Genomic DNA, 122,412 nt, shown 5'->3' with positions numbered 1-122,412 from the left:
CCTATTAGCCTGATTTGTTTGTTTGTTTTTTGACACAGGGTCTCCCTGTGTTGTTCAGGCTGGCCCTGAACTCACTGTGTAGCCCAGGCTGTCCTTGAACTTGTGACATCCGGTCTGTATTAGTCTGATTCTAATCACTATGAAACAAATGCAGGTTGAGGGGGCATCCAGATCATTGGGCTGTATCCCTCAAGAATCCTGAGGTCACAAAAGACACAGAAAGGCTAAGGGAACATTCCAGATTGTGCCTAAAAATTAAACCCTAAATGTGGTGCGTGGACTCTGGACTGAGCCCTGAAGAGGCAATGAAGCTATAAAGGACCTTTGGCAAGAGTTGAATGTGGAGGTGGTGGTGGTTAGGAATTGTCTTGTACCAATGTTAAATTTCCTTATTTGGATCACTCTGTTGTGGTTGGTTAGACAATGGCCTTGCTCACAGGAAATGAATTGTTTGTATTTAGATATTTCCAATTTCCTCTCAAATGGTTCAGGGGAAAACCCTCAATGCGTATAAATAGTTATAAAGAAAATTTTAGAACTAGGTGTGGTGGCACATGGCCATTATCCCAGGACTTGGAAGCCTGAGGCAGGAGGACTGCTCTGAGTTTGAGCCCAGCTTGGGCTACACAGTGAGCTCAAGACCAGCCTAAACTACACAGCAAGACCCAGTTTCACTTGTTTTGTAATTTTTTTTTCCCAGTACAAGGGATCAAACTCAGGACCTTGTGCTTGTGAGGGAGGTGCGGTGCCACTTCGCTAAATCCCCAGCGCTGAGCAACATCCTGCCGCAGACCAGCTGCAGTCGATGCAAGATAGGAAGGGGAGAGGTCTCGGGCCGGCGAGTGAGAAAAGAACCGTCACAAGCAATGTGCAGGCTCCCTCTGAGAAGTCTCAGGGTCTGATTTACTTTTATATCTCTAAGCACTAGCTAGGGAGCATTGGGCGGAACATGTTTACATTGTAGGTTGCCTTAGCAACGTCTAGTGAGGTAAAGGTTATTTTTACTAAACAGTATGTTTCTCTAAGCTGATTCATATCATCGAACATCATGAATACATTTCTTAAAAATCACAATTGTCCCCTTATTTTCCCATACCTAAGTAGAACAGAATGTAACTTAATCAAAGTCTCCAGAGGGTAACTTAATTAGAATCTCTATAGCAGCGGGGGTACAAGCAAGATTTAATTAATTAAATGTCAAACTTGTGGTCGCCAGCTGGCCCTTGAGAAACTGCACAACAGTTAATACAGTTTGCTGTTAGCTCTCTACCTCTCTCTACCTCTATTCGTCTTAACTAACTGTCATTTGGGTTCATAGTTCATGAGCAGGAGATATTTACAGCACTGTGAAAAATATTGAATAACTCGCCTCCTTAATGCATTTACCTGTCTTAACGTTCTTTCTATTTCCCATTTTCTACTATTTCTTACATCTAAAGTCTGTCCTTCCAATCCTTTTGTAAGACCCCTTTAGTAAATAGAATGTCAACAATAAGAGGGGGAGTCATAGTAGTGGGGAAACAGGGGGTTTTGGGAGAGGTTTCTTTAGAAGTGGATGTGGCAATAGAACTAAGAGAAACTGGAATTTGGGACTTGTGAGCTAGATCAGATTTCAATACATCATTACCAATTTGCCTTATGGAGAGTTTGTTGTTAGTCACAAAGACAATGACTCCTGTGACCAGAGTAACAATTTTAAACATTATGGCAAGAAAAAAATAAAACATGAGGGTACGATGTGTTCCACCCTTCTTTTCCCCAGCTGGAACTTTGTCAAGCAGCCTTGGAGGTCGGTTGGGCTTCGCCAACATCCTGTTTCAAGAAACAAATTTTTGGGGGTGGGGGGACAGGGATGTAGCTCAGTGGCGCTGTGCCTACCTGCCAAGTGCAAGGTCCCAAGTTTGATCCCCCATACCATAAAAATAAATAAATAAATAGTTTACAAGCACGAGAGTTTGATTTCTGGTACTGAAAAAAAATTTTTTTTAATTAAAACTAAGCCAAGAAAGAAAGAAAGAAAGAACAAAAAAAAACTAAGCGAAATGCAAACAGTTGGCAAATATGGATTACAGGTATTAGCTAGAATGATAAATTGTGGAGCAAAATATAAACAGTAGTACAATTGGGGAAAGAGTTTTGGGGGATTGCTTGTACTTTTTTTTTTTGAGATAGGGTTTCGCTATGTAGCCCAGGCTGGCCTCAAACTCCTTGCGATTCTCCTTCCTGGGCTTCCTAAGTGCTGGGAGTACAGACGTGTGCCACCGCGCCCGGCCCTCCTTGTACTATCCTTTTTATTTTTCGGTACCGGGAATCAAATTCAGGACCTTGGCTAGCCAGGCAGGCGCGGTGCCACTAAGCCACATTCCCGGCCCTTCCTTGTACTATTCTTTCAACGTTTATGCAATTTACAACTGTATCTAAGTAAGAAGTTACAAAGAAATTGCCACCCGCACTTTGCCTGTGTGTGTGTGTGGTACAGAGAATTGAACCCAGGGCCTTCACACTGAGCTATATCTCCAGCTCTTTTTTAGTGTTTTGTTTTGTTTTTTTATCATTCTTGGACAGTCTCTTTAAATCCCTGGCGGGGCTTCGATCTGCAAATCTCCTGTCTCAGCCTAACACAGTGCTACAGTCACTTCTTTTAACGACTGTATTCTTTTTTTTTTTTTTTTTTTTGGTACCTGGGATCGAACTCGGGACCTTGCGCTTGAGCGGCAGGCGGTGAAACCACTGAGCTAAATCCTCAGCCCTGGTCACTTCTTTTATTTGCTTGTTTGGTACTGGCGACTGAACCCAAAGCCACTCTACCACTGAGCTACATTCCCAGCCCTTTCTGGGTTTTTTGTTGTTGTTGTTGGTACCGGGGATCGAACTCGGGTCCTTGCGCTTGCGCAGCAAGCGGCGAAACCACTGAGCTAAATCCCCGGCCCCCTTTCTGGTTTTTGCGACAGGGTCTCGCTACACAGCCAAGGCTAGCCTCGAACTAGAGACCCCCTCGCCTCAGCTTCCCAAATAGCTACAGTGACTGGGACTGCAGGCGTACGCCGCCACCGCACTGTTTCATTGTGGCCTTCAGAGTATGATGTGAACGCAGCCCTCGTCCACTTCCCTCAGCTCGGCCTCGCCCGCGCCGCGCCTTTCCCGGCCGGGCGCCCAGTGCGCTCCCGGGGACGCGTGAGCTCGGGCTCTCATCAGGGGCGCACCCCGGGATCGCGGCCTGCGCCCGGCCCCCAGCGCCGGCAGCGTCCGCGCTGCACCGTCCTCCCCGCCCCGCAGCGATGCCCGCCTCGCGGCCCCGCCCGCCAGCAGACCGTCGCGCACCACGGAACCCAGGGGCCGAGCTCAGAGATGCCCGGGAAGGCAGAAGCACACGCACGTCGCCCCGTAAGTTTCCGGCGACCTTGACCCGGAAGCGCTTTCGGCGGCAGCCTCGCAGGGACATTTGGTCATGGTCTTCCTCACGACGCGACTCTACCTGCGGAACCGCGTTACCGACCGCTACTTTCGGATCCAGGAGGTGCTGAAGCATGCGCGGGTGAGTGAGCGAGCGCGCCGGGACCAGGGGGCCTGTGGGCCAAGGGCGTCCGCCGCGGTTTCCGTCACCCCTCATTTCCCGTTTCTCGCCCCAGCACTTTAGGGGGAGGAAGAACCGCTGCTACCGGCTGGCCGTCAGGGCTGTCACCAGGGCCTTCGTGAAATGCACCCGGGCCCGCAAGCTAAAGAAGCGGAACCTGAGGACCGTAAGCGCCTTCCCACCCCTCTCGGGACCCCTGGCCCTCGCCCTCGTGCAGCCCGTTGCTCCTGGGTGTTTATGCGGGGGCTCCCGCGCCTGCTAGACGAAGCTTTCCGGGGAAAAAAGCTCTTTGTTGAGAGCTGCAACTCGCGCCTGCGTCAGCAGCGCTAAAGCATTAGTGCAAAGAATAACAGCAGCAGCCTGGTCAAGCCAGTAAGGTCAGAAAGGCTCTGCTAGCAGTAGCCTCGGGTCCCAGCGTGCCCCTCTGCAGGTTTCCGATGTGAATTCCAGTTACCAGCTGTGCCCTTGGGGCGGGGCCGTGCTGCCCCCAGGCTAACCCTGTGTGTGGAAGTGCAGGCGCAGTGATGGGAGCGAGGGTCCTGGATAGCCACTGTGCCTCCTCAGAGTTCTTAGAAACACACGTTCTCAGTGGGCGTGGTGTTGCACGCCTGTAATCCCTGTTACTCGGGAGGCTAAGACAGGAGAATCATCACTCGTTGGAGGCCACCCAGCGCTACGTAGTGAGTTCAAGACCAACCTGAACTACATCGTGAGATCTTGTCTCAAAAAAAACAAAAATAGGGCTGGGGATTTAGCTCAGTGTCACCGCGCCTGCCTTGCAAGTGCAAGGTCCTAAGTTTAATCTCCGGTACAATGAAAAACCCCAAAATAAAATAGAATGGAACTTATTTCAGTGAAGTTTTGCTTGTACTGCAAGTCTGTTTGCTAGAAAGGAAAATACTAACTTACTTTTCTACTGACTTACAAATAGTTTAGTTCGGCCAGAAGGATTATTGGAAGGTAGGTATAGATATAAAGTCCAGGATGCTGTTAACTCATCTCAGTGTTTTCTTATTCCAGCTTTGGATTAATCGAATCACAGGTGCCTCCCAGGAACATGGCCTGAAGTACTGGGTGTTTGTTACCAATTTAATCAAGGTATGGCTGAGGCCTGTTGAGGTGCTTATCTGCAGGAGCCACCCCTCAGGCATGAGGCAGCCTGGTAGGGTCTGCACTGCTTTGTGTCCCTGGCTGCAGCCCTGGCAGTTTGGGGGCTTATACTTGCTTCTTCCTTGCCCTGCTGGTGGCAGAGCATGGTGGAAATAGGGCTTTTTGTACTGTGATTTGAGGCCCAAAGTTTCCCCCTTAGGAAAAAAAGTAGAAGACTTTGGCTTTAACTGTAAAGTTTAAAAGTTTTAACAGTGGAAGTTTTTTGATGATGTAACAGATGAAAATGAAACATACAATCACAGAAAGAAGAAATGTCTTTCAGGAAGAGGATAGATCAAGCGAGAAGTGTGAAATCCTGGTCATTCTTTGAATCTAGAAGTTATGTTAATCCTCTCTGGTTCCGTGTATGTTTGTGTTTTTCCTTTAAAAAGTCTGGGGAGTGGATATTCTGCTTCCACTCTGTAGGGCTCCTGTGTGGTACGTTACAAAGATCCTCAGGGTAAGCGCTCCAGTACACGATGCATGTGTGGATGTCAGTGTCTGTTTACTGTCCGGAAGCTGAGACTTAGAAGGCAGATGGACACTGTCTGAGGCACACAGGTTAGGTCCACAATAGGTCCCCTGGGTGCTTGGTAGCTGTGTTTAATGTGTGGAGACATGGCCCATCCCCCTTCTGCTGCTTAAGCCCACTGACACCAGCTTTCCACAATCACCTGCAGTTTTCTCAGTGCACGAGCCCTCAACTACTGAGTTACACCCCAGGCCTCCAGTCTCACTTGACAGGAGCCTGACCTAGCACACCGTGGGAACTTTCAGGTTGACTGATGGGTTCCAGCGGTCCAGGTGATAACCACTGACCCTAAATAAGATCCTGTTCCATGGGCAGGCTCTGGAGCCTGGACTCACCCCCCTTCCAGCGTCACAGACTTCACAAGTGCCCTCTCCCTTGTCCTTGTTCATGTTTGTCATGTAGTGTTTTTTGTTTTGTTTTTTGGTACCAGGGATCCAACTCAGGACCTTGCACTTGCAGGGCAGGTGTGGTGCCACTGAGCTAAATCCCTGGCTCTGTCCTGTAGTGTTGTTGTGTTGCCCAGGCAGGATTCTCTTACCCTGTGTCCTCCTGAGCTATTATGTGGACAGGCTGTGCCCTGGAGCCAGAGTGCTGGCGCTGATGGGCCACTCACCACCAGAGGTCTCTGAGCCACACTGTCAGTGCAAGCCAGTCCAGCACAGGGTCTTGTGATGTGCTGCCCAAGTTGTTGCTAATACAAACTATGGGCTCTGGTTCTTTCTCTTGTCAGTGCCAGGTGGAGCTCAACAGGAAAGTACTTGCAGACCTGGCCATCTATGAACCAAAAACTTTTAAATCTTTGGCTGCTTTGGCCCAACGGAGGCGACAGGAAGGATTTGCAGCTGCCTTGGGGAATGGAAAGGAGCCTGAAGGCATATTTTCCAGGGTGGTGCACTACCACTGAGGGCTGCCGCACCTTGGATCAGGAAAATGCTTCTTCCCAATGATCCTAATGACCAAGATAGGAACAATGTGCTGTCTACTCAGTAGCTCATAAACCTGGGTTGTTACTTTATTTACACTTTGGTGCCAGGCCTGAGAGAAAAGGCCCTGTCTTCTCTCAGTGGACACAGAGTCTCAGAACTGTCTTACATAGATTATGCATATAAAGTTTTCAAAGTGTTTGACTTATGAGTTGTGTTTTATGGCATCTAGCAAACACACCTTGGGGTGTACCATACCTCCCTACCCATCCAGCTCCCTGATCCATTCCAAGTCCCCCCACCTGCCCCGTGGCTCAGCTCTTCAGCCACTGCACAGCAGCTTATTTCCCTGCGCTCTTCTCCCATGCCCCCTTGGCCAGTAGGGATCAGAGGGAGACAGCTCCACAGCAGGTGCTGATACTCCTGGTTCCAGTCTCCAGGACTTCATCAGGTGGGGGCTCCCAAACTGACAACTAACATGCTGCTCCATGATGTCCAGAAATGTTCCTGATGAGCTCACCAGCAGAAATCATTTCACAGCAGCTCTGCCAGCCCTGTGCCTTGCAGACCGTCCATGTCCACTGTTCCTATGTAGTGGATAATGTGTCTTCCCATCTGCTTAGGGCCAGGCCTACCCTTGTCCTCTCAGGGACATGGTCCCATCCAGAGCCTGCACATCTCTATTTTGAGCTCCAGCAGAGCCCTTTGGGCCTAACAATGGCTGTCCGCTTGCTGGTGACCCCATTTATACAGGCAACACACACTTGCTTATCCTGGAGGGCCACCACTACTCCAGGAGAGCTGGATGACAGCTGTCACCAGTAGCAGCAGAATTTCCTGTGGTCACACCTCCCTCATCCTATGCTGCCAGTTGTTTCGAGTCACTCCATGCTCCTCCATGGACTCCACACTCACCTCCACTCCCATACAGAACTGACCAAGCCCTGACCATCTAACTAGGAATCCTAAAGATCATCACTTTCCTCTGCCCTCCCTGCTGGCCGACGACATCTGACTCATTACTGCCCTCTGTGCCCCTTCCTCCTGGCCCTGTCGGCAACCTGAGAATCCCCATTGCACCATAAACTTGGGAGGCTAGGGGCTATCTTGCTCATCTCTCCTGTTGCCTGAGTTCAGCTCCTGGCTGTGTGCATAACTGCTCAGGCAGTAAGGCAGAGTCGCACCCCTTCAGTACTGTGGCACTTCACGTCAAAGGGGAAAAAGCTTGTGGATTGCACCAGCAGCCCTGCTTCAGCCCAAGAGCTATGGTACCATGCACTAGGGCTGGCCTAACTGGCTGAAAACACCAAGCTCTCCCACAAATGCTTCCAGTCACAGGGAGAAACAAGATGCATGTGGGTTTCCAGAGGAAAGAAAATTCCTCCTTTCATGGCACACAGCCAACGTGGGGGGAGGGGGCATTGGCACTGCCAACTTGGGGGCAGAAGGGACTGGTGAGCTGCAACCATGTTGCCCACAGCAAGTGCAAAGAAGAAAGACTGGGTCCTATTTGGCAGAGCTGGGGCTGTGGGATCAAATCAGGTCTCGCTAGAAGCTCTGACGTTGGCCCCGGGTTTTTGTTTTTAATTTGGGGGGGGGGGGTGTCAGGGTCTCCCTATGTAGTTCAGGCTGGCCTTTAACTCACTATGTAGCTCAGGCTGGTCTCGAACGCATGGTGATCCTTCTGCCTCAGCCTCCCAAATGCTGGGATTACAGGCATGCGTCACCATGCCTGGCATGTTGTTTTAATTTTGAGACAGTCTCGCTAAATTGTTCAAGCTGGGCTCAAAAAAAAATTTTTTTTTGAGATGGGTCTTGCTATGTAGTCCAGGGTAGCCTTAAACTCATCATGCAACCCACACTGGCCTCGAACTCTTGGCAATCCTGGCTCAGCCTCCCTATAGCTGGGATTACAAACGTGCACCGCCACGCCCGGCTTTGAGCTCGAAGTTATGATTCTCCGGCCTCCGCCTCCCACAGTACCTGAACTGTAAATTGGTTTGTTGGGCAGTTTTACAAGGAGCTCCGAGTCTGACCTGCCCCACCTAGGCACGTCTACCTTCCATCTCCTCCTAACCGACCCTAGTAGCATCTGGCACGGCTTCCCAGTCACCCTACCCCCGAGTCCCACTGCGAAAGGTGACGCATACACCCGCTGCTCCGGCGCAGCAGCGAAGGCTGCAGTGCCCACGCTGGGTCTCCCGAGGTGGCCGGGACGCGGGGGATCACACAGTGCGGTCTGTGGGGTCTGTCCACGCCCTTTCCCCAGTGTGCCGGCCTCGCGCCTGCTTCGTCCCCGGCCCTGCACCTGCCGCCGCCGCTCAGTACGGTCATCGAGTCCGTTTCCTGACTCCCTTCACTCGCCGCCTTCCCTGAGAACGGAACTTGGAAGCGAGAACCTGCAGCCAGCATGGCTGAGAACTGACCGTCTCGTGCTGATTTGCCTTTACTCGGCCCGGCACCGCCGCAGTCCCAGGACCGAGCTTTCAGGATCTCGCGGGACTCCGCGAGCCTGACCCCGCGACGCCGACTGTGCGCGGTCTGAGTCGCTAGGGGCAGACACACTTCCGGGTCAGGCCTGGCCGCGGGGAATCCTGGGGTAACAGGCCGGCCCTTCCCGGGTCGGGTTCCGGCGTCGGCGCCTGACGTAAGTCTGGCGAGCAGGTCGCCTGACCAATAGAAATGAGGCATCCGTTGTATCCAGCCAATGGGATGCGTTGGGGCCGGGCCGTGAGCGTCGCGAGGAGCCGCCCTGCAGAGAAAGGGCCTGAAAGGCGTCGGCGGCCCAAAATGGCGACAGCGACGGCGGCCGCTGGAGTCCCCGGGTCGGCAGTGCTCACTGCGGCGGCCGGCGCCACCGGCTCGGGGGGCGCCACGCCCGGGTCGCAGGGGGTGCTGATCGGGGACAAGCTGTACTCAGGAGTGCTCATCACCCTGGAGAACTGCCTGCTGCCTGACGACAAACTGCGCTTCACACCATCCATGTCGAGCGGCCTGGACCCCGACACCGAGACCGGCCTCCGCGTGGTGGGCTGCGAACTCATCCAGGCGGCCGGCATCCTGCTGCGCCTGCCGCAGGTGAGGATGGCCATGGGCCTCGAGGGAACGGCCGGCAGTGGGGACCGTGCCCGGAACGGGCCCCGATCCAACCTGTCCCCCTCCCATAGCTGATCCTGATCCAATCCGTTCCGACCATGCCCCGAGCCAGCCCCGATCCGACCCGACCCGATCCTGCCCAGAACTGGCCCTCACCCTGAATCCCTGGCCCTATCCCCTAACCCAGCCACAAGCAGAGTCCTGGAGGCCTTGAGACTCAGCGATATTGGGGAACGTGAGAAACGTGTTATTATTTTGTTCCGGGGAGTCTCAAGTTACTTGGTCTTGAGTGTCCGATCAAAAGTGATGGAAACTTCTCGGTCTCTAGGTGGCCATGGCTACGGGGCAGGTGCTGTTCCAGCGATTCTTTTACACCAAGTCCTTCGTGAAGCATTCCATGGAGGTAGGCCTGCCCCTTCGCTTCCTGCCAGGGGGATGTGCTGGGAGGAGTCCGAGTCTACTCGACCCCTTCCCCCCTTCCACTTTCCTTGCGTAAAGGCCTTTACCTCTTCACCTTCTCTTTGCTCCCAGTAACCCTAAGCCTGGGGAAGCCCAATGGGGGGAACACATCTGCTGCAATGCTTACATTTTAGCATGTATCCATGGCTTGTGTGCACTTGGCCTCCAAAATAGAAGAAGCTCCAAGAAGAATTCGGGATGTCATCAATGTGTTTCATCGCCTTCGACATTTGAGAGAGAAAAAGTAAGTTCCTATCAGAGCTATCATAGCACCTGTCATGGTTTAACTAACATTTCTGTGATCAAGCTCAGGTTGGGAGGTTTTAATCTTGTGGATGCTCAGTAATATGTTCCTATGTTCCCAGGGTTACCCTACGTGCTGCAAGGGCTTCGCTCAATGGGACAGTGGGCAGTTCCAGTCCTGGGATGGTCCTGTTTGCCCACTGTGGTTCGGTTTCCCCCAGAACTCAGAGCTCCAGTGTAGGGATTTGCAGTCTCAGCACTGGGGATTTCTTTGTTGAAATTGTCCTTTGTGCTGCTGCAGGATGTTAAGCAGCCCTGCCCTCTACTTCTGCAGTTGCGACAGCCAGAAACTTGTCCAGTGCTGCATCTAAAAATGCAAGTCAGGGGGCAGGACTGCAGCTCAGTAGTACAGTGGTTGTCCAGTAAGCACAAGGCCCTGGAATCAATTCCAAATGCTGCAAAAAAAAAATAAGGAAGGAGGGAGCCCCATCTCTTTTAAGTGCTGTTGACTCTTTGTATCTACAGCTTCCACATCTTCAGATTCAGCCAACCTCAGATTGAAAATGTTGGGAGAAAATACTGTGTCTGTACAGAACATATACAGATTTTGCTCCTTGTTGTTATCCCCTAGGTGGTACAGCACAGCGACCACTTACAAAGCATTCTGTACTGTCCAAGTCTCCTAGAGATGATTTGAAGTCTGTGGCTGCTGTGTGAATACTACACTGTTTTATGTAAAGGACTTGAGTGTCTCTGGATTTTGTTACTGGGATTGATTGTCCTGGAGCCAGTTCCCGAAAGATATGAGGAACAGTGTTGTGCTGTCATTTTCTAGTTTCCATCGAAATACAAGTCTGATCTCCTCTCTTGCATGTACTTAGTGGTGGTGCAGTGAGAACCTGAGTCTCCATCCAGCCAGCCAGTGTTGGGCACGGGACGCTGGCTGTCTAGATCAGTGCAGCTCAGGTTATGGAGGGAGGTTAAAGAGGTTGCCATTGGGGTTTGAGGACTCTGGTGATTTTACTATGAGGCTCATAGCTTTTCTTTTTTCTTTTTCCTTTTTTTTTTTTTTTGGTACCAGGGATCGAACTCAGGACCTTGTGCTTTCGAGGCAGGTGGCGGAACCACTGAGCTAAATCCCTGGCCCCTCATAGCTTTTTTGTATTGTGTTGAGATGATGTTTTCAGCCTGAGGAGTAAGAGTGGAACTTGAAAGACCTTGTGTTCAACCCTGAAGCAGACCATGTGCTTTGACCTACAGGAAACCTGTGCCTCTGCTACTGGACCAAGATTATGTTAACTTAAAGAACCAAATCATCAAGGCAGAAAGACGTGTTCTTAAGGAGCTGGGCTTCTGTGTCCACGTGAAGCACCCTCACAAGGTGGGTTTAAGGCCGTTGCCTGTAACCTGCCACCCCACTCCTGGCCGCAGCAGCTCTTCGTTCTTGTGTCTGGAGGCCCCGAGGAAGCCTGAGCGTGTTCCTGACTGGGCTTTCCTATGTCTGTCTGTAATCTCAGCATAATCCTTCACACATTAGCCTAATTTACTATCTGTCAATTTTTTCCCCACTACTGGGGATTGAACCCAGGAGTTTTCTACCATGGAACTACTCTGCTCCCCAACCTTTCTATTTCCATTTTGATACAGGGTCTCACTGAGTTTCCCAGGCCAACCTCAAACTTGTAGTTCTGCCTCAGTGTCTTGAGTAGTCACTAAGACCACAGGTGTGCACAGCTGTCCAGAGTTTTGGAAATGGCTGGTTTCGGTGGGATGATCCTGTATTCCCAGCTCTGAGGCAAGAGGATCCCAAATTCAAGGCCATCTTGGGCAACTTAATGAGACCTTGACTTCAAATGAAAATAAAGGCTGGGGATGTAGCTTGGGTGGAGTGCCTGCCTAGCACACGTGAGTTTCTGGGTTCAATTCCCAGTCCCCCCAAGAAAACAGTTTTGGAAACAGCATCTTTTAGGTTTGAGCTTTCAAAAATAGCAGTGACCTAGAAATTGAGTCTGTTAGTATACATTTTCCTTCTCAACAGCTCATTTTCTGAAGTTACCTTAGTAATAGCCTTACTTCCCTTTTTGGGGGGTGACACTGGGGATTGAAATTAGGGTTTGTTACTGAGCTAACGTCTGAAGACCTTATTTATTTATTTATTTATTTTTGGTGCCGGGGATCAAACTCGGGACCTTGTGCTCACGAGGCAGGCAGTGGAACCACTGAGCTAAATCCCCAGCCCAAAACTGATTTTAAAAAGAGATTACTGGGGGGCCGGGGATTTAGCTCATTGGTTCTGCCACCTGCCTTGAAAGCTAAGGACCCAAGTTCAATCCCCAGTACCAAAGGAAAAGAGAGCGAGACAGAGATTACTGGTTTATTTTTGTTGTTGTTGTTGTTGTTTTTTCAGTACCAGGGATTGAACTCAAGACCTCGTACTTGCGAGGCAGGCGTGATGCCGCCGAGCTAAATCCCTGGCCCAAAAGAGATTACTGTTTGCATCTTTGGTCCTAACCCCTTTTTATTGGGGGTTTCTTTATATCTTCTCTCTCCCTTGTTTCTGACACTAATTCAAATTCTTGGTGAATTATCCACTGAAGAGTTAAGTGCTTTTTGCATTGGCTGAAAGTAAGTTGGCTACAGGTGCAGTGGAGCCTGGGACAGGTTGACTGCACTGGTGCCAAAGGCACTGATGAGAATGAGAATGGGTCATGAGGGGAATGCAGCTTCCGTGCCACAGGCTACAGCTTGGTCCTCACACATGCACGTGGCCCACCTTTGAAAGAAGGTGGCAGCTCGACCCACAAAGGCTTGCCCTCCAGCCGAGCCACCTGCCGGACGTGACCAGGAGCCACCCCTGGGATCTAGAATGAGGTTCTTTGCTTCGTGGACACTGGCAAGATCTGACTCCTGCTCTCCAGGTTCTTGGTAATAACTGCCTGACCCATATCTTCCAGATAATCGTTATGTACCTTCAGGTGTTAGAATGTGAGCGTAACCAGCACCTGGTCCAGACTGCATGGTGAGTTGACCCTCCTTGTTTCGCGAGTCCAGCAAGGGCAGTGCAGGAATGTGTTACTTGAGGCACTGGGGCAGTGGGTAGTCGGTCCCATGACTTGGCTGTGGGCTGCAGTTGCCCCGGTGCCCAGTGATCTGCTGTGTAATTGCCTAGCAGCTTCCCAAAATGACAGGCACTGGTGTGACGGTAGGTGGCCCATCCCTGCCCCTGGGTTGCCTGTGTCCGCCTTGGGAGCAGTCAGTGGGGTTCCCCTTGGGGCTGTGAATTGGGCACAGAAGTTGCAGGTCTCAGGTTGGGGGGAGGTATCTTAAACAGCCAGGGAATTTCATCCTGTGGGGAAAAATGGGTAAAAGTTTTCTATGATTCTGGGCTGATTCTAACAGGCCCATACTAGAAAGGGAGGCTGGAAAGGCAGTTTTGTGTCTGGGGTGTCCTGCTCCCTTTTCCCCACAGAGTTGAGTCTTTAGGGGTCATATTGCTGACTGAATTGTCTGGTGCTATGACTCTTTCATCGAGAACCTGTTTTGACTTTTCTTTTCTGTACTCTTTCAATCAAAGGGTAGCCTCTGAGGGTAAGTGACTAAGACTTCTCCTCTGCTGTCCAAGCGCTTTGGTGCAGGGACAGCGGCCGTCTTCAGCCAATCCAGTGCAGGCTCACCACCGAAGGCCGGCTCTAGACTGGTGGTATCGTACGATAGTCTAGTCATGGCCGACTGCTGCTTGTGGCTCTGACGATTGTGCTTCTTGTTGGCCCTGTCGTGCTTCGGTAATCGTATCAGTTAGAGTTGGTAACTGTCTTGGCTTGGATTTTGTCTCCTTAAAACTGCTGTACTTGTACCATAAAGATGCAGTGCCTTTCTCTAAAAAGTTCTAAGGGAAGCTGTAAGAACTGAGGTGAAAAATTGGCTGATGGGAATTGAAGCCGTCGTACAAGATTATTTCATTAGTTCTTGAAGTCCTCAGGTTGCTCTTTTCAGCAGCTGAGTGGGACTCATTCTGGGAAAGGTGTGCATCTTTAAATTATTCCCTGGATACTTTTCAACATATTGTAATTTATTTCAAATAGAGCAATAAGTTTAAATATATGTTCTGAAGATTTAATTTGTTTATAGAACTTGATGGATTAATGCTATCACTATTTGAATACTGAGTATTTTTATTAGAAACACAAAGTTACTGATGGCTGTATTTGTCAATGTTTGAACTGTTCATCTGCGAAGTCATTCCTGAGACAAGCTGCTGCACTGACACCACATGGCTCCCATGGGGGCTGCGCCCCCCCCCCCCCGCCCGGGGTGGGGGCATCTCTAGAATTGATCATTGAGAATCTGTGTTTGAGTGTGGCCTTCTCCAGGGTCAGGGGAGAGGTTAGGGTGGGGGAACCGCACCCTGGTTCCAAGGACACCATGCTATCTGTTGTTGGGGTGGTGGGGCAGTAAGTGAATATGTGACTTCTCCAGCTGTTTTCTAGCAGAATTGCTTGTTTTTGCAATATTGATAAAGCTGGTAAGAGGTTTAGATGTAGCCTATAAATCTTAGAGAAGTATATCTGAAGGAAAATGTTTTAATTTTTTTAAAACTGCAATTTTGTACTTAAATGTCTTCTAAAGTATGATAAAGTTTATAAATGTACTTATGTGATAAACTTCTAGTATCTTGTTGCTTCTGATTTTATGGATGTTCATTTTAAGACTCCTTGTTGAAATGGGACAGTTTGGAACGTTCTTTGATAAGCCTGAGAAGAGGACTCCTTGGGCATTGGCCTTCCGGACGGTCCCTTGCACCGGAACTGCACCCAAGGGCCTGTCCCTTTCCAAGTGGACTCCCTCCTGGAAGCTGTGGCTCAGTCATCTGGAGGAGGACCAGGCCACAAGTGCTCTCCACTGAAGAGGATCACAGGAGGACAGCTTGTCTTGGCCGCAAGGCTTCACACTCAGCCCGTTTATTTGAGTTTGCATGTTTCTCTGCACTCTGGATTTTGAGCATTTAGATTTCTTTAACCGAGTACATTTTAACCACTAAGTAGCATTTTCTTTTCGAGGCATTGTGCTTTGCATGATGGCAAGCTAAAAGTTGAGGGAAAAGTAAAGTTAAAGTCGGTTCTCGTTCACAGCAACACATACTGTCTGACATTCAGCCAGCTTTGATCCCCTCAGCGATTTCTCTTTCTTACGTTCAGAAAAAGCAGCTAGAATCTCCTTACCTCTGGGCATTCCTAGGACTGCTAGCTCTTGGCCCTAGCGGTAGACCACTTTAGAGTAGCGGCGGCCCTAGGGAACACGGTCGTGCGGGGCTGCTGGTGCACTGCAGTTCTCCCTGTGCTTGGTTTCAGGAACTATATGAACGACAGCCTCCGCACAGACGTCTTTGTGCGCTTCCAGCCTGAGAGCATTGCCTGTGCCTGCATCTACCTCGCTGCCCGGACGCTGGAGGTCAGTGTGCTGATGTCTCAGCTCAGCCCAGCCCTCCAGCTGGAGCCCATGCCAGCACTGTGTGGAGATAGCAGGCTGCTTCTTAGAGCCTGAGTCTTGTGGCCTTGAGGTTGTTAAGAGGAATGTGACATAATGCTGTTGTGTTCACAGATCCCTTTGCCCAATCGTCCCCATTGGTTTCTTTTGTTTGGAGCAACTGAAGAAGAAATTCAAGAAATCTGCTTAAAAATCCTGCAGCTTTATACGCGGAAAAAGGTTCTTTGTGTTTTCACATAGCATATGCATTTGTGTTCAGCCAGAAGGTTCTGGTTCTGAATAGGTGGGTTCCGGCCCCTTAGGTGGATCTGACATACCTGGAGAGTGAAGTGGAGAAGAGAAAGCATGCCCTGGAGGAGGCAAAGGCACAAGCTCGGGGCCTGCTGCCTGGGGGTGCACCCGTAGCGGACAGCGGTGCGGGGTTCTCCCCTGCTCCGAGGCCAGGTGTGTGCTCCTGCCCCAGAGCCTGGGCTTCTGCCTGACAGGCCACCGGTGATCTTCCGAAGGAGATGGGGTCTCTGAAGATTTAGTTTTTATATTTTCTTTGGTACCGGGGATCGAACTCAGGTCCTTGTGCTTGCGAGGCGGGCGGCGGAACCACTGAGCTAAATCCCCAGACCAGCCCACGTTTTAATATTTTCATTAACAAGCAGTAAGGATGGGCATTTTGGGATCCTTTTGTTTACATTCAGTGAGAAGTGTAAAATCTTACTAGATTGTATGTCAGGTGCTGGGGCTTGCCGGGACAACGCGCAGGTGCAGAGGAAAATGCCCTAGTCAAGGTGCCTCTCTGGGTCCTGTGGTGTCTGTTAGGTTCTGAGCCCTGGGCGGGAAGTTACGATCAGCGTTTGTGTCCCCCACACCCCCCAGAAAAGCCCTTATCTGCCAGTGTGTTTCTCAGTGAACAATTTTCTGAGGGTTGGTTTTGAACTTCCTGTGCTTTGCAGAGTCGCCCACAGGAGGCAGAGGAAACAAGCCTTCTCCACTGTCTGTGAAGACTGCCAAGAGGAGAGTGGAGGGTGCAAAGAAAGCCAAGGCCGACAGCCCTGTGAATGGGTAGGACACGAGCTGCTGGGTGGCTGCCGGGTGGCCGCGGCCTCTGGGTCTGTGACTGCCTTCTCCTGTCTGCAGCTTGCCGAGGGTGCGCGAGAGCGAGAGCCAGAGCAGGGAGCAGAGCCGCTCGAGGTCCCCTTCCAGGTCCACGTCTCCCAAGAGGAGGTGCGTGCCCAGCGCGCCCCCCCCCGGGGGGGGGACTCAGGCTGGCAGGGTGGCCGTTTCCCCCAAGGGACAGTGGCTCTTAACCTGAGATGGGTTCTTGTTTTCCGCACCCCTTGTCAGCCCCGAGCTGAGATAGTCGGTCGCACCTGTGGTCCCAGGTGTGCTGTCCTTCCTCACAGGAAAAGTGACAGCGGCTCCACGTCTGGGGGGTCCAAGTCACAGAGCCGCTCACGGAGTCGGAGTGACTCGCCACCAAGGCAGGCGCACCGAGGTGCTCCCTACAAAGGCTCTGAGGTGAGGAGCTCCCGGAAGCCCAAGGATTGCAAGTACCCCACTCAGAAGCCACACAAGTCTCGGAGCCGCAGCTCATCCCGTTCTCGAAGCCGGTCACGGGAGCGGCTGGATCACTCTGGAAAATACAAGAAGAAAAGTCATTACTACAGAGATCAGCGGCGGGAGCGCTCGAGGTCCTATGAGCGCAGTGGCCATCGCTATGAGCGGGACCACCCCGGGCACAGCAGGCATCGGCGGTGAAGGGGCCTCCCCAGACCGCTGCCTCAGGCCCTTCCTGGGGGTGCTTGGGGACTGCCCTCAGACCCTCCAGGGGCACCTCAGCACCAGTGGCCCTGGACTACCACTAGTCTTTCTGGAAATGGTGTTTTTGACCCTGGGCCTTGAGGTGAATTTGGAAATGGAATTGAGGGAACAGTGAGGGGGCCCTTTGGGCCAGCGTGGGGTGTGGCACACATGGTTCCAGCCAAAGGGTTCAGCTTCAGCCCCTCGGGCAACTCGGTGGGAAAGCAGAGACCTGAGTTCCTGTTAGGGTGGCTTGGTGCTATGGACAAGCTGTCTCTTCACTTCCATACTCAATTACGTTCAGTCAAGAAAGATGATTTTTAGAACCTTTGCCTATATTAGGTTGTACTTATGTAAATATTTTGCAGTGTTTCACAATGAGAAAATGGCCTTAATAGCCCCTTATTCTCTATCCATGTGTAAATAAACATGTTTAATACAAGTGAAAGCTATGTATATGAAAACTCAGAACTTGAATTCTGCCAGCTTAAAACTGTGTAAAAGATTCTGATTTTTGAAACATGAAGGTATTTAGGTCTGTGTTGAAAGTCGTATATTTTTATCTGTGCAATGCTGAGTGCAGGCCACCAGCTCCTAAATAGAGAAGTTTCCTATATGCATTTTATGTTGTTGAATAAACACAATTCTCTCTTCTCAGGACACTTGGGACGCCAGAGACTTTGTGGTTGTGCTTTGCTCATCAGGGCCTGCAGGTGTGCACGGCCAGCTCCACCAAGTGGGGCCACGTTCAGGATGCTGTTCCTGCCCCCCTCGCCCTCACTCAAGTCCTGGGCTTTGTACTGAGCTCCAATGCATCTGCTGGAAATGGGGAAGGACAGGCCAGGCCCTGGCGGTCTCAAGTGGGAAGGCGGCTGGGCATATCTGTGTGGGCCGCCTGCAGTACCAATATGGGGAGCCAGATGCCCGGAGGGCTCCTTCCCCTGGCTGGGCAGGTGGGCAGCGAGTGCAGGAGCTGGGCTGTTCGGGACAGAAGTCTCTGGGCCAGTCAGTTACCTCGGGCTGGCAAGGGGTCACCCGAGACCAGCACCTCTAGTCAGAGCCTGGTGTGGCAGTGCTGCAGGAAGGCTGAGTTGCCATGGGCAGAGGCAGCCCTACTGGTTTGGGGAGACTGGCAGAGCCAGTCCCTTGGTACTGTGGGAGGGTGGTGGGCATGTGGCCCCAATGCATCATGGTCCTGGGGCGGGCCTCATGCTGACCCTCTGCAGCCCAAACAGCTGCAGCCCTGTTGGAGGTAACTCCAAGCTCTTGGTCTCCTTCAGCTGCTGCCTGGGGGCCCTCCATTGTCAGCAGGGCCACAGGAATGGTCTGCTCTGAGGCAATCTCCTGTCCCAGGGCGCATCGGGGCAGCACAGGTCCCCTCCTCCCTCTTCTGCTTCTTAAACCCCAGCCCAGCTTCACATGGCCAGCACCCCTTCCCTGGGTGCAGTGCTGCGCTCCCATTTCCTTCACAGTGCTCAGCCTGCAGATCACAGGAACCCTGAATAACTAGGAGTTTATAACATTTTATTTTTTTATTTTTTTGGTACTGGGGACTGAACTCAGGTCCTTGCACTTGTGAGTCAGGCAGCAGAACCACTGAGCTAAATCCCCAGTCCCTACTAGGAAAGATGTTTATTTCCCTTGGCTGCTGTCTTTGGCTGTAGAACAGCAGCTAAGGAAATGTGAAAACTTCACAGCAGTGTGCTGGGTTCTGGCACTAGCTGGTGCCAGCACTTTAACACTAGAATCCGACAAAGCAGTGCCCAGTGGTGGCTCCTGGGACCCCAGATGAGCGCCCCAGGCTAGGGCCTGCCCTGGGTCACTCCTACCCTTGACCCTCCAGCCTCCCGCCCAGATAAGCAAAATTTCTTTCTTTTTTTGTTGTTTGGTATTGGGGCTTAAACTCAGGACCTTGCACTTTTGAGGTACGCATGGTGCCAATGAGCTACATCCCCAGTCCTCTATTTATTTATTTATTTATTTTTTTGGTACTGGGGATTGAACTCGGGTCCTTGTGTTTGCGCAGCAGGCGGCAAAACCACTGAGCTAAATCCCTGGCCCACCAGCCCTCTATTTAGACAGAGTTTTGCCATGTAGTTCAGGCTGTCCTTGAACTATCAGGCAGACCTCCTGCCTCAGCCTCCTGAGTGCTGGGATTACAGGCAAATTTGTGAGAAAGACATTTTTTGGAGGCAATTTGGAATTCTAGGAAAAACAAGTATGTGCAACAATTATATACTTGAGAGATTAAAGAATTCCTTTGATTAAAAATAAAAAGCTGGGCTGGGATTTGACTCAGTGGTGCTGCAGCTGCCTTGTAAGCATAAGGTCCTGATCCTGGGGTGGGGTGGGGGGGACAAAAAATAAATTAATAAAAAATAAAAAGCTGGGGACAGTACTACACATTTGTAATCCTAGTACTCTGGGAAGTCGAGGCAGAAGGATTGGAAGTTTAAGCTCAGCCTGGGCAATTTAGTGACTTAGCAAGAACCCCTCAAAAAAAAAAAAAAAAAAAAGCAAAGGCTGGGAATGTGACTCAGTCAGGACAGAGGCCCTAAGCTCCATCCCCAGTACAAAAAAGAAAACTGACCACATACCCTCCCGGATCCTTCCATTGTGAATTTTCTTCCTCAGATCTTAGGGAAGATTGGGCTTCCTGGCCTGGCTGGGTCTGCCTGGTCTGGCATGGGATGCCACCACACGGGCTCTGTCACTGTTGTGGGAGGAAGCGACAGGTCTGGTGTGGACGCCCACCAGTGCCATTGTCACTCCTCCCACGGCTCCACACAGCTCCTGGGCTGGAGGATCCCCAGCTGTGTACACCCATGCTCATGGCACTGTCTGCCTTTGGACTTCTCAACACTTACACCTGCTGTGGACTGAGCTGCATCCACACGCTCCTGCCCCATTTTTTTGAGACAGTCTTGTTAAATTGTTAAACTGCCCAAGCTGGGCTGGAACTTGTGACCCTTACGCCTCAGCCTCCCAGAGTGCTGGCATTACAGATGTGCTCCATCCCACCTGGCTACCGCCTCTGACGGATTCTCCCTTGCCAGGTGAAGGGCTGGAAACACCAGTGTTAAGAGTCAGGGTGTAGAGGGCACCATCCAGCCACTTTGTGCCAGAACCCTTTCCTGGGGAAAGCTGCGCCTCTGGGTGAGGAGTGGGCTACCAAACGGGAGAACATTCATCAAACCCTAGCCAAAGTAGCACCACTTTGCTGTGGACAACTTAGCTGTCTGGTGGGCCCTAGCCCAGCACTAGGGAGTCCAGCACTGCAGCTGAGCTTGGTGAGGGGTGGAGCTCCTGGATACAGGTAGGATGTGAACTGGAACACAACTTTCCCCATGAACTCTTGATTTTGATTCTTCTTTTTGCTGATTTCCTTACAGCTCCATAGAAATACTAACAGTGTGGGGGTGCTTTGGTAGTGCAGCTGCAGGTGAGCTGTCCTTCTGTAAGTGATCTAATAACTCACTGACTTGTCGAGCTGGACTCAATCTGCCTTGCTCTATCCGCACTGTTCCAATTTGGAGGCAGAGGTTTGTCTTCCTGGGAAATTCACAGGACATGCTTTGTTCCCTGTTTGGGAATCTTGGGCAGTTCGTCTAGGAGGTAGGGTACAGCGTCACCTTGTGACCTCTGCCGCAGAGCTTGCAGCTTCTGCCCTTACACTGGCCTGCCCTCTCTTCCACTTGCCCTGGCTCCTTAGATCCTCCTGCAGGCCACCTCTGAGTAGCCCCTCTCCACGTTCCCCTCCCACCAGCATCCTGCGGTGCCACCCTGGGATTCGCCATCCCCGACAGGACGTCTTTCTGGACTAGAGAAAAAAGTGGCGCCTTGAAGAGCACTTGCCTATGTCCTCAGGAGCAGCATTAAAAGTTCAGTCAGGGCCGGGGAGTTAGCTCAGTGGTTCCGCCGGCTGTCTCGAAAGCACAAGGACCCGAATTTGATGCCCGGTACCAAAAAAAAAGTTCAGTCAAAACTATGGGGGCCGGGGATTTAGCTCAGTGATTCCTCCGCCTGCCTCCTAAGCGCAAGGTCCGGAGTTCGATCTCTAGAACCAAAACCGAGAGTTGTCAAAACCAATCCTCCACAGAGTTTACTTTGCTTTTGAGCAAAAGTTAAAGCCTAAGTGTGATGTGTGTGTGTGTGTGTGTTTTGAGTCAGGCTCTCTCTGTGTAGTTCAGGCTGGCCTTGAACTCACTATGTAGCCCAGGCTGGCCTCGAGCTCGGCGATCCGAGTGCTGAGATTACAGGTGTGCACCTCCACACCCGGCTGAGTCTGATTTTTGTTTGCCAGGCAATTACTATCGGAGCCGGTCTGCCTCAGAGTAGTCTCCGAATTAGGGGAAAGTAGGTTGGGAAGTCAAAGGGATGGCTGGGGTAGAGGCCTCCAGGGTCCCCAGCACCGGCCGCACGGCGGGCACGGGCGACTCCAGGTGTTCGCGAGCCGGGGGCCCACGCTAATCGCCCCAAAGCTCCCGCCGTCCCCACCTTGGCAGGGGTCATCCCGGCTACCGGGGGCTCGGCGTCGAGGTGACGGACCCCGCAGACCGGTAGCCCTTCGTCCCCAAGACAGCCATTACCACAGCCTCACGGGGCGGGACCCGCCGCCGCTACCACACGCCGGCGTGCGGCCGGGCCTGGGCGAAGGCAGTCCGTGGGACTGTGGGAAACTGAGTTTCCTGCTGGAGCAGGGGACGAGGCGGAACTGACGTGCTGCGTGAGGACTGGGGCGGAGACGGCGCTTTTCTAACCGGAAGCTGTCGCTGGCGAGGGCTGGTTTTGGGGACGGACTGAAAGTTCCCGAGTACGGCGGCTGAGTGGTTAGTTTGAGCCGGGTTGTTGGACCTTGAGGACGTGGGGTACTGCGTCGGGCCAGGCCGGGGTGGGACCGCCCTCCCGGGCCACAACCCTCCGATGTGCTCGGGCGTTGACTGCGACCTGCGCTGCGGACTCGGGTGTTCGGGGAAACGGAGTCTCGAGGCAGGCGCGTGGCTTGCAGAGATTTGAGCCTCACTCTGGGCTCGAGGGCGAGCGGGTTTGCAGTTGCACCTCGGCGGGACCGGCTGACCGAGGTGGCGGCTCGCGGGGTCGTGCACCGCCCGCCCCCGTGACTCCGCGGCGCCTGTGTTCCAGCTGGAGCCAGGCCGCCGCCTCCCACAACCATGTTCCTGGCGCGCCTGACTTCGCGGTTTGCCAGGGCCGTGCCCTGGGCAGGTACGAGGCGCGTGGGTCAGGGATGTGGGTCAGGGGTGCCATAGGGCCTCGTAACAGACGAAGGGGGTGGCAAACCGGGAACAGGTACGTTTCATTCACCCGCGGGGACTTGCAGCCCGTGCCGGGTGCTGGCGGCGCTTGTCTGCTGTGGATTCATGACAGTGCCTGCTTGTGTCCTCTCCTGCAGGGTGTAGTCGGCCGTGGCCTGTCTCGGTGGCTCCGGGCAGCCGTGCCTGCCAGCGCCCACACAGCTTGCAGCCCGCAGGCCTGAGCAGGACGGCCTTCCTTCCTGGCAAGGGGCCCCAGCTGGAGCTTGAGGAATTGCTGGTCCCCAGGAAGATGGCCATCAGCCCCCTGGAGAGCTGGCTGACCGCCCGCCACCTCTTACCCAAATTGAATGCTGGGACCCCAGCAACTGTGACTCCAGGCCAATTCTACCAGTGTCCTCCCGGCCAAGTGGAAGAGGGGACCAAGCAGGTGGATGAGGGCGTCTGGGATGCTCCGCAGATGCAGTGCAAAAATGTCCTGAAGATCCGACGGCGGAAGATGAACCACCACAAGTACCGAAAGCTGGTCAAGAGAACTCGGTTCCTACGCCGAAAAGTCCAGGGAGGACGCTTAAAGCGGAAGCAGGTGAGTGGCCCCTCTTTGGGCCTGAGTGGACAGAGTGGCTGGGAGTGTGTGGATTTGCCAAAAGTCCGTTGATGTTACTCTTTCTGTCCTCACAGGTGAAGTTTGAGAAAGACTTGAGACGCATCTGGCTGAAGGCCGGCCTGAAGGAGGCCCCCCAGGGGTGGCAGACCCCCAAGATCTACCTGAAGGTTAAATGAGCCCTGGTCTTGTTTCCACGACCCACGTGCTGCTGGTGACACGTAATAAACATTGGGAGGTCTCAGTGTCTGGGCTGGCCTGGAGCCTCGTCTGCCTCGAGTGAGCTCTCGGGAGGTAGCCTGCCGGTCTCTCTGTTATGGGAGCCCAGGGCCCAAGGAGTGGCCAAGTGAATGTTCCTGCCCAGTTGGCCCTTGCTGTGCCTGTGGGGTGACAACTTGCTGGGTGAATGTGTGCTGTGGAGTAGCTGAGAACAGCTTCTTGGTGGGGATTTTAAAAGCGCACATGGGTAGTGGAGGGCCACACTGGGTAGTGAGGGTGACTGGGTTATATTCTAAGAATGAGGATGCAGGCAAGGCCCTATCCCCTGGAGATGGCAGCTGGCCCATGCAGGCTCCGGACTCTGAGCCATCCTTCCTGGCTGAAGTGGTCCAGCCGAGAGACAGGGCATCTGCACAGCTCCCAGGCGTCCCAGTGCCTGCTGTCGGCTCCTCAGCCTCTGCTGATTCTCCAGGTTCGCTTGGGTGGGGCTGGTCAGAAATGGGGTGTGTGGGCCGGGGATGTAGCTCAGTGGTTCTGCCACCTCCCTTGCAAGCCCCAGGACCCAAGTTCGATGCCCAGTACCAAAAAAAAAGAGAAATGGGGTTTGGTTGAGAAGGTTCAGGCTTGGGGCCAGCTGAGGAAGGGATGCTGTTCATATAGCTGAAGAACCCAAGGTCTTACCTCAAGACAAGCCCTGCGATTCCAGCTTCTCCTGGTTTAAGAGGTACACACCACCCCTAGCAACTAGGGACCTGGAGGGCCCTTGGTTTCCTGTGTCAAGGCATGAGGAGCTGAACTGCAGGCACAAAGAGTGCAGTGTGGACCCTCCTCTACCTTATTTCATGTCACTGACCTTATTTCTGAGTTATGCAACAGGAACACAGACTTAAATTTCCTGGGCCTCAGTGTCCTGCATTCCCCACCCATTAGGAGTGGTCCACCTCTCACCAGCACCAGCACTTCGAGGACTTCTTGTTTTATTTTTGTGGTGCTGGGCCGGGGATTTAGCTCAGTGGTTTTGCCACCTGCTGCGCAACTGCAAGGACCCAAGTTCGATCCCTGGTACCAAAAAAAAAAAAGAAACTATTTTTGTGGTGCTGGAGATCAAACCCAGCACCATGGATGCATTAGGAAGACTCTACCTCTGAGCCACATCCCCAGCCAGGGCTTCTTGTTTTTTACAGAAACATCTCTAGGGCCTGAGCTTAAATCTCTGCGGATTAGGTCTTGGGAGGACAAGAAATTTGAGCATAGTTCCCTGAAGTTCCCAGGAAAGAGTGGACATCATATCCATAATCCTACACTGCTCCTGAGCCAGGGGCCCCAGCCCTGACCAGTGAAGTAAGCAGGTTTCTAAACACGAAGTGGTCCCTGTCCATCAGGACTGGGTTGTGAGTCCGGAGACTGTGGTGGTGTCCTGTGCCTATGCTGGTGGCCACCAGGGGGCAGCAGTCAAAGCTGGCAGACCCTGGGTCAAACTGGAACCAGAACAGCTATCTGGAAGCTTCCCAAGAGGGCCCCGCCCACCAGGGTCCTAGGTGCCTTCCTGGATCTGAGATTCCCCAGGGGCAAAGATGGGGTCCTGGGCCCTAGCCTTTAGCAGTGGAACTTCCGACAAAGCACACACACACACACACACACACACACCCCACCCCCGCCCTTGGCTGGTGCCCATGACTGCTAGCCTTCAGCAGTGGAACTTCCGACAAAGCACACACACACACACACACACACACACACACACACACACACACACACACACACACACCCCACCCCCGCCCTTGGCTGGTGCCCATGACTGCTAGCCTTCAGCAGTGGAACTTCCGACAAAGCACACACACACACACACACACACACACACACACACACACACACACACACACACACACACACACACACACACACACACACAGCATCCCCCACCCCCGCTGAGCAGCTGCTCCCGGTATTTCCTCCCAGCCCAGCTATGGAGCTGTCCTGTGGCTCACCCCACCCTTTGCTGGTCAAGGAGAAGTACAGTGTCCAGCTGAGCTGTCTGGAGCCCAGCCTCTGGAGCAGACCACCTCCACCCATCAGGGGCCAGCTGGAAGAGGTCAGCTGAGGGCTCAGGCTGGCCCACCTCACTGTACCTTCAGAGCAGTGGTTCATAATGCTCTGGGCCACATCTGGAGATATTTTTGGAAGGTAGAGGCCTGAAAGCTGCTGAGTCCCTATAAGTCACAGGATGCCCCGCCACAGTCAGCCCCAAATGTCAGATTTCTTTTCCACATGTCACACCCAGCTGGGCCCACCCAACCCCACTGGGCTCCACCCTGCCCTTGAAGGGGCCTGGGGCGCAGAGCTGTCCTGCCTGCAGCCTGAAAGCCTTTCTGCCTCTGCCACAGCCCCTACTGACAATTTTGTGGGTTTTATTTTTATCTCTTGTTCCAGCTCACTAGGGCTGTTCCCTCTTCCCTGTGGGGCCTCTCCTTGCCACAGCCTTGTGGGTTGTGCGCCTCTTCACAGTTGGGGAGGCTCTCACTAGCCCTCACCAGCTACCTCTGGCAGTGGCCAGTGTGGGTGGGGGGTCTTGGGCCCATGGCTGGGAGTGGCAGACTCATTAGGGGCCAGTGCTGAGCCCAGCCCTCCAGGCCCTCAGACCCCTGTCTGGTGGGTGTTCCCGGCCTCTCTGAGGCACTGCTGGCTCGAGCTCTTGAGTGGGAGGGGATGGGGCCAGGGGGTGCGGAGCGAGGCCCACAGCTCCAAGCAGCACCCAGTACTCTGGTGTGGAGCCGGGCCCAGGAGGAAGATACCAACTCCCCTGGGCAGCCATGGCCTGTCAAGGACCCCCAGAAAAGCACTGGAACTGCAGTGGGTGGAAGAAGGGTGTCCCTAGGCCTGGTACTGGAGACATCTGTCCACCTGAGCTGTGGCCCCCGCCCCTCTGCTATGGCAGAACTGCACAGCCCAGTGTTGGGGGCCCTGGTGTCTGGTGTGGGGACCCTGAGCTAGGTCCCTTTGGGGCTGGAGCAGGGGCAGAGGTGGCCCCCACTGTTCCTGTGGCCCTGGCTCCAGCTTCCCATTGTGCTGAGTGCCTGCCAGGTGAGGGGTGGCCAGGCCACCTGTAGGAAGAACCTGGTGGTTGAGGCTGCCTTTTGGGGAAGGGTCCTGGTGCCTACCTTGGCCTCACTGTAGGGAACAGGGAAAGGGGACGTTGCTAGAACCTCTGCAGTAAGTCCTAGTCTCTGAGCCATGACAGCACAAGGTGAATTAATTAATCAGACTTGACAGAAAAATGAGGTTTAGAGAAGCTGAGCTTTGGGCCTGACCAGTGCTGCTCTGGGCAGCAAAGCTGAAAAGACCCTGAGCCGGGCTGGGGATGTAGCTCAGTGGTCCCACCACCTGCCTCGAAAGCACAAGGACCCGAGTTCGATCCCCAGTACAAAAAAAAAAAAAAAAGACCCTGAGCTTGCCACACCTTTATTCGGTATGTTAGGAGTAGCAAGTATAACAGGTGACTCAGGGCAGCAGAGGCGATAATCCTGGAACCATAAGGAACGATGTAAATGAAGGTTTGTTCCCCCAGATATCTTCAGCTGAGGTGGTCCTGCCCTGGAGCATCGCAGCATCACGGGACCGTTGAGGTCTTAGCTGTGACCAGAGGCAAAATGGAGTTGTGTCTGGATGTGCCATAGTGGGCCTGTAGGCGGGAGAACTAGACCTAATCATAATTTTAATTGTGAAATGATTTTTCCCCCAAATCACGAACTGCTCCCGACACTTCACCAGTTAGCTCTTGTTCCCCAGAGGTCGTCCTCCTCATCAGCCCTCTCCGTGCTGTCAGGGCCACCCAGCGCTGTCCATCAGCAGAATCCCCTTCCTTGGTGTCTTCTTTCTCAGGCACATTCCATGGCAGTGTGGGTGACAGCGGAGGTCAGGAGTTCTACCAGAATGCATCCCCTCTGCCTCGGGCGTGGTGCCAAGCTCCGCCCAGGAATCATTTCCTTTTGCATCAGATCTGTGCTCAGCTCTGGTTTATAGGGGAGCCCCCCAAACACAAGACTGGCTGAGATTTGTTTCACCGCAAAACTTGATTTTTTAAAATTGTGTTTCTATAAAACTTAAGCCTGAGGGCCAGGGATTTAGCTCAGCAGTGCCATGCCTGCCTCACAAGTGCAAGGTCCTGAGTTCGATCCCCGGTACTGAAAAAATAAAATATAAAAGTTATGCCTGTACATAGCTAAATAGTTTAATACCTAAACAAGATTTAAGAAAAAGTCTCAGCGTGTGTGGTGGTGCAAACCTGTAATCCCAGCACTCTGGAGGCTGAGCCAGAAGGATCGCCGAAAATTGGATGCCAGTCTGGGATACATGGTGAGACCCTGTCTAAGAGAAAAAGTCGCTCTGCTCCTTCCCCTCAGAACCTTTTGCAGAGGACCTTCAGCTCTTCAGTGATCCTTTTGGTACTGACATGTTTTGTTGATGGCTTTCAAATTATTTTTGGACCCAGAGCCAGAACAAAAAATTGCATTCTTTACATTGCTACTAGTGCAACAGAAACAAAATTGTATGAAACAGTGCCCTCCTGAGCACCACCAACTCAGGTATTTTCTACTCCAGTCCATTCATTTAAAAGTGCTATTCAGGGCTGGGGATTTAGCTCAGTGGCGCCACGCCTGCCTTGAAAGTGCATGTCCTGAGTTTGAGTCCAGGTACGGCAAAAAAAAAGCTATTCATGTCAGGCGTGATGGTTCCCACCTGTAATTCAGCACTCGGAAGGCTGAGGCAGGAGGCCAGCTGTGAGTTCCAGGCCAGCCTGGGCTACATAGTGAGTTCAATGCCATCCTGAACTACCTAGCAAGACCCTGTAAAAATAAGTAAATAAATAAATATGCTATTCAGGATCCATCAGGCTGGGTTCATTTGAGACTTTGCGCTTTAGTTTCTCTGACAATAGCTATCTTCATCGTCTGCTTGTAGTTGAGAATGTGAGCTGCAGATCACTAGCTAGGAGTGTCCAAGACACCTAGAAGTGGTCTACATCCTTTCCTGTGTTTGAGCCAGGTGTGGGCCATACCTATAATGCCAGCATTTTGGGATGTTGTAAAGTAAAAGTTTAGAAAGATGAAATGATGTGAGGCCACATGCCTGTGATTCCAGCACTTGGGAGGCTAAACCAGGAGGATCGAGTTTAAACCTGGGCTATACAGTAAGATCCTGTCTCAAAAACCAAAAATCAAGGGCCAGGGATTTAGCTCAGTGACAGTGCGCTTGCCTCAAGCACAAGGTCATGAGTTCAATCTCCGATACCAAAAAAAAAAAAAAAACCAAAAATCTATAAGAATCTTTTTTTTTTATGACTGGGATGTAGCTCAGTGGCAGAGCAAGTGTGAAGTCCTGGATTCAGTTTCTCATATCACAAAAATATAAGAAAATAAATGAAAATCACTTGCCACTTTTTTTGCGGGGGGTACTGGGACGAAAACTCAGGACTTTGCGCTTTCGAGGCAGGCACAGTGCCACTGAGCTAAATCCCCAGCCCAACTTCCCACTTTTTGGTGCGATCCAGGACTCTTTGGAGACATGGCTGATTCCAGGTCATGTTGCTAACTTTAGCCAATAGAAATACGGGTCCCAGTCCAATTTGAATCTCAGATAAACAAGCAGTTTTCAGCATCGTGTCTGCCACAGTCCCAGCCATTTCCTGTCTGCAGCAGGAAGTGCCCAGGAGTCCCTGCACCTCTACACCAGCTAGTGAACGTGCCAAGGCCCTAGACCCTGCAGGGGGCTCTGGAGCCGCCCGAACATGCTTCACTGGGCAAAGACGGGACACCATGAGCACCAGCAAGGTGCTTGTGAAACCTCTGCAATGCTAGAGGATGCCCTCCTTGGCCTGAGCCTTGCTGGATTCTTTGGTTCTGTGATTAGAACACATTTTCTAAGCACATGAGTATAACTTCCAGTTTTGCTGGAAACCAAAAATAATGTACATGATTATGAAGTCTCTCTTTTTTTTTGAGACAGGTCTTGTGCATAGTTCAGGCTGGCCTTGAACTCGTGGGGATCCTCCTACCTCAGCCTCCTGGATGCTGGGATTATAGTATGTGCCACATGGCTGGTGATGTCTCTTTGAAGTCCCACGGGCACCCATTTTGAGTGGCTTAGGCCAATGCACACTTGTACAGATTTAAAGTAAGAGATGTGAAAATACTGGAAAGGAAAAGGAAATTGAACTTCCAACCCCTTAGGAGTAGCTACCCTTTTTTTAGTCATTTTCTTCATGCCAACATTACTTCAGTTTCTTTAAACAATTGGACTGGAAGATGTGGAGTTATTGGTTTGTAGTAGAAGAATTCAGGTCTATTTTTTCTCAGTAGAGGTCTTTTATTGCATCATTAAAATGTGACAAGTTTGGTTTTATAATCTGGAATCTTGTTTCCATAGCTGTCTCTCTCTCTCTCTCTCTCTCTCTCTCTCTCTCCCTCTCCCTCTCCCTCTCCCTCTCTCTCTCTCCCCCTCCCCTTCCCTTCCCTTCCTCCCTCTCCTACAGTCTGGCAAAGAAAGCTGGGGGCCTTCGCGCTGAGCTACATCCCCACCCCTTTCTGTATTTTATTTCATTGTGGTGCTGGGAACCTGGAGCCCTTCGGCCTTCTAAATGAAAACTAATCACATGACTTGAAGTTGTGATCAAAACCCTACTGGAGGGCAGGGGATTTAGCTCAGTGCTTCTGTTGCCTGCCTTGAAAGCACAAGGACCCGAGTTCGATCTCTGGTACCAAAAAAAAGAAAAAAAGAAAAACCCTTACTGGAAACATCACATTTCAGGGTAAATCTGCTTAGCGAGGCCTGAGAAGCCACTGCTGTCACAATGCGCAGGCCTCCGGGAAGCTACTGGCAGTTGTACCCAGCTAGGCCTGGCCCTTCTGACAGCCACACTGCACAGGTGTGGAAGCCATGTAGGCAGGCCTGTCCCACAGTTACGGGCACTGCAGGTGACATCTGTGTGTGCTGAGGATGGGTTTAGGGCTTCACTATGCCCAGCACACGCCCAGCCCTATGAATGGTGGGAGAAAATGGGAGGCTCATAGTTCCGATTTTAAAATTGATAGATGGGGCTGGGGACAGAGCTCAGTGCTAGAGCAATTGGTCCTGGATTCATCCCCAGCAATGCAAAATAAATACAGAAAGTGAAATGGATGAATCAGTAAATAACATCTCTTTCACAACAGAAGAGGGCAAGACTGCAGCGGGCATTGGGAGCCCCAGCTCCTGAGAGCAGGTCTGCGGCGTCCCCCCCCCCCCCCCCACAGCAGCAGACAGCACAGATCAGACCCTAAAATGGGGATCTGAGTGGTCTGCCCATGACTGGAACACACCCTGGGCATGCTGTCTTGATATTTTGTCAGGATAAAAGGCATGGCTGGCCCATGAAATAATGCTTTTGTATTTGGGGAATGGGGTGAGCTCTATGTAGTTCAGGCTGGCCCCGAATTCATGTTGATCCTCCTGCCTCAGCCTCCCTATTGCTGGGATTATAGGCATGCCCTGCCTTGCCTGGCTGTCTCTATATTTTTAACTTTCTCATGTATGTTCTTTAGTCTCAAGGTCGCAGTGCAGCAGTGCTCGCTCAGCTCTGTCTCACCAGGCCACCAGCTTGTGGCTCTCCCTCAGGAGAAGAGGGGAAGAGAGGACAGCTCCCCGGGGCCTGGCAGCCTTTGCCCATGAGGCCCACAGAGTGTGCAGCTGGAGGAGCAGGGATAGCAATGTGGAAGCCACGAGGTTCCAGAAAAAGCCCAGGACCCACAGGCACGTGGCCACCCCCAGACAGACAGGTCAGGACTGGGGACATGGCCGGGAGTGGAGCCTTGGCTCTGAAGGCCCGCGCACTGCTTCCATCTCTACCACCACGAAAACCAGGAAGACAGTGTGAGGGTGGGACAGCAGGCTGTGGTCAGGTCCGGCCTCAGCCTGATAGACAGGATGGGGACACACAGTTCCCTATGAGACCCAGAAAGAGCCAGGGCTGCAGTTGCCTGACCACACCACCCTACAACCAGTCCCTGGAAACCCAGGGCTTGAAAACCCCTTAGGGGGCCTGGGATTTAGCTCAGTGGTTCCGCCACCTGCCTCGCAAGAGAAAGGACCCAAATTTGATCCCCAGTACCAAAAAAAAAAAAAAAAAAAAGAAAAGAAAAGAAACCCCTGACTCACCTCTGTGAGGCCTGGGGCCCTGTTGCTGGCCCTTGCTCCTGTCCGGGCAGTGGCTGTGTAGACTCCTGTTGCTGTGGAACAAACCACATCCTCACCTTGCCATTCTCCCCATCAGGCTGGCTGTCCATCTGGGGTCTGGACAGGCTGATGCCTGTGTGTCATGGGGGCCTCACAGTCAGGGCCAAGACCCAGTGTCTCCTGGGCTGTCTACAGAGAGCTCTGGCTCTGGAAGGCTCCCCTGGTGCTGTCTTTTGGACCCCCAGTGGTCTCCCCAGTGGGGAGCTGCCCCTTCCTATCTGCTCTGTTGCACTAAGCTTTGCCCAGTCAGGAGCCTGATTGTTCAGAAGGGTTATGGCCTATGCTCCCCCTACTCATGGGAGGGGCTTGGACCAGTGCAGACATCACCAGGAGTCCGGACAGTCTCGAGTTCTGCCCTCAGCATGGCCAAGACAGGCCATCTTCCTTGTGTGTCACAAGAACCCTGGCAGCTTCAGCCATCTCTGTTCGCCCATGCCCACAGACCCAGTCCTCTGGCTAGACCAAGGCCCAGGCCTCTCCTAGGGGAGCCCAGAGCTTGCTGCTCCCTCTGCCCAGGAGGCAGCTTCCCCAGGCCCTGCCTGGTTACCCACACAGACTGCCTGAGCTGTCCAGCCAAGGAAGCCCTTGCCTGGTTTTGTTTCTCTCTCCCTCTCCCTCTCTCTCTCTCCAGTACTGGAGATTGAACCTGGAGCCTTCACACTGAGCAACATCCCCAGCCAATTTAATTTTTTATTTTGAGACAAGGTCCCGCTAAATTGCTAAGTTGTCCAAGCTGGGCTTGAACTTTTGTTTATTTTTTTCTTTTTTGAGACAGGGTCTTGCTGTCCAGTTCAGGCTGGGCTTGAACTCGCTATGTATCCCAGGCTGGCCTCAAACTCATGGTGATCCTCCTGCCTCAGCCTTCCTAAATGCTAGGATGCACCACTGCACCTTGGTTGTTTTTTTTCTCTTGAGTGTACTTGCCGCCTCAGTATACAAAGGATCAGCACAAGGCCCGGGATTTAGCTCAGTGGTGCCGCCACCTGCCTTGCAAGCAAAAGGTCCTCAGTTTGATCCCCAGTAACAACAACAACAAAAAAGATCAGCATGGAGCTGGGCACAGTGGCACACATCTGTAATCTCAGCACTTAAGGAGGCTGAGGCAGGAGGGTGGCAAGTTTCAGTCTGGACTTAGCAAGACTCTGCCTCAAAAATAGATAGATATGGGCCACGGACTTAGCTCAGTGGTGCCAGGCCTGCTTCACAAGCACAAGGTCCTGAGTTTGATCCCCGGTACCCCCCCCCCCAAAAAGATAAACTGGTGACAGATTAGATACAGCTGGATAGTTGCCCAGTGGCAGAACACTTACCTAGTATGCAGGAGGCCCTGGGTTTTATCACCAGAACTGAACAAAAACAAAAACAAAACCGAATAGACCAGCAGGCAGAGAATAGACAGCGTACTTAGTATTGAACCCTCCAGGTATGCACTCAATAAGTGCTGAGAAAACATCATGGTTTCTTTCTTTTGTTCTGTGGTACTGGGGGTTGAACCCAGGGCCCTCACACTGAGCCATATCCCCAGCCCTACCTATCCATCTACCTATCCATCCATCCGGTCATCCATTTGATACAAGGTCTCACTATGTAGTCCAGGCTGGCTTTTGTTTGTTTGTTTGTTTTGGTACTGGAGATGGGACTTGGGTCCTTGTGCTTGAGAGGCGGGCAGCAGAACCACTGAGCTAAATCCCCGGCTCTCCAGGCTGGCTTTGAACTCACTATACAGCCTAAGTTGGCCTCAAACTCGGTGATCCTCCTGCCTCAGCCTCCCGAATGCCAGGATTAGAGGGGTGCACCACCCCTCTGGGCTTGTTCTTACTTTTTTTTTTTTTTGGTACTAGGGATTGAACTCGGGTCCTTGCACTTTTGCAGCAGGCGGTGAGACCACTGAGCTAAATCCCCGGCCCTTGTTCTTACTTTTTGAGACAGGGTCTCGCTGAGTTGCCCAGGCTGAACCCAAACTCACAGTAGTCTGGAATCACAGGTGTGTGCCACTATGTCCAGCTTTTCTTTCTTTTCCTTAAATTCTTTTACTGGTCCATTTCGGGTGAACAGTACATTTGCATTTATCATCAGGTGCTTGTGCCTGTACATGATGAACCTTGGTTCTTATTTTTTCCCCATTGCCTGTGCGCCCTTCTCCCCCTCCACCCTCCCCTATTTACACAGACTGTGTTTCCATTTTTTCCTTTTCTCATTTTTCCTTTCCCTTCTTTCCTTTCCCATTCTCCTCCTGACACCCCTACACCTTTGGACCTTTTCCTATTTCAAATTATCAATTATTCAATTTAATCATTTTAATCCTTATTTACACTTTCAGTTCAGCTTTTATTTCTTTTTTTTAAGCTATTTTCTGTTGTGTTTTTTCACTTTTTTTTTTTTTTGGTACTGGGGATCGAACTCGGGACCTTGCATTTGTGAGGCAGGCGGCGGAACCACTGAGCTAAATCCCCGGCCCTTTTCACATATTTACTTGTTGTGCAGTGCTGGGGATGGAACCCAGGGCCTTGTGTGTGCAGGCAAGCCACTACCATCCAGCCCACAGTGTGGGTCGTTTTGGATGAGCAGAGAGTGAGGCTCTGCCTGTCTGTGTAGTGTCTGGGCCTGAATGAATCTGTGGGACCCTCTGAAGCAGAGGGAGAGACAGAGTGAGAAAGAATGCGTGCGTGCGTGCGTGCGTGCGTGCGTGCGTGCGTGTGTGTGTGTGTGTGTGTGTGTGTGTGTGTGTAGCTGTCTGGTTGTGTCTCTGTTCCTGTGGGTTTTCTTCCTGATGAGCCGGGCTTCCTGGAATGTCCGAGTCACCAGGAATGGGTGCCAACATTGGGCTCCCGGCCTTTGAGCCTCGCCTGCCACCCCCCCGAAGGGAGGAGGTGGCCCTGGTCTGGTCTGGTGGGGCTGGGCCAGTGCTTTGGTGGACCCCGGGCCAACCCTTTCCTGGAGGATGAAAATGCCGGAAGCTGAGCTTCGTGGTCACAGTCCGTGGGAGAGTAGACAGGCCAGGCCCTCGGCTGTGGGAGGGGCAGGTGGCCTGCTTGGCACCCCCGGCCGACCGCCCGCTGGTCCTCTCCTCTCCTGTGTGTTTCCTGCTGCCTGCCTGGGCTCCACTGGCCAAAAGCCCAGAGGGCAGGATGGTGGGGATGAGGGTTCTCCAAAGGGTCAGGATTAGCCCAGATGTCTGGATCTGGCTGAGGAGTGAGTTTGATTTTTTTGTGTTTTGAGACAGGGTCTCACTATGTAGCCCAGGCTGGCCTCAAACTGCAGGTGATCCTCCTGCCTCAGCCTCTGGAGTGCTGGGATTACAGGCGTGCATGACCATGCCAGGCTCTGGCTTGTGACTTGGCCCTGGGCTGTGGGGTCTGAAGCAGAGGCCAAGTACATCAGGGAGCACCTGGAGTGAACAGGTTGGGGCCAGGCACCCCAGTTCCTGCTAGCTCAGGCCCTCTCTGCCCAACCTGGGGCCAGGTTCCCTCCAAGGCCCTGGGCCAGCCCTGGATGTCTCTGCCTCCATCCTCTGGAGACACTCAGAGAACACAAGAGAGACGACAGGGTCAGTGGCGGACGGGAGGATGGAGAGACAGCAGAGGTCCCCGGAGGAGGAGGGGCTGCCCACTAATAGAAACCAGTTAGGAAAACAGGAGGCGTGGCCAGGCAGGGCCCAGCAGTTTTGAGGATGCGGGCGGGGCCTGTTTTTCCAGAATGAAGGCCCAGGGAGGAGCAGGGCTGGAGCCAAGCTCAGGCCGATTCCAGTTTGGGAAGGGGCTCATCCAGGCCTAGGTCCATCGGGCCCGGGGCTTCTCTGTCCTTGTGGCTGGTCCTCCCTGTGTCTCCTGTACCCTCCCCATGCAGCAGTGGGTGGAGATGGGAGACTTATCTGAGGACCTGGGGACATGGTAGGGTTCAAGGACACGACCCCTGGCCCCCAGGGATTGGGCTGTGGTTTTTGTGGCCTTTCCGATTTTCCCTTTTTCTCTTTGTCTTGAGGTTTGCCTAAGGAGCAGGAGTGGGTTTGGTGCACAGTGCTTGGTCTGTTATTTCGAGTTTGTTTATGTGACTTTGTAAGTTTTCCAAGAGCTTTTAAATTTGTGCCTTCTGTGGGAAGGAGCCTCCCCTCGCTGCCTCCCTAGGGTCTCCCAGGAGCATGGTAACCTCCATTTGGTTTCAGGGATACCAGGTGGGCCCTGACAGGTGGGTGCCCTGGTGGCCCGGCCACCCATCCCTCCGGCCTCACCCTAGGGTCCCTGCTGTGGCGCTGGGTCCTAGAGGCCGTCTGTGGTCAGCAGTGCTCATCTCATCCTAAGTGAGCCCATGGCCCCCAGAGGAGGGCATGCAAGGTCATCCCAATCTGACAGGGAGGGAACAGGGTGAGCAGGCAGGAAGCAGCTGGGCTCCTGGGGTCTTGGGTACCAGGGTGCCTTTAAGAGGGGAGAACCCCTCAACCCCAGCTCTGGCAGCTGCTCACATAGGGGATGCCAGAGTGGGGGCGTGGGCCCTCAGCCTGGAACCCTGCAGGGCAGGAAGGATGCACCACGGCCCCAGGCTCCGCGCCCTCAGGCTGCCCTCGCGCCCCTCCAGGGGCTGACCCGTGGGCCTGGCCTGGGCCTCTGCTGCTCCTCCCCACCAGCCAGCCCTGGACAGGGAGGCCAAGGAGTGGGCGGGCACAGACTGAGCCGGGACTCTGATGTCACAGCGGTGCCGGAGGGGGAGGGCTCGTCTGTTTTTCTGGAGAGTTAGAGTCAGAGCAGACAAAGCGAGGGGCCAGCAGCAGACGCCATGGAGCTGTGGTCCCGAGTCCTGCTGTGGGAACTTGTGCTTCTACAGAGTGAGTGGGATGGCACAGAGGTCGGGGGCAAGCTGTCGCTCTGGGCAGAACTCCCATGCGGGGGCATGGCACCAGGCCAGGGGCTGCCAGGAGGCCTCAGACAGCCTTCACCAGGAGGTTTTGAGGCCTTCAGGCGGACCCCAAAGCGCTGCCCTTGGGGATGCTGGACTGGACCGGAAAGCCATGGTGGGGAGGCTGAGGTGGCAGCAGCTGCTGTGGGCTCTTCCCTCTGGCAGCCTGGGTCTCACCTCAGACCCAGGCAGGCTGGGTGGGAGCAGGAGGCCCCTCAGATGCGGGGACCGGAGTGGGTCTGAGGGCGCCTGAGGACTTAGGGCCCCCGGCCTGCTGACCCCGCACATTCCTCTCCACACTCCGGGCACTCAGCCACTTCTCTGCGCAGGAACTTGGGCCTGTGAGGAGCTGATGGGGGCTCACTCCCACGTCCACTCTCTGGGCTCCACGCCCTGCCCTTTGTGAGGGCTCCTGTCTCCACAGCCAGGACTTTCAGCTGTCAGAGGGTCTGAGGACCCTGGGGACTCGTGAGCTGTCACCCTCTGCAGATGCAGGAGCCCCTGAAAACCAGGATGTGGACAACCCCAGGTCCTTCCCCAGGGTCAGGCTGAGGAGCCCCGGTGGACTTGGTGTCCACCTGAGATGTGGCCCCTGGTGATGACATGCATGCATTACCTGCAAGGAAGGGGTCCCATCCCAGCCCGCTGCTCAGGCCCTGGCTTCTGCACTCCGAGAGCACAGGCACTGCCCCAAGCCAAGGGAGGCAACACGGGGGCTAGGCTGCAGGACCCCACCTCCTCTGACCTCTCCAGTGTCACTCTAGGGCCGTGGGAGGGGCCCAGGGAGCAAGTGGCTGACCTTGTTACCAGTCGCTGTGTGCAAAGACCCCTCCCCAGGCTCTCTCTCCTCTCCTTGCAGGCTCCACTGTCCATCTGTTCTCAGGTGAGTGGCCACCGCCCCCAGCTGGGGGCCAGCCCCACCCCTTAGGGTCCCCTGCTGCCCCCTAATCCCCTCTTCCCCACCAGGGCCCTGGGGGCCTGCGACCAGCGACAGCTCAGTGGTGTCCGAGTCTGCCGTGACCGGGGAGGCGGGCAGCCAGGCGGTACTGCGCTGCCAGAGCCCGCGCATGGTGTGGACGCAGGACCGACTGCACGACCGCCAGCGCGTTGTGCACTGGGACCTGGGTGGCCGTCCTGGCCCCGCACGCCGGCTTGTGGACATGTACTCGGCTGGCGAGGTGCGCGTGTACGAGCCCAGGGACCGCGGCCGCCTGGTGCTGTCGCCCTCTGCCTTCCAAGACGGCAACTTCTCCCTGCTCATCCGCGGTAGGCAGCGCCGGGGAGTCCGGGGGTGGCTGGGACGGGGGCGCGGGGCTCACGCCTAGTTCTCTCCTTGCGGGCAGCCGTGGAAGACAGTGATGCGGGCCTGTACACCTGCAACCTGCACCACCACTACTGCCACCTGTACGAGAGCCTGGCCGTGCGCCTGGAGGTCACCGACCACCGTGAGTGCGCCCGGCACTGGCCTTGCCCCGCTGACCCCAGCCCCCCTGACCCCCGTCCCGCTGACCCCCGCTCGCTGACGCCCTTGCAGCCCGGGCCGCGCGCGCGCACTGGGACAATGAGAAGGAGGTGCTGACAGCGGCGCGAGGCACGGCCGCCCTGCTGACCTGCGTGAACCGCGTGGCCGTGTGGACCGAGCGGCACCTGGAGGAGGCGCAGCAGGTGGTGCACTGGGACCGGCAGCCGCCTGGGGTCCCGCACGACCGCGCAGACCGCCTGCTGGACCTGTATGCATCCGGCGAGCGCCGCGCCTATGCGCCGCCCTTCCTGCGCGACCGCGTGGCCGTGGGCGCCGACGCCTTCGCGCGCGGGGACTTTTCGCTGCGCATCGACCCCCTGGAGCCGGCCGATGAGGGCACCTACTCCTGCCACCTGCACCACCACTACTGCGGCCTGCACGAGCGCCGCGTCTTCCACCTGCGCGTGGCCGAGCCCGCCGCGCTCCCGTCGCGCCCGCGCACGCCTCCAGGCCCCAGCCCAGGTGCGTATCCTCCCCTCGGGCCGTGGCGCGGGAAGCGGGAAGCGTGCGGCGCTGACGCTATCTCTGCCCGCAGACCCCACGCTGGCGCGAGGCCGCAGCGTTGTCAATGTCATCGTCCCCGAGGGCCGAGCGCACTTCTTCCAGCAGCTGGGCTACGTGCTGGCCACGCTGCTTCTCTTCATCTTGCTGCTAATCACGGTGGTCCTGGCCGCCCGCCAGCGCCGCCAAGGGGGTGAGGCCGGCTACCCGGGCGGGCGGGCGCGGACGCGGGCACCGGAGCCCTTGACACCCTCACCCTCCGCAGGCGACGACCACGCGGACCAGAAGTCTGCGAAGGCCAAAGGGTGAGTGCCCCGCCCCGCCCTCTAACCCGCCGCCCCGCCCTCTAACCCGCCGCCCCGCCCCCTAACCCTCCGCCTCCTCCAGCAAAGACTTGAACCTGGCCGAGTTTGCAGTGGCCACAGGGGACCAGTCTTCCTACAAGAGCGAGAATCTCCAGCTAGGTAGGGGTTGGGACGCCCAGGCACAGGCCGGGCGGGCCTGGGCGGGGGACGGGGATCCTCAGCTTGCTCTCCCTGCACCAGATTACAAAAACAACATCCTGAAGGAGAGGGTTGAACTGGCCCACAGCTCCCTGCCTGCCAAGAACATCGACCTGGACAAAGGTGAGTGCTGCCCACCTTCAGCCTGACCCAGGCTGCCCCCTCCCAGGTGCCCGGAATGCAGGGCCCTAGCCAGCCCCATGGATAGGAGGCCATTACCATCCAGCTCCAAAGTCCCCAGGAAGCCCTGCCGAGTGTCTGCTTTGTTTCTCACCACGTGGCTGGGCAGAGTAGACCCCAGCTGGTCCTTTGACTTCCAGAGTTCAGGAAGGAGTACTGCAAATAGAGGGATGCTGGGCTCCTGGCTGGGCCAGCAGCTCTGCCCGAGGACTGTGGATGTCCCCAGGCCCTCAGTCGGCTCACTGACTTCCTCCTGGCGGCTGGTCCCGCATTCCTGATGAAGTTGGCCCCGGGCTGGCTGGCACAGAGTGGCTGGGGAACCACCTTTGTTCTCAAGAAGCTACTGTAGGCTTCTGGGGACTCTGCCGAAGCTTGGCTACCACCTTTCAACCCCTCTTGCCAACTGGTGGCCCTACCCCCACAACACATCCCAGATCCCACTGATGCCCTTCAAGCCCTCAGGCCCTCTTGGTCCCTGTCTGCTGGGGAGGAAGACACCCCAGAGGGGACTCAATCAGCTCTCAGCAGACTCGGGCAGCTGGGGTCAGCCTCAGGGCTGGCACCTCACACCTCTGGGGGAGCCTGCGTGGCCTTTCCAGACTGCACCAGGCACCCACATGTTACTCAGAGCCCCACCCAGCTGCCATCTTCCTATGGGGAGACTGAGGACTCCTGCAGTCCACTGCTTTGGGCCACGAGGGGCTGCCATGGCCCTGTGCTTCCAACCCTTCTCCAGCTGTTTTCCATGAGCCGCCTTGACATCACTGGGCTCAAAGTGACTTCTGACACTCAGACCTCTCTCTGGGCGGGAGTCTTGGGCAGGGGCTGCATTTGGCTTCTGTTGTGGCTGAGAAGGGGTGGGGGATGACAACGGGTGTGGGTGGCACGCTGACACCCCATGAGCGCACCTGCGGGGGGAACTGGTGAAACAATAAAGGCCACATCTGATTTTTAGACTTGACCCAGGTGTGCCTCTGCACTCCCTCGCTCCCCTCGGGGCAGAGCCTGGGCCTTGGGAATCCTCCAGTGCCCTCTCTGTCCTGTGAAGTCCATCATCCTGGCTCCATCCTTTGGGAAGGTCTGGGTCCTCCCAGGAGCAGGTGTTCTTCGAGGGCAACACTGGAGCCGATTCCCTGTGTACATCCTGGCAGAGGAGTTCCAGTTCCTCTTCTGAACGAGGAGGGGGACCAGATTAAGACAGGGAGGGGACACAGCCCAGTCATCTGAGGATCAGATGCTGAAATGGGATGGAAGAGCAGAGGCACTCATGAAGGCTTCACTAGGTGCCGGGCTGATCTGGATGGAGACTTGGGCAGGGGCTGGCTGGCACGGTTGGTGCTGCCCCTGCTGGCTCCATGCCAGGGTAGGTCAGGAGCTGGCTGCATGTTCCCCACACCAATGTGGTGGAGGAGAGGGGAGCTGCTGACAGGCACTGAGCTGTTTCCCCACCTTGGCCCTCCAGTGCCCTCCCAGGACAGGGGACAGAAAAGGGTGGCTGTCACCCGAGACCCCAACGATCCAAGGTGGGCAGGAGATTGGCTTGGGAGGTGTGGTGTGCTTGAGGATGCACTTTTATCCCAGCTCCGTAGCCTCTGGCCCCAGTACTGGCCACACTGTCCCTGGACAGGGTCACTCCTGGCAGGGCCCCTGCCTGACCATGTCAGCATCAGCACTATGACTGGCCTGGAGCCTCTGGCCACTGCCCCTCTCCTTGTTTGGGCTGAGTGTCAGGGGGAAGGGAGCTGGAGGGTAGCAGGGCCCAGATCCTGCACTGAGTGTCACCAGTTCTGACCAACAGCCATTGGCATAGGCTGAGGGGCTCCCAGGGCAGGGAATGGCCTCCCCTTCCTTGGGCACAAGCAGAGTCCCCGGGTCAGACCCTCGAAGGCTATGTCCTTCCTGCCTGGCCTTTGGGAAAACAGGGCAGAGGGAAGAGGACCCAGCTTCAGGTTCAAGGAGAGTGGGTGCCCAGGGTAGCAGAGCCCTGCTGCTGTGCCCATCAAGCTGAGGGCCAGGGCAGGCTGCTTGTCCTCAGCTGACACAGGGTGGCCTCTGGCCTGCACTCAGGATCTTCTGTCCTGCACTCAGGATCTTCTGTCCAACCTCTGGGTCCTCCAGGCGGTGGGAGCAACTTTTCTTGGGCCGAGCCAGCACTGGCGATGTTCAGGACCACGCAAATGGAGATTCCTGGGTGACAAGGGGAAACCAGGCGCCTTCCCACGTCTCCTGGGGGTGTCATAGGCATCCGCCTCCCCTACTCTGAACAGCATTGGGCGCCCTCTCGTGGCCTCAAGGCTTCCTTCTAGCGTGAAGGGAGACAGAGCCTCCAGCCCAGCGGGGCAAGTGACTGGACCCTTCAGTGCCTGAGGGGCCCTGGCTGGTTCAATCCACAACGATAAAATCCCTTCGGCTTCAGCGGCCGGGGCGGCACCCCGAACACCCGCGTCCACGCGATCTCCCCACCCACGCGAGCACCACATGCATTTGGCCCGCGCTTCCTGGAGGCCCCGTGGGGTTAGCACTGGGCGCAGGAGCTCGAGGTTGGTGCAGGGTGCAGAGGGACCACGTGTCGCTGGGTCGGGGCGGACACAGTAGCCCTAGTTTCCTACGGTGCAGCCCTGCAGCCCACCGGAGGAGCCCCGGGCGGCTCGGGAGAGGGCGCAGGACCTGGATTGCTTGGCCACGCTCGGGGCGCCGCGGCGGATCTCCGGGATCTGGGGACTCGGCATGTCCCGGGTGGGGCCTCCCTCTGACGGGGCGCGCGCCGCAAGTCTGGCAGAGGTTCCCGAGGGTCCCTCCGCCTACCGGGGGACGCGCCGTCTGCCCACCGGCGCTGATATTAGGCGGGCACGGGGGTTACGGGTTTCTCCGGGCCCTAGCGCGGGGCAGGGCTGGTGGCGCCCGTCCAGGAAGGGGGGGGAGCTCGCATCCCGCCGCTCGCTCCACCCCCAACCCACCATTCGCCCCGCCCCGCCGCTCTCTCGGCGCCTGCGCAGCCCCGCCACGGGCGGCTGGTGACGTCACCGCTCTCGGGCGCCCCCGGGCGGCCGCGCGCTAAGCGGGGCAGGCGGTCCCTGAGCGGCACGGCTCCAGGGGGCGGCGGGCGGCGGCGGCCCTCGGTGCTGCGTCCCTCGCGCCCGTCCCGGGCTGGCGGCGAATGGGCGGCCGCGGGCCGCGAGGCAGCAGTCGGGGCGCGGGCAGGAACCAGGGGTGCGGGGGGGCCTCGGCGAGGCCGGGCGGGGCGCGGGCCGGCAGGCGGGGAGCGCGCCCGGCGTCCGAGCCGCGGGCCGGGCCCTGAACACCGCGCGGGCCCCGCGCCTTCGCCGCGCGCCATGGCGGAGACCAAGATCATCTACCACATGGACGAAGAGGAGACGCCGTACCTGGTCAAGCTGCCGGTGGCCCCCGAGCGCGTCACGCTGGCGGACTTCAAGAACGTGCTCAGCAACCGGCCCGTGCACGCCTACAAATTCTTCTTCAAGTCCATGGACCAGGACTTCGGGTCAGTGGCCACGCGGCGGGCGGGCAGGCAACACCTGTCACCTGGGGTGGGTCCGCGTGGGTCGGGCGGCCTTGTCAGGGTCGCCCGCCCTAGACCAAGACCCCGATTGCCACTCGCAAGCCCGGCCGCGGTGGCCCAGGGGGCAGGCGTGGCCCAGGGGGCAGGCGAACCCCAGGCCATCCCGAGCCCGCGGTCCCAGCGTGGCCTGCCCTTGGGAGGTGGCAGTTCTGGGGCTCAGGCCGGCCTGGGTCAGGAGAGTATCACGGGGTGGACAGGTACCAGCACCCACCGGATCCCTAGGGGGACTGGACATGGAGCGGCACAGGGACAGCAGCCTGCCTGAGGGCCTAGCAGAAGTTTCTGGAGTCTCAAGAGAGACTCCCTCCGGCGCCCTCCTCCAGGGTTCCCAGGACAGAGCAGAGGTCGGGGGTCACAGGGATCCTGCAGTTTCGCTCCACCCCCTGCCCTGAGGCTCCTGGCCACCTGCTGACTCAGGGCAGCCTCAGGGCTGGTAGAAGGAACTTGTCATTTGTGCTGAGGAACTGGGAGCAGGAGCCCCGCCATCCACTAGAGGCCTGACCTGGGTCACAGCGGCCAGTAACCCGAGTCCCCAGCTCAGCATTATGCTGAGCAGGTGTGCCTAGTGCCCTCAGGCAAGCGGTGTCCTTGCGTGTGGCCCTGTCTTGGGGCTTTGACGTTGGTCTCCTGTTTCCTGGATTCTGTAGTTCCATGGTATGGGTAGCCCGCATCTAGTCAAGCTTGGGCCACTCTGTGCTTGGGGCCTGAGGTCAGGTGGGCAGACCCTGGCCAAGGAGGAGCAGAGAGGAGCATATCCCGGGCAGTCCCCCTCAGAGCTGGGTGCTCCTGCTGGTGAGTTCGCCCCAGGGATGGCTCTGGGGTCTGCTCTGCCTGCCTTCCTGCCGGGCCTCACGGGGTCCCTTCACTTCTAAGGGCCTTGTGTCCCTGGCCTTGCACAGGAAGTGTATGGAAGAGCACCTGGGATTTCAGTTTATTTTTTTGACAGGAATCACCAGTCACAAGTGCTCTTCTTCACAGACTCTTGGCATTGGTGAGCCTGTGCCAAGGACCATGTCAGCCCCAGGTTGCTGCCTGGCCCACACTCTGGACTGTGTCTTGTCTGCCCTCTCCTCATGACATCTGTAAGGGGCTGTCTGCCCCTGGGCTCCAGCAGAGCTGCTGCTAGGCAGATCTGGGGGGCTGTAGTACCCTGGCTGAGGGGGGTGGGCACTCAGGGCTGTGACACAGGAGATGGCCTTCGGGGGCCTGGGCAGGCTTGGGAATGGTGTTGTGTCGTGTGGGAGCCGGCAAAGGGCTTGAGGAGAACTTGGGGACCTCTGGTATGCAGGAGAGCCAGGAGGTGGAAGGCAGCTGAGATGAGCTACAGGACAAGGCCTCACCTTGCTTCCTCCTTGGCCCTCTGGCTGATGGCCTGGTGGCCTCAGGAGCTGGGAAAGGATTCCATCATCTGTTTTCTTCTTCCTTCCCTTAAGTTCTCCCTGTAAACTCCAAGGTCTGTCTAGTCTATAAATCCTTTATTTAATAGAATAAGTTCTTAGCAGAAGGGCTGATCAGTCATTCACACTTTAGTGTAAAAGAAAACTGAGCTGGGATCTTGCTCTGGATCCCAAATGAATGTAGCTTGACACTTGGGGAAGGGAAGGCAGGTCTTGGCTGATTGGGGACAGTGGCCCAGGGTGGCCTCTGACTGGAGGCTGAGCAGTGTGCCCTTGTGAGTCTTAGAGTCCTGCTTCTACTCCCAGACTGCTGTGGGCCAGCCCTGGGTTCCCTATACCTCTGCTGCCTTGCCTAACAACAGCTATCTGGGCCCTGCTCTGCCTTTATGAAGGCCTCCCTCCTGCTCCCCACTTTTCTTTGTAGTACTGGGGATGAACCCAGGGCCTTCACGCTGAGCTACATCCCCAGCCCTTTTCTTATTTTTATTTTTATTTATTTATTTCATTTCTTATTTTTATTTTGAGACAGAGTTTTGCTAAGTTGCCCAGGCTGGGTTTGAATTTGCAATCTTTCTGCCTTAGCCTCCCAGAGTGCTGGATTCAGGTGTGCACCACAGTGCCTGGCTCTGTCCCCCACTTTTCATGTGTAGGTGACGGCTGTTCTGACCCTGGACCCCTGGGGGTTGGGGCAGAGTCTCTGGGCCTCTGGTGTTGGGTCTGGTGATAGTCAGTGTGGGGTGAGGTTGGCCTTCAGTCCCCACTGCCAGGAGATGTTGCCGACACAGGCCTACAGGCTTGGTGTCTGGCTCATCCACTCTTCTCCATGGCCAGGGGACCCAGGCCCAGGGCTGGATGGGTGGCTCGGGTTGGGAGTGGGAGCCCTGGACTCTGCTGCCTGCCAGTGGGCACAGATGTTCTCTCAGCCCCATGTGCCTGGGGCACTGGGGGGGGCTGGCTGTGGCCCCTGAGCTCTGATGGTCTCTGTGACCTCCGCTTCCCCAAGCTGGGAGGCCCAGGTGGGTACAGCGCATACCCCAAGTCGGGAAAGGATGCAGAGCAGCCCAACTACCTGCTGCATGGTGACTGGGGGCTGGAGCTGGGCAGTGGGTTCCTTGGGCTGAGGGTCGGCACACACCGAGGCTTGTGCAGCTGGGACCCCGACTCATGGGGTTACAGGGGATGGGTACTGGGGCTCTTGAGTACTCTGGCCTCTGTAGCCCAGGACCTTTCTTGGCCAGGCCCTGCTAGACTCTGAGGGCCCTGTTTTGGAGTGGATTCCTTCCTGAGGGGTGGGTGGGAGGCAGAGCCCAGGGGCCACAAGTTCAAGGTTAGCCAGGATGCTCCAAGAATTCTGAGGTGGGGTGCTGGCTGGCCGCCCTGACTCCATGGAGCCTGCTCCTGAGCCTGTCCCTTCACCCCAGAGCCCATGCATACTGGAGCCCCAGGGTTGTCTGGAGTCTGGGCGGTGGCTCCTGTCCCCTCCCACCCCCGAGGCTACACTCTGGAGCTCCAGAGAGATCATGCTGGCAACTGTGGGCTGCCCTGCCCATCCTGGAGACCACACCTGCCCTCCACTGGGGGCTCTGGGACCTGTGCCCTGCTGGCTGGGCCAGGAGGGTCTGTCAGCTGCCCCCTCAGTCCTGGCTGCTCGCCCTCCTTATGCACCTAGGGCCCCACACCTGGTGGGGGCAGCACTGAGTCCTGCTGGCTGGGCCGGGCCAGGAGACCGAGGCCTTTGGTCCCTGGGAAAAGCATCCTCGTAGTGTTGGGAGGTGCAGGGACCTTCATAGCCCTGTCATCTTGAGGCCCTGGCCGCATGGGCAGTGGAGCTCAAGGCCAGCCTAGGTGATGGGAGAGGCAGGGCCTGTGGGGAGCCAGTGGGTGCTGGGCTCCCATCTGTCTCCCAAGCTGAGCCACACAGGGCTGCAGCTGGGCCTGGCAGGGGGCAGGCTGTTGGCTGGCCCACTGGGGCTGTGATGGGGTGGAGGCAGGGGTTCCTGGGGGGTGACTGCTGCAGACCTTGGAGATGGAGAGCTCGCTAAAGTCTGTGGTGCATTGGCTGCGGCAGGGTCCACTCCCTACCCAAGGAAGCCTAGGCCTGGTGTGAGGGTTGTGGCCTTCCAGGGAAGCTAACCTAGCTGTGCAGGGCTGTGGGTCATGGGTGAAGGCACAGGTGCGAGGGGTCCTGAGAAGTGACTGTCTGCCTATTGGGGTGTCCACCTCATTGGACAGGGCCCAGGGAGGCACCTGGAGCAGTGACAGGGCTATAGAAGGCCGGCCGGGGTACTTCTTCCCTCCCAGGCTGGCCCCATCTCTGCTGTCTGCTCGGTCCTAGGCCTGGGGCCTCTTGGCGAGTGTCTGGAGTGGGGCCTCACTCCCTGGGTGGGATGGGTGCCTGCTGCACTCAGACTGCCTGCTGCTGCCCTGGACAGGGCAAGCCAAGGTGTCCTGGGGCTGATGGCCCTGCTTCTGGCATTGGGCCCATCGGGCCGTGAGGCTGCTTCCTGCCAGGTGCTCGTCCAGGCCCAACGCAGTCTCCCAGCTCCTGTTTCTCGTCTGGCACAAGTCCCAGGTGTGGAAAATCCCTCAATGCTTCACAGGGCTGAGCGCCAGTGGGTGGGGCGTCAGGGTCCCAGCTCCCGCCTACCACTTGCCCTGAGCTGAGCTGGTTGCTGTCCTTGCCCCTTTGAACCCTGATCAAAGGAGGTCATCTGGCCTCCTTCCCAGTTTGTTCCTTTGCCTGATCCTTGGCACCTTACTTGGGTCCTCTATGACCTTGCCCCAGGGGCAGCAGGAAGACAGGGCCAGGTGTGGATTGTGGCCAGCTCTGTCCCCAGCTGGCCTGGTCGTCAGGGGGCAGAGCCCATGGCTGTCTGAGAGTTGGGCCTAGTCAAGGGCATAGGTGGGTAGGTGGGGAGCACATAGGAGAATGCCAGGCTACCAGGTGTGGGGACTTGGGAGCAGCGTGAGGAGCATCAGACATGCTCCTCCAGGAGGCAGCTGCAAACCTGCAGGCTGTCGGGAAGCAGGGGGGTTGTTCTGGAAAGGGCTGGAAAGTGGGGCCGAGGGGATGGGTGTGGACCTAGGATGAAGAGCGGAGAAGAACCAAGTGGGAGTACTGGATCTGAGACAGGGAGGCTGCCTGGCCATGGGAGAGCTGAGTGGGCAGCTGCCGGGTCCCTAGGAGAGGGTGCAAGGTCGGAGACTGGCTTGGGATGGAGCTGGGTGCACGTGTGTGGACAGGCCCAGTGAGGGTGCTGCAACACTGGCCTCATTCCCGGGCGCCCTTCCCTCTGTCTGTCCCCCTACCTGCCCAGGCTGGAGGTGGATGGGAGCCTCAGGCCGGCCCTGCATGAACTGTCCACCGCCACTGTCCCAAGTGCTGAAGGGCCAGCACAGGGTGGAAAGGGCCTAGGAAGAGAAGGTGCTGGAGGGAGATTACACTGGTGCCCAGGTCCTGTGCTGGGCCTCACACCCACCCGTCCACAGGGTGGTGAAGGAAGAGATCTTTGATGACAACGCCAAGCTGCCCTGCTTCAATGGCCGAGTGGTCTCCTGGGTGAGTCCTGTGGGCACCCGACATGTTGATCTGGGCCCTGGCATCTGCCATGGCATGGGCCCTTCCCAGAGAGGGGGTGGGGGTGGCACTGGGCTCTGGCAGGTCGGACAAGGGTGGGACAGGGCCCCGGCAGGCTGGCTGTCCGAGCCCTCACTCTCCTTCCACAGCTGGTCCTGGCCGAGGGTGCTCACTCAGACGCCGGGTCCCAGGGCACCGACAGCCACACTGACCTGCCCCCGGCCCTCGAGCGGACAGGTGGCATCGGGGACTCCCGGCCGCCTTCCTTCCAGTAAGGCTGTGGGCTGAGCTTCCGGGTCCCCTCGAGGTCCCTCTGGGGGCACGGGCTGGCGTCTTCTGAGGTGCTGGCCGCCCAGCCTCCCCGTGCCCTCTTCATCTGCACAGCCCAAATGTGGCCGGCAGCCGCGATGGGATGGACCACGAGACCGGCTCAGAGTCCGTGGTCAGTCGCCGGCGGGAGCGAGCCCGGCGCCGGAACCGTGAGGAGGGTACTGTGGCTCGTCGGCCTCCCTGGGCACCCCGTGGTGGGCCCCATGTCCCTGCCCGTGCCCTGAGGTCCCGGGTTGGAGGGCTCGGCCCCGGTGCTCCTGCTAGCCGCTGGACCGGCAGGCGCCAGAGGCTGCACAGGCCCCATGTCAGCGCCCAACTGCTGGCCCACAGCCACGCGCACCAATGGGCACCCAAGGGGCGACCGGCGGCGGGACCTGGGGCTGCCCTCGGACAGTGCATCTGCTGTGCTGAGCAGCGAACTGGAGTCCAGCAGCTTCGTGGACTCAGAGGACGACAGCACGAGCCGGTGCGGCAGGGCCCGGGCCCCGTGCGCGGCCAGCCTGCGGGTAAGGAGGCGAAGCCTGGACCCTGACCTATGCCCCGCCCCGTCCGCCCCCGCCCCGTCCCCGCCCCAGGCTGAGCAGTTCCACAGAGCAGAGCACCTCCTCTCGGCTTATCCGGAAGCACAAGCGCCGGCGCAGGAAGCAGCGCCTGCGGCAGACAGACCGGGTAGGCAGCGGGGCCTGTGCAGGCGGTGGGGCACGTGAGCAGCGGCAGTGTCTCACTGGGCCCCTCTGCAGGCCTCCTCCTTCAGCAGCATCACTGACTCCACAATGTCGCTGAACATCATCACCGTCACACTCAACATGGGTGAGGCCTTGGAGGCGGGCCCGGCGGGGCGGGGGCGGGGGCGGGGCGGGGGCGGGGCCTGCTCATGGCTGTTCCTGCAGAGAGGCACCACTTCCTGGGCATCAGCATCGTGGGCCAGAGCAATGACCGGGGTGACGGTGGCATCTACATCGGTTCCATCATGAAGGGCGGGGCAGTGGCCGCCGACGGCCGCATCGAGCCGGGCGACATGCTGCTGCAGGTGCGGGCTGTGGGGCTGGGCACCAGATGCACCCGCTGCCACCGGCCCTGACCCTGTGCCCCGCCACAGGTGAACGATGTGAACTTTGAGAACATGAGCAACGACGACGCTGTGCGGGTGCTCCGGGAGATCGTGTCCCAAACAGGGTGAGGCCATGGGGCAGGGCAGGGCCACGTCCCCCACAGTGAGGAGGGGTTGGGGCACAGGGCAGGGCAGGCTGCACGGCGCTCACCTGTGTGGCGCCTGTCGCAGGCCCATCAGCCTCACAGTGGCCAAGTGCTGGGACCCAACCCCCCGGAGCTACTTCACTATCCCGAGGGGTGAGTGACCTGCGGCTGGGGGGCTGGGGGGTGCCAGGGCCCAGCCTGAAGGCCTGTCTCCTCTGTGCCCTGTGCTCCCTCCGCCCCCATCCTCCTGTCCATCTGTCACTGCTGCCGTCCAGCTGACCCTGTGCGGCCCATCGACCCAGCCGCCTGGCTGTCCCACACGGCAGCGCTGACCGGCGCCCTGCCCCGCTACGGTACGAGCCCCTGCTCCAGCGCCGTCACGCGCTCCAGCTCCTCCTCACTAACCAGCTCAGTGCCTGGCGCTCCACGTAAGTGGCAGCTCACGAGACCCCTGGAGGGAAACCGAGGCTTGAGGGCGTGGGTTGGCCCAGCCTTAGGCTGGGCTCTTAGGCCATCACTGGCCTAGGACAGGCGTTGAGCCTGTCCCCAGTACCCACAGACACACTTGTGCCCCTCATGCAGCCGGGCCTGCTGATGTGGACCACGGAGCGCCCTGGGCCTGCCAGGCGGGGGTGGAAGGGGTGTGTGCCCCACTCTGCTTTCCTGCTGCTAACACAACTAATGCCCACGCTTGAGGGGAGGAGACTTGGGGGCAGGGGCCCAGCTGGTGTCCTGGCTCCGGTCTGTGGGTTGCTTGCTCTGGTCTGCGATCCTGTGAAGGGGCATCTGTGGGGTGAGATGGAGGCCTGCTCCTCGAACCTGGGGGTCCACCCTGCAGCCCCTCCTGGGATCCCAGGCTCTGCCTGGAGCCGGCTGCACCTGAGCTGAGAGGCTGTGCTTTGCAGAGCTGGAAGAAGCACCTCTGACAGTGAAGAGCGACATGAGCGCCATTGCCCGGGTCATGCAGCTGCCAGACTCGGGACTGGAGATCCGTGACCGCATGTGGCTCAAGATTACCATTGCCAATGCTGTTATCGGTGAGTCCTGCTCGGCCTCTGCCAGGTGGCAGGGGATGGGGCGGTGTAGGGAAGCAGCCGGCCAAGCTCCAGGCTGACTGGCTGTGTGGCCAGGGGCGGATGTGGTGGACTGGCTGTACACGCACGTAGAGGGCTTCCGGGAGCGGCGCGAAGCCAGGAAGTATGCCGGCAGCATGCTGAGGCGCGGCTTCCTGCGGCACACGGTGAACAAGATCACCTTCTCCGAGCAGTGCTACTATGTGTTCGGGGACCTGTGCAGTGGTGAGTGGGGGTGAGGCCTGGGAGGAGTGATGAGTGGGGGTGAGGGGACTCAGGATCCACACACTCCTCCCCTGCTTCCCCTTGCCAGATCTCGCAGCCCTGAATCTCCACAGTGGCTCCAGCGGAGCCTCGGATCAGGACACCCTGGCCCCACTGCCCCACCCAGCCACAGCCTGGCCCCTAGGCCAGGGCTACCCCTACCAGTACCCTGGGCCCCCACCCTGCTTCCCGCCTGCCTACCAGGACCCCAGCTTCAGCTATGGCAGTGGCAGCGCTGGGAGCCAGCAGAGTGAAGGTGAGAGCCTGCCAAGTGACCCTGTTGCCCACCGCCCACCCTGCTCTCCGGCTGCTGCCCTGAATCCCTGCTGTGTGCTTAGGACCTGGGGACTCCTCTGGGGTCTGGGGAGGAATTCAAGAAACCTGGGGCTTTGCCGTTGTGCCTGGGGTGGCTGGTGGTCCAGGTTTGGCAGAGGCCAGAGCTCAAGGATGGTGTGGTGGGGCCGTGTGGCCAGAGGGGTGATGATCAAGAGCATTGGTCAGGATCACTTTCCAGGCCTAGGACAGGAGGGTGGACTCCATCCCCGGGGCCCTGCAGCCCACAAGGAATTGTGGAGAGCTGGGAAGACCTTGGAGCCGAGCTGAGGCCGAGGGGCAACATGAAGACCGTGGCTGTGTGTGCAGGGTCTGGGGAGAGGTGCAGCCAGCTGGCCCAGGGGACAGGAGAGGTGAGGGCAGGGGTGGCTGTGCCCAGGGAACCTGTTGGTCTTCAGACCCTGCACAGGCACTTGCTCCCACCCAAACCCGACCCGGCCGCTGCCAGGCCCAGCTGGTGGCAGGCCCGGTGTGTAACTTGTGCTATCCCTTGCTTTGTGCTGAGCAAGCCTTAGACTGAAGGACTAGCGGAGTGGACCCTCGGGGCCGGTAAGCCAGGGTCCCACCCGGCGTCCCTCTTGGCATGTCCCTAGCCAGCCTCTGTCCTCAGGTTTCCACTCCTTCCTGGAGCCCAGGACAGGGGCCGAGCGGTTAGCTGACCAGGGCCCCAGGGTGGGTGGACAATGGTTCTCTGGGTGGGAGTCCAAGATGGCCAGCAGGAGTGCTGGGCCCTCAGGGGCTTTGCTGGGGCCTCAGTTTCTCAGCTGGGAGAACAGCCCTCAGTTAAAGCACTGGGGTGAAGTGTGGGCTCTGAGCTGGCCTGTGTCCCTTCTGCTGCTGCCACCCCATCCCCTTCCCCTGGGCAGCTCCTGCTTCATGGGCTGGGCCCAGACCCACCCTTGTGTTTGCATGGCTGCTCCCCCTGCTTGGTCCCTTCCTGCCAACTGCCTGGGGCAGTGGTGGCCCTGGGGTTGGCCAGGCTTGGCTCACCCACCCTCCGTTCTCATTTCCAGGGAGCAAAAGCAGTGGGTCCACCCGGAGCAGCCGCCGGGCCCCAGGCCGGGAGAAGGAGCACCGGGCGGCTGGAGCTGGGGGCAGCGGCAGTGAGTCGGACCCTGCGGCGCCCAGCGGGGTGGGCAGCGCCGGCTGGTGGGAGCGCCCTGTAAGCCAGCTCAGCCAGGGCAGCAGCCCGCGTAGCCAGGCCTCGGCTGTTGCTCCAGGGCTCCCCCCACTGCACCCCCTGACAAAGGCCTACACAGTGGTGGGTGGGCCCCCGGGGGGACCTCCTGTCCGGGAGCTGGCTGCTATACCCCCAGAGCTGACTGGCAGCCGCCAGTCCTTCCAGAAGGCCATGGGAAACCCCTGCGAGTTCTTTGTGGACATCATGTAACTGGTGGGCAGTGCCTTCAGCCCCGTCCAAGGCGGGGCTCCCATCCTGCTGCACTGGGAGCTGCTGGGGTTGCCTTAGTGGTGGCCGGCTAGTGACAGGCCAGCCTGGGGCTCTGGGCCCGGCTGGCAGTGGGCAGAGGCTGGAGGCCAGGGGCTGAGGACAGCCACCTCCCGCCGGGTCCCTGGGCAGTGAGCAGCTGTGTCCCTGCTGATCCTTGGGGGAAATCATTTCCTCAGGCAGGTCTGACCTTCCTTCCAGCATGGGGCTCCAGGGCACCTGACCCCTCCTTTAGAGGCGACCTGTATGGGCTCGGCGTTGCCCCTCACTCTCCTGGAGCCATGCAGAGGCCTCACCTGAGCTGGCCTGAAGCCCCTCCTCACCCAGCACATTGGCCCTGCCCGTGTCACCCAGGCCCCTCTGGTCACTCAGAGTGGGATCTAACTTATTTATTTATTGCTGCCCTGCCTACCATGAGGGTGGTGGCTAGCTAGTTGTCCCCTCCCCACCCAGCTGGGGCAGTGTGCATGTTCCCGCCCCGCTCTGGGACTCAGAGCAAGTGTGGGGAGTGCAGGCCATGACAAAGTGTGGAGGGCAGGGAGCTGGGAGGGCCCTGCACCCTGCAGTGTCTCCCTGCAGGCCGAGGGCTCTGGGCAAGACGGCAGCCAGCCTGGCCTGGCCTCACTGTCGGGGCCCACCCTCCCGCCCTGCCGTCTTGGCTCGCCTGGCCTCCGAACATCTGCGCTGTAGATTCCGTGTCAAAAGTCCGAGCATCTGGGTGGTTCAGTAGAGCTGCTCCTGTGTAAATGCTATTTTAAACACTAAAAAGCATTTAATTTTATGAGGCTGGTGTTTGGCCCATGTCCCTACTCTCTGTGGGGTGCTCGGGACTTGGGTGTGGGGGCTGCTCCAGCGCTGACCCGGTCTGACCAGCACCATCCTGAGTGTGCGCTGCCTCCAGGCTCTGTCCCCAGTGCTAGCCAGCCGTTTTCTGTCCTTGGTCCTGGTTCCAGGGGTCCCGGTGGTGGGTGCTGGCCATGGTGCTGACGCCCACCTCCGCCCGTGCTCTGTCCGAAGTACTGGTGGCAGGCAGGGCAACCCCCTCCCACCCGGGCTTACCCTGAACCAGGCCGGGTGCCGCCCCTCCCCTCCTGGGTGGGCTCCTGCCCTGCTGCCTGCTCTGGGCCTACCCCAGGCACAGCAAGGCGAGTGGTGGGCAATTTGGCCTGCCTTTGTCTCCCCAGGGCTTTCCTGAGCTGAGGAAATGGTTCTGGGCCCCAAGGAACTTCTGGGAGCCCCTTTGGGGCAGTGGAACAGGCCCCGAGGGCCCCTCTCACACACTGCAGGCCTGGGGTCACAGGTCAAGGTCAGCTTGGAGTCAGAATCTGTTGTGCTTTTTTTCCGGTACTGGGGCTCGAACTCAGGACCTTGCGCCTGTGAGGCAAATGCAGATGCCACTGAGCTAAATCCCCGGCCCTTGGGGCCAGAATCTATAATAGGAGGGTACTAGTCTAGTGGTTGGGTTGAGGGGTCCTACAGGGGCTGAGTTCACTCAGGTTGAGGTCCTGGGGTCAGGGGTCACTCAGGGCCTCCCTGAGCCCTGTCCCTGCCTGCGCTGCCAACCCCACCTGTGGTGTCCCTAGCGCCCTGGCCTAGAAAGAACTTGGGGGTGTTGAGCTCTGGCCACCACAGCAGCAGGTAGCACTTGGGCAGGTGAAAGATGGCCAGTATGCCCAGGGCACAGAGGAGGATGGCACCCATCTGCACAGCAGGCTGGTACAACACCTGCACGTTGGTCAGGAGGGGCACGAAGGAGACCCAGGTGACAAAGTAGGCCAGCATGGCGAAGGTGAGGCCACGGGCGTGGTTGTAGTGGCCAGGCTGGCTCTGCACCAGAAAGGTGCCCAGGAAGCAGAGGAAGGCCAGTGTGGCATTGGTGACATGCACCAGGCCCAGGCCCACCCAGGAGTGCATGTGGCAGTGCACCAGCACCTCCCTGGGCAGCACCCTCCAGTCCATCACCACCTGGGATGGGAAGACTGTGAGGGACCAGCCACAGAGTGCCCCCTCTACCAGGGTCAGCAGCAGCACCAGCAGCCAGGCCCAGGGCCCCTGCAGGCGCCCACGCAGCCAGGCTCCCCAGGCAAGCGGCAGTTCCGACTCTACAAAGGTCTCGGCTGCCTGCAGGAACAGTGTACTCAGGCAGCCTGTGAGAGGGAGGTGGGCCACAGGCTGCTGGGCCAGGCAGCTGGTGGACCCCGGCCAGCCAGGGAACAGGAGGACACTGAGGCAGACAAGGCCCAGGCAGGCCAGGCCAAAGCAGGCCAGTGGCCCCCCTGAGGCCTGGACCAGTGGGCTGTCCCTGTGGTGGATGAACAGCCCCAGGGCTGCCAGCACCAGGCCCAGCACCAGGCCCAGCAGCAAGAGCAGCAGCAGGACGGCTGGATCTCCCCATTCCAGGAACCTAGGCCTGCGGGGAAAGCAGCGAGTGCTCCGCTCTGGGGACCACTGGTCCTGGTCACATTGGGTACAGGTGAGGTCATCTGCAGGAGGCAGGAGAGAAGGAGAGAAGGGGCTCTGTGGGCTGGTGCAGGGTACACTGGGGAGCCCTGCACCCCACCTTGGTTTCTGGCCTCCCCATCAGCCTCACAGCCAGCAATGGGGGTCTCTGATCCCAAACTGTAGACTGGCTGAGTAGATGACTCACCTGGGTTCTGCCGGTAGCTGCCTGCTTTGCAGTCCACACAGTCGTAGCAGCAGGAATGGAAGCCCTTCACCCGGCGCACCTGGCCCTCACGGCACTCCTGGGAGCACTGAGATACTGGAGCCTGGCAGGGGACCTCATGCTGGGCTCATAGGGCTGGGTCCCCAGCCCAGAGACATTCCAAGCCCCTGGGTCGTGGCTGGCCCTGGGGCTTCTCTGTGGCTGGGACCACGTGCCCTGTGCTTACCTGGTTGGTTGGTGTGTGCCAGCGCATATGTGTGAGCTGCAGCTGGAGGCTGCCATTGAAGGTCCCCACGGTGTGCAACTTGGGTGTCAGGCTCTGCCACACCCACATTTTCAGGTCATATTCCATATCCACGTTTCCAGTGTCATCGAACTGCAGCTCCAGGCCTCGAATGCTGAAGCTCATGTTGTACATGCTATCCAGGAGCTGGGGGTGGGGTGGGGACGAGACTGCCCTAACCAACCGACCACCAAGACCAGCCTGGGCACCATGATCTGCAGCCCCCACCCCATGCTCACCTGCCAGGGCCTCACGGGCTCCTGTGTGGGGCAGCTGCAGGGGCTGCACTGCAGGGTGTGGTGGAGGGCCTGGGCCACAGTGTACACGGCTGCGTAGGTGGCAAAGATCTGGTGGTGCAGCTGGCCCGCTGACAGGTTCTGCACCAGCCCTGCTGACAGGTTCTGCAACGTGATTTGATCACACTGTGGGCAGCGTGGTCCCACCACGTCCTCCTCCAGGTCCCGCTCAGCAGCCAGTGAGGCACAGAAGGCTGGGTCAGCGGCCAAGGCCAGGTGGGTCTTCACGTAGTGGAAGAACTCAGGCAGCAGGGCGCCTCTCTGCACAAACCCAAGAATGGTGCCCACCTGATGGATGCCAGGCAGCGTCATGACCAGATCTGAGGTCAGCCAGGCCTCACTGCCCACCCACACCTTGGGCGTGAGGCTGTGGCTGATGCTGTACTGGAACAGGGAGTGGACGGCACGAGCCGAGGCGAACACCACCACCACCTGCACCTGGCTCTGGTTCACCTGCTGCAGCACGTCCTGCACCTTGCCCAGCCGCAGGCTGTCGGCTTGGGGCAGCAGCACAAGGCTCTCGTGTGCAACGCAGATGTTCCGGGCATGGGCCAGGTTTGAGAAGGTGCTCAGACCCTCTCTCCCGTACTCATCATCGCTACCCAGGGCTGCCACCCAGTTCCAGCCAAAGTACTGCAGCAGTGTCACCATGGCTTCCAGCTGGACGCGGTCGCTGGGCACCGTGCGGAAGAAGGAAGGAAACGTCTCCCGGTTGCTCAGCCTGTCCATGCTGGCGCCGTAGCTGACCTGCAGCGGCCCAGAGGCACCTCCTGATGGGGGGCTCATGCAGGCAGGGCTGGCAGGGGGACACAAGGAATGGTGGGCCCACCTGTGGCATGAGGAAGAAGCCAAAGAACTTGCCCGTGATGAGGGCGAGCTCCGAGGAGTGGGGGCCAATGACAGCCAGCACTCGGGGCTGGTACTGTGTGTAGTTGCAGTAGGCGGCAATGTTGCGGCTGTCCACCTTGGCCAGGAACATGAGACTGGGCTTCATGGTGACCACAGGCTCCGAGCACGTGTCAAAGAGGTCATAGCCCAGCTGCAGCCCAGGCAGCAGGGTGGAACTGTTGTTGATTTCCTCCACGGCCATCTTCAAAGCCATCACCAAGAACAGGCCAACAGTCGAGAGCCTGAGGCCACACAGGGCCATGGGGGCTGCTATTTCATCCCAGGCTCGGGAGCACCCAGCCCACCCACCTCTCCTGCCCCGGCTGCCCACCTCCGTACCTGGAGCACGTGCTGCTGTCGGGCTGTGTCCTGTGGTGCAGTTGAGTCTCCTCAGCCAAGCCCAGGGGGAAGAGCCCTCCCAGTACGTAGTCCCCTTGCATCCTGAATTGCCTCGACAGGCACAACAGGGCCCCTGTTCCAAGGCCCAGGAGAGCCATTAGGCTGAGGCCCAGGACCGCCAGCCCTGGCATGGCAGGTGGCAACTTCCAGCACGGAGAGCAAGAAAGTACGCCGAGCAGGAGCCCCAGATATGTAGTGAGTCCACAGGAAGAGGCAGAGGATTTGTTTAGCAAAACCAGTGCCTTGCTCACCTGTCAAACCCCCAGGGGCCCCGACTACGTCCTCAGCATCCTGAGCCCTAAAGGTTCAGGCACGTAGGACTTTTGCTTTTGAATACTAGGGACTGAATCCAGGGTCTTTGCACTGAGCTACATATATCCCCAGCCCTTTTTATTTTGTGACAGGGTCTCACTTTTTCCCAGGCTGGTCTCTGAACTTGTGACCCTTCTGCTTCAACCTCTCAAATACTGGGACTGCTGGTGGGTGCCACTGTGCCCTACTTGTCAGACTCTTGTCCTGATCTCCCCACAAGGCTCCGAGTGGCTCCTGCCTGTGCCAAGCCCCATGGCAGCCCCTTTCCTGGAGTAGACGGCATTCTGTGGGCATCCAGGACCCTAAGAGCTCAGCTGTGTTCAGGGATGAGGAGGTGCCAAGGCCTGTGGGGCTTTTCCTGGGCACAAATACCTGGGAGGTTTCTGGCTCCCAATCCTTCAAGTCCACAGTTGGAGGACTACAGGTGACCCTTCCAGGCTGTCTCGAGCAGTGTGGACCTGCCAAGGGTCCTACCGTAGCTGTTCCACTGCCAGGGTGCCAACTCCCAGAAGCTACAGAAACCTTGTGGCTGGCTGTGCTCACTCTGGCCCTGGCACAGGCCATGCCCTGGCTATGGTGCAGGTGCTGCTGGGTCAGCTTGCAGCTGGACCCAAAGGAGGGGCCCATGCAAATGAGGGAGGAAGGGCTGTAATCAAATGGGCTCCAGCTGCCAGCACCAGGTGTGTGCCTTGGTGGTGGGAGCGGGGACAGTGGCTGCTCCCTGCTGGGTTCTGGTTCTGGGAGAGACTTTGTGGACACAGCAGGGGACTACACAGACAGAAGTGGTGGAGGCTTTTGGCTCTGCTAGGTGGGGTGGGGACCCTGGGCAGTCTACAGCTGGGGCCCATTGGATATTCATCTCCTCCCCGCTGTCCTGAGGGCCCCATACGGTGCACACGCCACAAACTCATGGACAGCATATCCTGAGCTGCACCTGCAGCCTCGCTCCCTGGCCCATGTGGACTCAGCTGTTTACTTAGCCACTCCCTCATTGCCAGCCCCATGTGGATGCTGGCTTCTGGTGGGTGGGCAGAGCCTTAGGCCAGGGTGGAGGACCAAGACGACCCACCTGTGTGCAGCCTCTGCCTGTCCAGCTACTGTTGCGGCCTCCTGGGCCTCTCCTGCAGTGTGTGGCTGGCCTCAGACCTGCCCTTTTGACCCAGGTCCCCAGGAGTGACCCTGGGCAAGTCTGTTTAATCACCTGAAAAGTAGGGGGCGTGACCAAGCTAATGTTCTCCAGGAATGGGAATAAAGCACCACCTCCTAACCCTGCCTGCTGTCCCGGGCTGGTCTCATGTCCCCGTGGCTGACACTGCCCTTTGAGCCCCTGGGGTCAGGGAATGCATGGTTCAGCTCTGTGCCTGGGGTCCTTTGTGGAGTCTTCCAAGTCATCAAGCACCTGGTGGACCCCTGTACCCATCCTGGAACACCATACCCAGTCCTGTAAGTGTAATTTTATTATGCTGAAAATTACCACATGCATCGGGTAGCAGGCAAATTCTGCAAGCTGACATTGATGCATCCGCTTCCCTGTAGGCACTGTTTCGTGGTCTGTCCTAGGTCCAGGCGGAGAGGCCAGGTCCCCAAGCGCTGGGTGGTGGCTGCTGGTAGTGAGGGCTGGCCACTTTCCCACACCATGCCCCACCAGGACGTGCTGAGCACGTGGGGGCGGGGCAGTAGGGCAGGGGAAGAAGTGTGGCATCTTGTGGGGTGCTGCCAGGGAGGATGAGGCCTGGCTCCACCCGGGGTGTTGGGCTCCCAGGACCTCAGGCTGAGCGCAAGTGCCTTGTAACAAGCCCTGTAGGAGCTGATGCTTGCAGTGGCTCTGGAGGGCTTCCCAGGACTTTCTAGGGCCCTTGGACAGAAAACTGCTGGCCTGTTCTGTGTGAGGCCAATGAGGTGAAGGGCAAGAAAGCTCACCATGCCCAGATTCCAGCCAGGGTATAGAGAGGACTGAGGCTGCCTGCCTGACACAGACACCGTTTCTATCGCGTCCTGGCTCTGTGACAGGCATGCAAAACTAAACACTTGGCTGGAGGAAGACAAAGCCTCTGTGTCCAAGGGACTTGTGACCATATGCCTTTCACAAACATGGATGGGACAAACCCTCTGGCTGCTGCTGTCCTGCCTGATCTGCTGTCTGTACCTCAGTAAGGCCGGAACTGAGCATGTGTGTAACTGAGGCTGAGGGTTAGGCTATGGCTCAGAGGGCCACAAGCCTGCATTTCCTGTTTGCCCATGGCTTCCAGCAAGCTCAGCTCACTGGGGTGACAGTGGCACCCAAAAAGCTGTGTGTAGAGTGGAGGCCTTGGCCTGCCCAAGCCCTGCAGCGGGGAGCCACTGACCCTGGGTGCTGGCTGCTAGGGCAGGTTCAGCAGGGAGTGCTCAGCATAGAGCCTCTGGGAAATGTCATACACTTGCTTGATAAAGGGCAGGGCCTCGCCTAGCATCTCCACAGCCTCCTTAGGGGACCCCATGTTCATGGCTTCAAGAAAGGCCTTGCGTGAGGGCAGGGTGCAGAAGGCTACTGTGACAGCTTGTCGCACAATCCACGGGTGGTAGGCAGCCAGCGAGGCATTGTAGGAGTCAACGCAGAGTGTGGAGGTGCGTGCATCCTCAGGGCTAGTGCGCAAGCCTTCCAGGAACAGCTGCAGCCAGTGCAGAGCCCGGTGCAGGCGCAGCATGGTTCGGCAGCCTGAGTCAGGGTGGCGGGAGCGACGATCCAGGTCTACCAGCCCATTTCCCACCTCGTAGGCCACCATGGACTGCAGGCTCATGTAGTGCTCACACTGAGGGCTGCTCCTCAGGTGCTCTATGATGTGCAGCTTTGAGACTACGTCCTTGGAAATGAATGAGAAGACCGTGCCCAGGCTGTTCAAAAACCTGTGTGGGAAACAAGAGCTTGAGGCCCCATGCAGCTGCACAGGGGACATCATCTGTCCTGAACTACTGGGGACATTTCTGCCTGGAGGAAGGACAGGACAACTGAGAATGGCCCACCATCACCCCGCTCTGTGCCCAGTGCCAAGCAGGAAGCAGATACCACCCATGCCTGCTGACAAGCAGCACCACCACTTGCCACTTCCGGCTTGGCCCTCTATAGGAAAGCAGCCCCCCCTGCACACACCTGACCAGTCCCTTCCAGCTGGTGATGTAGTGGTCCAGCAGTACCTCCTCCTTCTCGTTGAAACACTGCTTAAAACTGGCCAGGACAACTTTCAGGTTGAAATCTGCCTCTGAACCATCCATTTTCCAATATGAACTGAAACACAGTTTTATACAGAACTTCTGGGCTGTCTTGCTGCCCAGCTCACTCCACACCTCATTTCCTGTCCACCCTGGAGGGTGGAGGAGGGGTGGAGGAGTCATTGAAAGAAAGAGCCAGAATCCTGAAACTCCTCTCCAAACCTATGGTGAGACCCTGTCCCCTTTCACAGGGCTCCCTTGACAGGAGCCACACTCGGACATGCTTGGGCAACCATGCTGTGCCCCTTGCCCGGACCTGGGGATGGCCCCTGCTTGTCATGCAGATCACTAACTCAGGGCAGTCCCTGCATGGGACCACCATGCTCCATCCCATTTGTAGCAGGCCTCCCTGCTGAGGCTTCTTGCTTGTTTTCTGATCCTCTCCCTAGGGTCCCTATCTGTTTTCAGGCACTGGACAAATGTTTCAGAGAGGCTGGCACAGGATAGGGCACTGGGCTGCATCTAGAGCTCTGTGCTCTCAGGGCAACATTCTATGTTTAACTTTTTTTTTTTTTTTTTGGTACCCGAGATCAAACTTGGGTCCTTCCACTTGCAAGACAGGCGGCGGCGGAACCACTGAGCTAAATTCCCAGCCCCTCAGGTCAACATTCTAATGGGAGGGGGTGTCAGACTCAAAACCAGGGGCTCTGAGATAGTAAATAATTCTGACACAGCAGGTTAGGACATAAATACTTTGGACATGGCAGGAGAGCACATGGGGAGGGTGGCTGGGTGGGCCTCCTCCTTCCTTGTTTGCAGCTGCACCTCTGGAGCCAGGGCAGAGGTGGCAGGGTGGCATTTGCTGGGTTGACAGGCACCAATCTTCACCGTACACATCGCACACAGGGTGGCTAGGCCAAAGGTCGCACCACGCTCAGGAGGCTACCACAGGCCCCTTACCTCCATGGAATATTCTGAAAATGGCCCAGGACACAGGCTTTGAGGTTGGGGTGGGTTTGAGTACTCTTGCATTCTTACAGTCACCCCACAACATCTCAGCGTCTACACGTGTGGGTGCCTGCAAGCACCCCTGCCCCACCTTCCCTGGTGCCCAGGGCAGACCCTGTCAGGCAGGTCTGACAAGCTTCAGAACTAGGCTGAACCTCACCCCACTGCCCTGGGGTCCTCTGTGCCCTTTGGCGCTGGGAGCCTTCCCCTGACCTCGCACTTGCAGGGCCCTTAGCACCCCAGCTGTGCTGAGAGCCCCAGACAGGTGCAGGACACCTGGGCCCCTAGAAACTCACAGCAGCACCCTGTGGCTCAGTCCTTCATCTCAAGGTGGTCTGGGGCCCGGGGCGCACGGTCCCGGTGTCTAGCGCGCCTCGCCCTCTTGCGGTGCCGTGTCCACTGAGCGGATGGTCTATGAGCCCCTGGGGTCCCTTCTGCGCCCCCCTGGATCCTGTCAGCTCGGCCTTCCTGCCCAGGACCGGAGCCTGAGGCCAACAGGACGCATCGCGGGGTGCGGGGACGCAGGAAGGGCAGCCAGCGGGCGCCTCTGAGCCTCCCCAGAAGGTCGCCGGGCGCGGTCCGGGGAAACCGCAAGTCTCACCTGGGGCGAGCGCACCAGGTCTTCGTCTGGCCCGGGGCACCGGGCGCAGTGGAGGTGGGCGGAGAGGAAGGGGCGGCCGCAGCTCTGAGGTCCGCGACACCCGGTTCGCGCTTGGCCCTGCCAGTTACGCTCCGCCCGCCGCCCGCCAGTGGTCAGGTGCCGGCGGGTCTGGCTCCACCCCACCGCCATGATTGGTCACGGGTCGCCCAATCAGGATCCGACAAACCGGTCAGCGTTTCCGGCGAGCGGACCGGAAGCTGTCGCCCCCGCGACGGTACCCGCGGAGTGCACCTATCTCGCGGGATTTGGGGTGGTGTCGTCTGTAGGTGCAGTCGCGGTTGGCCGTCCCCCGCCTTCCCTGCCGGAGGAGCGCGGCGGACCAGGGAACACACAGTGCCGCCCGGCGATGCCTGAAATCAGAGTCACCCCTTTGGGTAAGACGTTTGTGGCCCACGAGCCCCGCGAGGCCCTCCTTCCTCGGCCCCCAGCGCCGCCCGCGGCCGCCCTCGCCGCGAGGAGCGGAGGCGGCTTTCCTAGTTTCTGGGCCGGCGAGGAGCGGGTCGGAGCGGGATCGGGTCCTGGCCCAGGGCTTGCTGTGTGGTATCAGGGAGTCTCAGGCGGCCGCGAGGTAGAGTGGGTCCCGAGTGGGAGCTGCCTCTGCACCAAGCGAACAGTGGCGCCAACTCCATCCTGCCCGTGTCCACCTTTGCGCATGCAGCGTCAGGACCTCTGGTTCTCTCCACCTTCATCATCTACTTACTCCCAGGTTACTTGTAACCAATTCTCAGTTTGACCCTCGTCCTACCTGGTCTGCAACATTTAAAAAAAACAACAACTTTGGGGCGGGGGAGTGGTGGCGCATCCTGGTAATCCCACCACTCCGGAAGGATGAGGCAGAAGGATCGCAAGTTCTAGCCCAGCCAGGGCAACTTGGTGAGACCTTGTATCAAAATGAGAAAAGGCCGGAGTTTAGCTCAGTGGTTCTGGCGCCTGCCTCGAAAGCGCAAGGCCCCGAGTTCGTTCCCCGGTAGCAAAAAAAAAAAAAAAAAGAAAGAAAGAAAGAAAGAAAAAAGGGCTAGGGATATAGCTCAGTGCAGAACACTTGCCTAGCATGCATGAAGCCTTGGGTTCAATCCCAGGGCTGAAAAAGAAAAAGAAGGAAAAAAATTTTGCTGCTTTTTGCAAAAATCAAAACTGCAGCCTCTAGTAGAACAGTGTGGAAGAGGAAATAGTGCATTGAAATATGGGGTCCCGGGACCCTCCTGGATGTCTCTGGACTTTCTTTGTGCTTATGCTGAGCTGTCACAGAACTCGCTTCTTTTGCTAGATGGGGTGTCAGAAACACTTTCTTGTTCTGTGCAGGTGTCCTGCTCTGCACTCCGGATCACCTGACCAAATACTGAGTCCCCCTAGGTCACTTCACCACAGGGCCTTTGTACAGCCATTCCCCCTGTCCTGGCTACCTGCTAACCACCTGCTGGGAAGTTATCTTTTCCTGGGTCTTTTCTGCCATGGTTTTGAAGTTTCTGGGCGTCCCGTCCCCTTCCCTGCCTTACTTTTCTCTACCATGGTGACCTCCACCTGATGTACTCAGGCTGTGTCATTGCCCCTCACCCTAGGATGTGAGCCCCACGTGGACAGGGATAGCTCTTCCTTTGCATTCTGAGTGCTGTCTCCTTTCATGTGCTGGGCTGAGGCTGTTTCCCCGCTGCTCTGCCCAGTGCCAGCAGCTGTTCTTGCTCTGAAGTTGTGGGTCCCACTGGAGGAAGGACAGTCAGTGTCACAGCGCTGGGCCTTGGACTCTGGACACCAGCCTGGCCCCACCCTTGTTGGTTGTGTGTCCCTGGGTGACTCCCTTACCTCAGGTCCTTACCTGTGAAGGGGGCAGGCCTTCCCCTCTTGCCCTGGAATGGCTTCAGGTCTGGAGGTGCAGTGTGGGGAGACAGTGGGCACTCCAGCCTCAGGAGCTCACACCGTGGGGCAATGGGAACGGGCCTGCAAAAGAACCCATACTTACTAGGTGCAGGGGCACATTTCTGGCATGCCTGTAATCCGGGCAGCAAGTTCAAGGCCAGTTGGGCAACTTAATGAGACTCTTTCAAAAACTGAAGGGGTGAAAAAAAAAACTAAAGGAATGACGATGTGGCCGAGTGGTAGATGCTTAACATGAGCAAGGTCCTGGGTTCAATCCCCAGTACCTCTAAGAAGAAAGAAAGACCCTAAGCCCTTCCACTGGCTGACTGCCTGATGGCCTGGCCAGGCTACTGTGCCATGTGTGGTGGTGATGGCTGAATGGTCCATGTGTCTGGCAGAGGGAGTTGAATTGGATTAATGACGGAAGCCAGGCCCTTTGCTGTTCTCAGAGCCCCCTTTCCCTGTGGCCCCAGAAGCTGGGGGAGGTGGCAAATGGCCATATGGGAGAATGGGTTTGTCCCACCTGGCCTTGGGCTGGAGCTGCCCACGGAGCTACCTGGTTGTCAGCAGAATGGAGGACACTGTTTGGGGCTGAGCTGGGGATGCTCAAGGGGCCCAATGGTGGGGGCCCCTGTCGCACCTGTCTGGGCTGGGACATCTGTGCTGTGGCAACAGTTATTAGTTATTGTTAGATAGCCAGGGCCATGTCTCCTTGTGGCTGGGCTGAGGCCACATGAGTGTCCCTCTGCTGTGGCTCTGTGAAGGGGTCCCCAGCCCCAGAACTTGGCCTCCAGACCTTTACAAAGCCCAGGGGGATCGAGGTTTCAGCTGTTGACAGCTTAGCCTAGGACCCAGGAAGGACCTGACTGAGCTTTTGGGGAGCACCAGTGAGGCCCTGCAGAGCCGCAGCTTGCCTTTGTTGGTACTGGGGGCAGTGACAGTGCCTCATTCTCTGCCAGAGTTCCAGCCGTGCCTGGTGACTTGGTGGTCCTCTCCTGTGCATCTCCCTTGCCTGCTTTCCCACCACACATCTGTGCAAAGGGTGCCCTTGAGGTCCAGTTTCCTTCCACTGAAGGCCTTGAGGAGCCTGGGAGGAAGGGAGAGGGGGCATGGCTGTGCCTCTGACCTGTGCTTTTGCTTGAGCAGGGGCTGGCCAGGATGTCGGCCGCAGCTGTATCTTGGTCTCCATCGCTGGCAAGAACGTCATGTTGGACTGTGGCATGCACATGGGCTTCAACGATGATGTGAGTCCTTCAAGCAATAGTCCACAGGCGGGGAGGCCACCACACACCTGCTGCTAGCAGGGTCCCTGGACTTTGACTGAAGGACAGACGAGGGGAGTGGGTAGCAGTGGGCACCCTTGGGCAGCTGCAGCCATGCATTGAGTGTGTCACACTGTGTGACAGGTGGGCTGGGACTGAGGCGAATGCCTGGCCCTGTAAGAGCTTGTGAGGGCCAGGCCAGGGATTTAGCTCAGTGGTTTCGCCACCTGCCACGCAAGCGCAAGTTCCCGAGTTTGATCCCCGGTACCAAAAACAAACAAAACAAAAAGAGCCTGTGAGCTGAGCTCAGTGTTCAGATTCTAGTTTGAGAGGTCAGCAATGACCTCAGTCAGCAGCAAGACCCTCTCAGGATACTAAATACAGTGCTACAGGTGGTACCCCAGGCTGGGGGTGCACTGACCCCTCTTCCTGTGGTTGCTGGCCCTGCTGCTGTGGGAAGGCCTGGGGCAGCAGCTGCTTTCTGACCATGTTCTTGATTCTCCTCAGAGGCGCTTTCCCGATTTTTCCTATATCACCCAGAATGGCCGGCTGACTGACTTTTTGGACTGCGTGATCATCAGGTGAGTGTGGGTCTGGACCGTGGTGAGCTGCCCACTGCCTGGGTCACAGGGCTCTGTCCCCAGGTTGTCTGTGTGCCTCACTCCTCATGGGGGGACAGCCCCTCAGTCGGGCATTCTGGGCAGAGACCAGAGCCAGGGCAAACAAGCCCGGAGCCTGTAGCCAGGTCGGCCACTCCACCAGTGCCAAGCGGTGCTGAGCCCAGCACTGCTCCTGGGTCCCACTGACTCTCGAGGCCTCTCAGCTGCACATGGCAATGGTGACAGCTCCCTCTCGCTTCCTCCTAACCATCCAGTGTGTGCTTGTTCCTCTCCCTGACCTCTAACTTGGGTCTTCTGGCTCCATGCTCCGATTCCCTCACTGCCTCAGGAATGCCAAGCCCTGCGGGCCACTCTAGACATCTGAGTTGCCTTGACCCCAAGCTCCAAGTTCGAAGTCTAGCCACCGGCCTGTCGCCTCCTCACCTCACAGGGCTGAGCCAAGGGGAGAGACGTTTCTCTTCCCACCCAGGGTCCAGCCCTCTAGACCCCTGCTGACCACAGACTCTTCCCGGCCCTCTGCAGCCCAGTCCAGAAGCAGCATCCACACTGCTGTGCTCCTGTGGTCTTGGTTCCTCTGGACTCAGCTGTGTGTGCTGCCTGTGTGGACTGGGCACTGTGTGGCCTCTGTCCCCAGGGGTCCCCTGGGCTGGCCCCGCACTGTCCCAGCTCCCTCCATCTTCTCCAGGAGGATCCTGACCCCTGCCAGAGCCAGCAGCTGCCCCCAGTGCAGTGTCCCTTCAGAGCCTTATGTTTCTTCAGCGACATGTTGCTGTCCATTACATGTTGTATTGATTTGCCTACAGTTGCTTTGCTAGGCCACTGAACATATGTTTGGGAAGGTGGTGGTTTTCACGTCTGTTCATTCTGGTTGTTCATTACCGGGGTTGGTATCTGGTGCACAGGAGGCCTCTGTGAATGAGTGGAGAGAACACAAGCCCAGAGCTGGTGTGGGCTGACTGGTGTTGTCCCCACAGCCACTTCCACCTGGACCACTGTGGGGCGCTCCCCTACTTCAGTGAGATGGTGGGCTATGATGGGCCCATCTATATGACCCACCCCACCCAGGCCATCTGCCCCATCTTGCTGGAGGACTACCGAAAGATCGCTGTGGACAAGAAGGGCGAGGCCAACTTCTTCACTTCCCAGATGATCAAAGACTGCATGAAGAAGGTGGTGGCCGTCCACCTGCACCAGACAGTCCAGGTCAGGCACTGTGGCACCTCATGGGCCTGCTCGACACCGTCTGGAAGGCCCAGGAGCCTTGGGCTTGGGCTGCCCCGTCTCAGCCCGTCCCGCCCTGTGGGAACCAGGAATGGCAGTGGTGAGGGCACAGGTCCAGCACTGAGCTGGCACCTGACCTGGAGAGTGTGCAAGGGCCACGTGCATGTGCACCTGTGTACACAAGCTCTGCCCACCTGGCTCTGCCCTCGAGGCACTGAAGGCGCCAGGGCGGCCCAGAAGCACACTGTGCCATCTGGGTACCAGGGGCTTGGGGCGAACTCTGCTGTGAGAGACTTGCTGGTGTCCTCTGTTGGCTAGAGGGGAGACGGAGGCCAGAGGGCAGGCTGTCGAGGCCTAAAGGGTGCCGAGTACCAGCCTGGAATGACCTTGTGGCTCGGAGGGAGGAGGGCTTCGGACAGTCAGCTGAGAAGTCCGATTTGGAAACTTTCTGGTGAAGGTGTGGCTGTGTGTGTTTCTGTCTTTCTTTTTTTGGAATCTGGGATCGAACTCGGGGACCTTGTCAGGACCTTGAGCTTTCGAGGCAGGCGCCGCCGGAACCACTGAGCTAAATCCCCAGGCCCGGTGTGTGTTTCTCATTAGATTTCTTGTACATTTTGGATCATTTTATTCTTCTGATTGAAGCTTTTGTCTGTTTCTTTTTTTTTGGTACTGGGAATTGAACTCGGGACCTTGTGCTTTTGAGGCAGGCACGGTGCCACTAAGCTAAATCCCTGGCTGTTTCTTTTCTTTTTTTTTTTTTTTTTTGGTACTGGGGATCGAACTCAGGACCTTGCACTTGCAAGGCAGGCGGCGAAACCACTGAGCTAAATCCCCGGCTCCCATATTCACTCTTATAAGGCTTCCTGAGTTTTCACCTTTAACCCAGGATAATTTACCTTTTGTCTAAAGAAAATCAGCATGGGTCTGTTGGCAGTGACTTCTTTGTCTCTGAATGGATTTATTTTACTTATCTCATTCTTTTTCTTTTTTTTTTTGTACCTGGGATCGAACTCAGGACCTTGCACTTGTGCGGCAGGCAGCGAAACCACTGAGCTAAATCCCTGGCCTTCTCTCCTTTTCCTTTCCTTCCTTTCTTTTCTTGTTTTTGTTTTGTTTTGTTTTGTTTGTCCTCGGAGTCAGGGTCCCACTATGTCTTCATGGTGGCCTTGAACTCCAGCGTGATCTTTGAGCCTGAGCCTCCTGAGTGCTGGGATTATAGGTGTGCATCACCACACCTTTTGTTTTTTGTCCTGTTAGCTGCAAAATACCCTTTTCCCTTTTCCTCCAGATCTTTCCTCCTTTGACTGCAAGGAGCACTCTGGGTGTGTCCTCATTTATGAGGGCTCAAGAGATGAGCAGGATCTGTCCCTAGATGATCTCTTCAGCTCAAAACCATGGTTCTGTCTTCACTCTAGCTGTTTTCTGCAAGGCAGAATGTGTCCAGGAGGGCCTGGGTCAGGTGAGGACAGTGTCAGCTGGGGCCCACCTGTCGTACAGTCTCCTCCTGGCTGGTGCTGGCTGCCCATGGGCACCATGGCTTCAGCGAGCAGGACCTGTGGGGACCAGGGAGGCAAGGCTGCTGGCCCACGACAAAGGCCCAGAGACGTCCAGGGTGTTTCCCGCTGGCTTGGTGTGCCCTGGAAGCCACCGAAGGCAGAGGGGCAAAGCCGAGACTTGCACTGTTGAGGAGGCACAGTTGGCTGAGCAGAGCAGGTGTCTTGTTTTGCTGACTGTGCTGCATCTAGAATCTGCCTTGTGAGCTCCTGGCATGAAAGAGACACTGCAAGTCCTTTCCTGTGATTGGTGGTCGTCTCAGAGAAGTTAGGTGACCTTCAACAGAGTAATTGGAAGACAAAGGCTGGCCTTGTTTCTGAGGGTTTCTATAGAGAATGTCTGAGGACCTGTGGCCCCAGGAGGGACTGTGTCAGTCTCAGGACAGCTGTAGGAGTTCCAGGATCGCATTCTTTCAGGTCTCTCCCGTCTTCAGCCCAGTACCCAAAAAAGATCAAAGGTCTGTCTCTCATTTGCTTTGTCATTTTAATCTGCCTGTTTTACAAGTTGCCATCTGTAGGAACTGTTTGCTTTGAGGGTCCATTTTCACAGTCCGAGTGGTTGTGGCCAAAATTCACGTCCTGTTTTTTCTGGTCTGGCAGTCATAGGTCATGCTGGGTTCTGTAGGCCTGGGATAGCATTGAGCCTGTTTCTTCATCCCTGCAGTGGTGCCTGCCTCCTCGTGATTCGGTGACCATGCCAGCGCCCACCGCATGTGAGCCAGGCCAGCAGTGTGCTGTCAGGCCTGGCAGTTTTGAGCGGGAAGGGCTGGCCAGCTGAGATAGCAGAAAGTACATTCTTTTCTTTCACCCTTCTGGGATTGATTGACTGGTGCTGGGATTGAACACAGGGCCTTTGCACTGAGCCCCCTTTTTTGAGACATGACCTTGCTAAGCTGCCCATGGTGGCCTTGAACTTGCAATCCTTCTGCCTCAGCCTGTTAGCTGAGGATTATAGGTGTGTAGGACTGTAGATGTATGCAACCCTGCCTAGCGTGGGGCTTCTTTACCTGACAGTTGGCTAAAGAGGCCCATATTCTGATGGATCTTTTCCAGGTAAGAAGAGGGAGGTTTGTGTTCCTCCAAGGCCTTGTCCGTCCTCTCCTGCCTGTGGTCTTCTTGCCTTCCTGGAGGCTCCTCCAGGGCCACTTTTCAAAAGGCGTGGACTCCGGGCTGGAGCTTTTTCTGTCCCGCACACTGTCTGTGTCTGCTCTTAGAGGACTGTGTCCTTGCGGAGCTGAGTGGTGGCATCAGCACCAGTTCCACCCAGGTTAGCTCCTTGGCCTGACGCCTTCCCGCTGTGCTCCCTTTGCCTTGGGCTCTTGGCAAGAGGGTGTGACCCATTCAGCCAGACCTCTCATTCTGTCTGGCTTCCTGCCTGGCCTTCCCACCTCGATGTCTTGAGAGTGTTCTTTCTTTTGGTTATGCCCAGTATGTTACTATTAAATTCACATGTTGGGAGGGGCCGGGAGGTAGCTCATCGGCACAGTGCCTGCCTGGCAAGCATGAGGTCCTGAGTGTGATCCCTGGTACCAAAAAAAAAAAATATTTCACATGTTGGGTTATTGCAGTTTCTAGTTTTAATTAATTAATTCGTTTTTCTTTTATTGAGACAGGACCTACTGTGTAACCCAGTCTGGCCTCAAACTTGAATCCTCCTGGCTCAGCCTGATTGCTGGGATTACAGGCATATACTCCCACACCAAGTTCCTTTTCAAAGTATTTGTTGTCTGTCCCAGATCAAACCTGATGAGGATGTATCTTCTAAGGACCCCCCCCCCCCCGCCCCGCTTTTTGCAGTAGTGGGAATTGAATCTAGGGCTTCATGCATCTGGTAGGCAAGTGCTGTACCACTGAGCTATGTCCATAGCCCATACTTCCTAGTTTTAGAATTTGCACTTTTTTTGTAGTTTTGCCCACATTTCCAGTCCTGCATTTATCAGGTTCTTATAGCCATGCCTGGGGACTCCATTTGCAGAGCCTTTGACACTTTGTCATCTCTTGTGCTTTTCCCATGTTGGGCCATCTTTGGTTACTTTTGGTTAATTAAGACTTGGGTGTCATGGGAGAAAAGCAGGAACTGATGAAATGCTCAGATGACTCTGCTTCTGCCATGCCTGGTCCCTCCTCTGCAGGTGGATGACGAGCTGGAAATCAAGGCCTACTATGCAGGCCACGTGCTGGGGGCTGCCATGTTCCAGATTAAAGTGGGCTCAGAATCTGTGGTCTATACGGTCAGTGGTGGGCTTGGGTCGGGCCACGGGGCATGGCAGTATGTCCTCCTTATTGCCACCTTCTTTGCCAGGGTGATTATAACATGACCCCAGACCGGCATTTGGGGTAAGTAGGCCTTGTGTGCTTTGTCCCAAGGCTCCCGGAGCTTGGAGACCTGTGCGAGGGTGGTAGTGCTGTGCACCAGGGTGGTCAGCATGTCAGTGGCTCCCATGGGCCCCATGTGCTGCGTACAGTCGCTTCCTGTGGAGTCCAGAGGCAGGAAAATGGCTGGGGCTGAGTCTGCTCTGTGGCTCCCAGCCTGGCAGCTGTGAACATGGGAACAGGCCACTATGGGCTGCACCTGCTTCTTGCAGAGCTGCTTGGATTGATAAGTGTCGCCCCAACCTGCTCATCACGGAGTCCACCTATGCCACCACCATCCGTGACTCCAAGCGCTGCCGGGAGCGAGACTTCTTGAAGAAAGTCCACGAGACTGTGGAGCGTGGCGGGAAGGTAGTGGCTCTGGATGGCCATGGTCCCCGACATGGGGTTTGAAGCAGGACAGTAGGCAGTGGGGGCTGGGGCCCAGACACGCCCTCCATCTCAGGGTGCCCCTCAGTGGAAACTGGCTGCCTCCAGCCGTGGGGTTCACCAGTGGTTGTGGTTCTCACAGCAGCTGCCCACTGGGTTCCCCTGAGCCTACCTTGCCACCCTCAGGTGCTGATCCCCGTGTTTGCGCTGGGCCGTGCGCAGGAGCTCTGCATCCTGCTGGAGACCTTCTGGTAGGCACACATAGGGCTGTTGTGTAGGGAGCCCCGCCCCATGTGGGCAGTGCAGGGTGGGCAGCCCGTGAACGGGAATGGTCTACTCTCGCAGCTGAGGAGGGTGTGGGGTGCAGAGGAGTTGAGGCAGCACTGGCCACACCGGCCTTGGCCTCATTGTGGTGGAGGGGCTGCTGTGGGCCTGGAGGCTCTGTCCTGCCAGCACTGTCAGCTGTTGTCAGGGTCACTGGTCCAAGCCCAGGCATCCCCAGAAGAGCCCCAGGGATGCTGTCTGCCAAGTTCTGAGGTACTGCTGGCACGGTTGAGCTAGCAGGGGCTCAGCCTTCACGTGACTCAGCCCAGGCCACACAGTGTTGTGCTGGGGGCTGTGAAGCCCAGGCCGACCCTGCGGCCCCGCACTGTGGCCCTCAGGGAGCGCATGAACCTGAAGGTGCCCATCTACTTCTCCACGGGCCTGACGGAGAAGGCCAACCACTACTACAAGCTCTTCATCACCTGGACCAACCAGAAGATCCGGAAGACCTTTGTCCAGAGGAACATGTTTGAGTTCAAGCACATCAAGGCCTTTGACCGGGCGTTTGCTGACAACCCAGGTCCCATGGTAAGGCAGGGCGGGGCAGGGCAGGGCAGGGCAGGGCGGCTTCTGCACCTGTGGCAGAGTCTTGTGTCCTGACCTGTTTGTTCTGCAGGTTGTTTTTGCCACACCAGGGATGCTGCATGCCGGCCAGTCCCTGCAGATCTTCCGGAAGTGGGCAGGAAACGAGAAGAACATGGTGAGGGCCCTGTGGTGGGGCCGCTCCCGGGGGCCTGGGAGGTGGGCACGAGAGCCTCCCACAGGTGCGGGCAGAGGGCTGCTCTTTCATGCACCCTGCCCTCCACTGCTCAGGGGCCCGGCCCCACTCTGGCCTGGGGGATGTTGCTGCTGGGGGAGGGCTGCTGGTGTCCAACCTGGACGGCAGACTGACGCAGCCCACCTGTCTGGCAGGGAGGTCTTTAGCCTCCTGAGCAGGTGCACTGTGGTGGGCTCTCAGCCTGGCCCCAGGGCCTGCAGCAGGGCTCCGGAGGAAAGCAGTTTCCGGGGTGGATGTGGAGTCCCAGGAGCCCCTGATGTGCCCAGGCTGAGCCTGACCCGACCTGCAGGTCATCATGCCTGGCTACTGTGTGCAGGGCACTGTGGGCCACAAGATCCTCAGTGGGCAGCGCAAGCTGGAGATGGAGGGCCGGCAGGTGGTGAGTCCCCCGCCCCGCGTCCCGGGCTGTGTGGGCGGCCAGCCCGGCGGTGCTAGCTGTGCCCCCCCTCCCGGTAGCTGGAGGTTAAGATGCAGGTGGAGTACATGTCATTCAGTGCCCACGCCGACGCCAAGGGCATCATGCAGCTGGTGGGGCAGGCAGAGCCAGAGAGCGTGCTGCTGGTGCACGGTGAGGCGAAGAAGATGGGCTTCCTGCGGCAGAAGATCGAGCAGGAGCTGCGTAGGTGCCTGGGGGCCGGAGGGGGCACAGCGCCTGCCCGCCCGCGCTACCGGCCGGCCTGCACTGAGGCTCTCTGTCCCCAGGTGTCAGCTGCTACATGCCAGCCAACGGCGAGACAGTGACACTGCCCACGAGCCCCAGCATCCCCGTGGGCATCTCCCTGGGGCTGCTGAAGCGGGAGATGGCACAGGGTATGCGGGGCAGGCGGGCGCCGGGCAACTGGGTGGCCAGGGAGCAGGGGCTGTGTCAGAGCTGCTGCCCTCCCCACAGGGCTGCTCCCGGAGGCCAAAAAGCCACGGCTCTTGCACGGCACCCTCATCATGAAGGACAGCGTGAGTGTGTGACCTGTGGGGGTGGCAAGTGGCACCCCCACTCTCCCTGACCGCCCCTGCTCTGCAGAACTTCCGACTGGTGTCCTCTGAACAAGCCCTGAAGGAGCTGGGCCTGGCCGAGCACCAGCTGCGCTTCACCTGCCGTGTGCACCTGCAGGACACACGCAAGGAGCAGGAGATGGCCCTACGCGTCTACAGCCACCTCAAGAGGTGCGTACCTGACCCTGTCCCCATCCTGGAAGGAGGCGTGGTCTCCCCAGGTGTCTGCCCCGCATCCTGCAGGACCACAGGGGAAGGCAGGGTCTCACTGGGCCTCCCTCACAGCACCCTGAAGGATCACTGTGTGCAGCATCTTCCTGATGGCTCTGTGACTGTGGAGTCCATCCTTATCCAGGCTGCTGCCCACTCTGAGGACCCAGGTGCCAAGGTGCTGCTGGTGTCCTGGACCTACCAGGTATGGGTCCTGGAGTGCTAATGGCATGCCCTGTCAGGATGGGGGCCTCACATGCTGGGTGAGATGACTGCCTTTCTCCTCTCCTTTCCTGCAGGATGAGGAACTGGGGAGCTTCCTTACCGCACTGCTCAAGAAGGGTCTCCCCCAGACCCCTTAGTGGACACACCACCCACCCAGGCCTGTGGCTCTGCCTTGCGACCGTGCCCACCAGGACCTGGGCCTTGACCTCAGCACTGTAGCATCTGTGTGAACCAAGTCTGTGGCTGGGCACAGACTTTGTCCAGGGACAAGGACAGTCCCGTGACAGGACAACCCAAGCACACCTTTGTGGCAAAGTAATACACAGACCTCTGGGGCCAGCTTGTCTTTATTCTTACCCCCAGTCCCTGTGGGTGAAGGGGAGGTGCTCCCAGAGCAGCAGGACCACAGGCCCCCCGGGGTGTCACACCTGTCTTTTGCACCCTATACTGAGCCAGCCCCCACTTAGGCAGAGAAGGGTGTCCCAGGCGTTAGGGACCTAAGAGAAGCAGGGGGTCAGGCAAGATAGCTGCAGCTCCAGGTGGCTGAGTGCAGTGAATACAGTGAGGTCCAGCAGCTGGGCCGGCACATCCGGAGTCACTGGGAGTTTCCATACTGTAGACTCTGTGTGGTGTAGGAGGCAGGACCTGTGGACCAACCCTACATCAGCCTGGGGCAGGGGCCAACCCAAAGCCCTCCCTCCCCTCTCTGATTTGTTCATGAGACCTGGGGAACAGAGGCAGCTCACTCCAGGACATGCCTTGCCCATCTCACTGGGTACCTGGACTCTCATCGGCCAGGACAATAGGAGGCCTTTGACTGCCACCATGAACTCCCTCCTACAGAGAATCCAGCCTTGGGGAGAGGAATCAGTGGGGTGCACAGCGGGAACCCCTTACCAGCCTGCCCAAGGTCTCCGTAGATCACTGACTTCAGAAACAAGCCCTGGGCTGGGGCCACACGAGCCTGGTGCTTGCCTAGAGGGTCTCTGCTTTCCAGAATCTCCTTCACCTGGGCTGGCTTCAAAGCCCCTAGCCCCACAGCCACCAGCACAGCTGTCATCCTCCGAACCTGTAACCACACCAGGGTTGGCACAGGGGCCTGCCCATGCCCGTCCCCAAGAAGGCCCAGGACAGCCCACCTGTCGGTACAGGAAAGACTGGCTCTCAAACTCCAGGTTCCAGAACTGTAGCCTCCTAGGGACACAGACACCTGTGACATGTAGGCATTGGCCATCCTCAGCCATCCTAACTGCCATGTGGCCTCAGACAGAGGAGGCTGAGAAGGCTCAGGCCCTCATGACCAACCACCTGTCCCCAAGAGTGGCCAGTGGGAGGGGATCCAAAGCAGACTGACGACAGCCCTCAAGGTAGACAGCAGGAAGCTCTAGGCTTGCCATGTGAAGATGCCAGAAAGCAGGGTGCCGAGGGAGGGGCCAGCCTGACCACTCAGAAGTCCCTCTTCCCATGGGGTTGGCCCAAACTGGGGAGGCTCCAAGTCAGCAGCTGCCACCTGGCAGGAAGCCCACCGGGGAGTGCTAGGGGCAGCGGAACCCACACCCTGCCAAGCTGGGCCGGAACCACTAGTGGCAATGAAACCTTTTCACTAGCTGCCAAAACCCATCTGCTGGGCAGCGCCCCGGGCAGGGCAGGGGTCTTTGGAGAAAGGCAGCATTCTGTCCTCTGCTCCTTGGCCTGGCAAGGTCTCAGCCTGGGGGTAGGGCACAGCTTACAGGCTCATGGGTGTCTGGCTCACACCCTCCAGCTGGCCAGGCCCCATGGATGCCCAGCACACCCAGTCCACTGCTTACCTGCCTTTGTGGCCTCCAGACCAACATGGACACCCTGGGGCAGGGCCATAGGACAAGGCCGCTCCTCCTCACCTGCTCTCCTGGGAGGAGGGGACCAAGGGGCTGGCCAGGCCAGGGGACACTGAGATGTGGCGCAGTGTGCGGATGGAGCTTGGGGTTGGGCTACCAGTCGACTGGAAGGCACTGAAGTCATGTGTCCCAAGGAGGTGCTGGGCAGCCACCTGCATGGCAGCCACATCCAGGTGGCTGGAGGGAGGGAGCCAGGAGGATGTCAGGAGCAAAGTTCCAGCTAGGCAGGCCTGTGAGCCCCGACCCTCCCTGACACTGACGCCCACACTCACTTTGCCGGTAGAGCCCAGCACAGGTTTCGTTCAAACACAGGCAGCTGGTGAGGCCAGTCACAGCCCATCACCAGTCGGTACAGGTATGTCCTGGAGGTGGCTGCATAGCGAGCATGAAAGTCGCTGGGCACTCGGAAGGCTTGCAGGACCCTGTGGCCACAGGTCAGGCTCAGGGGGGGAGTGAGCCCACTTACACATCCAAGTGTCACTTTGGTACCTGGAGCCCTCATCTCCAAGTTCCGCAGAGACACAAAGTATTTCTGGCTCTCCACTTTACCCCTGCGGTGGACAGGGCCAAGAAGCAGTAGAGCCCAGGGCTGAGCTCAGGTCGCCCTGCTCACCTGATGGCTGGGTGCCTCAGGTGGGTGTTGAGAACCTTAGTCAAGATCTCGGGGGAGAAGGGCGGCTTGCCCTGGCGACGCTGAACATCGAGGTGCGCCGCGTTGCTGAGCGCATGAACTCCTGCATCCGTGCGGCTGGAGAGGGTGAACCTGATGGGCTCCAACGAGTTCAGCCGCTCCGCGGCCTCCTGCAAGGATCAGGTGGAAGGGTGGAGAAAGGGGGGAAGCGCCCGACGCCCGCAGCGCGAGCAGGACTCCCGCTCGTCCCGACACCGGGCCATCCTGGGTCCCGTCGTCCTCCAGCCCGGCAGGGACTCCTCACCTCCAGGTAGTTCTGGACCCCGACGGCCCGCTGGGCGCCCCTGACAGCTGCGACCCCGCTGCAGGCAGAGGCGGGCGGAGTCACGGGGACCGTCCTCAGAGCCCCCCCCCCCCGCCCCGAGGTCCGACAAAGCGTTTCCGGTCCCCGCCCGACCGCCAGGCACCCCGCCCGGCATCCCGTCCGCCACACTGGCTCCCCGGCTGGGTCACGTGCCTCCCGCGACCCCAAGTGGCGGGACGGGTGGGAAGGGGCGTGGCTGGAAGACGTACTTAAAGTCTGTGCCCACGTACTGGAAGTACACGAGGTAGCGCGCCAGCCCCGCGCCCGGAGGCAGCGGTGGACCCATGGCCGGCGGCTGGCGGCCTCCGCACTTGGCCCCGCGTGGCACGGCTCCGCCCCCTGCGCCTGCGCACACCGCCCGGACCGGCCGCTGGGGGCGGGGCGGGGCGGGGAGGCGGGGCCAGTCTTAGGGAGCGGGTTCAAAGTATGTCGCCAGCTGGCCAGCCAAAGGGCCCCGACTCTGACGCGGCGCCGCGGGACGGGAGCGCACCACCCTCACGCGTGCCCTCCTTCCTTAATGTACTCGTTCCTTCCCTCACCTCCCCAAGCCCCGCCGCCTGCGCCGTCCTCCCGAGGTGTGGCCGTCCGCCGCGTCCTGGCCAAATCCTTCAGTCTGTGGTTTTTGCAAACGCCCCGAGTTGCGCAACTCTTGGGATGGCTGCGGCAGGCGGGGCCCGCGCCCTCGACATTCCCGCGGCCCGGCCGACAGCCCCAGAAGCCCAAGGGTCGCAGCCCCCCCAGGTCCCCGACCCGCCGGCTGTGGACCCCGGAAGGGCGTTTGGCGACACTCCCTGGCGGTGACAGCGGGCGGGCGGGCGGCCTGCGCAGCAGCGGACTTTGGCGACGCTCCCCGGCAGTGACAGGCGGGGCGGGGCGCGGCGCGGCTCGGCGGCCTCAATCCGGGGCGGGCGGCCGCGGGGGATGCTGCTCGGCGCGCCGCAGTCCTCGGCCCAGTGAGTGCCGCTGCAGCCATGACGGTGGAGTTCGAGGAGTGCATCAAGGACTCGCCGCGCTTCAGGTGCGCGGGCCGCGGTGGACGCGGGCGGGGCTGGGCGCCTTTGTGCCGCGGAGGGCGGGCGCTCGACGTCGCGACGCGGCCGCCGGGGACCGGGTGGGGGGCCTGGCCTCGGACCAAGCTGCAGCCCCTCCCCGATCCCGACCCCGGGGAACTGGAACAAAGACATCCCCGCGCCGGTCACTTCGCGCGAGGGTGTGCGTGTGGGCAGCCCGGCAGTCGTGGACACGGCCACCTCTGGGACTGTCCACCCCTGCTTTGTGTCTGCACCGTCGTGCAGTGGCCACCTGTCTCGACCGAGCCCCCGGGGTCGTGCAGTCCAGTCCTGGCCAGGGCCGTCTCGGTCCAGGGCGGGTCTGTCTCTGGTCTCTGTCTTGGTCCATGTGTCAGGGCAGTGCACCGATGGAGGCAGCTGTAGCCACGTTTAGGAGTCGCGGAATGTTCCCTTGGTAGGCGGCCCAGGGCCCTGGAGGGTTAGGGGTGCACAGAGTGGTGAGGGAGGCCACGGGGAATTTTGGGTGGGAGGCAAAGGTTCCGTGCAGCCCAGCGTTGCTGTGTCTTTCAGAGTTCCTGGGTATTCACATCTGCATGAGCCACGCATTCATTGACATGTACACAAGTATGCATTGGCCTCACTCCTTGGGCAACGTTTGGCAAACTAACAGGGTCCCTCCTGTGTACTGTTGGCAAATGTGTACCTTCTCAAGGCCACTTATATGTGTGCATGGGTGCACGTGTGTGAGCTCTGCCTCTCCTGCCCTCCCTTCGAATGCCAGACCATGCACATGCATGTGTGGGTGAGCTGGATGCGTGCTGGGTGTGTGCTCCTTTGTGTGAGTGCACCTCATTGCATGGACTCAGGCCAGTAGACACGTTAGTTTGTGCATGTGTGTACACATTCCAGCCCCAGTGCACATCTCTGTGTGTGTGCCCTTATCCCTGGGAGCACACATCTGTGTGTGAATGGACTGCTGTGTGTGTGTGTGCGCTAGTGTGTGTGTGACCATGTGTCCTGCCTCTGCATGTGTGTGCTTGCTCAGATGTCTGCATGTAGGCTGGTTCTCTGGGGGCCTGCCCCAGCTTCCCTAGATCCAGCCCCTTTGCAAAACCACCCCACACAGGAGTAAGCAAGAAATACCTCAGGACCTGGGGGGAGGATCAAGATTTGGGCTCAGAATGGCCCCAGGCCCAGGGCATCAGGCCAGGTGATCCCCCCCCCCTCCGTGTTCTCCCTCTTCTGTTACAGCTGGTTGAGGGAAGGGATCAGAGTGATCAGGCAGTTCTTGATCCCACCATGGCTGTGGGGGAGGTGTGGCCAGGGCTTCTCTGCTAGGGCTTGGTCCAGGCCAAAGCCCACTAGATTCACTTTGGCCCCTCACTAAAAGCCTCTAGCACCTCCTTCACCGTGGAGGGGTCTGCGATGAGGGTGCTGCAACCATTCCCTCCCACAAACATCATGTTAGACCTGGGGGCCATTTCCTCTCTTTGTAGCACTTTTGTCAGGGCGGGGGACCTGGAGTGGGCTGAAGATGACACCTGGACCTTGGTCTTGGGGTCACAGAAGCCTGGCTCAGTGGGTTCTGGGGTGGGGTGTGACATAACTGGCTTGGAGGAGTCCCTGCCCAGGTGTCACTGAGGTTTCAACTTGATCTTTCTGGTCACAGACCTGGTTACTGATGGCAGGAGGATATGGAAGTGATGTGGAACCAGGTGCCCAAGCTGCAAGGGGGGTTCCTGCTTGGGGGCTGTTGGCCGGGTGAGGACAGTCAGGACAGCCTCAGGAGTGTCCCCCTAGCTCTGGAACACTGGCAAGGGGTTCAAGGAAGCCGGAAGGAGAGCTACCAGGCCTCCGAGGCCTCTCCCCTGGGTGGGGCTCAGGCGCTGAGTCATGGCTTTAGTGAAGGGGGACTGCTCCCCATCTTCCACGCTCTGAGGAAGTTGAGACCTGAAGGGAGGCCTCAAGTCCCAGGCGGAGGAGGGCAGTGTGAGGGGTTCTCAGGATGGTGCTGATTCCTCAAGCTTTTGCTGGGCACTCACTGTGTCTCCATGGGTACATTTGCTAGTTCCTGGTGCAGCCCTGCCCTGGACCCCTCCTGGAGACACAGGCGCCCCCGGCCTGGCCGACGGGTGGCAGCTCCAGTGCAGCTGTCTGGGCCGTCCAGTCTGCCTGGCCTGGCCTGCCTGGGGGACAGGGGTGGGGGACTGTAGCACTGTCTCCTAGGCAGACAGTCCCTTCTGTGTTATCTGGGATCTTCAGCTACAGCAGTGGTCAGGTCTGGGTCCTGGGTCCGGGGTCAGGGCATCCTTGTGGGGTTCGACACACCTCCCAGAGGGCATTTCTTCCGGGAGGCCTGGGGGAGAGAGCGTCCTGCAAGGGGTCCTCCAAGTAGTTGCTGAGCTCCCTTTTCTCTGTACTCTCCCTGCCCTGGGATTCAGCACCCCCTTACCCCATGGGAAGGGAAGGGAAGGGTGGTTGCTGAGAGGAATCTGATGTTCTGCTTAGGTGGGTACCCTGGCCACTTTGATCCTATCTGCTAATTAAGGACACACCTAGATGCACACCTTGTGACCAGCAGGCCCCTCCGCTAGTTTGGGAAACTCTAGAATGGTCTGTGTGTGTGGGGGGGGGTTGTTTAGGGGCTCCTGTAGGGGGTTGGGGGGTGCTGACTCGGGTGTCCTATCCGTCATTTAGTGTGTGTGTGTGTGTGTGTGTGTGTGTGTGTGTGTGTGTGTGTATCCCGGTCTCTGGACCCCTTTGCCTGTGGCTGAGCCCTTGTCCCAGAATACCTCATCCTAGGCCAGCCAGATGGGCCCAGCTCACCAGCTGAGCTGATTGTGTGGGGTGGGGGGGCTGTTGGGATCCTGGCCCTATTTCCCCATTTCCTGTTCCCGGAGGGGGGGGTCACGTGCCCCATCCATCTGCCTCTGGCTTCTGGGGATTCTCCGTGGCTTCTCCTGGTGATGTCACTCCTTAACCCTTCCCTCCCCGGGGCAGCCCCATTGTCAGGCTTCGTGGTGGGAGTGAGTCCTGAGGAGGATCCTTCTTAGCTGGTCTGGGGTCTCCTGGCCCCCTTGCTGCAGCCACATGTGGGGGCCACAGGCACCCATCCAGGGTGGACTGCAAGAGGAACAGAGGGGCAGGAGCTTCAGGAGTCAAGTTGTCCCCAAAGGTCCAGGGCCAACTCTGAGCCCCAGAGAGGAGGGAGGCCACCAGGACTTAACCCCTGCCTGTCATGGGCACCACCACTGTGGGATTCTGGCCCCCTGCTGTCCCCAAGATGCAGCATCTGGAGCCAGGTGGGGGTCACAGCCACATGGCCTCTTCCTGCCTGAGGTGGCAGTGGGTGCTGGGTGTCTCCAGAATCACTGGAGCTGGCCCCTGTCCTGCCCCCAGGGGTATGGTGTTTCCCTCTCTTTGCCTCAGTTTCCCACAGCAGACCCCTGGGGGATGCACGTGGAGATGAAGTCCCCACCTGACCCCAGTTAGCACAGCTTGTTGCAAAGCTACTCATTCTTGTTGCAGAGCAACCATTGACGAGGTAGAAACAGATGTGGTGGAGATCGAGACCAAACTGGACAAGGTAAGGGGCAGCCTGGGGCTCAGGGAGGGCCCAAGCTTGCTCCGCCACCACACCCATAGCAGGCTTGGGAATGGCTGAGTGGCAGAACCTGCCTTCCAGGAGTAAGAATCCACACACACCCTCCTGGGTCGGAGCACGCTTTGTGCACAGGACCTGGTTCTGCTGCATGTCCCCATCTGTGTGCAACTGCACGCATCCCAGGTGCTCAGGACACACATATCCATTTGGACCCTGAGTCTTGTCTCTCTGAGCAGGATGACCCGAGGTATGTTCCCTGTGCCTCTGCTGGCTGCTGGATGAGGACAGCTGCTGTGTGGGCTGTGCCCAGCGTGTGTCAGGGTTGGGGGCTGAAGGGGAGGGCAGGGAAGGAAGGGGAGTGGGGTCAGAGCCAGGGAGGATGGGTGTTGGTCACAGGGCTGGCCTTCTGCTCCTCCCTGAGGCTCCCTGCCCTGCCTGCCTTCTGCTCCCCCATCATGTGGAAGTTGACAACCTGCAGGAGATGGTCACCTTCCACACAGTGAGCCCCTTGTCACCCAGGCCCTGGGTGCCAGGCAGGCAGGGGTAGGCACGAAAGCCATGGTTGCTGCTCCCTTAGTCCCAGGCAGGCGCTGAAGGGGCCTGATGAAATTCTGGCTGCTCCTGGGAGCTCTCACCTTGGGAGCTGTGACAACTGTGAGTGCTGCTTGCCTGGAGAAGCTGACATGCCCTTCCCCTGCCCACCTGTCCTGTCCACAGCTCGTCAGGCTGTGCAGTGGTATGATCGAGGCTGGCAAGGCCTATGTCACCACCAACAGGCTCTTCGTGAGTGGCGTCCGAGACCTGTCCCAGCAGTGCCAGGGTGACACTGTCATCTCCGTGAGTAGCCAGTCCAGCTTTGATCCTGAGGCGGGGTAGGGTCAGGGAGGCAGCCGCCCCCCAGGGCCCAGGCCGCCAGCAGGTGCCATCTGGCTCTGATCAGGTGCAGTCCTAGGTCCTGTGGGCAGGGAGGGTCTCCTCCAGCTTCCTAGGAGGCTCCCCCACTCCAGGGCCTGGGTCAGCTCAGCCTTTCCTGCCTCTCCCCAGGAATGTCTGCAGCGCTTTGGAGACAGCTTGCAGGAGATGGTCAACTTCCACACGGTGAGCTCCAAGAGCCCCGAAGGCCCTGCCTGTCCACCTGGGCACCAGCTCAGGTGGGGAAGGGGGGTGGGGAGCATATCCACTCCTTCAGCCTGTGAGGGTGGGACCACCCTGTATCTGTGAGTCAGCAGGGTGTGGGGGACATCTCCAGGGGCCATGCCATGTCCCAGGAAGGGTCAACACTGGATCCTGGGCACAGGGGAGACAGCACATAGCCCAGGGCTGAGGGCAGAAGGGTCTTGAGTACGGGTTGACCTTGGAGGCCCAGATGAGCAGAGTCCTCTATCCCAGACTGGCCCGTTTCTTGGTGACAACCTCACTGCCATTCAGGCAGGGCCTGCATGACCTCCGGGCACCACATGGGTAGGCACACAGCAGGCTGAGGCACACGGGGCGGGGAGGGAATGAGCCCTAGGAACCAGAGCCCCAGACTAAACAAGGGGCCCCCACCCCTGCAGGGGAAGCTCAGAAATAAATCAGCTCAGGATGCCTCATTCTGCCTGCCTGCCTGCCTGTCTGTGGGTTTGTTTGCCTCTGGTTTGGCCCAGCCCTGTTCCTTGTGAGGGTCTGACTGCAGGAGGGGCTGGGGGACCTGAAACCCCTGTCGCTCCCAACACCCACCCCTCTCTGTCCCTAAGCCAGGTGCTTCCTGCTGGGGATGGCCCATGGCCCACCCAACTCGGTGGGTGGAGCTGTCAGGGGGCCCCGGGAGCCTGGCTGAGAGCCAGGAGGGGTGCGCAGGAGGTCACAGCTGTTGGCTCTGGGCACTGGCCCAGGCTGGGGGTTGCTCGCGGGCTGGCTCTGGGTACCTGGGTACGGGACAGGCAGAGCTGCGAGGGAGCCCCCTGCTTCTCACCTGGGGGTGGGATTGATGTGGCCTTGCCTCTGGGCCCCGTGGTGACAGAGCCTCAATAACCCCTCCATGGGGCTCCCCAGATCCTGTTTGACCAGGCCCAGAGATCTGTGCGACAGCAGCTCCACAACTTCATCAAAGAGTGAGTGGCCAGGGCCCCGTGACCACCAGTGTTGAGGGGAAAGCCCAGGCCAGGCTCCCTCTCCCAGGGAGCCCACATGTGTGGCTGGGGTGCCTGGGGTTCCCCTGGAGGAAATGTGGAGTTGGTATTGGGTACTTGGGTCTGGTAAGGCTGAGGCTGAAGCCACTGGGGGCGCTGCAGTTGGGAGTCTGGGAGGGGATGGCTTGGGGCACAGGGCAGGGAGGCCAGGAAGGAGCCCAGCCCAGAGGCAGAGGAGGGTCAGGGTGACGCTGGGGCCACTTAGGGCAGGTGGGCCCAGCATGTACCTCTCCTCGGACCTCTGAGCCCTGATCTGACACATGCTGGCCCCTAGGGATGTTCGGAAGTTCAAAGAGACCAAGAAGCAGTTTGATAAGGTGCGGGAGGACATGGAGCTGTCCCTGGTGAGGAATGCCCAGGCCCCAAGGCACCGGCCCCACGAGGTAGAGGAGGCCACTGGTGCGCTCACACTCACCCGGAAGTGCTTCCGCCACCTCGCGCTAGACTATGTGCTCCAGGTCAGCTTGGACAAGGGCACAACTCTGGGAACAGGGAGGAGGCCTGACAGAGGCCTGGGGGTGGGGACGGGCCGTAGGGTGGGGGCTTGGGGACTGAGTTCTGGCTCTGTCCAGGAGACCCCCATGCTGGACAGGGGGAAGAATGCTGGGACCACGGGAGGATGAGTTTGGCCTGAGCAGGGCCTAAATGCCTGGGAAGGTCATAGAACCGCAGTGTCCGGGTCCACTGTGGCCAGGGCAGTCATGGCCACCTGGACCTGACCCTTACCTCTGGGTTCCTCCTCCTCAGATCAATGTCCTCCAGGCCAAGAAGAAGTTCGAGATCTTGGATTCTGTGAGTCCTGCTAGTGGGGGTGCCCAAGAGTGTGGTGAGCTCTGTGGGTGCTGGGGGCCCCGACTGTGAGTCACTGGCCGGCCCCCACCTCCCCTGCAGATGCTGTCCTTCATGCATGCCCAGTACAGCTTCTTCCAGCAGGGATACAGCCTCCTGCACCAGCTGGACCCCTACATGAAGAAGCTGGCAGCCGAGGTGAGCCCTGGGGGCCGGACTGGGTATCTAGGTAGGGGCCACTGCCACTCTGATTCCTTCCCCCACAGCTGGACCAGCTGGTGATCGATTCTGCCGTGGAGAAGCGGGAAATGGAGCGCAAGCACGCTGCCATCCAGCAGCGGGTGAGGCCCAACTGCAGGGGTCCCATGAGCCCTACCCTCGCCCCTTCCATGCCCCTGCTCCGTGAACCCAGATCACCCCCACACACTGCACCCCTCTTCCCAGAGCTGCCTCAACTGCCCACCAGGCCCTCTACCTCCCAGAGTTTCAGGCAGAGGGAGGGAACCTCCACAGGGTGGGCCTGGTGTACCCTGAGACCTCCTCTTGCCACTGCGGTGACCTCTGTGTGACTGCAGTAAGGGTGGCTATTTTGGGATAATTCAGCTCAGTGGCTCCGCCGCCTGCCTCGCAAGCGCAAGGACCCGAGTTCGATCCCCGGTACAAAAAAAAGAGTGAGCCAGGGAAGGTTGGGGCCTTGCTGGCAGGAGTCTGGGGGGGTGACAGTCACTCACTGGTTTCTCTCCCATCCTCCCTAGACGCTACTGCAGGTGAGAGCCCCTCCCTACGAGGTGCTTCAGCACCAAGGATACCACTGGTGGCACCTTTGGGCTGGTTGCTGGCACCAGCAGGATGCAGGCTGAGCCCAGATCTTGTCCTGGCCATTGGAGTGGCGCCAGCCGTGGTTTCCTGCCCCCGATTAGCTGTGAGCAGGTGTCCAGGTCTGTCCTCCGCTGGCCTGGCCTGCTGGATGGCAGGCACTCAGGACACCCTAGGCTGTGAATGGGCCTCTGTTGGGCAGTTGGAGCCAGCCCAGCTGGCGACATGCACGGCACACAGGGGGGGGCAGCAGCTTCCTTCCTGGTTGCAGCCTGCTATCCCTGCAGGCCTGGAGGTGGGGTCCAAGTCCTCAGCCCAGCTGTGAATACTAGGAGTCTGCTCTTGGGACCTGGGGGAAGGGGTCTCCAGCCTGAGTCTGGGCCTCACCTCTGTGGACCTGGGGTGCCAGGATCCTTCAAAGGCTGTGTTCCCTGAGAGCTAGCTGTCCCCTACCCCTAGGACTTTTCCTATGATGAATCCAAAGTAGAATTCGATGTGGATGCGCCCAGTGGCGTGGTGATGGAGGGCTATCTGTTCAAGAGGGCCAGCAATGCTTTCAAGACATGGAACCGGTGAGGGCCTTCCTGAAGCAGGGGCTGAGGGCAGAGTGGACAGGGGCCAGCTCTGCCTGGTCCTGACCCCTGTCCCCCTCACCAGGCGCTGGTTCTCCATCCAGAACAGCCAGCTGGTCTACCAGAAGAAGCTCAAGGTGCACTGCAGTGGGCTTACCAGGGGCTGGACTCTGACGAGCCTGCACTGTGGGGTGGGCTGGCCAGTGGGGTTGGCACAGGCTGAGGACTCTGAGGAGCACCAAAGACCAAGAGAACAGAGAGTTGGGAACAGATTTCTTAGCCCCTAAAATGAAGGAGCCCCTGAGAAGCCCCTAAGGTGGACAGCCAGGGCAGGGTGCTGGTGAGAATGTAGGCCACAGTGCTGCCACCCACAGGACTCGCTGACTGTGGTGGTTGACGACCTCCGCCTATGCTCTGTGAAGCCATGTGAGGACACTGAGCGGAGGTTCTGCTTCGAGGTCGTGTCACCCACCAAGTGAGGAGGCCCAGCCCAGGGTGGAGTGGGGAGGCCCTGCCCACCTAGCCTGACCACTCTGTCCCTCCAGGAGCTGCATGCTGCAGGCTGACTCAGAGAAGCTACGCCAGGCCTGGGTCCAAGCCGTGCAGGCCAGCATTGCCTCTGCCTACCGCGAGAGCCCTGACAGCTGCTACAGCGAGGTACGGCCCTCCGTCCCCTGCACATGCATGTGCACACCTGTGACATTGCTCCTGCAGGCTGCATGCATGCTTGCAGCCTGTGTGTGCTTGTGTGTATACACATGCATGAGCAGGGTTGTGCTTGAGGGGCCCTGGTCTATGCTGGGCTTCCTGGCTAGGGAGAAGGAGGGGAGTCAGGCTGGAGCTCCTGGAGTGCTCAGTGCCTCCTCGCACTATCCCCCAGAGGCTGGACCGCACAGCATCCCCTTCCACAAGCAGCATCGACTCCACCACAGACTCTCGGGAGCGCGGCGTCAAGGGCGAGAGTGTGCTCCAGCGGGTGCAGAGTGTGGCTGGCAACAGCCAGTGTGGTGACTGTGGCCAGCCAGACCCCCGCTGGGCCAGCATCAACTTGGGTGTCCTGCTTTGCATCGAGTGCTCAGGCATCCACAGGTGCCCCTGACTTCAGAGGGTGGGGCCGAGCCTGAGGCGGGGCTGAGCCAGGGGGAGGCTGAGCTCTGAGTCATCCTTGCCCTTTGCCATCCATCCAGGAGCCTGGGTGTCCACTGCTCCAAGGTGCGATCTCTGACATTGGACTCCTGGGAGCCAGAGCTGCTGAAGGTGCACAGGGGGCTCTCACAGGCCACTGGGTCTGTGGGGAGAGGGGAGCTGGGGTCTCGGAGCTTGGACTGACTGATGTCTATACCCCATTCCCACCAGCTGATGTGTGAGCTTGGAAACAGCACCATAAACCAGATCTATGAGTTCCAGTGTGAGGGTCCTAGTAGCAGGAAGCCCACAGCCAGCAGCCCCAGGTGAGGTGGGGTACAGCCTAGCATGGGCCAGGGAGCCCCCACCTGTGAATGCAGCTCACATCTGTCCTGGTCCAGACAGGACAAGGAAGCCTGGATCAAAGACAAGTACGTGGAGAAGAAGTTCCTTGGGAAACTGCCCACAGTACCCACCCTGGAAGCCCCGAGGCACTGGCGAGGACAGAAGTGCCAGCGCCCCCACAGCTCCCCCCGACCCCCCCCCACCCGCCGAAAGGCCCGACTCGAGCCGGTCCTTCCCTCCTTGGCTGCTCTGTCTTCAGGTAGGAGCCTGCACCTCAGGTAGGGCAGCACTGAGGATGGGCTCCCTGCGGCTGCGTGGGGGGTGGGGCAAGCTGCAAGTCTCGGTCCGGGTGGGCAGGAAGGGCCTCCGGGAGCACCTTGGAGTTCTGCTCCTCTGCCAGCATGACAGGGACCTGCCCCGCCGGGGCATCGGTTTCCCCATGTGAAAGCAGCTGCCTCCTGCAGCAGGGACTCTGGAGCGCAGGTTCCGCCGGGACTCCCTCTTCTGCCCAGACGAGCTGGACTCTCTGTTCTCCTACTTCGATGCAGGGGCTGCGGGGGCTGGTCCACGCAGTAAGTGCCGGCCGCCCTGCTGCCTGCCCCTTGGCTGTCACCCCGGCAGGGTTGCAGAAGAGGGGCCAGGCGAGTGGACCAGTGTGGACTGGGTCTGCTCAGGGACTGCAAGGACGTGTATCCCCTGGAGGAGGGATGGGGCCGGGCAGGAGAATTGGGGCGTCAGCCAGCTAAGCCTGGAAGGGCATCTAGAGGACTGGGGATATCTTGGGCTGGAGACTGTGAAGATGCGTGGACGTGTGTGAACGCGCAGGCCTTGTGCTCCCCGGAGCCTTACGGCGGGGCGCTGCTGTGTGCTCCTGGAGTGAGGCTGGGTGCCAGGCAGCAGAGGGCGCTGCTTCACTCGCCCTAATCCTCTGGTTCCTCCTTTGGGGCCTGAACCTTGCGGTCTGGAGGAAGACCTGAGCCGCCCGCCTGCTCGGCAGAGCTCCCTGCACTGTTTCTGGTTTCCTCTCCTGCCAGGACTCCCCTGACCTCCCAGAGAGGGCTGGACCTCCCCTTGGGAGTGTCCCCTGGAGGGCGGTTGGGGCTCCAGCCTTCCCCCAACTTTCCCTGGGAGTTGAACCCCTCCCCGTGCGGTCCTGCAGGTCTGAGCAGCGACAGTGGCCTGGGGGGCAGCTCTGACGGCAGCTCCGATGTCCTGGCCTTCGGCGCGGGCTCGGTGGTGGACAGCGTCACCGAGGAGGGTGGGTGGCGCCCTCTTCCCCGCCACAGCCCCAGCCCCGGACCCGGCCGCCCTTCGCTGGCGCAGTCTAGCCGCCCCCTCCCCGCAGAGGGTGCGGAGTCCGAGGAGTCCAGCGGTGAGGCGGATGGGGAGGCGGAGGCCTGGAGCCTGGCGGACGTGCGTGAGCTGCACCCCGGGCTGCTGGCGCACCGCGCGGCGCGCACCCGCGACCTCCCCGCACTGGCCGCGGCGCTGGCCCACGGGGCTGAGGTCAACTGGGCGGACGCGGAAGACGAGGGCAAGACTCCGCTGGTGCAGGCGGTGCTGGGGGTGAGCCGGACAGCGTGCGCGCCCGCGGGCGGGGGCCGCTTCCCGGCTCAGTCTGACCCCCACACGCGCTCCTCAGGGCTCCTTGATCATCTGTGAATTTCTTCTGCAAAACGGAGCTGATGTGAACCAAAGAGACAGCAGGGGCCGCGCGCCACTGCACCATGCCACGCTCCTTGGCCGCACCGGGTGAGTCCGCGCTGCCCGGTCAGTCCCCCTGTCCCGGCCCCGGCCCCGGCCCGCCGCGACACGGCCGTCTGCCCCTAGCCAGGTCTGCCTGTTCCTGAAGCGAGGAGCTGATCAGCACGCCCTGGACGAGCAGCAGCAGGACCCGCTGAGCATAGCTGTGCAGGCGGCCAATGCCGACATTGTCACACTGTGAGCTCGGCCTTGGGGGCGGGGACGGTGCAGCAAGGACGGAGCCTCTGCGGGCGGGCGGGGCCTCACCCTGCGCCCTCCCCCAGGCTCCGTTTGGCCCGCATGGCTGAGGAGATGCGTGAGGCCGAGGCGCCCTCGGGCCAGCCGGGTCCACTGGCGGGCATCAGCCCCACTGAGCTCCAGTACCGCAGGTGCATCCAGGAATTCATTGGCCTCCACCTGGAGGAGAGCTAGGGCCGGGCCGGCCGGGCAGCTGTGGGACCACTGCCCGCCCGGCCTGGACACCCTGCATGCCCCTGAAGACCCTGGCCCCAGCTCAGCCCCGGCCCTATGCGTGTGGACCGTGGGCCCCTCCCGACAGCCCCGGGGCCCGGGCGCTCTCGGAGCCCACCTGCCTGCTCGTCCCTCCCTCCAGTGCCTGGACCTCGGGATGGGAGGGGCACTCCAGCACCGAGTCTTTCGAAGCCCCACGTTTTGGGGAGTGCTGCATCATCTGGTGTCCCTCACCCCACCTGAGGACCCTCTGGCCTCAGGTGGCCCCTTCTCTGGGAGCCCGGGTTGCTCACAAACCACTCTTGGATCCCAAGTCACCTCGTGCCCCTCTGCCCTCAGGGCCTGTGTCACCTGGTATTCCACCTTCACTGCCCCAGAGCACTGACCCGCTAGCTGGGTCCTCCTATTCCCCCAGAGCCCCTCCTGGGCCTGGGGCTGGTGGCTGACCCCAGTGCCTTCCCAGGCAGGAGTGTGGCCCATCCAGGGAACCAACCCAAGTACCTCACTTAGTGACCCAGCATCCAGGCTGGGCTTCGCGGGTGCTGGGTGGATGGGTTCTGGTCTGGGGTCCCTGCCCTGGCTGGATGCGGGCGTCCCATGGCCATGTGGCCAGCCGTGCCAGCCCCCAGTGCCAGACCTGTCCCTGCCTCTTCCAGAGGCAAATCTCTGGCACTAGGCCCAGAGCCTGTGCATAAAGCAACTGGCCCTTCCCACCCCATGCCCAATGTTCTTTGTTACCCACTGAGTGGATTTTCTACAATGACCTCGTTCTTGTCTGCGTCTCTTTTCTGTGGACTTGCGAGGACCATCCTGACCCTGGCTCTGCCTGCCACTGCGGGGAGGCTGCATACCTCTTCCCCTGCCTCCTGGCTGGCCTTGCCTCAGGGGCTGGGCCCCCTCCAGAGGTCTGTCCCTCACTTGTGGGTCCGCCAATGCCTTCAAATTCCCTTTTTCTGAAGGAGCCAGGATGGAGGCTGGGTCTCCAAACCTATGGGCTCTTGGTCAGGCCCAGGCCAGTTGGCTGGTCACTATGCAAATGCTGCCCGGGGAGGCTCCGTGGGTGGTAAGGTGGGCACTGGACTGGGCCCCTGACTCCCCTGCCTGCTGGCTGTGACCCTAAAGAGCAGAATTAGCTTCTTCCTCCTTGCTTGAGCTCTGCCCACTGCCTCCCCTGCCATCCTCCGGCTGGCAGGACCCCATACCCCTGCTCTGATCACTCCTGGTTAATAAACCTCTGCGCTTGCGCCCACTGCCTGCTCATTGACTCACCCGACTCACTCTGCCCTGTCTCAGCTGGGGGGTCTTCATCCTCTCCCTTTCCCGAGGGGCAGCCCTGAGAGGGCTACCAGGGTACCACCAGTGTCCCTTCCTCAAAAGGACAACTCAGACAAGCTGCTAAGGGCCCAAGGGAAGACCTGGGGCTTCCCTGACAAAATCTGACTCCTGGCACTACCAGCTCCAGTTTCCTGGCCCCTCTACCTTTCTCCGGGTGAGGCTGTGTCCTCTAATGGGAGTGAGGATGGCCGGAACATCCACCAGCAAGGATGGCCTGGGGCCAGTGTCCCAGGCCTACTCCTAATGTGCCCCTGTCCCTGAAGTTTGCCCGAGTGAAGCTCAGCCCAATGTGAGTGATTGGGGAGACCCACATACATGCTCGCCACTAGGTGTAATTAGCAGTTTTATTACAGAGCAGTCCGGAGTCACTGGATGAGTTGGGATCGCCACTCATTCCCTCCTGCCTGCCCAGAGGCTTCCCTGAGACTGAGGCAGGCTCTACCTGACACTCCTACCTACACACAGGTGTACATACAGAGCCAACTTCCTTGAGAACACACATAGACGAGACACCAATCATACACCAGCAGGTGGAGGCGCCTCTGTCCACACTCGCTTGCAAAGGCTCCAGGTTCACATCCAGAATACAGGTGTACAGAGAGGTGGGGACGCCCCTCCTCCCTGCCCTGAGCCTCCTGGAAACTGGAGGGGTCAACCCCAGGCAGGGTGGGCGAAGAGAGGCCCTGGCATGTTGGGCACTCCTGGTGTCAGCCTGACTGCTGGCCAGGCATGCTACTTTCTCAGCTGTTGGGTGGCCAGGGAAGACCCTGTGGCAGCTGGTCTGGCCCACCCTTGGCAGCCAGGGCCGTCCCTGGGCCACAGCCCCCAGGGCCAGGACCAGGGACTAGATGTCCTGGCAAGGCTGTTGGGGTATGGAGTCAGGGGGCGGGAGCTCAGCCTAACTCTTCCACCAATACCCTCTCCAGAGCCCCCACAGGGACTCGAGGCCTAGAGTCCCTGGCCCCAGGCGAGGTGCAGGCTGACCCTGAAGCAGAGCTGGCTCCAGGCTGGGACACTTGTGTCCCCCACAGCTGGCGGAAGCCCAGCAGCAGGGTGAGAGCTGTGGCATCCAGCAGTAGTTCCAGCAGCTCTACGATGGAGAGGACAGAGGAGCCGAACCACAGGCTCCAGAGGCTCCCCATGGCGGACAGCAGCTGTGGCACCTGGGGTGGGTGGATAGTGGGCAGTTAGCTGTGGTCCTCTCACCTGTGGATGTCTGAGCAACCCCCACCCCAGGCCCTGGGTCCTGGTCCTCACTGAGTACACGGGTGCCTCATCCACCATTCGGTAGTTGAGCTCCTGGTAGAAGATGTTCACCTTGGCCATGTGGCTCCGGGGGGTCCGGGACCGCCCTGGAGAGGGGGGCGCCCACCTGCGCCCTGGGCTTAGGCTTGGGCTCTGGGTCTGCTCCTCCAGCACAGCAAAGATCCAGTCCTGTGCAGAAAGGAAGCCTGAGTGACTGTGGCTCCCTCCCCAGCAGCCGCCACCCCACCCCACGCCCCTCGACACTCACAGCTGACTTGGCGGAAGGCCACCGGGAGGTCGTGGCGGAGAGCTTGTAGGAAGTCTCCCTGCAAGGGACAGGCCAGCGGTCATAGCCTGCAGCACAGCTGGGCAGTGACCTCGGGGCCGGAGCCCTTGCCCCGCTCACCTGCAGGGCCTGGGGCAGCGGGAGTCGCAGGACAGCCGGTGAGCTTCCAGGGCCTGGAGCAGACGATAGAAGCAGTGACCTGGGCAGGTTGCGGCGATGTCACCAGGGAGCAGAGGGAGAGACCGACCCTCCCTTACTCAACCCCAGGAGGGCGGGGCTCACCCCAGGCAGGGTGCCGCGCGCAGCTGCAGTACTGAGCTCCTGCCGGCAGGGGGTGCAGGAAGTAGCCGCAGGAGCAGTTCTCCACCATCAGCTGCTGAAAGCAGGACACTAGGCAGGCCTAGGGGACAGCAGGACGCGAGCAGGGGGCTGCCTGCGCAGGCCCGCCTCGCGCACGGGCGCCCTGTCCGCCCCAGACTCACCTGCCGGGTGTAGGAGGAGTTGTAGAGTAGCCGCACGTCCACGCCCTCTGGGCCATCCGTGCAGCGGCCGTAAGGGCTCCCCAGCCGGCGCACTTCGTCCTGGGGGGCGGGGATTCAGCGTGCGGTTCCCTCCCCAGCCCACCCCGCCCCGGCCGCCCGGCCTGGCCCCGCCCCGCCCCCACCTCTCGGATGCCGATGGTGGTCTCCAGCCCAGGCCGGATGCTGAAGCCTCGGGGCTCCAGGAAGGGCGTGTGGTTGTGCCCGTGAATCATGACCTTGATGTCAGGCTCGGTGGACAGCAGGGGGAGCACCACTTGCGTCTGTGTCCTGAGGACCAGGCTGATCTCTGCGGAGCCACGGGGGGTGTGAGGCCACCTACCCCACCTGTCCCTAGCCGCATCTCTGTGTCCCTGGGGGCTTGCACTCACTGTGGGTGACGCCCGGGCGCTGGGCGGCAAAGACACCCTCGAAGGTGTAGCAGCTGCCGTAGGTGGGGTGATGCCAGGTCCGGAAGTGCCTGGAACCCAGGGCCACCCTCAGACGATAGGTGCCTGTCACCTGTCACCCCGTCACGTGTCTGAGGAGCCAGCCTGCCTTATCTCTGTAGGCCGCTGTTTGTGGCCAGCCGTGGGCAGTCAACTCCTGGCGCCTGGCCAGCTGGATCCAGGTAGGACCATGCTGTGCGGGTGGAGCTACAGGGAGTGGCCACCAACCCTGCCCCACTCACTGAGCCTGGCAGTCCTCGCTGTCATAGTGACAAGACAAGACAAAGCGGCTTTGGTGGCTGTCCCCCCCAGCGGTGGGTACCAGGCCCAGGATGTCCATGTAGTGGAAGTGGTACCACTCTTGGGCAGCCTTCACGCCTGATGAGTAGGTGCGGTAGAAGCAGTCGCCACCGGTGCTGTTGCACTGAGAGGGTGTGGAGTCAGTGGGGCCGGCCCCCCATCCCAGCAGCTCTCCCCAGGGCAGCATGCCCAGGAACCCCTCCTCACCAGTCTGAAGCCCACTTTGTGCTGGCTGCCCAGGTCCCTTAGCTGCTGCAGACGGATCCCACAGTCCAGCTGGAATAGTGGCTCAGGGCCAGGGACATTGGAGAAAGGGCTGTCCCTGCCCTCGCTGAAGTTGAACTTGTAGAGTGAGTAGATACTCTCCTGAGCAAAGGCATCGAGTGCCTCCAGACGGTGGCGGAGGGCCCTGGGCCTGAGGGCAGGCCAGACATCGAGCACAGTGTCAGTCACCTTGGGCATCCATGGAGAGTCTCCCAGGATCCCCCACGGCTCAGCACTGCTCGGCTGCAGTGTCCCTCCCCTTCCCTGAGACACAGGAGGAGGCTCTGACTGGGAGTGGCACATGGCCTCTCTGGCTGCAGAGCCGAAACCCTCCAGCTTAGCCTGGCCCCCAGGGCTCGGGGTCCTCCAGGCCTTCACAGCCCCCCCCCACGGCTCCTTCCCTTCTGGAAAGCCTGCTTCCAGGTCCTCAACCTGGTCTCCCATCACCTGTGTCCTTCAGGGTGGCCCTGAAAGTTCCCGGCTAGCGACAGGGGTGGGGGAGATGGGTTCGTCAATGACTGGGGGCTTTGCCCAAGATCATGGCCGAGGAGATGTCCCAGGCTGCAGAGACCAGGAGTTGGGGAGCCCAACCCTCAAGGGATACCTCAGGCGCTCACCGTTGTGGGTTCATATCACACACAGTGACGGATGGGAAGATCTTGCTCTCCGAGTGAACAGACACTGCCATGAGGACTGGGTAGCGCCAGTACTGTTCCAGCAGCAGCCCGAGCTGCCAGTAAAGCACCCCCAGGGTGCCCAGGAGCAGCAGCCCCCAGGACACCTTCTTGAGCCGGTTTGGGCTGGAGCAGACCAGGCGGATGGTGCCGTGAATAGTGGTGTTGGTGCAGAAGAAAGTGAGCAGCTCCCTGAAGGAGGTGTGAAGCTCCACCAGCCTCTCCCTGGGACTCTGCTCCGGGGACAGGGTGGGTGGCCGGGCTGGGGCGGTCTCCATGGCCTCAGACCCTGTGCTGGCTGCTTGGGCCACAGTTCCAGCCTGTGTCCAAGAAGGAAACCTTAACAGGGCTTTGCCTGCCACCCAGGTTCCTCCCGCCCACCCCAGCAGGCACCCCCCCAGTGAGGGCTCCCCACTGGGGCCTGGCATCCCTCCATCCTCTGTCTCTGCACACACTCGGGACACTCAGGTGAGGCCCCATCATAGACTGTTCCCCACTTGTGGCCGACCCTGTACCCTTCCCCCTAGGATGCCCCACTGGGGTCATGTCTTATCATGGCCCAGAGCTGAGCTTGGGCAGCAGGCAGCAGACTGCAGAGGACTGGTGCTTGCAGGAGGGTTGAAGCCAAGTGAGTCTGTGCTGCCACCCCAGAGTGGGGCAGAGGCCTGTGGGGAGAGGCAGGCCCAGGTGAGCCACACAGGAAGGGCTGGCCGTGTTGTGTTTCTGAGCCCTGAGCCTGGCCCTGTGGACTAGGGCCCTGGGAAGACTGTCTCCTGGTTTCAGTGGCCTCTGCCAGTCCCCAGCAGCCAGGGTGGCTGGTTTGATTAGGACTGGCACAATCAGGCTGGTCTGGTCAAGTATGGGCTAAGGTCAGGCTGAAATATTGTTCAGCACGGAGAGCCCAGAGTGGGACATTGTCTTGGTAGATGAATGTCCAGGAAAGACCTCAGACCTCAGGACAGGTGGGCCCAGGAGCCAGCAGGTCGGGCCCTAGGCAGATCAAGCCACTGCTGGCCCTGGCTTGACTGCCTTTCCCCCAGTCTTGCCCTGGGCTCCAGTGTCCTGGGACATGCCCAGGACCCAGCCTTCCCAGCATGGATAACTGGGTCCCTGGGTACCCTAGGGCCTGACAGGCTTTGAGTCAGCGAACAAGATCCATGAAGATGTTCTGCACTGTCCCTATCCTGGGCTGAATCAGGAAGTCTTCAGGTGCCCAGGTACAGCCTGCAGGGCTCCAGTCCCATCCCACTGCCCAGCCCTGGGTAGGCATCTGCTGCCACCCAGCCAGGCTTTGCCCACCAAGTGTGCTTGAACAGGCCGATCAGTGTGCTCTGGGGACACACGGCAGAGCAAGCCAGCCAGCTTCAGGGGGTCCTGGATGTACAGCTGGGGGCTGACCCAAGACCCCTTCCCTCAGGTTTGTGGCCCCCACATTCCCTGCAGCAGCCTGGCCAAAAGCTCATCCCTGCAAGTGCTGCTGCCAGGCACAGTGCAGGCGCTCCTCATCCGCGTCCCATGGCATGCTGAGCCCCTCGGGTAAAGCAGGACTGTCAGCTACACCTTACAGGGAGGTGAAGGCAGAGGCCCCAGAGAAGGGAGAAGCCCAGAGAGGGTCTCGGAGGAGCAGCAGGAGCCCCCAGGGCCGCTCAGCAATTGGCCAGGGCCCAGAGCCCTGAGACAGAGCTTGAGTCGTGGGCAGGCCTGGGCACCAGAGCTGCCCTTACAGGCCCCAGGGGCTCAGCTGTGACAGGCCACTCCCATGGGTGCACACAGCACATGCCCTAGTCTGCACACATGCTCACACGTGTGCACTCACAAATGCTGGGTTTCTGCCCAACACACACAGACCTTCGCTCAGGGGCCATGCGACAGGGGGTCCGGAGCCCACCCTGTGAGGGCTGAGCAGGCCTCCTGCCCTCATCCCATAGACAGGACCACACTCACCTCTCCTCCCCGCCCGGCTCTGCGCACACGTGGTGTGATCAACACGTGTGGTTGGCACCTGGACACACACTGTCATGTGCCCCACCCAGGGGCTGCCCTCACAATCTCTGTAATGTTCTTGGGGGCTCTGCCCACTAGGCACCACCAGAAGGGGTGCAGCCCTGCATGTCAGGGCAGACAGACACGAGACCACCTGCCCCCAATGCCACAGGGGGCCCCACCCGACCCCTGGGAACTGAGTGTGGGGAGAGAGCCTTCACCAGGCAACCTTGGTACCTCAAGGCTGGGGCCTTCCCCTGCAAGTAGCTCCATCCGCATCCCAGTGTTGTGCTCAGTCAGCCTGGCGGCAGCTCCAGCAGGTACACAACTAGATGTGGCCAGACAACCTCCTTTATAACTGGCCAGTGGGTGTGGGGCAGGTGCCAGGGGAGGGCCCAGCTGCAGGGCAGCCACACCCGCTCTGGGCCCAGGAGGTGACTTCTGGTGTAGTGTCCCTTGACCAGGTGGAGCTCCCTGGCCCCTCAGGGGGAAGGAGGTCTGCATTGGGCCAGGGCACCCTTGGGTGTCCTAGCTCAGACTCCCAGCCAGCCTGGCATGTCCTGGCCTGTGCTGTCCTGGTGAGGGCTGTTTCAGAGGGCCCAGAGGGATGGCTGTCTGCCACCACCTGTCCACCTCACACCCCCAGCCTGACCACAGGTGTGTGTGGCCGAGGGACGCCGGGTAGGGGCCTCCACTCCCAGAAGACAGGTGTTCCTCGGGAGCAGGTAGGCAGGCAGGGGATGAGCGCTGGTCATGAGCACAACCTGGGGCCTGGGAGTGCAGGTGGCACTTGGTGCCCTGAGGGGTGGGGCTCCCCACACTGAGGGCTCCGGCCTCCGATGGCACCGCACACTGAGAAGACACATCTCATGCTGGGCCAATACTGTACCCTAAAAGCACACCTCGTGCTAAGACCCTGCCACACAGCAGGGCCACATACACATCAGTCCGAGTCCCACACTCAGTGCCACTTCCTGCCCCCAGGAGCCCCCCCATCTCTACCAGGGACCCCAAGAATGATCCAGGGGCCTCCCTGTTCCCAACCTGGCTCAGGTGTGGGTGGGCTCCAGCCCTCTGTGCCCTCTCCGGGGTAGGATCTGTGCTTCCGCCACCCACTGTGGCTCAAAGCTGTGGACCCAGCTGGGATGAAGGAGGGACCACCCACCCTCCCACCCCCGCCTCAGCTCCGAGGAGCGGTGACGTCATCAGCCCCATGGTTCTGGAAGGAGGCAGTGGCTGCTGGTGACATCCTGGAAAGGGAAGTTACTTGGGGGAAGAACTGGACTTGCCCCACCGGGCGTGAATTACAGCTCTGTCACCCACTGCACTGTGACTGGGCCCAAGTTACTCAGCCCCTCAGCCCGCTTCCTCGAGTCATCCTGGGGCAGAGGTGACTTCATGCCTGAGGTTCAGTGGTGGGGTGAGCCAGGGTGGCTGGAGCTGGACCCCAGACTCAGCACAGGCCTGGGGTCCTGGCCCCCACAGCTGAGCCACGTTCCTTTGAAGGGACTGGGCCTGTGTGGCTGGTCGTGCTGTGGCTCAGCCTCAGAGGAGGAAGGCCCAGGGGCTTGCTGGGCTGTGGGCACTGGAGCAGTCATGTCCCAGCAATGAGGGGCTGAGGGGGGACCTGGGAGGGAGCAGAGCTGGGTCAGAGGCCTGCCCTCCATGACCTGTGCCCCACAGAGCCTGAGTCACAGCACGCAGGGCAGCACCACGCAGGGCTGGGTCAGCCTCCTCCTGGGAAACCCCTCCAGGAAATGCCAAAGCCCCGAGAGAAGGGGTCATGTCCTGTCCCCTGCACCTGGGCTGCTGGGGGGGGGCAGGACCACCTGTCCAGTACTGGGGAGGCCGGAAGGTACTCCTCTCTTCTGGCCTGGCCCTTGCCTGCCTCCCCAGACCCCACCATCCCTCACACAGGATGTGGGCTGGGGCTGCGCGAGGGTGTCACCAGCGGCCTTTGAAGTCGTTAAATAACTGTATGTTGAAGCCCAGCATGGTGGTACATGCCTGTGTTACCAGCTTTCTTGGAGGCTGAGGCAGGAGAAGTGTGAGCTGAAGCCCCAGCCGGGCAACTTAGTGACTTAGCAAGACTCTGTCACAAAGTAAGGTAATGGAGAAGAGTGGAGGATGTAGCTAGTGTAAAGGACCTCGGTTCATTCCCCAGTATGTATATTAGAAAAACCAACAACTGGGTGTGGTCATAGATGCCTGTAATCCCCGTACTCTGGGAGGCTAAGGCAGCAGAATTGCCAGGTTGGAGCCCAGCTGGACAATTTAGTGACTTAGAGAGACCCTGTCTCAAAATTCAAAGGGACTGGGAATGCCGCTCCGCGTAAAGAGCCCTGGGTTCAATGGTGAAAAAAACAAACCGAAAAGACAAAGTAACAATGAAAATCCCATACAGCATTATGTTGAAAGACTTGGAGGATGCAGAGGGAGAAAAGAAGGGATGAGTGAATGTGCTGCTCCTCAGGCCAGACTTCAGCGCTCTTCCTGGAAGGACGCTGCTTCCCGCCTGCTGAGCACGTGGACACCCCATAGGCCTTAGACACTGACTTGGGGGCAACAGGGCCAGGACAGGGCTGCCTTGGGGAGTGCGGGTGCTGGGGAACTGGGGGGCCCAGGCTGGATATCCTGCTCCAGTCCCCATCCTCAGGGGAAGCCTGGAATGGCCCTGCGAATGTTCTGTGCACAGATGTGACCAGAAGGTCAAGATTCCTGGGGAAGCCAGGTGGTTCCTCTTGGGCCGGGGGCTGCCTTGGTGGGGTTCCTGGCCCCGAGGAGGAGAGGGGCCTCCTGTAAACACTTATGCACTAACCACACTGGTGGCAGTGTGCCACAGCACAACACCAAGGCACCCCTAGCTGCTGGGGTTGCAAAGGGGCAACAGTTAGAGCTCAGGGTCTGGCCAGATGCTTCCTGCTAGGAGAAGGGTGTGTGTGTGCAAGTGTCCTACTGGGTCACCTGCAGGCTGCTCTCTGGGACCCTCCTCAGGCTCTGGCCAGGTAATTTCTCCTGGGAAGATCTGCTTCCACCGGGTCGCACTTTCTTGACTCTGACCCTTCTTGATCTCTTGACAGTGATTGCCACACCGAGGATGGCCTTGGAACAAGATGACGAGGCATGGCCTGCTGTCCTCTTCCTGGAGCCCAGCCACCCGTAGTGTTGGCTGGCAGGAAGTCCTTCCTGCTGCAGAAGGGTGACTTTGGGATCGGAGGACACCAGCTCCCAGCCTAGCTGCCCACTTCCTGTCTGGGCTTCTAAGTCTCAGAGATAGAAGGTCACAGATATGTGGGTGGGGGTTGGGCTACGGTGGTCTTGGGAGGACCCATTGACCACATCTGTCTCCCCACTGGTCTGGAGGTGTGCTCAGTGAGCAGGAGGCTTGGGAATGATGCTGGGGACTCTGAGCTGAGCTTCCCTTGCAGCCTCCCCACCTCTGTGCCCATGGCACCGAGTTGGTGCCTCCATCTCCTGTGGCAGAAGTCAGCTAGGAGAGAGAGCCTCTCATTGTCAGTAGCTGCAGTCCAAGGTCTGGGCTGGCTGCTGTCTCCATAGATTGCCTGGTGTGTCCAGGGGAGCTGTGCTTGTAGCTTTCTTCCTTATCCAACTTTCCACCCTCTGACTAATGCTCAGTGTACCCTCTGGCCTGTAGAAAGAGAGGCACTGGAAGGGAGTTGGGAACACAAATGGAATGTATTCATATGAATAATTCCCCATGTTGAACTGATGGCTGTAGGGACACTCTAGGTTCTCGCACGGGGCCCAGGGATCAGCCCTGCCACAGCCACCCACATTATACAAAATGCCCCAGGCTGGCCAGACTTGGATGATCGTGGTGGCCTCTGCTAGCTGTCATTGCTGGACAGTGGGTGTTTGTCTCCTGTCAGGAGTCAGCTACCCTGGGGGCTAAAGTTGATCCTGCGGGGCAGTCAGGATCAGGGTGAAGGGTGTGGATGTGGGGTTCCCACCCTACAAGAGGCTGATGGCTGGCCCTGCCACACAGGGCAGCCTGAGGGCACATTTAACCCCTACTCAGCCCAGTCCTCAGATGCCTCCTCCAGATGCCACCCAGGCCTCTCCTTGTTCAGATGGCGCTGTCCCACCGCTTCCTGTCCCCCACATTGGGCCCAGAAAGTGCGCTGTGCGTGTGACAGCAGTGTCCCCAATGTCAGCACATCCTTGAGCACTCCTGGGACTGCAGGGCTCAGGCCGACTGTGTCCCCGTCGTCCTCCCCTCCCCAGGGCTAGGGAGTGGCCGTGGGAAAGGAAGGCCAGATGCAAGCAAGGCACAAGGACCCCATTCATGCTGGAGGAAAGCTCGCCCAGGAAACACTGCAACTATTTTTACGAGGATGGCTGGGACGTGGGCAGGGAGTTGCTGCACTGGCCAGGCCTGTGATGTCCCGGAGCCGTGGGGCAGCGGTCTTCGGGATAGACCCTGGCCTGTGCCTTCGGTTGAAGAGGAGACAAGATTGGGGCATGGTGGAGCATGCCTGTAATCCCAGCACTCGGGAGGCTGAGGCAGGAGGATCACCGCGAGTTCGAGAGCAGCCTAGGCAACACAGTGAGTTCAAGGCCAGCCTGACCTACAAGAGTGAAACTCTGTCTCCAAAAAAAAAAGAGAGGGGACAAGAGTCTGGAGCCGTGAAGTCGGGGTCACTCTAGGTCTGGGCCTGGCTCCCTGGGACTTTCAGGAGGGCCGACGACCAGGAAGCGGTGTGGTCAGCAAGGCCCCAGAGGGGCCGGTGCGAACCACAGTGACGCTACCCAGCTCGCAAGCATCGACAGTCTCCTCAAGGGGCCGCACTGTGCAACCTAGCTGCGGCTAGCGGTGGCACCGTCCTCCAAGGTGCCTAGAGCGGCCAACCATCGTGCATCGCGTACCGGAAGCGGAAGCGCCCCAGGAGCCGCCCCTCGACGGCCATCTTGGGAGTTGAGGCGGGCGGCGGCGGGCTGGTGTAGTGTGGCTCTCTGGCTCGGGCCACTCTTCCGCAGCCTGCTCCGGCCTCGACCGCAGCGAGCCTGAGCGCGGCGGCGGCCCACCCCCGGAGACAGGGAGAGGTGAGCACGCGCGGTTTGCGCCGGGGCCTCGGTTCGCTAGTCCGCCCCGCCGGGCCACCGCGGGGGACGCGGGAGCCACCACACGCCACTCAGTTCGCGTTGCCCTGCTCCCGCGGGCGTTCCCAGGACAGTTACCGCAGAGGCCCAGGCTCGGGGCCCGGTGCACGGACGCGCTCGGCTGCGCGGCAGGGTCCCTCCAGAAGAGGCCCCGTTCGTCGCGACATTCGGGGGCGCTTTCAGGAGGATCCTGCACTGATCTTGGTTTGTGAGAACGTATCTGAGAGTCCGTATTATGGGCGCCGCCGTTGAGCCTGCTGCTTCTTCACTCCTGAACAGTTAGAACCCCAAGCTGGCTTCACTACTCCCAACGGAAACGAGCGTGCACCGGACTGTGCCCCAGGGTACCGGGCGCACGATCACATCTGCGTATTCTCAGCACCATCCCAGTTAATGACCTTCTGGCCATCTTTTCATTGAATAACACTTAGGTGATTAACTCAAATCCGGTTCTCAGCATTTTGTCAGACCCAGAAAAGAGACAGCTAAAGAGGAAGCCCCCCAGTCCGTTAGGGAGTCAGCTGTTAAGTGCGTGAAGAAAGCGTGTTTATGTATAGCTAGTGGTACTGGGCTCTCTTCACTCCAGGTGAGTGAAACTTGGTGTAATTGGACGTCAAGAGAAAGGAGTCTAATCGTTTCATTTAGTTAAAAGCCCCTTGCAGAAACTTCAGGCATGGTTGAACCTAGCACTTGCAGTCAGTAGTCTGCACAGCTTGACACAGGTGACCTCTGAGCCAGCTTCATTCGCAGGAAGGTGTGTGTGTGTAAGCATGGTAGTGGGGCTGCCCCTTGTTAGCCCTGGAGCAATCCTAGAGGAGAGACTTCTGAGGAAGTCCTGGGCCTGGGTGTGTCACATGCCCATCTGATCAGTCAGGCCAGGGTCTCATGCCACTACATCACCTGAGTTATATGCACTGGTGAGAGAGAGATGTCCAAAGGAGAAAGGAATGGGGAAAATGAATGATCAGCCACCACCTAGGCACGGTGACGTGGGACAGGAGGAGACCTTCACGGTGACTCAGAGTGCTCTCAGTTTCCATGTGTTAATTTTTATCGTGTGTGTGTGTGTCCTGTCCTCTTCCCTTAGAACATACCTACTCTCTCTTGTCTGTAAGGATTTGGTTGGGAATGAACCTGAGAGACATATGCTTCTTAGTGTTGGACATTTTGATGAACCTGAAGTTTTTCTCCTATTTGAGTTAGGAAAATTGAGAGAAGCTGTCTCCTGGGACAAACATGAGAGCAGTGTTCTCAGTGAGGCAGAGGAGGAGTAGTTGAGGAAACTGAATTACAGATACGACTTTAAAGATTGTGTATCAAAGAACAAGTATGGTTCTGGAGGTTTAGCTCAGTGGTAGAGTGCTTGCTTAGCATGTGTGAGGTCCTGGGTTCCACCCCATCACTGCAAAGAAAAAAAAAGTTAATGTGATAGAGAAGTTTGCCTTGTGATTGACTAGACAGAACTTATTTTACTTGTTTTGTGTGGTTGTGCACTAACTTCCACCTAGCTGAGTCCAAACACAATTGCATTTGAATTACACAGTGAATTATTTTGCACATGATCAGGTGCTAATCCTAGTAGTGACCGTTTAAGAGAAAGAACTAGTTTTTGTTGTTGTTGTTGTTGTTTGTTTGTTTTTGTTTTTGGTACCTGGGATTGAACTTGGGTCCTTGCGCTTTTGAGGGAGTCAGTGGCACCACTGAGCTAAATCCCCGGTCCTGTTTTTGTTTTTTGAGACAGAGCCTTGCTATATAATCTAGACTGTCTTTGAACTCACTAGGTATCTGAGGCGGGCCTTGAACTCATGGTGATCCTCCTGCCTCAGCATCCTGTGTGCTGGGATCACAGATGTGGACCACCCCACTGGCTGAGAAAGTACTGGTTTTGGGCAGGGAGTTTAGCTCAGTGGTGCCGCCCCCTGCCTTGCAAGTGCAAGGTCCTGAGTTTGATCCCCAGTACCAAAAAAAAAAATGGTTTTGTGTGATGGTTCTGCCTGTGGGATCTTCAGATATTCTGTGTTTCATAGTAGGTGTTGGCATGAATTGGGCTCCCTGACCTGTATGGCTTATCATGCCAAGAGCTTGGGGTCAGTGCTGTGGGGAAACATTCCCTTTCCAGGTGGCAGGTCTGTAACTCTGGTTCAGTGCAGGCACTTTTGGAATGGTTCAGGCAGAAGAGTCTGCCTTTGTCTTGTTTGAGTCCTGAAAAGCTCCTGTGTGGTGTGTTGTTGGGGAGCTACATGGGTGGTGAGGGACAAAGAGAACATTTAACTAGAGAACTTGGGAGCTTTCTGAGGGATTCGGACCAAGCTAGGTAGGGAAGGGCCTGTAAGTGCAGTCAGACTGGGCTGGGAAGTACAGTAGCTATGAGAAGGGTTAAGGGGGGTGGGCTGTGTAAGGGGCCTTGGAAACTAGGAGGGCTGGCTAGGGTGGCTTTGAGGGGCTGGCAGATAGGGAAGCCATTGATGTTATCTCCTTGGCTATAGCACGATCCTGATGGGCATTTGGGGCAAGTTGGATGATCAGATTGCATTAAATGTCCAAGGTAGGTTGAAATGGGAAGAGCCTAGAAGCTATTGTGGTTGACAGGGAAAGTCAATGAGGTCCAGCATTAGGGTAGTGGAATGGGAATGGGAAGGAAGTAAATAAGGATCTCAAGGGTCAGGGCTCCCAATGAGAAGCAGGAGTAGGTGTGGTGCTGAGGCCATGAATGTGGGAGGACCATGGCAGGTGGCCCTGTTGAGCCCCCTCACAGGCCCTGGGGTACAGAGTGAGCACACACCAAGCCCTGGTGTTCACTAGGCAACAGCACTGATGGGGAGAAAGACAGCAGTCTCTGCTGATGGTGCTATGTGGAGAAATAAAACAGGCTAAAGAGGCTGAGAGTCTGGAGACCTCCCAGACTCGATGATGCTTCTACACACACACACACACACACACACACACACACACACACACACACACACACACCTGTACCTGTGAAGGAGTGCGTGGCTCTCTGTAGGGAACCATGCGTAAAGGCCCCAAGGCTGGGATGGGATGGCCTTCAGGTCTGTGCTGATCGTAGGTCAGGATGGAGATCACTGGCTGTTACTGATGTCTAGGACCATCGTTATTAGTGTGTATGTGGATACCTGTGAAGTTATTGGGATTGATTGGATCCAGGGAGTGCTAAACTATATCCCCAGCTCTTTATGTTACTGTTTTTTGTGTTTTTGAGACAGGGTCAGGGTCTTGCTATGTAGTCCAGGCTGCCTTGAACTCACCAGGTATCCCAGGCTGGCCTGAAACTCACAGCTGTCCTCCTGCCTCAGCCTCCTGAGTGCTGGGATTGCGTGTGCCACCATGTCCTACTTTTTAATTTTGAGACAAGATATTGCTAAGTTTCCCAGACTGGCCTCAAATTTGTGATCTTCCTGCCTAAAGCATTTGACCACAGAGTATTGTATGAGATGCTGTGGGGACAGAGTGGCAGAATGTTGTGGCAGAAGAAGGAAGAGACCTCAGCGAGCAGGTCTAAGCTGAGGGTGTCACAGGATATGGCTGTCTCTCCCTGACTGCCCAGGGCCTGCTTTCTGTGTTCCCGCCAGGCTCATCTGTTTTTCCTTTCCTCTCCATCCTGTGTATTCTTCTATGTCCCCTTTCTCTATCATATTTTAGACCGGTGTTTTTCACACTCTATTTTTAGCTGCAGAACTTTTTTGTCTTTCTTAAATTATGAGAAATTCTGGTATGGAAAAGAAAATGAGTAGGAGCTGTTCCAATATCTGTGTCAGGAGGGATCCCTGTGACCCCATTTGTTACTCCTCAGCCTCTGGAGCAGGGCCAAGTGTCCCAGGGTCCACCATCCAGATTCTTTTTTTTCCCCCTCTTTTCTTTTCAGACTCTTCTTTTGAACGACAGACAATATGGCTTCATCTCTCACACAGAGCCCTTGGTGCTGTCCTGTACGTGCTGTGCAAGTCCTAGGTTGACTTTTTCATTTTCTTTTTCCTTTTTGTTTTGTTTTTTTGAGACAGGGTCTTGCTCTGTAATTCAGGCTAGCCTTGACCTCACTATGTCCAGAGTGGCCTGGTAGCAATCCTCCTGCCTCAGCTTCTTGAGTGCTGAAATTATAGGTGTGTGCCACCTCGCCCAGCCAGGGTGACTTTTCTAACAAGATCTGATTTGCCTGGAGGCTGAGTCCTCAAGTCCTTCTGGGTACTTCTTGGCAGCTTGGTCTTGTCTCTGTGGCCAGTCTTATCCCTCACCTTTAACTGTGCCTGGCCTTCTGAGGTAGTAACTAGGGCTATCCCCTAGGTTTGCCTTTTCCCCCTACACAGTGAGTGCCTTGAGGTATCTTGAAGTTCCCGATCTCTTCAGCCTTAGGGCTTCTCTTATCCCCTGCTAATGTCCCTGGTAACCTGTGGTAAATGTTGAACAGGCTTCCTAGACAGGGGTAGTGGGGATAGGACTTGTCTGTGATGCTTGCCAGTTTCCTTGGTGTAAACATCCCAGCATTAAGTCCACAGGCGATGTGTATGGTTACTGTTTGGGGCTGGGCCAGGCTGGCTTCAGCACACCCACAACCCATTGCATTAGTTGTGTTGATTCATGTAAGTCCCCTGAGGACAGGAGTGGGGCTTCATGCTTCTCTTTATCTTTTTGTTTGTGTAAAGTGCTGAATAACATGTGGCATGAATGAGGGTGGGGGGTAGATGGAAAAAGAGAGGAGTCCAGGGCCCAGATGGATCATAGGCAGCATTGAGGGAGGCAGAGGTGCCTGGCTGCCAGCTCTGGCTGTGGGTAAGAAAAGAGATGTGTGTGCATCCTTTGTTCTGTTCTTTGTAAGCAGAAATGCTTGTTTTCCATAGATGAGCAGCAACAGCAACAAGAGAGCTCCGACAACAGCAACCCAGAGGCTGAAGCAGGACTACCTTCGGATTAAGAAAGACCCGGTGCCTTACATCTGTGCTGAACCCCTCCCTTCAAACATCCTTGAGTGGTAAGGGTCTGTACCCTGCCTGCTCCTACACCTGTTCTTTTTTTTTTTTTTGTACCAGGGATCGAATTCAGGACCTTGCACTTGTGAAGCAGGTGGCAGAACCACTGAGCTAAATCCCTGGGCCGCTACACCCGTTCTTGCTATGCTGACCCTGCCTGGTTATGATGCTGGAGAGGCAGTCATGCAGCTCCTCAGCTGTGGGTGGGCACTAAGAGCTCTTTGATCCTCCCAGGTGGCACACCAGGAACACCATGGAGTCCTGCTTGACTTGGGCTAGGACTAGAAAGAGACTCCTTCCTGGGGATCCTTAGAGTACTTTCTGTGTGTACAGGGCTCATGCCTATTGATCATATACATTTTGTAGGCTGTACATTTTGCAGTTCAGTACTGAGATGAGACTCTGCACATCTAAGCTCCTCCATACTTGCTTCTGGACACTGGGTAGCCTGTCTTGTCTGGGAACATGTGTGACAGGCTTCTGATGCTGCAGCTCCTGGCATGGCCCAGGCCATACACCCAACCTCTCAGGTTGATAGCAAGAGGGCCTATGGAAAACATTTATTTCATGGTAGCTTTTTGCTCAAAGTGTGGAGTTAAGGCAGGTGTGGTGGTGCACACCTGTAATCCCATCACTTGGGAGATTGAGGCAGGAGAATCACCATTAGTTCAAGGCCAGCCTGAGCCAGTAGTGCGTTTAGGCCAGCCTGGATTACATGGTGAGACCCTGTCTCAAAAAAGATAAAAATAAAAGAGGCCTGCACTGCGCAGCCTAAAGAGGAAGCTGACATCCTGGTGCCAAGCAAGAACCCAAGGAGATGAATCCTTTAAGGTGAAGCTGATCAGTGAGCTGAATGAGCAAGAGGTCTAGCTTGGAGTGGTGGATAAGGTGTCCTGGCATTCTGAGTACAAGGACAGTGTCTGGATCATTCTGGGAGGACTTTCTTATGAGCTGACTGGAGGGAACATTGTGTGTTCTCACAACACAGGGAGATTGTTACCATTAATCTATGTGACACAAGACTGAGAAATCCAAAGGGTCCTGTTTCCTCTGCTATGAAGACTAGAGGAGTATAATTCTGGCCTTTGACACTTTTTTTTTTCTTTTTTGTTTTTGGTACTGGGGATCAAATTTGGAACCTTGCAGTTGCGAGACATCTGGAACCACTGAGCTAAATCCCTGGTCCCTGTGACACTTTTGATGGAATTAAGATCAAAGGAAGAACTAGCCACATGGACCATGTGCCTAACTATTGGGCTCCTAAGGACTCAGATGAAATGGATGATGTGATCACATAGCTCCAGGAGAAAGGCTGTGGGGCTGTCATCCCCCTCCTGGGTTTGTCTGAGGTTTCTGAAGATGAGCATCCCACATAAAAAGCACAAAGACAGGAAAAAAAGGAAAAAAACAAAAAAAGAGCAGACTGACTAGGAGGTACAGGCAGAGCAACCATCTTCTTCCTTACCACCCAGAAGCAAATTGGTAAAAGAAAAGGATGACCTTGGCCCTAAGAAGCACAGCAACAAGAATTCAGAGAGGGCTCAGAAATCCGAGTCCAGAGCAGGGAGGAAGTACTACCTAGGCTCCCCTGAGGTCAGGACTTCCCGGTGTGGTGGAGCTGAGGACCCAGAAAGGGACCCCAGGATGGAGAAACTCAAACATGATCACGAGTCCTCAAGGGGAGGAAGTGAGAGAAGACAAGAGCAGGGATCAGACAGAGGGCAAAGCTCAGACACACATTCCAGGTGGCGAAGAGGGTATTCTGAAGGGGGGGAGTTGTAGAAGTAGAAGTAGGAGCTGAGACAGGTCCCACAGGCATGAAAAGACTCATCAGTCCCGGAAATGGGAGTCATGAAGTCTCTTCCACCTGCCCAGTTGATTTGAAAATGAACTGTGTTTTTAAAGTGTGATCAGATTAAGTTCTGCTGTTAATATTTCTGTGTAAAAAAATCTCTGGGACTGAATTCTTTTAATCTGTTGCATAGTGGATTCATTGAGAGAGCTATCTTTTCAACAGCCAGCTATCCTAGATTTTTTAGCATGAGCCATTGTCCCTGGGGATGTACTTGGAACTTCAGGGTATGTGTCCTAAATTTTGGTCCATAAATACGGCCCTAGAACCTACAGACCCCAATTTGAGATGAAATTACCAAGAAAGGGAAAATACCAGATAGCCCGAGAATTCTAGTCTTTTGTGTTAGGTGTTTAGAACCCAACATTGTAGGACCTTTCCATTGGCAGATAGAACTTGAGAGAAGTGTGGCTCACTAGGTTCAGAGCATTTCATGTGGATAAGGTACGATCTTAGGAATAGCCATACCGTGGTGGTGCACACCTGTAATCCCAGCACTTGGGAGGCTGAGACAGGAGGATTGCTGTGAGTTCAAGGCCAGCCTGGGCTACATCATAGTTCAAGGCCAGCCTGAACTGCACAGCTAGATCCTGTCTCACAAGAACCAAAAAAAAAAAAGCCAGTTCCCTCCCCAACTTCCTTGAAAACAATTTTTAAATGTGTTTTTTTCCTCTCATTTTTTTGTTTACATTTTATTTTCTTTTTTTGTTTTTAGTTGATATATTTGTATTTTTTCTTTTGGTATAGTTATTTATTCTTATTGATCTGATACTTAACGTAAAAATAACCGCTTTAAGGAAAATAAAGTATGGAGTTAAAAAAGTATCTTTGGAAATGCGAATTACCAGCTGTGCAGATGATTTTTGAGTAATGAAATACAAGGCTGAGATGTACAAGAGTGTGTTCTTTGATAAATGTTTTATTTTGATCTTTAAAGACATTTTTTAAAATCAACTGATTTATTTATTAATTTATTAATTTATTTATTTATTGGTACCAGGGATCGAACTCAGGACCGTGTACTTGCAAGGCAGGCGGCAGAACTACTGAGCTAAATCCCTGGCCCCTAAAGGCATTTTTTAGCCGTGTGTGGCTAGGGAGCAGTGGGGAGGCTGAGGGAGGAGGATCACCACAAGTTCGAGGCCAGCCTGAGCTATACACTGAGACCCTGTCTCAAAAAACCAAAGAAATGGGCCAGGGATATAGCTCAGTGGGTCCGCACCTGCCTGGCAAGTGCAAGGTCCTGAGTTCGATCCCCAGTACAAAAAAAAAAATTTATTTTTTTCAAATCTAGAGAAAAGAGATTTAACTGAGTTACTAAGTATTTTCCAGGTTGGATGGGGCTCATCTTCCCAGAACAGAGGCTTAGAGAGGAAGCTCAGCCCAGGCAGGTGGAGGATTCCAGGGATGGCGTCAGGGGTCTCCCTGTTCTCAAGGATGAAAATCAGATGTGGCCCTCAGGACAGAGTTGGCAGATATGAGGACAGGTTCCATGGGTGGCTGACTGCTTCCTTGATCACTGGGAACATCTATACTATATGGGAGACCCCTCCTTGTCTGCATCCAAGACCGCCTCCTGGTCACCATGTGCTAGGAGGACTCACTGGTGACATTCATTACAGGGAAAAGGTGAAATCAGGGGAAGAGGCCTGTGGCGGCAGCGCCCCAGGAGACTGACCCAGGCATCCAGGTCCCTTGCTCTGGGCAGTCACGTGGGGGTGCGCTTAAGTCCCCAGCAACAAGTCGGGGTACAGGGTGTGAGCTGCCCCAGAGACCTGGCACTCAGCCTTTATTGGAAGAGAACCTGATAGATCAGAAGGGGCTGCTTATGTAGGCAGCTCTCTGGCACCCAGCACAAGTCTCGTCTTTGGAAAGAGAGCACTAAACCACACTGTTTCTGGCCCCTCGCTGGTCAGGGTGGTGGAGCTGAGCCAGGGCAGCAGTGTGGGAACTCCACACCACCCTGGGCAGAGAAAAACCAAACTTGGCTGGACAGGCACAGTGACAAGCTGGGAACCATAGGCGTTCTGCCCTGTGGGTCCAGTGAGCCCGGCTCTGTGGCCTGGGCTGCTGGCTATGTCAGGAGCAGCCCTGGTCCCTGCCTCTTCCTGGGTGTCTGGAGCAGGAGCGCCTGAGGCCATGGTCTTCTGTACTGTGTGCCTGCTCTAAGCTACCTGGTTGTTCTGGGTCCTCTGGCACACACATCGCAAGGCTGTTTTTAGTACGGCTGGTCCCCGCATCTGTGAGTTCTTCAGTTCGACCAACTACAGATTGAAAATACTCAGATGAAAAAGAAATTGTGACTGGGTTAGACATGTACAGGCTTTTTTTGTGTCATTATTCCCTAAACCACATATATAACTATTCACGTTATTTTCATTGTTGTAGGTATTGTCAGTAGTGTGGAGATGATTTAAAATGTGTGAGAGGATGTCTGTGGGCTCTATGCAAACACTACTCCGTTTCGTATAAGGGACCTGAGTGAGCATCCATGGTTTGTTTTTATTTTTGGTACTGGGGATCGAACTTGGATCCTTGGCACTTTCGCAGCAGGCGGCGAAACCACTGAGCTAAATCCCCGGCCCCATCCATGGGTTTTGATAGCCCTGACATATGGATCACTGGTCCTAGAACCAGTTCTTGATAGTGGGCAACTTAGCAGCTGGCATAGGTTTCACAATCCCATCTGTGTCCTGCTGGGAAGAGGTCTCTGGAGAGGGGACACAGGGCGTTTGCAGTCGCTGGCATTGCTGCCACGTCTCACCTGCTTGTGCTCTTCTGTTTTCTTTGAGAGCTCATAAAGCCCAGGCACCATTCTGTTCACCTAAAGCTACCACCTCATTTATTTACGTGGGGATAATGTAGTCTCTTTGCTGCTGCTTCTGATCTGTGGTGGAGTTTTGCGTGAGGACATCTGCTTTGGGGAGAGTTAATCGCAGGTTGCCCCTGTTCCTTCTCTGAAGGTATTTCTGTTTCTTCCCGGAACATCTGCATGGTGGGAAGTGACACACAGGACCAACTCCACATCACCAGCTGTGCCCTGTCTAGCCTATGTGCACGATAGAAAAATAAAAGTTACATGTTTTTACATATAAATTTTAAAGTACATCTTGATATATTTTGAAATTTTTTAAAAAGTTAAATTTATCCTGGGGATTTAGCTCAGTGGTTCTGGTGCCTGCTTCGCAAGCACAAGGACCCGAGTTCGATCCCCAGTACCAAAAAAAAAAAAAGTTAAATTTATGTTAATGGCTAGAGATGAGCTTCTTGCATGCTGTGTTGTGGGAATAAAAGCACTTAGAAGCAGTGTGGAACACACATTCTGCATGTCTGGGATGCTGTTGTGAAGTGCCCCACACCTGCAGGACGGGTCCAAGGCTGCTGCTGCCCTGTGGCATGTGGCCTGCAGCTCTTCACTAGCTGAATATGGTCCTGGCTGATCCAGCAAACTCCAGGCTTAGAGTGACTGTGGTTTTGGAGAATTTGCAGTCCCCAAATTCAAGTAATTTTCTTCTCTCCATTAGGCACTATGTTGTCCGAGGCCCTGAGATGACCCCTTATGAAGGTGAGTAGAAGACTTGGCTATTAAACATTTATTAGTAAGCAACAGCCTTCCTGTTTCAGAGGTACAGTGGTTAAATTGGATTTACTTGGAACTTACTTCAGTTTGGTTTTACTGGTGTGTGTCCATGTCCAGGGGCTGTCAACCCTAACCCAACCCTAACCCTAAGTATCTGTGTTCTTCTGGCATCATTTGGAGCTCGGAAAAATATTGAGATAAACAGTAAAATGTAGCCATATTCTTCTATTGTTTTTTTTTTTTTTTTGTACCAGGGATGGAACTCAGGTCCTTCCGCTTGCACAGCAGGCGGCGAAACCACTGAACTAAATCCCTTGTCCTTCTTCTACTGATTTTGAGACCAGTGGGAATATCTTCAAGAAGGCCTTCTTGGTGCTGGGAACTTTCAGTGTCTTGTGATCCTCAGAGCAGTCTGAACCAAGATGAAGCCCCTCATGGGGATGAACATCCAGGGCTTAGGATACAGGGCTGACCTGTGGCCTCACCTCTCGAGTCACTAGATACCATCTGGGATTCTTTTTTTTTTTTTTTTCTTTTTTGGTACTGGGGATTGAACTTGGGTCCTTGCGCTTGCGCAGCAGGTGACGAAATCACTGAGCTAAATCCCTGGCCCAAAAGGAATGAATACTTCTTGTGAGAAACTCTGATCACATCTTTACCCTTTTGGAAAGTGTTTTTTTTTTTTGGTACTGGGGATCGAACTCGGGTCCTTGTCCTTGCAAGACAGCCCGAGGAACCACTGAGCTCAATCCCTGGGCCCATCTTGGATTCTTGATGTCCTTTGCAAGGTTGACCTCAACAGCCAGCATGTCTCTAGGGGGTGGTAGGGACGCAGCACCAGCCTCAGGCTTTGAACCAGGTCAGTAATTCACCCATGATCACTGACCCACAGCCCAGACCAGGGCAGAGTGCTGGCCAAGTGGGTCGGGCATTGGCCCCAGGCAGCAGGTCAGAGTAGCAGGCTTTTGTCTGCCCATGGGTGAAGCTTTTTGTAAGACTATCAGGAAGCTGGGTGTGGTGGTTCACACCTGTAACTCTAGAGGTCAGAAGGCTGAGGCAGGAGAATCATGAATTTGAGGCCATCCTGGGCTACATGATGAAACTTCTGTCTGAAAAGTAAAAAGATTTCAACAGGAGAAGCACTTGAGTTTGGGAACCATTGCTTTGGCTAGAGTGTGGTTCAGTGGTTAGCCCCTGGGTTTGATTCCCATCCCAAAAGAAAGAAGGTAGGGTTGGAAAGGAAGGAAGGAAAGAAAGGAAGGAAAGAAGCAAACCACTGCTTTGGATGGTCAAGGGAGAGCTGTGGGTGATTAAGAATAAGATAGCCTGGGGGGGGGGGATTTAGCTCAGAGGTGCCAGCCCCTGCCTTGAGAGCACAAGGTTCTGAGTTCAATCCCTGGTACACAACAACAACAACAAAAAACAAAAAAAGAATAAAATAGCCGTGTTCTCTTGAATAGTTAGGCTGGTGTTTTGCTGGCCTTAATAGGGATGCTATCTTAACCCAGGAATCCTACTTTGCTGGGCCAATCTGTCCTGGAGGCTAGTCTTTTGGTGGTGGTGGGGTGGTGCCGGGGATCAAACTCAGGACCTCGTGCTTGAAAGGCAGGCGCTGGCACCGCTGAGCTAAATCCCCAGCCCTTTTGGAGGCTAGTCTTCAGATGCACATCCACAGGTTGGGGTGTTAGGGTGACATGGTGACAGTGACAGACGTTGGAGGTTGCCTCGGAGCCCTCTGCTGGGTGTGGGTGATATGAGGCAGGTTTGTACAGCCCTTGTGGCATGAGGAGTCCTGGTGGATGAGTTCCTAGAGATGCAGTGTGAGGCAGGCTTCAAAGAATTTGGTGCAAATAACATGCAAATCCTAACTAAATTTGCATGTATTTTTACCAAGCTTGAAAAATATATACCAAAAATGAGTAGTAATAGTTGTCTCAAACAAGTGGGATTATACTGAGTTTCTATTTTATTCTCTTTTTTTTTTCATATTTTTCAAATTAATGACACTATTTTGTGACAAGATGCCACTTCCCTCCATAGGACTAGCATAAGCTTTTGCTGGGGAAGAGATGGACTCACCAGGGAGAAGAGAGGGCAGCCCGAGGGGATGTACAGGGTGGGGCCTTGGGAGCAGCCTCGTCCTGCCAGCCCCAACTCCCGTACTTCTGTCTTGTCCTGTGCTACCCCTATTCTAAGGTTTCCACCCATCCTTTGTCCCTGTCCTCACCCTGTGTAGTTTCTGTGGTCTTCTTCCCTCTCTGCCTCCTCTCCCAGCTGTCTTTTGGCAGCTGCAGTCCCCCTCTGCTGGCACCACTCTCCTGGGGACCCCTCTGGATTATCACAGCCATGAGGCTGTTCTCAGTCCTGTTTCTGGGCCCTTGGCATCTGATGCTATTGGGAGCTGCTGCCTTCCTGAAATTCCCCTGCTTTGACATTGCATGTTCTGACCCTTCTGCCTTCCTGGTGGCTTTTCTGCAGCTCCGCATCCCTATGCTCCTGCTCCTGGAGCATTCAGGACCCCTGTCCTGACAGCCCCACACTGGCTTTCAGGGCAGTGTTGCTGAAGATTTAACAGTCCTATCAAATCCCAGCAAAGCTGTAGATATACTCAGTGGCACTCTAAATTTATCTGAAAAGGCAAAGGACTTGGAATAGCTAAAGCAATTTATTAAAAGAAAAGTTAGGTGGAAGGGTTGCTGGTTTCCAGATTTACCATGTAGCTCTAGTGGTGGTGGTACAGGTGTATATTAGTCACTTTCCTGTCACTGGGACAAAATACCCAACATAAAAATTAAGGCGAGGTTTATTGCCTTGTGGTTTCAGAGGATTTCAGTCCATGATCTGCTGGCTCCAGGGCAAACAGCTTGGTGAGTGGGCATGGCTGAGAAAAGGTGTGGCCCAACCCATGGGAGCCAGGAAGCCAAGAGAGAAGGATGGAGCTGGGCAGGAACAAGCCCTTCCAGGTCATGTCCCAGTGATTCCTTGCAACCAGGCCCCGCCTCCTGGCAGCACACTCAGTGCCCCCATAATTACCTTCCGTGAGCCCCACCTCTGAATGCATGAGGGTTGGGGGGACGTTTTAGATCTAAACCATAACAGGAGATACAGGTGGAGCAGGATGGAGAGCGCAGAAACCAGCCGACGTGTGAGCAAGGTATGAAAGCTATCAGGGAAGGTCTGGAGCCCCTGGGCAACTGTGAAGCTGTCAGGGTCCTGGGCAGGTTGCTCTCTCTGAGTTCCTTTTTTATTATTTTTTGTTTTGAGGTGCTTTTTTTTTTTTTTTGGACCTGGGATCGAACTCGGGTCCTTGCGCTTGCGCAGCAGGCGGCAAAACCACTGAGCTAAATCCCCGGCCCGATTGGGGTGTTTTTGAAACAAGGCATTGCTGTGTAGTTCAGGCTGGCCTTGAACTTACTGTGTAGCCTAGACTACACAGTAAAGCAGGGGGATAACTCAAGGCTGTCCCCCCCCGCCTCAGTCTCCCTAGTGCTGGGATTACAGGCATGCACCACCATGCCATCTCTGGTTTTCTTCCCCAGGCTGTGCCAAGGCTGTACTGTGGCAGAGTCACCATCTGTTTTCTTGTGCTCCAGGCAGTCCTGGACAGTAAAGGAGCTTCGGCAGACCTGAGTTGTGTCCCTGGCAGGGGCCCCACTTTGAATTCTGAGAGAGCGTCTGGCTTCCTTTGGCCTGTTGCAGGTGTCCCTCTTGCTTCTCTTCACTCTTGGGTTGAGGCCTCCTGGGACTCCTTTGAATGCTGAATGACAGACACCTCAGAATTTGGTCCCTGTAGTCTAAAATACATGTCAGCCAAGTGTGGGGGTGCATGGCTGTAATCCCAGCACTCGGGAGGCTGAGGTAGGACCATCCAGAGTTCAAGGGCAGCCTGGGTTACATAGTGAGACTTTAATTATTTCATTTTCAAAAGAAATAAAAATTTAAAACGTGTCTTACTAACAGTGTGGTGTACTTCTGGGTATTTAACTGTAAGTAGCTCAGTGTGTGTGTTGCCGACAGCCTGCTGTTTTTCCTGTTTGGTTTGCACTCAGTTGTGTGTCATGTATTCCTGTTCCTCCTGGTCCATTCATCTGACCTTCCCCTTTGAATGACATTTTATTTTATTATTTTTTTAAGCAAAACATTTATTGGGACGTTGCAGATATATGCAGTGATAACACTCATCATAGGGAATTTGCACCCGTACATGACATATCCTACCTCTTCTTTTTTCCCCATTTCCCTTCCTTCAAAACCCCCTCCCCTCCCCATATACAAAAGCTGTTTCCATTTTTTCCTTCTATTTTTACTTTTTTTTCATGTCCTTTTCTTTCTCCCTCCCCCCTCCTTGTTCCCCTTCCCATATGAATGTTTTTTTCCCATTTCCCAATGTCTGTTATACATTGTAGTCCTTATTTCCACTTTCAGTTTTCCACACGTTTCAGAGAAATGCTGCGGTATTTAAACGTGTGTGTCTGATTTATTACACTTAAGAGTATCTGACCCTTCTCTCTAAAAAGCAAGTGGGTGTTTCCATTTTTCACTTGTACAGACGACAGCTGGTGCTGTGAACATCTTGTTGTGTGGTCACGGTGTCCGCAAAGAGTGTGGAGTGAGGGAGGGTCTCCCTGGCAGGGACACCAAACAGGAGGGTGCTCCTGTCCACTACTCTCCACTAAGCCAGAAATGGCCTGCGTGTGGCTGTTGAAGTTACACTAGTTCCTGATTGGCACTGAGCTGAGTATAGTTTTAAATGCACGTTGGCTGTTTGTGCTTGCTCCTTGGAAAAGTGCTTATTTGTAGTGCTTGCTCATCTTCTGACTTGGCTTCTCTTGAGGCTCTTGTGCCTGCGTGTGGCCTGGGTGTGATGTCTCCTTCCCATTGAGCCACACTGTTGACTACACAACTATTCCTGTCATCTTTGAGTGCTGTCCCTGCAGCAGAGTGCAGGGGCAGCCATGTGTCTGTCTTGTGCTCGGGAACTTGTCCCTAACTCCAGCCCTAAGTAGGCCCTCAGAGATGGGGTATTGTACCTGACACAGCATGGTGATTCTGGGACTAGGGATTCCAGGGTCCTTAGGCAGGATCATGCCCAGGATGCTTGGGGGAGTGAGCCTGGGTGGGGGGACGCACCAGCATACACACACATCACATGTGCTCAGCTGTGCCCACACATGGGGCCAGGACATCCTGTCCAGTGTGCGTTCTGCTCAGCCCTGCCTTTCTAGCTGACTCCTGAGTGCAGCCTGAGCAGCCAGGGTGTAGGGCCTGGAGCAGGGCAGGGCTGTCCTGTCATCCCTCTGAGGGTCACTGGCCGGCCTCAAAGCTCGTCTGGCCAATAGGATTATGAGTGGTGTGATAGGAGCTGGGTGGGGCCTCCTAGGTTTTAGTCTGAAGGACTGAGAATAGCGGCTTGGGAAATACTAGGAATTCCATCCTGAGTGTTTGTGTCTAGGGGAGTGTGGTGTGAATGGTCAGTGTATTGATCGAGAGTTTGTGGGTCCCAAGGCCCGAGGTTGAGGAGTTGGTTCAGGAGCCATCATAGGACACTTGAGGGCAGCCACAGATGGTGCAGGGTCTGTGAGGAAGGACTCGCCAGTAAGACCATGCTGCTGAGGTATGATCAGACCCCAGCTGAGGACATGGGGATGGTGTCAGGTTCAGGCCCGGACCATCAGCTGTGGTGGGGGCCCAAGCCTGAGTAGGTAGACTTGGGGTTGTGGAGGCCGAGACCTTGGAGAAAGCCACTGTGAACATGGCTGCAGGGACGTTACAGGAGGCGAAGCAGCAGTTGGCAGAAGTCGGAGGAGTGTGGGTTCTGGTGTGGCTTTGTTTCGGGTGTGGGATGTGCTGGCTTCTGCATGCAGTTAAACGGGAGAATTGGGCACTGTGGAGCCAGGAGTCCCTGGGTCAGTACCTGGGGAGGGGAGGGCTGGGCTCAGCTGCACGCAGCTCCTGAGGCCTAGCAGTGTTGGGTATCGGGAACCCCTGGAGGCTTTGTTTTTACTCCTCTGCACTGGAGGGGAATGTGATGATGCAGGAGAGGGAGGTTGTGTTGGGGACATCAGGAGATGGGGGCACTGGGGTCAGTGGTGGGCAGAGTGGGCAGTGAGGTGGTGGAAGCCAGTTGGAGACCGAGGCGTCCTGTGCTACAGTAGGTGATCAGCAACTTTCCTTTCTGTTTTGGTGTAGGTGGCTATTATCACGGAAAGCTGATTTTCCCCAGAGAATTTCCTTTTAAGCCTCCTAGTATTTACATGATAACACCTAATGGAAGGTTCAAGTGCAACACAAGGTAAGCTTCCTGGTGCTTGGTGCTCTGCCAGTCTCGCCCCTGGAGTGCGCACCCCTGCTCATCTAGCTCCTCTCCTGCAGGCTGTGTCTCTCCATCACGGACTTCCACCCTGACACGTGGAACCCAGCCTGGTCCGTCTCCACAATCCTGACCGGACTGCTGAGCTTCATGGTGGAAAAGGGCCCCACCCTGGGCAGTATAGAGACATCAGACTTTACGGTAAGGGGTAGCAACATTTCACCTGGCTTCACGTGGCACCCTGGCCTTTGGCTTCTCATCTTAGGCTAGCTGTGTTCCGCAGACGCTCAGCTGCCTCTTTTCCTTGTCAGGCAGAGATTGGGTGGGCGTCTGGTGGTCCGTGTTCCTGCCCCTTGTGGCGCCTACTCTGCTCTGGGCTGCCTGCCACCTGCTACACTGTCTGCCCCTGCTTCTAGACCATGTTTGTTTGGTTTCGTTTTGTTTTGTTATTTCTGTTTTGTTTCCCTAGTACTGGGGATGGAAGCCAGGGCCTTGTGCATGGTAGGGGAGTATTCTGCGACTGAGCTAAATCCCCAGAATCCCTCCTACATGTACTTTTTTTTTTTTGGTACCGGGGATTGAACTCGGGTCCTTGTGCTTTCGAGGCAGGCGCCAGAACCACTGAGCTAAATCCCCGGCCCCTGCACTTTTTTTTTTTTTTTTGAGACAGAGTCTTGCTAAGTTGTCCCAGAGTGGCTTCGAACTCAGCTCCCCAAGTGGCTGGGATTACTTGCATGTGCCATCACCACACCTACCTTTGACCTTGCATTTAATCCATGTGAAACCTGGCTCACAGCCCGGGGGTCTTCCTCAGGAACTTTGTGGGGGGGGGGGGTGCATGTTGTCCATTTTTGTTAGCTTGTTTTTTGCTGTTTTAAAAAAAGGAATCAAGTTTAATGTTACTGATAACAAAAAGATAAATAAGCTCCATGAGATTGGTTTGTTGTGAAGAACAAGCTCATTATTTGCTTTCTACAGCATGAAGGTAGTCTATTTTTAGAATTTTTAAGGAATTAAAATTAGCTTTCTGGCTGATATTTCCTTTCTCTCTTTCTAGAAAAGACAACTGGCAGCACAGAGTTTAGCGTTTAATTTAAAAGATAAAGTTTTTTGTGAATTATTTCCTGAAGTTGTGGAGGTAAGAAAGTGAAAGTTGGAACTCAGTTCCATCTTCCTTTATGTTAAGAACATTTTCAGACCCCATCCTTTGAAAGAGAAGACGCGTGTGCGACCCAGTGTGCTTCTGCCACCTCCCCAGGAACCTCAGGCCCTCTGGGGTCTGCAGGGCGTGGAGGGCATCCATGCTGGCTGTGCTCTGCCCTGTGGGCCAAGTGCCTGCCAGGAGTGGGCATCTCTGTGGTGCTGCGCCACTCCGCCCTGGCTGAGGTGCGCAGGGCGGTGATTTTGCCAGCATGCTTGGTTCCCCTTCCCGTGGATTGGTGCCAGGAGCCTTGCCCACTTCCAGATGTCAGGCCTTGGCATGCGGAATGGAGAGCTTTGGTTTTGATGACAACTCTGGGCCCCAAGACCTGGAGTGCAGCTCCTAAAGGGACTGATTTGTTCAGACTGACCTTAGTTCCTTGTGTTTTTCTCTTAGGAAATTAAACAAAAACAGAAAGCACAAGACGAACTCAGTAGCAGGCCGCAGACTCTCCCCCTGCCAGACGTGGTTCCCGATGGGGAAACCCACCACGGGCAGAACGGGATCCAGCTTCTCAATGGGCATGCGCCTGGTGCTGGCCCGAACCTCGCAGGGCTCCAGCAGGCCAACCGGCACCATGGACTCCTGGGTGGCGCCCTGGCGAACTTGTTTGTCATAGTTGGGTTTGCAGCCTTTGCCTACACGGTCAAGTACGTGCTGAGGAGCATCGCACAGGAGTGAGCCATGGCCCAGTTGCTGCAGGGGACGCAGGTGCCAGAGTTTGACTTGGGCCAGCAGGACGTGCTGCCGAGCCAGGGCAGGCCCACCAGGCTCCTGGGCTTCACTTTTTAAAAACCTTAAAAGGAAAGCAAAAACCAAAACGTGTGATTTGGAGGAAACAAGATTCTCAGCTTCTCTTCTCATCCAGTGAGGTGTCTACCGGGGGCTGGCATCGCCGAGGGCGGCTCATGCTTTGGTTTTATAGCTTATCTCCTGTATTGTCTCTTGGACCTGTTTAGTAAACCTGTTTTTCATTTTATTAGATTTGGTCACTTAAAAATATAAAATTCAATGCCTGTCTAGTACTCTGTGTGCATCCTTAGTGGAGCTCTCGACTCCCCGAAGGCTGAAGTTAGAGGGTGGGTGGGGCTGGCACTTCGAACCCTGTACAGGGGTAGGGCCACATTGGCTGGCCGGCCACAGCCAGGGACAGGAGTCCAGGAGAGGAAGTTTGGACTCATCCTAAAAGTGTGTTTGGGGTCATTTAGAATGAAACATTCCTTCTAGAAAGTGCTTATTCATTTCTCTGCCATGGTAGAAGACTGCTGTTCCTCTGGCCACAAAGAATCAACCTTTACATAGAGCCACTGTGGCAATTGCGGAGGCAGGGTGGCCTCTAGAGCCAGCCTGTGTGCCTCAGCCTCATTCTAATCTGCCTCCTTCCAGCTCCTCAGGTGCTGTGGGGCTGCAGGTCCTGTGTCGTGCAGAGCCTTTTCTCTGAATTCTCACGCCCAGCTGGCCAGAGCCTGTCTTCCTCCTGTGCAGGAGGCTGGAAACCCAAGGTCCTGTGGGCTGGTGCTGTGCACATTGGGGCTTCCCTCTGCTGCTCCAGTTCTTTCGTGATGGCCCACAGCGCCAGGTCATGGAAGGGGACCTGCCCCGGGCCGTGCCTCTTGTTGGTCCGCCTGGCCTCAGCCTGGGCTGGCTGTGTGATTCCCTAGGTGTCCCTCATTTCCTTTTCTCAGCCTTTTGTGTTTAGTGACGCCATGCATCCATGCTCGGAGGATGCATCACAGAAAACCAACATCTGTGAGGCGCCAGATGGGGGCAGTGCCGCTTTGTCCCAGGGCAGACACCACGTCACCACTGGCGCCCTCCTCGTTCCAGTGTTGAGCAGTAGAGCTGGAGCGCACCTGTGTGCTCATCTCTGCTTTGTTTTCTGGTCAGTTTATTTAAAATTGCTCTGTCATTTACCACTTGTTATGTATTTGACCCACTCTTGTGAAAAACCTTTCGTTGTCCCTTTATTCCTAAACCCCACACTCTGTGCTGTGTTAGTGCAGACGTGAGTTCTCACCTGGTGGCTCAGAGCCAGTTCTGGTGACAGAGCCTCACCTCCCAGCGGGTCCCTGACCCTGTGTCTGTGCTGCCTGCCTGGCCCGGGGCTGTGGTTCCAGAGGTGCCTGTGTGCGGCCAGAGCCCGCACACACACCAGTGCTGGATGCCAGCTACTCAAGTGAGGGACCTCAGTGGCCCTTGGTGCCAGTTTCCTGAGCCTCCCTGGGGCAGAGTGCTAGCAGACTTAGAGTGGACCTAAAGCGTTATTTTCTGTATGTGAGAATCTCAACTTTCAACAGCTCTTGGTCAGTGGAGATGGACCCTGTGGTGCCCACAGCGTGCTGCCTGCACTGACCCAAATAAAAGGTGACATTTGTCCTGTTGGACCAAGTGTGTGTGGTGTTTTTTCTGTGTTGTCTTCCAGGGGCTGGGGGTGGGGGGGACCTTCCTGCCCTGGAGTCAGTGAAGAATGCACTTGGGTGCCCTTGGCGCATCCCCCTTGGGCAGAAGGAGAAGCACCCCACAAAGCTTAGGACCCAGGGAGCACATGCTTCCAGGAAGGCTCTGCCCACCCTGCTCCAGCAGCCTCCTGCTGTACCCCTGGGAAAACACCCCCAGGCTGGCCTTTGGGATTTTATTACGAAGCCTCTGGGAGCAGCAAAGTTTATGCCCTTTTCCCTGCTAAGGGTCCCTGCGGGAGCCATTGCTCCAGGGCCTGGCAGGATCTGCACTGGGGGCTGGATGAGCAGAGCCTGTAGCCCAGTATGCGCCTCCTCTCCAAGGGTCTAGAATCTGGGGTGCCAGTGAGGCTGGTGTAGGACTTTGGGGATAGTCTGGGGCACTGAGGCCAGAGAGCTGAGGGCTTCTGTGGAGTCCACCCCTGTGGGACAGAGGTGGAGTCCTCTGCAGC

At 57.1% G+C, this 122,412-nt stretch overlaps 12 protein-coding genes and 1 pseudogene across 54 annotated transcripts; 9 read left to right on the top strand and 4 right to left on the bottom strand.

Annotated features, from left to right (window-relative positions):
- Positions 1–3,333: 3,333 nt before the first annotated feature.
- Mrpl20 (mitochondrial ribosomal protein L20) lies at positions 3,334–6,382 on the top strand. The gene is made up of 4 exons (XM_004863848.4): positions 3,334–3,535; positions 3,630–3,740; positions 4,595–4,672; positions 5,986–6,382. The coding sequence occupies exons 1-4, from the start codon at positions 3,449–3,451 to the stop codon at positions 6,157–6,159; spliced, it is 450 nt and encodes a 149-aa protein (XP_004863905.1). The 5' UTR covers positions 3,334–3,448; the 3' UTR covers positions 6,160–6,382.
- Positions 6,383–8,929: 2,547 nt separating this feature from the next.
- Positions 8,930–17,914, top strand: Ccnl2 (cyclin L2). Of its 3 annotated transcripts, none has more exons than XR_015452426.1 (11): positions 8,930–9,256; positions 9,603–9,677; positions 9,868–9,977; positions 11,237–11,357; positions 12,931–12,995; positions 13,551–15,424; positions 15,575–15,679; positions 15,763–15,904; positions 16,408–16,516; positions 16,592–16,678; positions 16,858–17,914. XR_015452426.1 is itself a non-coding variant. In XM_004863850.4 (11 exons), exons 1-11 carry the CDS (start codon positions 8,969–8,971, stop codon positions 17,210–17,212), a joined length of 1,557 nt encoding a protein of 518 aa, XP_004863907.1. In that variant the 5' UTR covers positions 8,930–8,968; the 3' UTR covers positions 17,213–17,914. The 3 variants fall into 3 exon arrangements, 2 of the variants coding, with proteins under 2 accessions (XP_004863907.1, XP_004863906.1); XM_004863850.4 differs by having other exon boundaries at positions 15,325–15,424; XM_004863849.4 differs by having other exon boundaries at positions 15,325–15,424; positions 16,837–17,914.
- A 4,094-nt stretch (positions 17,915–22,008) lies between these two features.
- Aurkaip1 (aurora kinase A interacting protein 1) lies at positions 22,009–23,377 on the top strand. Of its 2 annotated transcripts, XM_013065071.3 has the most exons (4): positions 22,009–22,083; positions 22,397–22,477; positions 22,665–23,110; positions 23,206–23,377. In XM_013065071.3, the coding sequence occupies exons 2-4, from the start codon at positions 22,426–22,428 to the stop codon at positions 23,305–23,307; spliced, it is 600 nt and encodes a 199-aa protein (XP_012920525.1). In that variant the 5' UTR covers positions 22,009–22,083; positions 22,397–22,425; the 3' UTR covers positions 23,308–23,377. The 2 variants fall into 2 exon arrangements, with proteins under 2 accessions (XP_012920525.1, XP_021099251.1); XM_021243592.2 differs by having other exon boundaries at positions 22,018–22,477.
- A 12,508-nt stretch (positions 23,378–35,885) lies between these two features.
- On the top strand, positions 35,886–42,133 carry Mxra8 (matrix remodeling associated 8). Of its 10 annotated transcripts, none has more exons than XM_087214345.1 (10): positions 36,205–36,434; positions 37,365–37,388; positions 37,472–37,771; positions 37,849–37,950; positions 38,040–38,489; positions 38,563–38,721; positions 38,794–38,833; positions 38,916–38,992; positions 39,074–39,154; positions 41,300–42,133. In XM_087214345.1, exons 1-10 carry the CDS (start codon positions 36,386–36,388, stop codon positions 41,404–41,406), a joined length of 1,389 nt encoding a protein of 462 aa, XP_087070471.1. In that variant the 5' UTR covers positions 36,205–36,385; the 3' UTR covers positions 41,407–42,133. The 10 variants fall into 10 exon arrangements, with proteins under 10 accessions (XP_087070470.1, XP_087070471.1, XP_004863914.2 ...); XM_004863857.3 differs by lacking the exon at positions 41,300–42,133 and adding an exon at positions 39,352–40,172; XM_087214343.1 differs by having other exon boundaries at positions 38,563–38,833.
- A 143-nt stretch (positions 42,134–42,276) lies between these two features.
- On the top strand, positions 42,277–58,524 carry Dvl1 (dishevelled segment polarity protein 1). Of its 6 annotated transcripts, none has more exons than XR_015452422.1 (16): positions 42,277–42,713; positions 47,678–47,747; positions 47,915–48,036; positions 48,150–48,253; positions 48,426–48,561; positions 48,671–48,764; positions 48,836–48,905; positions 48,986–49,125; positions 49,195–49,271; positions 49,378–49,445; positions 49,568–49,720; positions 50,198–50,329; positions 50,423–50,590; positions 50,679–50,885; positions 51,144–51,315; positions 51,976–52,099. XR_015452422.1 is itself a non-coding variant. In XM_004863863.4 (16 exons), exons 1-15 carry the CDS (start codon positions 42,544–42,546, stop codon positions 51,480–51,482), a joined length of 1,722 nt encoding a protein of 573 aa, XP_004863920.1. In that variant the 5' UTR covers positions 42,277–42,543; the 3' UTR covers positions 51,483–51,511; positions 51,976–58,524. The 6 variants fall into 6 exon arrangements, 3 of the variants coding, with proteins under 3 accessions (XP_004863920.1, XP_004863919.1, XP_004863918.1); XM_004863863.4 differs by lacking the exon at positions 51,144–51,315 and adding an exon at positions 51,472–51,511 and having other exon boundaries at positions 51,976–58,524; XR_002389054.2 differs by lacking the exon at positions 51,144–51,315 and adding an exon at positions 55,035–58,524 and having other exon boundaries at positions 42,478–42,713; positions 51,976–54,882.
- Positions 53,928–57,071, bottom strand: Tas1r3 (taste 1 receptor member 3). Its single transcript, XM_087214355.1, is given in 6 exon segments — positions 53,928–54,892; positions 55,057–55,177; positions 55,301–55,509; positions 55,512–56,400; positions 56,483–56,819; positions 56,821–57,071. Coding segments are annotated over 6 exon segments (2,772 nt in total).
- A 170-nt stretch (positions 58,525–58,694) lies between the features above and the next one.
- On the bottom strand, positions 58,695–62,203 carry Cptp (ceramide-1-phosphate transfer protein). 2 transcript variants are annotated; one of them, XM_004863866.4, is made up of 3 exons: positions 62,048–62,203; positions 60,380–60,514; positions 58,695–60,135 (listed from the first exon to the last, which is right to left on the bottom strand). In XM_004863866.4, the coding sequence occupies exons 2-3, from the start codon at positions 60,499–60,501 to the stop codon at positions 59,613–59,615; spliced, it is 645 nt and encodes a 214-aa protein (XP_004863923.1). In that variant the 5' UTR covers positions 60,502–60,514; positions 62,048–62,203; the 3' UTR covers positions 58,695–59,612. The 2 variants fall into 2 exon arrangements, with proteins under 2 accessions (XP_004863923.1, XP_004863922.1); XM_004863865.4 differs by having other exon boundaries at positions 61,743–62,075.
- Positions 62,204–62,295: 92 nt separating this feature from the next.
- Ints11 (integrator complex subunit 11) lies at positions 62,296–74,225 on the top strand. Of its 4 annotated transcripts, none has more exons than XM_021243668.2 (17): positions 62,296–62,481; positions 65,108–65,205; positions 65,731–65,804; positions 66,818–67,046; positions 70,750–70,848; positions 70,920–70,954; positions 71,203–71,341; positions 71,546–71,610; positions 72,022–72,211; positions 72,300–72,383; positions 72,778–72,840; positions 72,918–73,080; positions 73,164–73,271; positions 73,351–73,412; positions 73,480–73,622; positions 73,807–73,866; positions 73,961–74,225. In XM_021243668.2, exons 1-17 carry the CDS (start codon positions 62,454–62,456, stop codon positions 74,103–74,105), a joined length of 1,785 nt encoding a protein of 594 aa, XP_021099327.1. In that variant the 5' UTR covers positions 62,296–62,453; the 3' UTR covers positions 74,106–74,225. The 4 variants fall into 4 exon arrangements, with proteins under 4 accessions (XP_021099327.1, XP_087070467.1, XP_021099325.1 ...); XM_087214341.1 differs by having other exon boundaries at positions 73,737–73,866; XM_021243666.2 differs by having other exon boundaries at positions 72,751–72,840.
- Positions 74,216–77,115, bottom strand: Pusl1 (pseudouridine synthase like 1). Of its 2 annotated transcripts, none has more exons than XM_004863868.4 (8): positions 76,968–77,115; positions 76,699–76,756; positions 76,377–76,564; positions 76,036–76,185; positions 75,767–75,940; positions 75,026–75,080; positions 74,784–74,955; positions 74,216–74,531 (listed from the first exon to the last, which is right to left on the bottom strand). In XM_004863868.4, the coding sequence occupies exons 1-8, from the start codon at positions 77,042–77,044 to the stop codon at positions 74,482–74,484; spliced, it is 924 nt and encodes a 307-aa protein (XP_004863925.1). In that variant the 5' UTR covers positions 77,045–77,115; the 3' UTR covers positions 74,216–74,481. The 2 variants fall into 2 exon arrangements, with proteins under 2 accessions (XP_004863925.1, XP_012920564.1); XM_013065110.3 differs by having other exon boundaries at positions 76,989–77,098.
- Positions 77,116–77,241: 126 nt separating this feature from the next.
- On the top strand, positions 77,242–90,649 carry Acap3 (ArfGAP with coiled-coil, ankyrin repeat and PH domains 3). 16 transcript variants are annotated; one of them, XM_087214325.1, is made up of 25 exons: positions 77,242–77,776; positions 81,297–81,354; positions 81,454–81,619; positions 82,090–82,209; positions 82,417–82,470; positions 82,929–82,988; positions 83,407–83,465; positions 83,818–84,001; positions 84,291–84,335; positions 84,435–84,530; positions 84,599–84,673; positions 85,088–85,099; positions 85,608–85,720; positions 85,806–85,857; positions 86,095–86,195; positions 86,266–86,377; positions 86,601–86,809; positions 86,908–86,977; positions 87,077–87,171; positions 87,247–87,449; positions 87,655–87,762; positions 88,350–88,756; positions 88,833–88,942; positions 89,021–89,131; positions 89,218–90,649. In XM_087214325.1, exons 4-25 carry the CDS (start codon positions 82,111–82,113, stop codon positions 89,363–89,365), a joined length of 2,523 nt encoding a protein of 840 aa, XP_087070451.1. In that variant the 5' UTR covers positions 77,242–77,776; positions 81,297–81,354; positions 81,454–81,619; positions 82,090–82,110; the 3' UTR covers positions 89,366–90,649. The 16 variants fall into 16 exon arrangements, 15 of the variants coding, with proteins under 15 accessions (XP_087070451.1, XP_004863933.1, XP_087070445.1 ...); XM_087214326.1 differs by lacking the exon at positions 77,242–77,776 and adding an exon at positions 77,867–78,222; XM_004863876.4 differs by lacking the exons at positions 81,454–81,619; positions 82,929–82,988 and having other exon boundaries at positions 88,350–88,448; positions 88,536–88,756.
- A 22-nt stretch (positions 90,650–90,671) lies between these two features.
- Positions 90,672–96,770, bottom strand: Scnn1d (sodium channel epithelial 1 subunit delta). Its single transcript, XM_004863936.4, has 12 exons — positions 96,696–96,770; positions 94,419–94,795; positions 93,745–93,952; positions 93,480–93,661; positions 93,181–93,269; positions 92,935–93,098; positions 92,753–92,851; positions 92,553–92,670; positions 92,391–92,469; positions 92,253–92,310; positions 91,997–92,173; positions 90,672–91,902 (listed from the first exon to the last, which is right to left on the bottom strand). Exons 1-12 carry the CDS (start codon positions 96,735–96,737, stop codon positions 91,633–91,635), a joined length of 1,863 nt encoding a protein of 620 aa, XP_004863993.1. The 5' UTR covers positions 96,738–96,770; the 3' UTR covers positions 90,672–91,632.
- A 4,594-nt stretch (positions 96,771–101,364) lies between these two features.
- Ube2j2 (ubiquitin conjugating enzyme E2 J2) lies at positions 101,365–121,893 on the top strand. Of its 5 annotated transcripts, none has more exons than XM_013065179.3 (7): positions 101,365–101,522; positions 106,433–106,563; positions 111,938–111,978; positions 118,183–118,285; positions 118,366–118,504; positions 119,361–119,441; positions 119,901–121,893. In XM_013065179.3, exons 2-7 carry the CDS (start codon positions 106,433–106,435, stop codon positions 120,183–120,185), a joined length of 780 nt encoding a protein of 259 aa, XP_012920633.1. In that variant the 5' UTR covers positions 101,365–101,522; the 3' UTR covers positions 120,186–121,893. The 5 variants fall into 5 exon arrangements, with proteins under 5 accessions (XP_012920633.1, XP_004863936.1, XP_021099148.1 ...); XM_004863879.4 differs by having other exon boundaries at positions 101,370–102,010; XM_021243489.2 differs by lacking the exon at positions 101,365–101,522 and adding an exon at positions 101,543–102,165.
- Positions 107,740–111,931, top strand: LOC147827352 (RNA-binding motif protein, X-linked 2 pseudogene; annotated as a pseudogene). The gene has a single exon (XR_015452509.1). The product of XR_015452509.1 is annotated as an RNA-binding motif protein, X-linked 2 pseudogene (transcript).
- Positions 121,894–122,412: the final 519 nt, after the last annotated feature.

This window comes from Heterocephalus glaber, unplaced genomic scaffold (assembly GCF_053883595.1).
Source record: "Heterocephalus glaber isolate CG9 unplaced genomic scaffold, H.glaber_assembly_v1.0 deba00001447, whole genome shotgun sequence".
In the NCBI taxonomy this organism is placed as follows: Eukaryota; Metazoa; Chordata; class Mammalia; order Rodentia; family Bathyergidae; genus Heterocephalus; species Heterocephalus glaber.
Note: the sequence above shows the minus strand (reverse complement) of the source record. Positions and strands in the feature narration are given on the sequence as shown.

Excerpts from the sequence above, each read along its gene's own strand:
- Mrpl20 (XM_004863848.4), top strand. The coding sequence starts at position 3,449 with ATGGTCTTCCTCACGACGCGACTCTACCTGCGGAACCGCGTTACCGAC. Across the intron at positions 3,536-3,629 it reads AGGTGCTGAAGCATGCGCGG|CACTTTAGGGGGAGGAAGAA; the intron begins GTGAGTGAGCGA and ends TTCTCGCCCCAG. Across the intron at positions 4,673-5,985 it reads TTGTTACCAATTTAATCAAG|TGCCAGGTGGAGCTCAACAG; the intron begins GTATGGCTGAGG and ends TTCTCTTGTCAG.
- Ccnl2 (XM_004863849.4), top strand. The coding sequence starts at position 8,969 with ATGGCGACAGCGACGGCGGCCGCTGGAGTCCCCGGGTCGGCAGTGCTC. Across the intron at positions 12,996-15,324 it reads CACCTGGTCCAGACTGCATG|GAACTATATGAACGACAGCC; the intron begins GTGAGTTGACCC and ends GCTTGGTTTCAG. Across the intron at positions 15,905-16,407 it reads CTCCCCTGCTCCGAGGCCAG|AGTCGCCCACAGGAGGCAGA; the intron begins GTGTGTGCTCCT and ends TGTGCTTTGCAG.
- Aurkaip1 (XM_013065071.3), top strand. The coding sequence starts at position 22,426 with ATGTTCCTGGCGCGCCTGACTTCGCGGTTTGCCAGGGCCGTGCCCTGG. Across the intron at positions 22,478-22,664 it reads CAGGGCCGTGCCCTGGGCAG|GGTGTAGTCGGCCGTGGCCT; the intron begins GTACGAGGCGCG and ends CCTCTCCTGCAG. Across the intron at positions 23,111-23,205 it reads GACGCTTAAAGCGGAAGCAG|GTGAAGTTTGAGAAAGACTT; the intron begins GTGAGTGGCCCC and ends CTGTCCTCACAG.
- Mxra8 (XM_087214343.1), top strand. The coding sequence starts at position 36,386 with ATGGAGCTGTGGTCCCGAGTCCTGCTGTGGGAACTTGTGCTTCTACAG. Across the intron at positions 37,389-37,471 it reads CACTGTCCATCTGTTCTCAG|GGCCCTGGGGGCCTGCGACC; the intron begins GTGAGTGGCCAC and ends CTTCCCCACCAG. Across the intron at positions 38,993-39,073 it reads GAGCGAGAATCTCCAGCTAG|ATTACAAAAACAACATCCTG; the intron begins GTAGGGGTTGGG and ends TCCCTGCACCAG.
- Dvl1 (XM_004863861.4), top strand. The coding sequence starts at position 42,544 with ATGGCGGAGACCAAGATCATCTACCACATGGACGAAGAGGAGACGCCG. Across the intron at positions 48,765-48,835 it reads GCCTGCGGCAGACAGACCGG|GCCTCCTCCTTCAGCAGCAT; the intron begins GTAGGCAGCGGG and ends GCCCCTCTGCAG. Across the intron at positions 49,721-50,197 it reads CTCAGTGCCTGGCGCTCCAC|AGCTGGAAGAAGCACCTCTG; the intron begins GTAAGTGGCAGC and ends TGTGCTTTGCAG.
- Cptp (XM_004863866.4), bottom strand. The coding sequence starts at position 60,501 with ATGGATGGTTCAGAGGCAGATTTCAACCTGAAAGTTGTCCTGGCCAGT. Across the intron at positions 60,136-60,379 it reads AGCTGGAAGGGACTGGTCAG|GTTTTTGAACAGCCTGGGCA; the intron begins GTGTGTGCAGGG and ends TTTCCCACACAG.
- Ints11 (XM_021243666.2), top strand. The coding sequence starts at position 62,454 with ATGCCTGAAATCAGAGTCACCCCTTTGG. Across the intron at positions 70,955-71,202 it reads ACCCCAGACCGGCATTTGGG|AGCTGCTTGGATTGATAAGT; the intron begins GTAAGTAGGCCT and ends TGCTTCTTGCAG. Across the intron at positions 73,413-73,479 it reads CCCTCATCATGAAGGACAGC|AACTTCCGACTGGTGTCCTC; the intron begins GTGAGTGTGTGA and ends CCTGCTCTGCAG.
- Pusl1 (XM_004863868.4), bottom strand. The coding sequence starts at position 77,044 with ATGGGTCCACCGCTGCCTCCGGGCGCGGGGCTGGCGCGCTACCTCGTG. Across the intron at positions 76,565-76,698 it reads GGGTCCAGAACTACCTGGAG|GAGGCCGCGGAGCGGCTGAA; the intron begins GTGAGGAGTCCC and ends TGATCCTTGCAG. Across the intron at positions 75,081-75,766 it reads CCCTCCTCCCAGGAGAGCAG|GAGGCTACAGTTCTGGAACC; the intron begins GTGAGGAGGAGC and ends CTGTGTCCCTAG.
- Acap3 (XM_087214318.1), top strand. The coding sequence starts at position 81,976 with ATGAAATTCTGGCTGCTCCTGGGAGCTCTCACCTTGGGAGCTGTGACA. Across the intron at positions 86,196-86,265 it reads GAGGTCGTGTCACCCACCAA|GAGCTGCATGCTGCAGGCTG; the intron begins GTGAGGAGGCCC and ends CTGTCCCTCCAG. Across the intron at positions 88,757-88,832 it reads TGGTGCAGGCGGTGCTGGGG|GGCTCCTTGATCATCTGTGA; the intron begins GTGAGCCGGACA and ends CGCGCTCCTCAG.
- Scnn1d (XM_004863936.4), bottom strand. The coding sequence starts at position 96,737 with ATGCGGATGGAGCTACTTGCAGGGGAAGGCCCCAGCCTTGAG. Across the intron at positions 94,796-96,695 it reads GGGAAGGCCCCAGCCTTGAG|GCTGGAACTGTGGCCCAAGC; the intron begins GTACCAAGGTTG and ends TCTTGGACACAG. Across the intron at positions 93,099-93,180 it reads GCGCCCGGGCGTCACCCACA|AGATCAGCCTGGTCCTCAGG; the intron begins GTGAGTGCAAGC and ends GTGGCTCCGCAG.
- Ube2j2 (XM_013065178.3), top strand. The coding sequence starts at position 105,488 with ATGGCTTCATCTCTCACACAGAGCCCTTGGTGCTGTCCT. Across the intron at positions 105,527-106,432 it reads AGAGCCCTTGGTGCTGTCCT|ATGAGCAGCAACAGCAACAA; the intron begins GTACGTGCTGTG and ends TGTTTTCCATAG. Across the intron at positions 106,564-111,937 it reads CCTTCAAACATCCTTGAGTG|GCACTATGTTGTCCGAGGCC; the intron begins GTAAGGGTCTGT and ends TCTCTCCATTAG.